Source organism: Staurois parvus, unplaced genomic scaffold (genome assembly GCF_062004578.1).
Source record: "Staurois parvus isolate SC_StPar_1 unplaced genomic scaffold, SC_StPar_1.0 ptg000058l, whole genome shotgun sequence".
NCBI classification, from domain to species: domain Eukaryota; kingdom Metazoa; phylum Chordata; class Amphibia; order Anura; family Ranidae; genus Staurois; species Staurois parvus.
The window spans coordinates 14,350,449-14,477,765 of NW_028317854.1; the positions used below are offsets into that span (position 1 = coordinate 14,350,449).

The window sequence follows — 127,317 nt, forward strand, 5'->3', positions numbered from 1 at the left end:
GCAGCACTGACTGATCTGGTGTGCAGTCATGTTGGAACAGGAAGGGGACATCCCAAAACTGTTCCCACAGAGTTGGGAGCATGAAATTGTCCAAAATGTCTTGGTATGGTGATGCCTTAAGAGTTTGTTTCACTGGAACTAAGTGGACAAGCCCAACCCCTGAAAAACAACATCACACCATAATACCCCCTCCACCAAACTTTACACTTGGCACAATGCAGTCAGGCAAGTACCGTTCTCTTGGCAACCACCAAACCCAGACACGTCTATCGGATTGCCAGACAGAGAAGCATGATTCTTCACGCCAGAGAACACATCTCCCTACTTTAGAATCAAATGGCAGCGTGCTTTACACCACTGAATCCGACGTTTTGCATTGCACTTGGTGATATAAGGCTTGGATGCAGCTGCTCGGACATGGGAACCATTCCATAAAGCTCTCTATGCACTGTTGTTGTGCTAATCTGAAGGCCACATGAAGTTTGGAGGTTTTTAGCTGATGATTCTGCAGACAGTTGGCGACTTCTGCACACTTTGTGCTTCAGCATGCGATGACCCCACTCTGTCATTTTACGTGGCCTACCACTGAGTAGCTGTTGTTTCCAGTGACTTCCACATTGTTATAATACCACTAGCAATTGACTGCGGAATATTTAGCAGCAAAGAAATTTCACAGATGGACTTATTGCACAGGTGACAACCTATCAAGGTACTACGCCTGAATTCACTGAGCTCCTGAGAGCGACCCATTCTTTCACAAATGTTTGTAGAAGCAGTCTGCATGCCTAGGTGCTTGATTTTATACCACAAAAATAGACTAAAGGAAGCCACCTGTAATGACACTGATAGCTAGTGTCATAATCATATCTCCGACTCACTTAGCATGTAAGTGTGGATCCATAAACCCATAAAGAATTGCATACTAAACAATATGGTAGTGTGACCAGAGCACGGTGTACATATCAAACAATTAAATTATTGTTTGATATGTACACCGTGCTCATGTTTAACCTCCCTATGATCCATGTGATCGAATAAAATACTGTTTGTAATCTTTGAACCCATATTACTCCGCGTGGATCATTTAATAACCTCCTTTCCTTGGGTAGGGGTGCTCTGGTCACACTACCATATTGTTTAGTATGCTTGATTTTATACACCTGTGGCCATGGAGGTGATTGGAACACCTGAATCCAATGATTTGAAAGGGTGTCCCAATATTGTTGGCAATATAGTGTATATGCCAAGCTAATTGTAAAAGAATAATATCAAATCCACATTCAAATATGTGTTGCCAGTGTACATTATTGTTGAGACTATCTCTGAACATCATACTGTTCTGTAACACCATGCACATACAGCTTTAAGGCATGCCCCCAGCATATTATTTTAAAGATTTGTGTGTAGGCAGGTAGAGAAAAGGGTGATCCCCTTTAAAAGTTGCTTTTCCTAAATGAAGGATTCTGGGAGACCTTATATAGCTAAGGGGGGCAGTAGAATCTAGGAGGACTCTGGCAGAGAGAAAGAGAAGAGCACAAGGCTGCTGTGCCCCTGCTCTCCCCCCTTTGGGGATACCCTTTTCAGACACTCAGGACAAGGTAAAGCCCAACTATGGAGGAGCTGATAAAAAGAGGAAAGGGTAGAAAGAAATTGGTCCCTTCCTTGGTTCTCCCTTCCAAGGAGAAGGAGGCCAGAAGAGGAAGCAGATGGTGAGAAGAAGCAGGCTAATTAATTCTACCAAAACATCAGAGGCACAAGCATCTCTCAGCCTGGGCCAGTTAAATACTACCTCTGCCATTATGGTGAGAATTGGATTGACTGCTCAGACTTGTTCTGTATGCTGCTAATCAACTTTAACAGTAAAGGAAGTTGTTACTAAACTTGGCCTCCATGAGAATGTATGAGTCAGAGCTCCCAGGCCAAAGCCTGGGAGATGGAAGAGCAAGTATTATCTGTGTAAACCTGGTTGTCTACCCCAAGAATGAATGAGTTGGCAGCATTTCAATACCCCTAGAAGTGAGGGGGTTGAACAAGCACAGAAAGGAGGATGAATGTTCTGGTCCCAAGCCACCATCCTCAAACAGGGGAGTGAAGAATGGGTGAAGAGGTATGTAAGCCCTGGAGTCAGTGTGGAATGTGGAGGTGACCCGGCTGCTCACCACAGCCATGTGCAAGGCAGACAGGTTCCCACTTACATGTGTATTTATAATGTTGAAATAAAAAGACCCTCTTCATTGGTACTCTGCCCCCATGGCAGTACTCAGCTTCCTATGCCTTTTGTGACAGTAGTTATCAATTAGACTAAGAAACGGCCAGAGTCTAACAAGATTTGCCCCACCCAATACAATTAAATAAGACTTGCCTCTGAGTTTGGGTTTGCTGATTTTTGATTTATTGAACCCTTGGAAAAATGAACCTGGGCAGATTCAACCATCACTAATGGAACTATTCCTTATATGTAGTATGTTGAAATCCATTTTTTCAAAATAAGAAGATTGTCATTAAAGAAGAAGCGAGGGAATGGAAAAAAACCCCAAACATTTATACTCACTTCTCTGCTGAAGCATCGGCCTGATGCTTCAGCTGTCTCCCTCCGGTTCCAAGATCGAGATCAGTCTGCTCTGAGCAAAGAGCGGAGACCGTCACCATTCTCTGCTCTGCCCCTCCAGCGTTCACTGGAGTTCCTGTCTATGGAAGGCTGAGGCTGAGCCAGCTGTTGATCAGGCATCTAGGTGGATCCCAACATTATTGTCGTGACCTTCCAGAGCCTGGAGCAACACTGATGTCAGCTGACAACAGGCTTTAGCCCACTATAGGCTGATTCTAGGTTCTAAGTTCTAGGAGAGTTCAAGTAAGTGTAGTCCTGTGACCCAAAAGTGAAGCATGACCAAAAAAAGCTTTGATCATACTTCTCTTTTAACAGTTTAACCCCTTCCCCCTGCCTCCCAGCCCTTTAAGAGCTTTTAAATGCCGGGAGGCAGAGACAGAGGCAGGCATCGCTGTGACAGGCTGTCACTTGATCAGAAAGCTCCCGCTTGCTAGTATATATTGGGAGCTTTCCAGTCCCCACTGATGCCTATGCTGGGAGTGTGCAGGGTGCACGCTCTCAGCACATAGAAGTGTTTGCATAGGACCGCATATATGCGGCCTCTCTGCGTTAAAGCCCACCCGCCAAAAGGCTTCATATATGCGCCACATCAGCGGGAAGAGACTAAAAGATAAGTTCACCTTTTGTAACATATTACACCCGCATTGTGTAATATGTAACATGTTACTGTGCAGCAGCCCATCTCTCCCCCCTCACTCCCCCTTGTGATAGAGGGTGGGGGTTCCTCTCCCTGCACCCACTTCCACATTTTAAAAACAGTGCGGTTTTGCTCTGCCCAAACAACTGTGTCATTCATTCACAGAGATCTGTGTATAAATGAGCTACAAGTCCCCTCTGCCACTGCAGCATATAGCTTGTACTTCAAGAGCACCGATGAGCACCCTTGTAGTTAATTTGACTCTTCCTGCACTTCAGTAACTGCCTATACAGGAGGTACAGGCAGACAGCTGTACTGAGTGTCTGCAGGAGCCTGACATTGCACCCACGATCCACTGAACATGGGTGTAATGCTTTGCAGACCGCACTCTAAAATCTTACCTGCAAAATTGTGCATTTTTATACTTAGCATTTACTTTGGGATTTTTTCAAATGCAGGTAACGGTTTGGTCACTAGAGGGCCTCTCTTTCACATGTCACTTTTGTATACTATCTGACATGTTTGAAATCCTGGGAAAGCTAAAGACAGGGCTAGGTGTGGCAATCAATTCCTGGTCAGTAAAATAATTGTTAATGATTTTAGCAAACTTCATTACAGAGCCCTAACTTCTGCTTTTTCTGTGTAAAGTATCATATGACTTCTACTCATTTCCTAATACCTTCCCACTTTGTAAGCTCAAACTGGGAGAGTATTTTTGCCATAATCACACAATTACTCCCAGTATTACAATAAGTAAAATTGGCTGAGCAAAAAAAGTTAGCTATAAACTCTCTAAATAGCTAAAAGAGAAGAAATCCAGTTATTTGAAAATACAAAAATGAATAAATCCACTAGGTGGCACTGCAGACTATTAAACGGCACATTTTTTTCTGTCTGCAATTCCTGATTTCATTTCTAAATAAATACCTGGGAATTTAAATGTAGCTATTATTATTATTATTATACAGTGTTTATATAGCACCAACAGTTTTCGCAGCACTTTACAAAACAAAGGGAGACAGTTCAGTTGCAATACAATAAAACGCAAGAGGGTTAAGAGGGCTCTGCTCATAAGAGCTTACAATCTAATGGGGTGGGGCAAGTGGTACAAAAGGTTATAACTGTGGGGGATGAGCTGATGGAAGTGATAAATATTCAGTTAGTATACTCTAGGCCAGGAACCTCCAAACTTTCTAAACAAAGGGCCAGTTTACTATCCTTAAGGCTTAAGGGTGGATTGTGGGCAGTTTGAGTAGAAATTTTGCTGGCATCAGTGGGAGCAAACAGTGTCTCATCATTGATATTAGGTGGAGGAATAATATCCCATCATTGGCATCAGTGGGAGGAATAGTGCCCCATTGTTGAAATTTGTGGCAGGAATTATGCTCTGTTGCTGGTATCAGTGGGCAAAATAGTGTCTTATATCAGTGGGAGGAATAGTGACCAGATAAAGGCAAGCGAAGGACCACATCCGACCCCTGGGCAAAAGTTTGGAGACCACTTCTATAAATGAATGAATTAAGGGTATCCCCACTGCACATAACAGGATAAAGATATTGTTTTGCAAAAAAAAAAAAAAAATCTAGTTTTGGCAGGGCTGCTGTTAGAAATCATGGGGCCCCACACAGCCAACATGACAGCCCCCCACAAAAAAAATATATCAGTTTGCTATGCTTCAGTTATAAATTAACACAGTGAGTGATTGGTACCGAGCATTCATTGTGTTCATTCAGAACAGGAAGGGGCTGGTAAATATATTTACCGAACCCTTCCCGCATTTTTCATTCTGAATGATCCCATTGAGCACTTGCAGCTGCTGGTGGGTAGGAGAGGAGGGAACCCGGCAGCACTGTGAGGGTAGGGGTGGTGGGCAATTACTGGAACCGATCCCCTGTATGGCTCTCTCTGCAGCAGCTGAAAGCCAGAGGGAGGGAGTGCAGAAGAAGCCAGCTTTCAGCTACTGCAGAGAGAGCCATACAAGGGATCAGTTCCATTCTGTAATCACTCCCACACTGTGTCGATCACCCTTCTTTCCCACATTTGATTCACCCAGCTGCCTGGGCCCCACTGCTGACCTAGGCCCTGTACAGGAGAACTGGTGGTACCCCCTGAGTATTGGACTTAGGGCTTGTTCACAGCAGAATGTGGTGTCATAAACCCATATTCTGTGCATGTTACCACCGCGTTCAAAAAGCTCTGGTTGTGTGATCTGCTGCAGGTGTCAATATATTCCTAACAACACCACAAATACAGATTGCAGTGCCATGCAATTTTGTGCAGTGCATTTTTGAAAAGTAGTTAATACACTTCTTTTGGTGCGATCCACTGTGATTTCAGCCAATTCAAATAACTGGGCTGAAAATGGCACCATCTTTAGTCGCACAGGAATTAAAAAGGAATGCATAGCTCATTCCTTTGTGGTTCAGATGGGAATCGGCCCTTAAAGTTGTTAGTGAAATACATAAAAGATAGCTAGCTTACATGTAAAAGGATTTGCATTTCTGTTCATCCAGTTCTTAGATTTACACAGCTCTATCACACAGCTGGATTATACTATTTTGTCTACTAGGCCCCTTTCTCACAATTTTATTTTTGATCCATGATTAGGCATATTAAAAACAGACTGCAATGTACCTATGTGGACAGCTAGATGTAACCTTATGTGCATTTGTTTAAATCCTGGTCCGATTTAAACAGGTCTATTTTAGGTCCACTTTTGTGCACCTAACTGGGTAAGGGCAGATTTAGGTGGACGCATGTCCGCTTACATTTGGCCACCCATAGATGGGTCCATTTTTCCTCCATCTAAAGATTGAGGACAAATGTAATAGACATGAATGTCACATATGTGACATTTCTGTTCTGATCTGACTCAGTGGGGGATGATTCTAGGGTCGCCCATATGAAAGAGACCATATGTTATGGACTATAGAAGGAATAAAGAGGTGTCCTCTCCCCACCACCAACCTATTGATTGGACAGTGAAGCAGCACCGGAAGACTGATGAGTCCATCTCTTTGCTCTCTGCTCATCAACACATTCTTTGTCAGCATTTTTACCTGCAACACACCTGACTTTGTTTCTTTTGTGCCGCTCTTCTCCCAGCCTGAGTGATGCTGTACTCAGGACTGCAAGAAGCTGATACCTAGTCAAATGTAGGTACTTATTCATATCACGCCCACCGTTCCACAATGTACTGCAGACAGGCGTCCACTGTAGGTAAAGCGACATACCTGTACGTCTCTGCCTACTCCCTTGTTTAAGGCGCAAGCATGCACGCCCTCCGCTGGCACCCCATGTGATTGTGTACAGAGGGAGCCTGTCAGCAAACCCTAGCCAATGACTCATGGGGACCTGCTGATCGGCTGTGTACAATCACAGGCCACAGCTCTGTGTTGACAATCAACACAGAGCTCTGTACAGATGGAACAATCTCTCTGTTTCTCATCCTTGCAAAGCAGAGATGAGAAACCGAGAGATCATTAGTAAAAGCAGCACACTTTACACATAGTAAACATTGTTAGACACACACTTAACCCCTTGTTCACCCTAAATGTTAACCCCTTCCCAGCCAGTGTCATTAGTACAGTGACAGTATATAATATTATAATGTATCACTGTATCAATGTCACTGGTGATGTCAGTGGCAGTTAGGCAGTTCCTCCCAGTATCAGTTAGTGTCGGATTGCCTGTCACACTATCGCAGTCCCATTGCTGATCATCGTCATTAGCAGTATAAAAAAGAAGTTTCTGTAGGTTTATTCTTAAGTTTAATTTGTATGTAAGATGAAACAGGTACATTTTTAAATTGTAACTCCAGCCAAAAAATTATATTTAAGCATTGGATAGCATAGGGAAGTCTAAACTGGCTGTGCAGTGATGTGGGATTGTTGACAGGTCCTCTGGACAGTAAGTGGCAGCATGCGGTGAGCTGCAAGATGGCCCAGCAGTTTATGGGACCAGCGTGATGTCACGCTGCCTCTGTTCTTAAGTATGTAAGTCGGATGTCTGTAACTCGGAGACTGCCTGTATACCATAGTTTGTAGGTGCTAAAACGTTCACAAAAAACAATCAATATACACTTGTTGGGATTTTTTTAATCAAAGACCTTTATCAGAATACATTTTGGCCAAAATGAAAGAAGAATTTTGATTTGTATTTTTTTTATTTGATATGTTTTTAACCATTAGCCGCCCGGCCAATGGCCATTTGGCGGCTTCAGAAGTGTCTCTCCGATCCGGGTACACCCCATTTGGCGTGCTCCCGCACATGCGCCATTTGCGCTAGTGCAGAGCGGCGCAGCAGTGCGATCTGTCATCGGCCGTGCACCTCGGACACGGCCGATGACAGATCCGAGTACCGGCTCCCGTTGCTGGTACCATGTGACCTGCTGTGACCAATCACAGCAGGTCACATGACAGTTGTATACAATGGATGGCTTTATTCATGATGCCATCCATTGTATACTAGTGCCTAGCTGTGAATGGTCACAGCTAATCACATGCACATGTCATGTGATTAGCTGTGACGAAATCACAGCTAAACACAAAAAAAAGAAAAAAAAAAAAAAAGCTGAATGAATCGATTTCATTCAGGTAAATGCTTGCTTATAGCAAAGTAATTCTTTGCTATAAGCAAATTGTGTAAAAAAAAAAAAAAAAAAAAATACTGATCACTTCCCCAAAGTAGTACAATGTTACTATGGTATCATTGTACTATTTTGTTCATAGTAAAATATGAAAAAAAAATCTTAAAAAAAATAAAAAAAAATGTAATAAAAAATTAAATATAATAAAAAAATAAAAAAAAATAAAAAAATATATATATATATTTTTTTTCATACTGTCACCAGTCAGTGTCCCTGTTCACCGCCATGCCAGTTATATGATGACGCTGTACTGCACTGGTGACAGTATGTAAAAAAAAAAATAGTGAAAATAATTTTTTTCATTTTTTCATTTTCCGAAAAATTATGACAAAAAAATACAACTTCAAAAAACTCGCGATGCCTCTTATGAAGTACGTCGGACTGTCTACTCTGCAAAAAGGGGTCATTTGGGGATATCTGTACTATTCTGACATTCTTGGACCTCAAGAAATTAGATTGGCTGTCAGTACTTCAGGATTGATCAATTTTCAGATCTATACCATAGTTTGTGAACTCTATAACTTTCCTAAAAACTAAAAAATACATCCTAATTTGGGTTATTTTCACCAAAGACATGTAGCAGAATACATCTCGGCCTAAATTTATGAAGAACAATTATTTATTTGTAAACTTTTATAACAGAAACAAAGAAAAATGTGATTTTTTTTCAAAATTTTTGGTCTTTTTTTGTTAATTTAGCAAAAAATAAAAACCCCAGCGGTGATTAAATACCACCAAAAGAAAGCTCTAGTTGTGTGAAGAAAATGATAAAATTTTAGTTTGGGTACAGTGTTGTATGACCGTGCAATTTTCATTCAAAGTGTGAGAGCGCTGAAACCTGAAAACTGGCCTGGGCAGGAAGGTGTAAAATTGCACGGTATTGAAACGGTTAAGCAAAAAGTAAAAAATATAGTTTTTTCCCCAAAATGTTTATTGTTTTTTTCCCCCAAAATGTTTGGTCTTTTTTGTTTATATTGCAAAAAAAAAAAAAAAAAACCCAGTGATGATCAAGTACCACTAAAAGAAACCTCTGTGGGAAAAAAAATTATATAAATTTCATTTGGGTACAGTGTTGCATGACCGTACAATTACCAGTTAGAATATTGCATTGCAATATAGCAAAAAAGGGCCTGGTCATGAATGAGGGAAAATCTTCCAGAGCTGAGGTGGTTATACTAGTTGCAATTAATGAGAAGTACGTTTAACAATGTATTAATCAATATGCAAATTTTTGCCTTTTATATCTGCTGGAGTTCAAATTTACAACTGATCTCCATTCAGTTGTAAAAAAAAAACTCTTAGAATGGGGCCCCCAGCACTACAAGGGTTAAATGCTAATTTGCCTAGGGGATTGCAATAAGTAGCAATATTTACCTAACCCTTGTTCCTCAGCAGTCCACACTCTTAGTTCAGATGCATGGTTCCCTTCAAGTGGAGTCTTCTCTCTAGGTCCTCTTCCTACAGACCATCTGTTGTCCACTGCCCCTCCCCCCATCAGATATATGCAAACCTTTCACATTTTTATTTCTCTGATTGGAACATTTACATAGCTCAGTAAACCTCAAAAGAGAAGCTGCAAAGCTGCAAAATGGGAATGTATGTGCTAACCATACATTTAATGAAGAACTCTGGGCAAATTGTTTATTTTTCCATGCTCGCTATGCTGTCCTACTAATGGTTAGCCGACAGCTAGCTAACAAAACTAACAGAAGCAGTAGTATGTTTCATTCCAAAACTGAATTTACTTCTGTGAATAGTTCTGGAAAACTGCAATACAATCACATAAACTGAAGTTACAATATGCTTGTATACATGTCTTTCACAAATGCATGACTTTAACAAACCCAAACGAATGAACAGTCATATGTGTGGCAAAGGGAGAATGGAGGAAACTTTCATTGGTTTTTCTAGAAGCTGAAATGGAATTACAGTGGTGGATGGGAAATCTTTATTTTGAACAAACATGAAACACTTCCTGTTCTTTATTGATAAGGGGGAAATTGCAGTGAACACCTAATAGATGTTTCCCTAACACAATAATGATATACAGAACATTTTGTCTAGGAGTGAGGAGAGCGGAGATATAGTTCCCTAATCAGCCAATACTCCTAGCACTCTGGGCTCCTGCCCCCCCCCGCACATGTGTGGTCTTGTGAATGGACTGTTTCTGATGTGATCACACCCATAGACTGGCTCTGGGGATAGCAGGCACAGTCCACCGCTGGACATGTGGGAGTGCTGTTTTCCATAGGATCGAAAGACCAGGTAGGTGTACTGTAGCTTTCCCTGCATGGGAAAATACAAATTTTTCATGGAGTTCTGCTTTAAATAAGGAAAGCCTAAAATTTTCATTGAAGCACAGTAACTCTTTCAAGCTGGCCATACACAGTGCAAATTTCATCTAGTTCCTGATGAAGCAGTCAATATTTTCTATGTGGGTTGCCCTGATGACAGCCCCCTACCCGGCACTGAATAATAGATGGACAGAAAATTGTTGGCCAAACAGATGCAGCCGCCATTTTAGTATTCTGACAGCTGCCAATACTGGATGTCAGAATACAATACCAGCAGGGAAAATTCATCCATCTTTGCTGTAGCTCATACAGGCTGAAGGAAAAAACTCTCAAAGTATTGACAACTTTACTCTCAAATGGTAGCTACTAATTTTTCCACAACATGCAACAAAATCATGTAAAATGAAAATATGGTCCTCGCCATACAAGGGGAGGATGCAAGCCCCATGTAAGCTCTGAGTGAGTAAAGTAAGTATATAGTAATCCTGTTGTATGAACAAAACACTGGTTCACTTTAAAGGATAAGTTCACCTTTTAACAAAAAATTATAAATGCACTGTTTTGCAAGTAAAAATATGTGCATTTACTATTTTTGTTTTAGGAGACTGGAAAGGAAAACCAAGCAGGTCTCCTGCAGACTGTCAGTGTAATCTATGTGCTTGTACCTCTTATGGGCAAACAGATACACACTGACAGGAAGAATCCATGAACTTCCACAGCACTCAACAGCACCATGGTAGTTCATTGAAATCTACAAGCCAACAGCTGCAAAAGCTGTTGGAACTTGTAGTTTACCATTCACTGAATGACATGGAACTCTGCACAGCCAGGTTTTTTACTTAATTGTGACAGCTAGTAGGAGGAGAAGACCCCCATTAGCTGTCATATTGGGGGATCAGGGGCATGCGGGGGCTGGTTGTACAGTAACATGGTATATGTTATACCCTGCATTTGGTGTAACATGTAACATACTACGAAAGGTGTACTTATCCTTTAACTAAGCTAGATATGGGAGTCTTTTATAGCTGATATCTGGTATTATTGCTACCATTTATGTTTCTTTTCTTATTCAAAGCAATGTTGATGGGATAATCCAGCTTTCATTCAAAGGCCTCATTCACACAGGTGCAAATAGTGTGTTCGGGACCACTCACCCCACCCACATGATTGTCAAATTAGGGTGAGTGACTTATGTCTGTGCAGCTACTATGTCTTCATAGAGCAGGCATCACTAAATGGTGGTCCTTGGTCCGGATAAGGACCCAGTGACAGTCCGATCTGGACAGCAGCCTCGCCAAATAGTTGCAGAGTGTCCTCTCCTTGCCGCCGGCTTGCCTGCCCACCGCTGCCACTATCATCCTCAAGGAAAAGCACAACATAGGAGAGGCGGCAGGTCTGTCCCTTTAATAGCATCGCAGCTCTCCCCCCTTCCTCACCCTCCCCACACTGTTGTACCTTATTCATAGAAGACAGGAAGCATGGCAGGTCTGGACAAAGGGCGGGTGAATGATTGCTTGGATCGCCCTGCTGCCTGTAACCACTCACTTGCTTCTTAACCAGGGGTGGACTGACAACTCATGGGGCCCCAGGACAATAGGGGATCATGGGGCCCCTGTGTCCTTGACCAAACTCAAAAAAGCCTATGAAAAATGTACCAGGGGCATCTCATGGGGCCCCCTACTGACCCCGGGCCCTCAGGCAGTGCCCGAGTTTCCAAATGGTCAGTCCGCCCCTGTTCTTAACTTGAAACATTCCACCCTTTGTCCATACCTGCCATCTTTCCCATCTAAGATAGGACAGTGTGGGGAGGAATGGGGGAGTGCTGTGATGTTATATACAAGGGACAGGAGTTTGTAATGGAGGGAGGACTGTGATGGGGGATCTGTGATTGGGGGGTCTGCAATTGGGGAGGGTCTGTGATAAGGGGTTTGTGATGGGGGATCTGTGATGATTGGTCTGTGATGGGGGATTTGTGATGAGGAGTCTGTGAAGGGGGGTCTGTGATGAAACACCTGTGATGGGGGGGTCTGTGATGGTGGGGTCTGTGATTGAGAGGTCTGAGATAAGGGGGGGGGGGGTCGGTGATGAGGGATCTGTGTGTGGGGGGGTCTGTGTAGAAGGGTCTGTGATGAGGCATCTGTGGTTAGGGAGTCTGTAATGGGGGTCTGCGTAGAGGGGTCTATGATGGGGGGGGATCTGTGATGAGAGGTGATGAGAGGGCTGTGATTGGGGGGTCTGTGACTGGGGCTGTGATTGGGGGGGTCAGTGATGAGGGACCTGTGATTGGGGGGTCTGTGATGAGGGGTCTGTGATGGGGGGTGCACGGGAGGCTGTGATGTGAAGGATCTGAGTCAAAGCACCTACATGACACTTGGACCTCCGCTGGAAGAAAATTTTACTGACTGGACCCCCGTGAATTTTAATTCTGAACCCCTGCCATAGACTTACATGGCCAGCCTTCATGCAGCACCTGGTGGCTCCAAACAAAGTGAAGTGTGAGAAAGATAATATGAAGAAACAATCATATTGGAGGGTGAGGCTTTCAGATGATGAACCAGACAAACTGGATACAGAGTACTCCATGCATCTGATAAGTCAGAATATTCCATTGTAGCACATTCCAGGTTTTGGGTGGAGTATGAGAAAATTCCCAGGAGCTTGACAATGCTACAGCTAGAAATGTTCAAATCAGGTGAATTTCAGATTCATTGCCTTTTGAGTCTCCTAAATATTTCTATGGAAATCTCTTTCATCTCAGGAGAAACAATTTAGGAATCCATCAAGCCATAAAGATTCATGGACTGTATTATTCTCAGCAGAGAGAGACTCTTCATATTAAGCTGATTATTGTTCCATTGCTTCCAGTAACTGTGGTGTGGCTGTTAATGCCACACCTCTGCAAAGTGATCTGCAGTGGATCGCTTTTCAGAAGCATTTGACCAGGAGCAAGGAGGTAATATGTCACTGCATGTTTTAACCTTGTAAATTCCATACTACCACACTTGCATGTGGAGAGGTTGCAATGTAAACCCAGTCGCTTGAATGGGTCTGGTTGGTCAGCAGTACTGTCCACAAAATGTGAAAGGGGGTATGTGTTGCAGCTGTATTAGGTGTACACCCCTGTCTGTCTGCCATTGCAGATTAAAGGGGGGACACAGCTCAATTTTCTGGCTTTTCAGCCCCCCAGTTGCAAGTCTAATTGAGCATATGCAGAGCGAATATGATGGGTGGACGGCTTAAAGTTTACGTTATTAATTATTTATTCATTACAGATACCTATATAGCACTGTCAATTTACACAGCACTTTACATACATATATTGTACATTCACATCAGTCCCTAACCCTCAAGGGGCATACAATCTATGGTCCCTAACTCACATTCATATGCACAGATACTAGGGCCAATTTAGACAGGATCCAATTAACTTACCAGCATGTCTTTGGAGTGTGGAAGGAAACCGGAGTACCCGGAGGAAACCCACACAGGCAGAACATGCAAACTCCATGCAGATAGTGCTGTAGTTTGGATACAAACCTACTACCCTAGTGCTGCAAGGCAGAAGTGCTAACCACTTAGCCACTGTGTTACTGAGTTTCTTCTCTTTCGGAGACCAGGCTTTATTGCTTGAAATACACTTACCTCCTTCTGAAAAAAGCTAGCTTACCTGGCTATGTCTGGCTTCAATAATTTTGCATCCAGATCTGAAATAAGCATTCAGCAAATGGAAATTAGAAAAGAATCAGAATTCTCAATCTAGACAAATTATTACTATTGCAAACAGGGAACCTTACACGCAGGGCAGCATTTTTGTGAAATCTCTTAAGAGATATTATTTTTCTTAAGAAAACTGAAGTTAAAGCTTGTGAGCAGTCGAGCTGCACAATCGCTCCTGTTTAGGACTATGGAGAAAGTAGGGACAGCTAAAAGCAAATAGTCACAGTGCTCAGGTTTTCTAAACTGTCACATAACCTTGTTTTCCATGAATACTTGTTTGGGGCTGACATGTACTCTCCCAGTGATACTGGATCATTGCTTGTTTTTGGGTAAACCTTATTCATAAACATTAAAAAAAAAAGTAAACTAATGTATTTTATCTTTTTTTGTCTATGCATGTCATTCTTGTTCTACAAATAAACAATTAATATATGAAAAAGTGTTCCTCAGAGCCCTATGGGTTAGCAAAAAACACCACAGCAGTGGTAGCCTGCCTTATGAATAGCTTTGACTGAAACTTCAGACTGAGCCATTTAACATTGGAGTCATTCAGTTCTGTGTACAGTATAAGTTGCTGTTGTTTTTAAAAAAAACATTTTAAGAGGAGACTAAAGACCTACCTGCTGGGTAAAAAATATTAATATATAATATTTAGTGTTTACCTGAGACTGTTATTTTAAGTGGTATTTTTATTCCCTACACTTAAGGCTATACTTGTATTTATAAAGGAAATTATGTAATATTCACCAAACATTCTCTAAAGGTAAATCTTCACAGCGATTGTGCTTTAATGTAGAGTGAATGAATCACCACCAGTGAAAGTTTGGTAAATGTCATATTCACTGCCTTATAAATATGCACTTTAAAGTGTATGTAAAGGCATTTTTTTAAAGTTTTGGATGGAGTAGGAAACCCTTTATCAAGTTTCTATTGTTGTTTCTGTCTCCATCATGAAGATACACCTTTCTATAGTATACATTCAATAAACTATGAAAAGATGGGGATAAGCAATACTAAGGCTTTTCACCACTTATCAAGGTGATAATCCACAGTGAGGTATTTCATAAACAGTGATAAGTCAGTAGGAACTAAAAATCAGGGGATTTCTCATTCCTTTTCTTCACTATTAATTCTTGGTGATAAGTAATATGAATGGACATGTTTAATAAACAATGAAAAGGCACAAAAATGTCTTATCATTGTGATACTATGGAGAACTGGTGATAAAGGCTTTTTGGCTGAAAAACTGAGAAAAGAGCCAGGAAGTTATTAATTTTATTTCATTTCATTCTATGTGCCCTAGCGGTGAAGTGCTTTCAGTGCGGAAAAACTCCATTAACTGCATTAGTGTGAATGAGTCCACACATTAGTGTGAATAAGCCCATACATATCTGCTTCAGATCCAGAGAGCCAATGATCTCCTCTGACAGCTGCTTCTGTACAGAGAGTTCATTATGACACATGGCTTGCCAGTAGGACAGGAACCTGTGAGGTTTGTGTGCTTTTTTTTCTACCTTTTCTGCCCTCTATTTTTCTGAGGAATAACCTATGATCCTACAATGTGGATCCTAGATTTCCTTATGCAAGATGAGTGTAGGCAGGGGTTATTTGGTTGGCCTTTAAGGAAGGGGCTTTTATTTTTTTATTATTTAAATATTTTATTATAAATTTTCATTATACCATTTTACATATACAAAAGCCAATAAATACATACTCACCTAAAATAAAATACTCATATCTATCTGGCATTATTTCAAAATATTAACTTTACCCTTGGTATCCTTTTTCCCCTCTCCCTTTAACACCCACCCAAACCCTATACCACCCCAGCCCTTTCTACCCAGCCCTGATTATATTTTTTCCTGTTTATTCTATTGATCTTATTCAAAGAATACTACTATTTTAATATTACAGATATCCTCCTTGTCTTCTTTTCTTTATTATTTATATTCCTGGTATGCATCTGACTTTTTACATCTCTCCCACTTTTCCCATCTTATACGGAAAATCTCCATCCTATCTTCATCCATATGGTAAAGTTCCTCCAGCCTATAAATCTTCTCTACGCTTTCTATCCAATCCTTTACTCTCGGTGCCTGTTCCCTCCAGAATTTGGGTATCAGGCTCTTCGCTGCATTCAAGTACACTAATCCAGTTTTTTTATATTTTTTTACTGAGAACTGAAAACCATAGAAAAGACAAATCTCTGGCTCCTTTGGCATATTAATCCCCATTATTTCCTCTATTACATGTACTATACCTCCCCAATACTCCTGAATTTTATAACACTCCCACCACAAGTGAAACACTGTGCCTCTTTCTCCACATCCACGCCAAAATAAAGGTGAATTATCCCCACTTATCCTATGTGCTACATCCGGAGTGATATACCATCTTGCCAAACATTTGTAATTCATTTCTACCACCTTCATATTTACATTCCCGTGAATTAAACAATACATTTTCTTCTGTTTTTTCTCATCAATATTACTCCTAAATCCCTTTCCCATTTTTGGTGGTCTTATAACCGTACTTAAACCTGTGAGAATCTTATATATTTTAGAAGTCCTGCGCTTCCCATCTCCTCGTGTTTCTAATACGTGCTCAAATGGGTTCCAATCCTTTTTTTTTCTTAGTGGCTTTGGGAGGTTCCCTATAAAATGTTTCAACTAAAAATACCGCCATTCATCCATTCTTGTGAATATTTCCCTCTTGCTTTCCAATTCCTTAAGTGAACCTATTTCCTCTCCATCCATTATATCTCTTAATTGAACATCTTTCTTCCTTATCCACTTCCCTGTAATGCTTTTTTTACCTGGAGGGAAAAACTCTGTATTCCAAAGAGGCATTAACAGTGAATTAAATTCCCACCCCATTTGCTTGTGTAAAACATCCCAAACTCTTAAGACATTACGTGTAAAAAAACTTGTGTTATCTGCTAATCCACGGTATTGAGGAGGTAACCAAATATTTTCTACTTAAATTCGTGTGACTTAATGTATTTTCTATTTTTACCCAACTTTTCCCCTGTGCATTATATATCCAATCATAAATTCTCACCAGTATTACTGAGTTATAGTATCTTTTAATGCCTGGTACTCCCAAAACGCCATTCTCTTTGTCCTTACTTAAGATATCATAACTAATTCTAGGCTTTTTATTCCTCCAGATAAATCTTGTCAGGATTTTTTAAATTATGCTAAAGAATGCCTCAGGTAGTTTAATTGGTATCATTTGAAATTTATATAAGATTTTTGGAACAATCACCATTTTTATCAAATTTATCCGTCCAATGCATGACTGAGATCCCCATCCTGGTTTCTTTATTTCATCTTTAATCTCATTTAATAGTGGAATATAGTTCGATCTATATACATTTTTTATAGAAATAGTCAGTTTTATACCGAGATATTTTAATTCTCTTTCTCTCCAGACGAAGGGGAATTCCTCCTGTAACATTTTTTTTTCTCTGTTTAGAAGGTTTATATTTAAAATCTCTGTTTTAGTTGGATTCATTTTTAAATTTGACATCTCGCCATATTCTTTTAAGGATTTCATTAAGTTTAGCAGTGTTATCCTTAGGTTTCCTACATAGAACAGCATATCATCTGCATAAGCTGCCACCTTATGCTGTATCTCTCCTACCCAAATTCCTTTTATATCTATGTTATTCCTTATGGTAGCCAAGAGAGATTCCAGAGATAAAACATATAACAATGGAGACAGAGGACATCCCTGTGTCATTCCATTCTGCATCTCAATATATTCTGCCAGTTCCCCATTAACCATAAATGCAGCCGAAGGTTGACTATATAATTTCCTTATCCATTCATTCTGGGTCCTATTCCCAATACTTCCAGAGTGTCTAACATTTATCCCCAATTTACTCTATCGAATGCCTTCTCAGCGTCTATCAAGAGTACCAATGCAGGAGTTTTCTCTTTCCTACTTTTTTGTATGAGAAACTGAGATCTTAATCCGTTATCTCTACCCTCTCTTCCTGTGACAAACCCTACTTGGTCCATATGTATCCACTTCAGCATTAAATCTTTCAATCTATTTGCTAATACTTTTGCATATAATTTAGTATCCGTATTTAATAGGGAAATCCGTCTATAACTTGAACAGTTACCTTCCTTATGTATGAGGATGACATGGGCTTGCAGGGATTCCCTCATTTCCATCTCTCCTCCTAAAGAATTTATATATATCTTCAATTTTGGTAGTAATATTTCTTCATACTTTTTATAATATCTCACTGTATACCCATCGGGTCCTGGACTTTTCCCGGCTGCAGTACTTTTCATTGCTATATGTATCTCTTCCTGTGTTATTGCTATTTCCAAGGAATTTAATTGTTCTTCGCTTACTTTCGGTAATCCTGCCTTTTTTTATATATGTCTGTCTTCTTTCTATTTTTCTTACTTCGTCTTACTTCATCTTCTCTTATAATACCATGGGGCTTAATATTATATAACTTGTAATATTCTTTAAACACTCTTGCTATCTCTTTAGTTGAGTACACTAGTTCACCTTTATCATCCCTTATTTTCTCTATATAGCTCCTAGGCTTTTTTTCCCTCAGGGCCTTCCTTAAATATTTTCCTGGTCTATCTCCCCATATCTTTCACTTATCATTTTATTAAAAACTCTACTCTTATCCTCTTCCAGAAAATTATTTAATTCTTCTCTTTTATTTAATATCTTTTGCATCCCCTCTTTTGTTATTTTATTTTTATGTATCTGCTCTAAATTACAGAGTTCACTAAAAAGTGTATTCATTTTTTCCCTTCTTTCCTTCTTCTTCTTTGCTCCTATCGCTATTAGGATTCCTCTAATATAGGCCTTATGAGCTTCCCAAACCGTGGCTACCGACACTTCCTCAGAATCATTTTCCTTAAAGAATTGCTCTTTTTCCTTCTTAATTTTTTTTTCCATCTCTTGATCCTGAAGAAGTGTCTTATTTAACCTCCATGATATCCCTCCGCTCTGCTCATTACCCCATAATAATTGCATTGTGACAGGAGCATGATCAGAAATCAACATGGTTTCTATGTTTACTTTAACCAAAGACTCAATGGGGTTTATTTACTAAAGCTGGAGAGTCCAAAATCAGACTCCCTTCTGCATAGAAACCAATCAGCTTCTAACCTCAGCTTGTTCAATGCAGAAGGGAGTCTGATTTTGGACTCTCCAGCTTTAGTAAATAAACCCCAATAGGTCGATGGTCCAACAGTATGTAATCCAGTCTCAAGTACATCTCGTGTGCATGAGAGTAAAACGTATAATCTCTATCCTTCACGTGCTTAATTCTCCATATATCTACCAGTTGACATTGATATAACATTTTTTTTAGATTTTTCAGACACCTACTACCCCCTCTGTGCACAGGAGAGGTCACATCCATCTGTGGATCCATACATAGATTAACGTTTCCTGCCACAATCAAGCCACCTTTTTTGAAATCCATTAATTTCCTTAAAATATTTTTTAGGAATACCTCCGGTTTCTTATTCGGGCAATATATATTTGCTAATGTACATTCTATATCCTGTAATTTTCCTTTCAAAAACAGGAATCTCCCTTCCGGATCTACCAATCTGTCTTCCAACTTAAACCTTGTATTTTTCACAAATCCTATTGCCACTCCCTTTGCTCGTTTAACTGGGGAATCTGCATAATACCACTCTGGATAATGTCTGGATTTTAACTTCACATTTGTTTCTTGTACCAAATGAGTTTCTTGTAAAAACACCACTGAGGAAAATCTATGTTGAAGTTCTTTAAGAATCCTAAATCTCTTCCCAGGACTATTTAAACCTCTCACATTATAAGTCACAAAGTGAATCTCTTCTGTTTTTCTCTTTTTTTTCACCCCCTCTCATCCCTCATCATCCTCCTCTTCTCTCTCCCTCTCTCCATCATATCTTCTACTTCGTTCTCTAAAATTTCTCCAAGCTAGTGTACCTCCAACTGTCCCACAAAATCTAAGGCTGCCGCAAAATCTTAGGCTAACTACTACCGCCCCATACCCTTCCCCCACCCTCCCAACTTCCCCACCCAGCCCCCCAACCTCCCTCCCATCCCACCCCCCCATTTTGCCTATGAATCACATGTGGTACCAGTCCCACCTTTGATTCTAATTTAGGGTGTATCTCTGAGCATGCACACCTCATCCTATTTGCTCTCCCCCAGCGTCCCGCCAAAAACTACCTGCCTGAAAAGAAAAAAAAAGAAAAAAGGGGGAAAGAGAAAAAAAGGGAGAAAGATAAAAAGGAAAAAGGAAAGGGGACAGAGAATTTGAAGGAGAGAGAGAAAAGAAAGAAAAAAAAAAGAATATTCTCACCCCATTCTCCTTCCCATCTCCCACCCCCTCTCTATTCCCTCCCTAGGCTACCCACCACTGCTCTTTCTCCATATTTCACATTTCCTCCATCCCCATTCCCTACCAAGGGATATCTATATCCTATAAGTCAAGTCCTTCACAGGAGTCTCTCAATTCTTCAAGGAGCTTTAATCTTGCAGAGCGCCCATTTTTCCAACCGATTAAACATGCTGGGACCCCCCAGCTACATCGGACGCTCTGCTTCTTCATTTGTTCTACTAATGGTTTCAGGATTTTCTTTCTTAACAGTGTCTCTGCAGCAAGATCAGCAAAGATCTGTATATATATTTCTCCCTATTTTATAGCAGCTCCTCCTTTCATCCTCTTCCAGATCTCTTCTTTATCATAATAATGATGGAATTGAACGATGACATCTCTTGATTTTCCTTTTCTACCCCCTTGATATAGTCGACCTATTCTATACACCCATCTATTTTATAGGGTTCTGGTACAGATCTGTCCATTGCTATTATTTCCCTTAGGTCTCCTCCTTGAGAGATCTCTGGGAGACCACGTATTCTTATATTACATCTTCTGTTCCTATTTTCCTACTCCTCTAGTTTATACAGCAAATTTCTTTGTTCTTTTTTCTTTTCCACCATTTGCTTTTTCTAAGATCTGTATCCTTTGGGCATGTTTAATTGTTTTTTTCTCCTCCACTCTAGATAGCAACTGCCCCAAATCTTTATGTAACTTCAGCATTTCTTGTTTTTTAGATTTCTCCAGACCTTTAAACATTTCTGCTACTTCTGATTTAGTTGGTAGGTGTAAACCTTGATCTTCTGAATTCTCCAACACACCGATTTTCTCAATATCTGCTTCTTCTAGATTTTGACTACTATTAGACATTCCCTGGGATAATCTAGAGCTCTCACCATTATTGTTCTCTATCACACTCTTTTCACTTATTCCAATTTGCTGGGGGGGAAGCGCCTGAAGGTCTCACCATCAGGGGGGTTGCACGAGGTGGTCCCTCCAACTCCAAGTATTTTCCAAGGTGGGGTTCTTCTCTTATGTCTCTCTTGGGTTCCAGGGATCCAGGGGTCTCTTTCCATAGCAGCAGTCCCTGAGAGAGCTCAATCTAGGGGTTGAGGGAGAGAGGGGAGTTCGGAGCTGCATTTGTTCCCATATACTGGCCAGCAGCTCCCTCCTCCCAGTACTCCTTTGTGGCCAGTCACATAGCTGCCTCTTATCCTATGAACTCCGGCCATGGCTAACCAACTCCTCCTGCCCCTCTGTTCCAGCCCGCTCCACCACAGGACCCAGCTCACCAGGGTCCACGGGAGCCGGACTGGTCACCGGAGCTCCCCGCACGGTTCCGGTAGCGTCAGTAGGCAGGTCCCCTTTTCTTCTTCCCGGCTATCAGCAGGCCATCGATCGGAATGCTGGCGGAGCCTGGCGATGAGAGATCCTACCTTGATCTCCTGTTCAGCGCCATGCTCAGGCTCCTCCCCCTCCTAAAACCTGTTTAAGGAAGGGACTTAGCTCAGGGAGTCTGGAGGAGTCCAGGCTGGTTGAAAGGAAGAGAAATACCAAGAGAGAGAGAGATGATGTGAAGACTTAATCCTTTCTTTGCTACCCCTGGGATGGGCATCCATGCTGCTGGGCACACATGGTACACTTCTACAAGAGGGAGCCTACCTACCTTAAATGACAAGGAAATCATTTAACTGAACTGTTATTAGAATACCTCAATAAAATAGAGTTGGACTGAGCCTGTGACTTCTTCAAGTGTCTGGAGTGGATCCTTAGTACCTTTGTTGTTGTGAAGTGGGATGGCACCCTGTTAAGCCTAAGCTAGACTGTGTATCTCATGAAAAACACAAGACACATTGAGAAGTAGGATCCCAGTGGAACCAACTCTGTGTAAACCTGGTGGGGCTTGGGGATGGTGAAGGAAATGGGAGTAAGGACTCTATCCTGTAACCACATGCAAGACACCAGGCCTGATGCGAGAAATGTCTGCAGTTGTAAGAGTGTTCTTGCTACCAGTCATCAGGGTGAATGGGTGTTATTGTTTCAAGTAGACCGTTACCCCAAATAAAAAAAAAACAAGCCCATGGACTGGTTGCTGACTCTTAATGGAAGTTGTAAAATGTGTGTTGCCTGGCCTTGCAGGAAATAGAGGGACCCAAAAGAGGGTAGAACTACAAAAGCAAATGCGTGATGCTCAAAACCCCATGAAGCACTAACTGATCTAGAGGAGTGCACTTTGACAGGAAAGGGTGAAGATTGCCCTTAAAGTGGTTGTAAAGGCTCAAGGTTTAAAAAACCTTCTGTGTGCAGCAGCCCCCCAATACTTACCTGAGCCCCATCACGATCCAGTGATGTGCATGAGAGCATCGGCCGTCCGGAGACTCTACCTCCTCACTGGCTGAGACAGCAGCTGGAGCTATTGAGCCAATGAGGAGAGAGAGGGGCGGGGCTGAGCCACAGCTCTGTATGTGAATGGACACACAGGGCAGCAGCTCAGGAATGACCCTGCTTGGTTCCCCATAGCAAGCTACTTGCTGTGGGGGCTCTTGGCAGGAGGGAGGGGCCAGGAACTCCAGCAGGAGACCCGAGAATAGGAGGATAGGGGTTGCTCTGTGCAAAACCACTGCTCTGCTGTACATGGACTGCAAGATACTAATACCAAATTATATCCATACTTGCACTACAGGAGGTATTAATGAATACAGAGCTTCATTTAATTCTTGTGTTTCATATAGACCAGGTTTTCAGCTTTAATCAACCCTATGTAGCGCTAACCTCTTGAGAGCCGCTGGCTTTTGGTCCCCTTTACTTCCTGCACAGCCAGACATGTACATTTTCCACTTGCATCCAGACACAAGAAGCAGTCCATGGCTTGGTTTTATTAGAGAATTTAACAGGACAGGGTAAAGGGGTTTTGGGTTGCCCAACTTGATTGCAGAATATCCACTGAGGACAATTTTCTTCTCAAAAATAATACAAACATTATTATAATTATTATTATTATAATGATTATTATTATAATAAAGGATTTATATAGTACCAACAGTTTGCACAGCACTTTACAAAATGAAGGTAGACATAACAGTTACAATACAATTTGGTACAAGAGGAAACAGAGGGCCCTGCTCGTAAACGCCAATGAGTGTTCCAGCCAGAACCATGGAAGTCTTTAGCAAAGTGGTAGCTTGCAGGAGCTCTGAGTCCCCTTAAATGGATTTCTAGAAAAGATTCAACTTCTATGAGCTCTTAGTCCCCTAAGGGAACAAAATATCAGCCCATCTGGCTACAGGATCCCAGGACAAGGGATTGGGTATGCTATGAACTGTCCTCTGAAAACTTGCCAAGAACTTGCATCCAGCAGAATCCCTTATAGGCCCTGGGGGTCCGCTGAGCTGGTTATTTTCCAGGCTATGCAGGCTGTCCATCCCTGATGGACTGCAGGACAGTGGAGCTTCCTCTTTCAGCTTTCCTTCTTCCTCCAACCTCCAGCATGGAGGCAGAACCCTCCCTTTTCCGGGGCCCCTCCAAGGCTACACAGAAACACTTCAATCCTCCATCTTTCACCCAACTCCAATTGGTGGCCAGGCTCTGTCATATTTATGAGCTGGTCTGCCACAGTGCCAGACTTCCTGCCTGGGATTTGTCAGACTCTCATAAATAAGCAGGTCAGCCCCTCCTCACCGCCATCTATTGGCATCTAGAAGCTTCTCCAAGTTTCTAGAGCATGGGGAGGTACCAGAGGACTGTCGTGTAGAGCCCTTCAGTCTGCCCTGAAGCAACCCTCTGTCTACACCCAGGCTTCCAGCAAGCCTTCAACTACTCCCAACAACTAGGGTGTTACACCTATAACATTTATGTCCTTTACCTAGCAAACCAATAGCAATAATTATTGAACTCAAAACTTATAAAATATGGCCTATCGAATACAAATAAAATGGTTTATTTTAGAAATATTGCTTGGCAGAAAAAGATACAAAGGCTACACTGATTTTTTCGAATTTCTAATTTATGCTCATAAAAACAATATGATTTGTGAAAATATGTTACACAAGTCAGCCCCTGAAGTAGGAAGTCTCCACAAATGTCTAATATAAAAGGAAAGCATCCATCTCAAGTCATTATTGCCAACTCAGACACCCGAATTAAAGAATATTTTAGGATTTTGTTAATTTGTATTTCATGAATTGAAAGATGGGATGCAAAATGGTGGGGTTCTGCAAACCGATTGTGATCTAGTCATCTGCATTAGTATCTGCTATCATCACTTATACTTGGGGTTGAGTTATCAGAAGAACCATTCACTGAACAAAAGCCCACTTTAGGAACAGGGAGTGGGAATAGGAAAACAGTCTTACAGCTTGTGTGAGGTTTGTAAAGACAGCATGTCAGTAGGAATTGCTTTGCTTATAGACTATTTAATACAAGGAAACCTTTTAAATGTACTTTATTGTACATGCACAGTATTATACAAGGCATATCATACAATCACTTCCATAAATGAGTACACATGCTCTTGAATTTATTAACAATTGTCATAATTTGTGGTCATTATGCTTTTATTCAATGTAATTACAAAAATTTAACATTTGACAAGTAACATAATAAATCATCAAAAAGTTATTTCCGCTGAGTACAGCTTGAATGTTATGCAAAGAAAATGACAGGATAGAAATATCCAATCTTTTTATAATAAACATACCTTGGTTCATCTCTCTGAATTAACTCTGAATGAATGGTTTTCAAAGATCATACAAGTACAAATATACTATCACTATTCTTACAAGTTAAATATAAAAGGGAAGATTGACTGCCCAATATGTTTTTATCAAAAATAACAATGTGTTTTAGGAAATATATTGTTTATAAATGATTTTATCATGTAGCTTGGTTTCATGTTTTCCTCTTTGGTTAGGCTGTGCAGTTACTACCACTGTTGGGTAAGAATTTTAAACATTGGTTTTAAAAACTAACTCCATTAAAGTGTATGTAAACCATATTACTGCTATCTTAATAATACATTCCTTTGAGAGTTAGGAATTGTGTACATGTGCCTTCTTTTTTTAGTGACATTGAGATTTTGCTGTAAATGTTTATATCCCTGCTAGTGTGATCTGTCTGCACCCCTGAGCTTCAAACTGAGGCACAGGAGGGTGTGCCAATGCATATATAGTCAGCTTGGCTGCCATGCCCCCAGCCCTGCACTGCTTGCAAAGTGAAAAGATAGGGAACATATTTCCCCGTATCACTATATGTCAGTGACTGCAGCTACACTCCCTAAAGTCATTGCAGCTATGCCCCCTTCACTCAGGAAATGGGTTGGAAAAACTGCTCAGGCAGTAACATGACTACTGAATAAAACTAAAAAATACAGGTAATAGCCATTTTTTTTCAGATAAATGCGCTATTTTTTAAAAAAGTTAAATTTATGTTTGACTGTCACAGATTAATTTCCATTGTATGACTATAAAAATACTTTGTAAGAAGCATCTAGCCAGCAGGATTGGTTGATTGAGTAAAGAAGCCCTAGATCAGGCTTTCTCAACCATGGTTCCATGGTATCCTAGGGTTCCTCCAAAGGTTTCTATGGTTTCCTTTAACAATGAGCACTTTTTGCCTCCAAAATATTTAACTACTGACACCAATGGTCTTTTTAGCTGAATGTAAAGGAGAAATGTTGCCAATGACAAAAAATGTAAAGAGGATTCTTCCTAGTGACCCTCACACTAATATATAGTGAGCTGTAGTTATAGTCATTATTGGCAGGGGTTTCTTGAGACCAGAAAGTTATTTCAAGGGTTTCCTCACATTGAAGAGATTGCGAAAGGCTTCCCTAAAATAATATTTTTAAGCACTTCTTGCACTTATGGTGATAAAATTTCCTTTGCATAAGTCACACACTAGGACACATCTATAAGGTATCTCAGACACTCATGAAAAGGATGCAATTCTTGGTGTGCCATTGTAAACCAGTCTATCAACAGAACCGAAACATGGAAGTAAAACAAGTACAAAGTACATCCATTTAGCGCTTTCAAGGATATATACAACTTTACAAACATTTCAAGAGAGGAAAAAGGGCTTGCAAAATATTGCTTTAAACTGTGCCCTTCGAGTCTTGTACATTTATTAACAATAGTTTATTAGCAGAATTCTCTGTGGAATACAAATGTTCTTACAATGGTAGAAATTTCTACTTTTGAAAAAGGAAGTTTACATTTTTAAATAATTTTCTAGAACCCCATCCCTAAACTAAAGTCTACTGCTGAGACAACTGATGTCTATCTCTTTAAAAAAATGATTACAGAAAATAACATTACATTGATTTTGACAAAACGATGCCAAAATCTTAGTTGCATCCAGTAAAAGTAGCTGTGTTCTGTGCAATAGGACCTATTTAAGGTAAAATGCCTGTTGTTCACTTTTATGTTGTTTGCCCTACATTTAAAAAAACTCAGACATGAAAAATTTCAATGTCAAACTGGTACAAATGTGAAAAACAAAAATAGTCTTGCAAAAAAGTGGTGAAAAATTGTCAACGTTGGGTGAAACCAAATTAAACAATTATACCACATAAAAAAAAATAATTCAGTAGTTTCCCTACATTGAGGAGAATGGACTATAGCTCCTGATCCTTTTAACAAAAAAAATAATGGGAATATTTACAGAGATAAGCAGATTGATAGGGGGGGGGGGGGGGGTAAGTGAACTAGGACATATGGAACATAAAGTGGCCAATAAACAAAATTATGAATGAAAATATTGGCAAAAATACAAAAATGGATTAAAAGAAAAAAACAGAGGGAGAAAAAAAAAGATCTTAAGGAAGAAAACAATGAAGAAAATAAGGGAGGAGATAAATCCCAAACAAGAACTGAACAAAAATAAGAGTGTAACATACAAACACTAAAAATCACCAAAACCGCTAATCTTAGCACCCACATAAAAATGGGTTGAATGGATTATGGGAAAGCTTAAACAAAACGATGGAATGAAAGAATGGAAGATTTACATTTGTCAAAAATTTATAAAAAAAACTCAGTATAGCTTTCCCTAAGAAGATAAAAAATAATTAGGGTTGATTTACTAAAGACAAATAGCCTGTTAACTTTACAATGATCCCTGGAGCTTAGTGAATGAGGTGAGACTCTGCTGACTTCCATCATCCAATCATGTGCAAACAAAAATGCTTCTTTCTTTTTGTTTTATTTTGCTTGCATATGATTGGGTATTCTTTGTAAAGTAAAATTTCATAACATTCACTAAGCGCTGGGGAACATTTCCTTGCAGTTTAAGTTCCCTTACAAAGTAAACAGCCTATTTGAATGTAGCAACCCTATTGTGTATACATTGTAGAACATAATAAATACACATATAAGCACCCTCTCCAATTTTTTCGGGGGCATTTTCTTTTTCTTGGGACAAAATGGACCTTGAATATACATAGTAATTTATATTTCCTCATTTTCCCTTTCCAAAATATTTGATATGTATATTATGCCCCTCTTTTTTTATTTTGAAATAGACAGTGCTGTCAAAATTAGAAACATTAGTAATCTTAAAACATTTCTATTAATTGTTTCCTTAAGGAACAACATTCTCATCCAACCAGGATTTGATGCCATCTTTGTTATTTTCGACCCACTTAATGTTAGTTGTGACAGTTTCCAGCGCTTGCTGCCTTGGGGTTGCTCCAGCCCCGGCTTCTGGGTATCTCTCAAAGAAATTTTTCATCTAGAAAAAAAACACAGATGATAGATCAAACACTTGGTAACTCTTTATTCATAAGGAAATACAATGAAAGGCCAGGATGCTTAGATCAATGAAGAATCTCAGATTGTTGTGTACACTGAAAGATAAAATCGTTTGATATTTTTCTTGCATTAAAGTGGTTGCAAACCTCAGACATGAAATATGAACAAAGCACATCCCTCCATAGTGTGTACTTATCCTAATTAAGAGCACTAAGTGTCATTCTGTCTGCTGCTTTGTTCCTCTGCTGTCTGCATGCATCACTTCTGACAAGTATTCCTGACTCCAAGAAAAATATGGTGATAGGGGAGGGACCACCAACAGATTGACACCCTCAGGTGTATTCCTGTGTTCTGTGTGGAGAGGGGCATGTCACTTCCCTCGCATCAGCTCTAAGAGCTCTTCTCACAGAGCTCCCTTTTTTCTAACAGCTCAGACAAGCTTATAAATTCAGCAATTTCAAGGGATGTAGAGAACAGAAGACTACAGATAGACAGGTACAATTTATGTAGACGGATTTGTTTCATCTCTGTGTATCAACTGAGGCCAGTCACATCACTGAGTATATGTAAGGGCTTACAACCATTTTAACAAATAAAGGTAAAATATACACATATTTATAATATATCACAACGTACAGCCCTAATATGTGGTGGCTGAATTAATTTCACCTTTTAAAGCTTTCTTTCCCTTATTTTTACCTGCTGATCCCATTATCACACCTCCAGTCCCACGGCAAAAATGCCTACTCGATGCAGTTAATTTATGAAGGAGTTGTGTTCTAACCCTAGGCTGCTCTCCTAATATGGACTACAAACATGTCCTCTTCTCCTCATCTCAAGTGCATAGAGAGAAGTTTTTTTGGTGTCCACTAAATATACCTGAGAATGCTTAAAACATTTTTCTCTTACATTCATTGTCGGACATAGACTCTTCTTTTTTATCCATGACCAAAAAGGGTTTTATAGCCCCATCTACAGGATTAGGACACTAGACAGAAAAAACTTCAGCACTTCCTTGGCAGTCCTCTCTCGGCATAAAACCCCCTCTCTAGGCATCCAGTAATTTCTGCCTAGTGCCAGGAGTATGGACATGTTTTTTTATGTTGGAACATGTGGTCCTATAGCTTTCTTATTTTTTCATTTTCTTTTTCCTGGGATTTTTTCCTGCAGAGATCTTCAATCAACAGTCGGGTGACAGGTTGGATAATCTAGATCCAGTGGTCATCCCAGTCTGACCAGTGAACGCACTCAGACTGATAGCTCAACGCTCGGTTGGCTGCGAGTATGCCTCATCCTGGACCAGGGCAGCCAGCGAATTAAACATCTCATGGGGAAAAATATGACCAGGCACCTATAGTCTGTGTCACAGTGATTCCCCTGGCCAACAGCCCCCCACTTCGAGAGGAGGATCTCTCATGGGAGCTTTAGCAGCATGCTTCAGCTGGATTTGTAAGTAGAATTGCCCCTTCCCCTCCATCCCTGGGGAGTGGATAATCTACAGGGCGGTCGGTCCTGCAGGCTCCCCTCCTCCCCTACCTTCCTTTCCCACCTCCACCCTTGTGGCAGCTTACCAGGTCTGGTAGTGTTTGGGGCTTGCCGACCATGGAGGGAGGGTGAGTTGTGGCTGGTGGTCATGCTGCGGCTTCCTCTGAGTTTTTGGGTTCTATCACCCTGTTGTTCTGTGGGGTCACCTTTCTAGCTCAGGCTCCTGGGTTTCCAGGGCATCGATGGGCTTGGGGGGCTAGTGCTGCTTTTGGGGGAGGCTTTTGGAAGGTGTCTCCATCTGCCTCTGAGTCCAATGTAGGCCCACATGGCCCCCACATGGAAATTTAGTCTAGCAGCCATTTTCCTGTATAGGAAAAGGTGTAAATACAAAACAAAATGGTGTAGCACTATCCCAGAGATACTAAGACTTCATACACATATATAAATCATGATAAACAGTGTAACTCAGTACTGATTAAACCAGTGAAAATATTGAAGCATGCATGTGTGATATTATATATTTGAAGAAACCAAAAAGACAAAAGAAAGAAGCAAAGCCACAGACTGACCAAGAAAAATGGTCAGTGTAATGAAGTGTACAATGGAAATGTGAAAAAAGCTCCCTTAATACTATAAAGTAATGTGCTCCCAGATGTCTGAAAGTGACATCTAATAATGCCTAATAAAGACTTGTGAAAATAAATGATAAGAATCAATCTGGAAGAGTGCTGACAGAGGGAAAAGGTCAGTAAAGAAACCACAATAAATAGTGAATAATTACTGGCCGTCCTAAAGCGGAAGGCTAAAAAGTGATAAACAGTGAGCTCCCAGATGCCCACAAAATGGCATCCACATATGTGACCCTAATTTCTTAAATGCACAAATGTGCATGTAATACCACTATCCGTTGGACCAAAAAGGTCCTAATAATTCCCATAAAGTGAAATAATGTGAAACTATACAAAAGTGACCTTCATAAACCAAAAAAACTCCTGGAACAAAACACGTGCCCCTTTAAACAAACATTTTCCTGGAGCCATGGCCGCCATTTTTCCTTTTGGAAAAGTTTTTGAAGACTTCCTAAATTTGCCATGCTTGGCAGCCATTTTCCCTGAGTCCAAGTGCCTGTATGTCCTGGTAGAGCTGGCTGGGGGTGGTCCTGAGCGGCCATTTTCTTGCAGTTCATTATTGTTATTATTATACAGTATTTATATAGTGCCAAAAGGAGGCCTTTCCTGATCTTCTGAAGTTCAGAGGATGTGGGTGCTGTCACTGGCATCTGGTGGTGTGGTCCTGAACGGGTACACAGCGGTAGAAACACATGGCAGACTCCTGGTAGCATCTGTGGTGAGTCTCCCTGGGGATCCGTTTATCTCCCTCTCTGCTGGGCAGAATGGGGAGGTCATTCTCCAGCCTAGTACCTTAGGGGTCCCTAGTTGCAGCAACACCTGTCAGGTGGTACAGTTCCTATGTAGTCTCATGAGCATGCTACCCCAGTGGACCCCATCGTGGAAGCGGTGGATCCTTCTGTTCCTGTATATGCAATGCTGGCCATCCTAGAGTCGTTCATCTTCTGTGTGGAGGCAGTGTTGGGAAGCAAGGCTAGTAGGAAGCAGCCCCCCCATCATCCTCATCCTCTTTTCTGAGCCCAAGTTGAGCTCTGCCGCCAACTGTCCTGTGTTCGCTTTGGACCTAGATGACACTTTCCCTGATTCCTCAGAGAAGGAGGATGGGTCCTCTACCACTGTTGCTGCACAGGAGAAGGTGTTAGTTGCTACTCTCATTGATTCTGTGCAGGAGACACTTTAGATTGAGATTCCACAGGAGTTTCTGGTGTGGTACCTGTTTCTTTTGGTCTGCACAAACTAGCTTGGGCTGCTAAGGTTTTCCCTTGCCCCGCATAGTATGACAAATTTGTCTGTAAGAACTGGGGTTGTCTGAAGCGTCCCTAAGCAATTCTCGGTTTGTGTCCATTTTGAGGCGACCCTCCTGAAGAAGTGGACCTCTCTTCCTGTAGTGGACCCTCCTATATTGCGTCTGAACAAGGCTACGGGGATAACGGAGGAAGAAACCCTCTCCTTTAAGGACCCTTTGGATCGCAGGGTGGATGCGGTGGCCTGCTCCATGTTTACCATGCACTGACTCTACACTTTGACCTGTCCTGGCCATGGCCCTGGTATCCCAGACACTGACCAAATGGGTCAAGGGTCTACAACAAGCCTTAACCTCTAGCCAGATGTCTCAAGCATATGGGGAGTTTGCGGACCAGTTGGTCCAGGGACTAAAGTACATTTGTGACACATCCCTTGACACAGCTCCACTCCTCTCCAAACGTTCTGTTTCAGCAGTAGTGCTGAGGTGAGTCTTGTGGCTCAAGTGTTGGTTGGCTGACCAGACATTCAAAAAGACTTTGGCAGACTTGCCCTTCCAGGGAGACCGGCTGTTTGGAGCTACGCTGGAAGATATTTTCAAGAACCTTACGGGTGGCAAGAGTGCCTTTCTGCCTCAGTTCAAGAAGGGAAAAAGAGAAACATAGGAAAGCAGGATTGACCTTCACATCACAGACTGATTTTTTGTTCCCCTAGATCCACTACAAACGGTTTCAAACCCTGAATGTGGGATGGTGTGCAACTGATATTTTGCTGGATCGGGGATAGATGAGTATAGGACTGGCAAGGGGGCTGGTGGTGAAGGGTAATACAAAAGTGCAATCACACTTCCTACAAAAATTATGTTATAATGACACGTCCAAAATGCAGGCTAGGAGCATTAGAATGTTTTTGCAGAATACCAAGAGAATCTTATATTCAACAACATAGTTCTTTAAAAATCATTTTTTTAAATTGTTCTACTTAGTCACTTATTTTAAGTGGATGACAGCAGCAAAAGGTTTTGTGTGTGTAGGACTTTCCATCTCTTTAGGACTGGAACGTCATCCTAAATAAATTAATTTCTCAAAACACTTGTGAACTTTTGGATACGTGTTTGCCAATGTTATTAACAGTGTATATGCAATAATGTACATACTGTATTTTGTTTGCTATTTAAATTTAGAATTTTAAAAATTCAGCAATATTATAATTAAAGATTATTGAAGATGAGTGTGAATGTATATCTAGCATAGACACATTCTAATGACAAGCATATTTTGACTCTTTTTAGCCCTTTACAATCCAGACAAAGTAATGGAACAATACCTTTTCTTTTTTATCAGGTACAGTATATCTACTTCTAAAAATATGTGTACTGTATCACCTCTGATCCTCACAGTACAAGCCAGCATATAATACTATTTACTATACTATACTAAACGATATAATAATATACTCTCTTCAAATTGCGTTGGCTCACAAAAGTCAGGTAGTTCTGCGCATTGCAGGATCCTGCTGACTTTAGACAATAACTTTCTTTATTCTCTATTGTGGAATCATTCCATTTTGATAAATTATGCAATTTGCTTTATTGAGTCAATTAAAAAATGGAATGGTTTCTGTAAGCAATGCTGTTTTAATGCAATTTCTCAATATCCATTGCATAATTACATGGGTTAAAAAAAATACTCTAGCAAATTCAACCAAAAATATGCTAATTAATATGCTTTATTATAGAGCTAGGCAAAGAGTTTAGCTAAGGATGCACTTTAAAAGGTAACTTGAAATGTAATGAGACAGTTTTATTATACAACTGATGATCTTTAAATGTATGTATATTTTTAGGATTTAGCACAGCGTATACCCCAATAGACATTTTATTGGTTTTTATTTGCATGCCATTCATATAGAACCCTGAAGGTGTACAAATAGGCACACACAGCCCAGATTGATACAGAGGCAGCAAGTCATTTGTAATGGGGGCAGACACAGAAGAGGAGGTACCCTAGAAGGGAAGCTTTGGGGCCACTCAGTGCAATGGGTAACACTTCTGACTGGCAGCACTGAGGTCATGGGTTTGAAATCCAACCATGGCACCACCTGCCCGGAGTTTGTATGTTCTCCCAGTGGCTACGTGGGTTTTCTCTGGGTACTCTGGTACCCCCCCCCCCCCCATACTCCAAAGACATATTGGTAGGTTAATAAGCTCCTATCTAAAATTGGCCCTAGTATGTCTATGTATGAATGTGAGTTAGGGACCTTAGATTATACACTCCTTAAGGGTTAGGGACTGATGAAAATGTACTATATATATATATATATATATATATATATATATATATATATATATATGTAAAGCGCTGTGTAAACTGACGGTGCTATATAAGTACCTGTAATAAATAAATAAACTGCACAGAGCAGGTAAGTATATTAGCTTTATCATTTTGATTTAAAAACGTCTTTTCAACTGCTTTAAGCTTACTGTGACAGATAATAAGGTGCAGTACAAAAAATATGGACAAAGGAGTAAACTTACCTGCCACAGTTGAGCCTCTGTATTAAATGTACCTGAGATTCTTGTAACTATACGACCAAGGTTTCGATCATTGATTGTATATCTATAAGAAAATATAAAATTTGTGTTCATTGTGTGTATTTAAAGTACATAGGTTTGTTAACCTTAGAAAATACAAATCAGTAAACACTGTTTTCAGCACAATTTATACCAGCAGTGGTGATGTAATACACCATGAGCAGTCAAACCCTAATTTTTGAATGATCCAATTTTGATTCTGTTATGTAATTTTTGTGCTTTTACCTTTATATAGTCAGGGAGGACTGGGCTGGGGGGAATTTGCCCCCGGGGCTAGTAGTTATAAGATAGGTTTGACAAGTAACCCTGACAGAAGATACTCTACTATTCAGACATCAATTAGAGTGGGACACGCAGTTAGTGACACGTTGGGCTTTATATAGCTCCCCATTCAGATCTGTGATTATTACAGCATCTGGAAGAGGGTAATCAAGCACCATGAACTGCTACTGCACTCACCTTTTACCATGCCCACTAATAACAGTGGCACCATGAAATAATCTCCTGGTAAACTTTCTTTAGCACCAAAAAATTGGTTTCTATGATTAAAGGGCCACTTGCTTGTATTTTCCCTACATGCTAGATGTTCCCAGTTCTCTCCCGTATTTAACAATACCTTTAGTGGATTTCCCACTCAGTAAAGGAAACAGCTTTTGTTGGGATTGAGATTTCATTACCTAATGTATACATAAATATAAAGGAAATATTAAATATTAATGAAACAAGTAGAAACAAAGTTACCTGTTGACCAAATAGTCCCAGTTGATTCGTACCCAGTCCCATGCCATTTGTTTTCCAAGCTTACTATATACAGATATGTAATATATCACATTCAGTGCATCTTGGCTTTTAATAAGACTGGTGTTATAAACGTACTTCAGGTATCTGCAACAGAGAATGACATTTTGAAATATTTTAATTATGATATGTAGGCTTAAAAACAGATTAACATAGGAAAGTAACAATAAGAAAACATTACAGAAATCCAAAATACAGTCCACTATTAACATTTCTGTATTAAGAATTACTTATTTTGTATGAGGCCAGAGTGATAGTCATCCTTAAAGAGGGCAAAGAACCCATTTTGCCCTATTATTATAGACCAAACTCCCTACTGAACTCCAACATTCAACAAACGTCTTGCTCATGTAATGGCTGACTGCCTGAGTAAATTAATAAGCAAAATTAGCCATCCAGGTCAATTAAAATTTATTCCTAATAGATCCACTAGTACCAGTATTAGAAGACTGCTCCTCAACATTCAGGTTCCCATAGATAATGCAGGCATAAGGGTGATCCTTTTTCTCGACGCTGTCAAGGCTTTTGACAGCTCTTGATGGTATTACTCCTGGAGGGTTGTAGATGAACTTGGAATGGGTGCTAATCTTAAACAATTCGTACAACTGTTGCATGCATCTCCCTGTGCAGGTATCTGAGTTGATTATGTGCCCTCAGAATTATTCTCACTACAATGAGGCATGTGACAACATTGCTCTTTGTTCTAATCCTTGAACAGTTAATGGCTGCAAACAGACAATGTTTGGTTCAAATGGGGAGACAGAGAAGACAAAATAGCATTTTATGCTGACAATTCCCTCCGGTTCTTAGAAGATACTCAACATTTTCTGTCTTCCTTCATATCTTTAATTCGAAAGTTTGGTTCATTTTTGGGCCTCGCTATCACTTGGGAAAAGTCCACCCTATTACCAATGAATCCTCTGATTCAGCCATTACCAGAGGAAGCCCAGCAAATAAAAGTAGTATACCAATTTAAATACTTGGGAATACAGAACACGACAGACCTTGAACAATTTCTAGACCTTAAATCTACAGCCCCATTGGCAAGATTCCAACAGAAATGTATGATTTGGTGCCACCTTCCTCACAGATGATATGGATGCCCCAACTTCTTTCCATTTTATACAACTCTCAAGTTTGGGTTCCAGTCACTTGATTCAAAAAGATCCATATGCCTTTCCAAGACCTGATATGGTGAAAAAGCCAGCCTTGTATTGGTTGTTCCTCATCCCTGGACTCCAACATTGTTCTAGCTGCATCTTGCCATTTAACCCCAACCTTCTTATGGGCTCCAAGCGCAGCTCTGTTTTGGATGTGCTGGAAGCAGACTCTATCTACTGACCCCAATTGTCCCACCCCTTTTCTTATACATAAATTATGGTAATATCTAAGGACCTAAGTGAAGTATGAGCAATATACCACCAATACTCCCCCCTTAGGAATAAGCATAATCTGCCTGATATAGAGAAACTCTCAGGCTTTCAATTGAGGAAAACACAAAACAGAAGGCGCACTGGCCTAGTGCATTATCCTTAAAACACAGTTTTATCATTGTAAATAAGTATTAATAAGTATTATACTCACAAAGAATGAGTAAAACAGAAGTTCATCATATACAACAGCATTATCCAGTCCACAATGGATTACTTCCCATCACTGGATGTCACTGGACATCAATAGGCTAATGCATTTCGAGGCCTTGCCTCTTCCTCAGTGCCAACAGGATTGTATTGTGGAAATCCCAGGGCATTCAATATGTGCACCAAATATACTCAGGAACAACCCTAAAAACCCTTCAGAGTTTAGAAAGACACCATGTAGGCAAAGCCACACCAGGGTGTTGGTCCAAGGGTAGAAGCGCCGGCTCAACTAACCACTGATAGCATTAGAAGAAGATCCAGACAGCCGCACATCTGGAGAATCACCATTAGGCCCCTTTCAAATGAAGTGGACTTTCCAGGTCAGCTGGGGATCTACTCACAGATCCCCTGCTGATCAGCACAGAGTGAGCAGATGACATGTGTGTGTCCAGTCACATTTTACAGAGTAGATACAGACAGAGCCTGCTATGCTCTATGAACAGTAAGGTGTAAATGTCCACTGTCCATTTGCACTTGACTACCCTCTGATTCACCTAAACGGAAGAGGATGGATCCCCTTCTGCTCTTTTATAACGGACCAAATCAGACCTGGAGATAGGCAGGTGTAAATGGACAGAAGTCTGTTTACACCTCACCTGTCCATAGGGGTGAATGGACCCTCTGATCAGGTCTTCCTGAAAGACAGTGTGAAAGAAGCCTTATGCTTAAATATGGCAAAACAGCATCAAGCAGAGGGAGCTGGGCAATGGTTTACCAGCACTTAGTCATACCTCACATGTATATGTGGAAAGAAACACCCACACACACAAAGGTGCAAACAGGTAAGCAAAATTGGAAACCTGGTTCCAGCCTTATGCAATGGTGTAAGCAGAAAACTGTTAGAAAAAAAACTATTGTAAAAGAGAAATCGGTAAACAGTCATCATAAAAAAGGCGTAAACTCCAATCATGAAACAGTAACAAACCTACAGGAATGCAGTGTGTGAAATTATGGATTTTTCTAAAAACAAAATACGTGATGTCAACAGCAAAACCAGGAGAAAATAGGGGAGGGAGGATGCTACTCATAGAAATGACCAATATTCCATTCAAAATTGAGTCCCTTCAGGATCTTAGCCTGTTGGTGAAAGATTCAATAAACGTTCGGTTTACACATGAGTCTGAAAACATTCCTCCCTAGGAGATACCTTTCCTACAGCTTGAATTTTTATAGCAGAGAGATTGCCACCATGACAGTTGTTAAAATGTTTGCAGAATAATTTTACTCAATGTTATATATATAGTCATGGAAGTGATCTCGTAAGCATCAAGTGGTCATGCTGGCATATTGTTACAAGCACATATCACAAGTAATCAGATAGATCACATACCTGTTGTTGCAATTAATAAATCATGAAATCTTGAAAAACCTGTCAGTGACAGTAGACTAAAATGTCTCTTCTTTAACAGGATGGATACAAAAATAATTGCCCTTAAAATGTAGACAATTTCCGGACCCTTTTTTCTTACTTGTAAACTGGCTATCATTATTTAGGAGTATTGGTAAATAATGGATTTAACCTTATTATATTCTGCACTATATGTAGTTGGATTGGACAGAAGTTCTGGTGTTAGGGGAGTTCAAACATATGTCAAATGAACAAACAAAGGAAGGGGGGGAAATGGTGGGTATGCCCTCCATCGTTCCCTGGCCAGATCGTGACTGTCCTCATACAGTTGGATATCACAATAAATGGACATCACAGTGAAGTGTAGCTCAAACATCTTCTCGATTTCTCAAAGAGGTGAGAGAGTGAATAGATCAGAGAGTATTTCCCCTACCATTGGGTGCGGAGCCATACTGCCCTAAACAAGTGGAGGTGAGGGGAGCTCCAAGGTCTCCCCTTAAACTTCCATATAAAATCTTCAGACATTAACCAGAAATCTGAAGAAAATGAAAGAAAAGAAAAGCAGAAAGAAAGGAAAAGAATTAGTCCCCCCTGGTCTAGATACTCAACCACAAGGTGTCCCGGGGTCATGGGGGACTGAAGATATTCCACACATTCTCAAACCTGGCTTGTTTGTTTCTACAAATGCTGGTCAATTTTTCATTAATCATAATCCAAAATATTTTGTGTTTGACCAAGGTAATGTTAGTCACAGGTGATTTCCATGTTTGCTCGATGGTTATTTTAGCGGCTGAGAAGATAAAGTAAAGAAGGATCCAAAGATGTCTGGGGATATCATCTGAAATGTCTGCGAACAATGCTGTTTTGGTGCTTTTGGGGATATTTTGTCCTGTTACTGAGTAGACAAAATTAAATATTTGAATCCAAAAGCAATGAATCTTAGGACAAGACCACCAGACATGGTACGTATTGCCTTCCTGCAAACACCCTTTGAAATAGAGAGATGAGATACCAGGGTAGAGCTTTGCTAGTCTCGCCGGCACAAGGTACCATTGGGATAGAACCTTGTAGTTTGCCTCCACTAGAGTGGTGTTGAGAATTCCTTTATGCACCATAGTCGACCACTGTATCCACTCCTCCTCTGCTATTGTCTCACCCAGGTCTGAATCCCATGCCGTTTGATAAGATGGCTTGTTATATTGACTGTTGAACAGAGTATATAACTCTGATATCCCCCCATGGGAATCAGTGTCTCATAAGCATTTATTCTCGAACAGGGTCCTAGTGGTCATATCAACCTGCCCCCTGAAAAGAGTGATTAATCTGGCACAGTTGAAATTTTTCCATAGGGGGCATCTTAAACATTTCCTAAAAAAAAGAAGACTGTCTAATCCCTTTATGGTTTAGAAAATATGCTATCCTATAGAGACCCTTGTTGATCCATCATATGAATTGTTGAGGGTTTTGCCCAGGAGGGAAATGAAGGTTAGCAAACAGGGGGTTCATCGGGGAGTGAGGGGAATTAATTCAATATAATTTGCATACTGTGTCCATAAATGTAAGGAATGCGATAAGAAGGGATTTAAGACTGCCCGGTGTTCCTTTGGGGAGAGCTACATTAAAAGGTCCATAGGGACAGCCCAGTAGTAACACAGAAGGTGGGGAACCCCCAGACCGACCCTCGCCACCTGGAAATGTATAAGGAAGAGCAAGCTACCCCCCTACAACTGCCAGTACTCCAGATGAATTTGTAAATCAATGACTGCAATATCCGGAAGAGTATGGACAGTACTTTAATCGGCAGAGACCTAAAATAATATAAGATACGAGAGAGAGTCGTCATTTTAACTGCCACTATTTATCCCTTCCAGGAAATAGCATGAAACAGCCAGTTCTTCAAGTCACATTCAATTAAAGCATAAAGTCGGAGATAATTATCCCTGCATAGCATTGGGATATCAGGGGTAAGTTTAATACCAAGAGAGGGGAGTGCTTGTGTACACCATTTAAAGGGGAAGGAAGTCTGCACCGAATGTAGTGTTGACTCTAAAAGGTTTATATTTAGCACTTCCGATTTAGATTGGTTCACCCGTAATCCCGAAATGGCTCCAAAACTGGATAAGGTGGAAAATAAATTAGGGAGGATTGTAATAGGGTCTGTAAGAAATAGCAATAAGTCACCGGAAAATAGAGCATATTTATGGACTTTGCCTCCACTAGGAATACTATGAATGTTGGGATTAGACCTGATGGCTATCGCCAGCGTGTGTGTGGGGTTTCTAATGCAATGATTGTTTTTGCCCCTCAAGGTGAATACTTGATTAGATATTTAAATTAAACTATGTATCCCATACTCTCTAAACATGTGGTTTTTGCATAAGTTGATCTCTTTAAAGAGTGTTATTTTAGCACTTATGTGCTGCACAGATGCATGTTATACCCTCACCCATAAGGAAGAAAAAGAAAAGAAAAATTCAAAACACATTGGGATACCCACAAATGGACCCATTGATGATTATCAACATAGTGACTATATTCTATAAATCCAGTCTGGTATAAAGAGGAATTACCACACAAATTAATGTTTTTTTGTTGTTTAGCCATGTATGTTTTGAAATTTACAGTATAAGCCATGGATTTTATTATTATATTTCATCAATTTTATACATGTATAGAAAAACGTTAAGATTTTTTTAAAAATAGTTTTGTTTGCTCATAACGGAGGTTCAATGTGCGGATAAAATATGCAATTGTCATAGTTCATTTTCTGCTTTCAATCACAGCCAGTAATGAGAGAGAGGGGGTGGGGCCAAGCCTGCTCTGTGTGTCAATGGACACACACAGGCAATTCGGAAGTGAACATTCACGAGTGCCCCCATAGCAAGTGGCTTTCTATGAGGGCACTCAGTAGGGAGGAGGGGCCAGGAACCTTGGCGGGGGACCCAGAATAGAAGGAATGGGGCTGCTCTGTGCCAAACCATTACAGAGAGCAGGTAAGTATGACATGTTTATTATTTTAAAAATAAAAGCCCAAAAGTATGTGAAAATGGATCTCATTTACGAAATAAGAAAAGTGTAAATATTCAAGACTAACTTATCTAGAAGTGGAATGCTGCTTGCTGATGCAAGTCCTTGAAGCAGTTTTTCCTTTTCTTGAGCCAATGGAGTTTCAAGGTATTTCTGAAACATGAAATCCCAGGACTGTTCATCATTAGCCTGCTTCATCCCATAGCGGTATACCAGCTGCCTAATATTTACTGGAATGCTGCAAAAAAGAACGTTCAACAATGTAATCAACATACATTCACCCTTTATTAAAATATGGATGTATATTTGTACATGAAAAGAAAGAATGACATTTATTATATTTTAAAGGATAAGCTCAGCTTTTAACAAGAAATAGTAAATACACATTTTTTTGCAGGTAAAAAAATGTGCATTTATTGATTTTTTTTCTGGAGCCTCTAAAGCATTGCGCCAGCAATCAGCAAATCGCTGGTGCCATGCAGGTCTCCTCCTAACCTGTCAGTACATCTGCTTGCTCGTAGATCTTGCATGGACAAGCAGATGCTTAGTGACAGGAAAGCTCAATGAACTAGCATGGTGCTGTGAAGCGCTGTGGTAGTTAATTGAATACTACAAGCAAAGGCTGTGGCCGTGTTAGTTCATTTAAAACTACTTGCAAAGGCTGTCGGAACTTGTAGTTTTCCCATTCAAATAATAGAAGAGCCCCACACGGCCATGTTTTTTTAAAAGCTGTCACAATGGGGATCGGGGAGGGGGGAGTGGGGAGTGGGGGCCAGTCCAATTGCAACATGTTACATGTTACACCCTCAATATGGGTGTAACATGTTACAAAAGGTGAACTTATCCTTTAAGGATACACATTGGGGTTAATTTACTAATGGAAAATTCTAGAGTTTTTCTATTAGTACAATGTAGTAAATCGGCCACATAATATTTTCTTTTGAAGGACACTAATGAATCAAGAAGTACCTGGATATCTTGCAAGACATTTCACTTTACTGTAAAAGTCAGATATGACGGTATAAAATGTCTGAGAAAATTATTTTTATGTGATGAGCAGTGCACAATGCTTTCAGCATATTTGTTACCCTAATGCAGAGAATGCATTAAGGTACAAAAATTTACTTTAGAACCAATTTAAAGCGGATAAGCTCCTACTTGCTGTTGAATCTTACGCTTTGCTGCCTTACTGTAACTGACCCAGTATAAGTAGTAGTGATTCTTACATGCTGTTGAGTCTCACCCACAGCTGCATGACTCTATCTAGTCCAGATACAGTGACTCTAACAAAGAGAATAAGGCCTGGCAAGATGTTGTGACTGAATAGGAGTCACATTTAAGAAAATAAAAGGCAAACGATTATAAACCAATATTGCATCCATCACAGTCCCCCATGCTGTTGAGAAGTGTTTGCAAAGTTTTGGAGCAGGTTGTGCAAATGCTTTAAAAATACACTTTAAATTTTTACAAAATGAAAATTATTTCTGCCAGCATTTTTAGAAGCCCTAAACAAGAATATGATTGCCAATCCACATGTAAATGAAGCCTGGGGGGGTTTCATCAACTTTCTCTAAAAAGCTTAGAAACAAAGTCTCCATTACCTTGTACCCTTTTTCCAATCATTAAAAAAATTCAATGCGTTGTTCAGCGCATCAGGATCTTCCATCTTGCATGCAAGTGCCAGAACCAGAGATCGAAGGAGCCTGAAAAGTAGCCATACCAGATTAAAATCACATGCCATATAGATATAGAGCTTAGCTACACAAGTGATTTTTAATCATTAGTAGCATGAGATTAGCTTCCTGTTAACAGTCATTATATTTGCAACACCTTGATTTGAATGTGTTGCAAATGAGGTAACTGAAAACAATTGGTTAAGTTTATGCTACTAAGTAATTAGGATCACATAAGGAAGCAAGGCTATACAGGTGTCAATACCATAATGTTTCTTACTTACTTTTGTATATCAGTGCCTTCATCATTCCAGCCAAGTTGGTTTGTGATTGGTTTTACTTGTTTGCGCCAATATTCCTAAAATAAAGCATACATGGTACAACTGTTTTAGGATATAATTCACTACCTTGATTTTGCTTATCTTGATAAATAATGACTGTTATTAGGTTATTTATTATTAAATGGAAGATTATAAATGCAACCATTCATTTGTTAAACAGAATGCTATTGCCACCTTGGGGCCTTAATCCCTTAATTCCTTGTCATTAATGAAGAACTGTAACTATAAGGAAACTTTATGTGTGGCTTCCCCTGCTATCCCAAACCCCCTGTACATATATTATATGTACTGTCAAGGTCCAGATCTAAACCTGCTACCTCTGTAAGGCTGTGGCTCTTCTTTCTATGCAGCCTGAGATGCTGGAGAGCTCCCTGTCTGATCTTATAGGACGAGCTTGTGTTGTCTCTTGTTTCTTGTGAACCTTGAACTCTTTTCTGCTCCCGTGAACCTTCTGATTTATGCCATGTCTTCCCGCTTCCTGTTTGCTGGATTGCAACCATTCATTTGTTAAAAGAGACCCTGTCTGATCTTTTAGGACAAACTTGCGTTGTCTCTGGTTTCTTGTGAACCTTGAACTGTTTGCTGCTCCCATGAACTTCTTGATTAAAGCCATAAAATTCCACTTCCTGTTTGCTGGATTATTGTGCTATCTCCAGATGATATTTTGCTCCTTTGCGTACCTGTAGGTATGCTTCTGAATGATCCCAACCTGCCACCACTTGTTACCAGCCTTTGGCTCGTTTACGGCCTATACTTCTGCTGGATCCCTACGTGCTATACCTGCAACTGGACCCTGGCTTGCTCATCTCCTGGTGGGGTGATCCTGAGGACTGCGACCTGGTAATGACAAGCAGAAAACCCATCTCCACCATCAGGAACTCTGGTGGAAAACTGATTAGTGCTTAGACCCCACACCTCGTGTGAGCTGCATCCTCCACCAGGGTGACCTACTTGTATACCTATCCTGCTGGTCAGTGGAAGCCTATCTACTGCTATGGATACTAGTGTCTGAGTCTGACCCTTGACCATGACACACAACTTATATGCAGGCTTTCAGTGTAAAGTGGCCCACAGCCTTCCCAGTGTGGCACAAATGGTTCTGTTCTCAACTCATCTCCTCTTTTCCATTCTGGCTTGTTTTAAGAGGAAGTATGAGCACCCTGCATTAGGTATAATGGCTGTACTGAACTCAAGTATCATGCTCAGTAGAATTCTGTAAAGCTATATATTTATACATCAATGCATAGTTAAACATGTACCTGAAATTTTGGGTAGATGTCAGCGTCATTTTCCAGCATGTCATTTAGGTAGGAAAGGGCAGAATTAATTCTTTGCCAAGGCAGATAATCTTCCTCTTTGTGAAGATATTTGGTCAGGTCGAGTGAGATGTTGTAGTCTAGTCTTTCAGAACTGTGTAAACAATGCCATGCAAAATGGAAATATATTACACTATAAAATGTACCATTTGTTTATTAATCACCAATGCTCATTCTGGGACACTAATGGACATGCCTTTTCTGGACAGCAGGGTCAAACTGGTTATTATTTACGAGAGAATCCTCTGGCAACCTGGGACATTTTAAAGTGTATCATAGGCCATTTCTTATATATTTGGAATTGAGTGTGAAAGAGATAGAATCACTGTCAGGTTTTTATCCTTATTTGTGTCTCAAGACAGAAGGTAAAAGAAAATTTCCTGAGAGCAAACTTCACTAAAAAAGTGAAGTACCACTCATTCTCTCCCTCCCCCCTGTACCTAATTTTGTTGGTACCCACTCCCACTTTCCCACTCCTCACCTAGGCAAGGATGACGTTGCCCAGGTGGCTGCAGGGCCAGTTTCCATGCACCACTCGATCTTGGGGAGCCGGCTCCAATTCATCAGGAAGTCTCAGCTGGCTCCCAAATCTAAGATGGCGGTGCTGGGGATCCAGCGGAAGTGATAAGGATCATCTGCAGGAAGACAGCGCTGGACTCCATAAGCTGGTAAGTACATGTTTTTTAAAAGTCACCAGCCTTAGTAATTGTAACTGCTGATTTTACTTTGTAAAATACTGGGTGAAGTTCCTCTTGAATGTGAAAAAGGCTGAAAAGCTTGCCAGGATTTTAACTATTCCCCACTCTTTTCAAAAATAAAAAAATGTTGGTGTTAGATACTTTAAACTCTACCTTTTGCTATAGAAAGTCCTAAACACTCCTGCAATAAGCACCATTCATTCTAAAAGCGCATGCTGCGTCTCAACCTAGGTGCTGTATGTCAGTCTGTGTCTGCCAGCCTGCATTCATCTCTTATACTATACTTCTGCCAGTATATGTCAAAATCTGTCCTTAATAGGCTGCACCTAACAGTGTCTTTGGGGTTGATTTACTAAAAGTAATAAAGAAAAATACATAAACAGCGCAAAACACAAAACCTCTTCACCATAAATTGACATTAAACAATATCTAAAGTGTTCATAAATAATTGTGTCATAAATAAATAAATATATAAATAAATGAAAAAGTCCTTCTTCCCAAAGGTGTATATTAAATACAACAGATAAATCTTCTCCCAAAGAAATTGTGCTTCCACCATCCACCAGTGAAAAAAACAACATCAAGCTCACTCACCAGATTTTGGTGAGTATTGCGCCTTTTAGGATTTTAAGGATCCTATGCCCCCTCTAAATTCTCCAGAACTCTTTATCCACCTTGATTGATATAATATTCTCCTCCAACTCACTCCTTCAAGAGCTCCCCAACAGTTAAAGAAAAAGAAATACCATAGCGTAATACTGCCAGTAACATTCAATAAAGTAAAAGTAATACCAGGCCACTCACGTGCTCACACTCACATGAGGGGTACGTTCCAAGCGGACATCTTTGAGGTGGAATACATGGTCATCCTCTGCAAAACCGCAAGTCTGTGAGGTTCCTGCTACTACTGTGGATATGAGGATATGTAGGAGCCATTGAGGCTAATAAACAAATGCTTTTAACTTTCCTTGAGCATGTGAGTGGCCTGGTATTACTTTTACTTTATTGAATGTTACTGGCAGTATTACGCTATGGTATTTCTTTTTCTTGCACTGTTGGGGAGCTCTTGAAGGAGTGAGTTGGAAGAGAGCATCATATCAGTCAAGGTGGATAAAGAGTTCTGGAGAATTTAGAGGGGGCATAGGATCCCTAAAATCCTAAAAGGCGCAATACTCACCAACATCTGTTGAGTGAGGTTGATGTTGATTTTTCACTGGTGGATGGTGGAAGCACAAATTCTTTGGGAGAAGATTTATCTGTTGTATTTAATATACACCTTTGGGAAGAAGGACTTTTTCATTTATTTATATATTTATTTATTTATGACACAATTATTTATGAACACTTTAGATATTGTTTAATGTCAATTTATGGTGAAGAGGTTTTGTGTTTTGCGCTGTTTATGTATTTTTCTTTAGTAATTGGTGTTTTACACTGTTGCACAGCAGCATACCGTTACCTTAATTTTATTTAGATCCATTTTTTTGTGCGCTGGGGTTTGTGATTTATTTACTAAAGGGAATAGGCTAGTCACTTTGCAAGGGAATTTTCTCTTAGCTCTGCTGACATAAAGAATCCAAACGTGCAAGTAAAAATACTGTTTTTAAAATTTTCTTTGCATTGGGTATGCACATGTTCTTTGATGTGCATCTGAAAATATATACTGTATATAATAGACCTCATGGGTTCATGTCCCTCATCCATCCCCCCCTGCCAACATCCCAATTCCCAGACCCCCTGCTAGGAAATAAAAAAACAAGACAGCTACTGAGCAAATCACCCCACAAAAAACTACTTCAAACTATGATATTATTATTATGTGCACTGACCATTTATATTGTCAATATTCTAAATCTAATCATACCTATCTGAAAATACATGATTAAAAGAGGTAAGAAATAACAATTTGTATGAAATCAGTATTAAAGCGGAGCTCCACCCAAAAGGGAAAGTTTCCCTTTAAGGACTGCTCCCCCACTCCCCATTAAGGATTGGTACCTTTGGGGGCAGGGGGGATCGGGTACCCAAATTTGACAGGTACCCGCTCCCACTTCTGGTCCGATGGCCTAGGCGATCGGAAGCAGAAGGTGTCCTCCCTCCCTGTAGTCTTTTGGGACACGTGACAGGTCCCAGAAGACTACAGGACCATTCATGAAGCGCAGCACTACTCACGCATGCGCAGTGTGTACCCGGCTGTGAAGCCGCAAGCTATCACAGCCGGGTGCCCACACTGAAGATGTAGGCTTCCTGGAATCCAGGACGAATGGCGAAACGGGCTGCGGAGAACACACCATGGGACCAAGGAACAGGTAAGTGGCTGTTTTTTAAAAGTCAGCAGCTACAGTTTTTGTAGCTGCTGACTTTTATTTTTGACAGGGTGAGAGGAACTCCGCTTTAACTCCAAAAGCAAAACATTTATTACATCACAGCTTGCCAATTCTTCTGATGTGATAGCTGCATTATTTTTCTTTTTTGGGTTATTTTTCTTTATTTTCACCTGGTGACCTGGCCAGTAATTCTCTTGTTCTTCAACACAACAAGCTGTTCTGCAGATGTAGCAATTAGAGGGTTGAGATAAACCATTTACCACTAACAGAGGTGCTTACAATGGGCAGCTTTTTATTTATATAAAACCTTTATCTCAAAAAAGGAAAAAAACTGTTTGCTGTAACTGCTTATAAAGTGTTAGCTGGAGTTTGACTTCAATTTGTCAGTGTATCTAAATCTGCTAGTACATATAACACCCCCTACAAACACACACACACAACACTAACAATGTCACTGTCCAAAGGTCTCTTTGCGCCTTCATCCAGAGTGGAGGCACTCTAATACAGTAGATGTGTTACTGGGCAGATCACCATGTGAAAACAGAGGGAAAAAAAGACTGAAAAAAGAAAACTAACGCAGCCACCACATCTTATGGTTGGAAAGCTGCAATATATAAAATGTTTTGGCTTTGGGTTTAATAACACTTTAAGTAGTCAACCAGAACAGGCACCTAACTAGCTGAAGTTTACTAGTAAAAAAGGTCACTGGTGTGGTTATTCTAGCAGCCACTTAGCTGGTCTGTCTGACTGTCAGAGTTATTATTTTAATGATAACCCTATACAATGGACTTTTAAAAACAGACTGGTATCTTACTTATGTGAATAATTATCAAAATTCTGAAAAGAAATTCCAGGACTGTGGTGGAATCTGTACTTTGTAACTTCTGACATGCATTTGTGAAGGTAATCTGTCACTGTGACTCTCTCGGGCTTTTATCTAAACATGGACTTTGGCAGTTAAAAAAAATTTGTTTGCATCAGACAGTGTAGTGAGGTTTCATGTAACAGCTTTTTTTGGGATGAATACTGCATGCTAAAATAATATTTTAAATGTGTATAATATGTATTATATGTATTATCTATAATAAGTTTTAGAACTACATGGATAAAAAAGGTTAATGTCTAAATCAGTAGACTATACATTTGACAAGAGACTTATTTTGCTGCTGAATTATATTTGTTTGCAGAATCAATGACAGATGAAGTAAAATGTTTAATCTTTTTCCATGCTAAGGAAAAACAGAGCAGGAGATAAAGAAATAAAGGTCAGATGCAAAATCACCTTGCTAAGGCAAAGGCATCATCCATTAATCCAGCTCGGTCTCCAGGACTCAAGTCCTAAAACAAAAACCAGCAGTTAGCAAATCAAATGGAAAAAGTGACAGCAAAGCAAAAACACACTAAATCTTAATGGTGACGCAAAGATCAGGCATGTCCAGGGGCGGACTGACAACTCATGGGGCCCTCGGGCAATAGGGGATCATGGGGCCCCTGTGTCCTCGCCCACACTCAAACCACTCCCAAAAAAAGCCTATGAAAGGTACCAGTGGCATCTCATGGGGACCCCTACTGACCCCGGGCCCTCGGGCAGTGGCCAAGTGTCCTAATGGTCAGTCCGCCCCTGGGCATGTCATAGGAAAATAAAATTATGTACCAAGATGAGTTCAAGCAACCGTCAACAGTGTACATTTGGTTTACTGAGAACCACAGCTAGAGAAAGTCCAATTGAAGCCTACAGCTTTTTATCTCTTTATAATTCTGTACCCTGCACATGATATGATTTCTAACTTATTTTGCTTGGAAATGCATCTCCCTGCCCTTACACTTCAGTTCTCTATGCTGGAAGAGCTGAATAAGATTCATGCCAAACATTACAAGTATGCTCACGCAGATGTTTACTGCAAAAATAGGGGGGTGTCCCATCACTTCCGTAAGAGCTGATTACTGAGGGTAGATCTAGCTCTAGTACCTATTAAGCCTTGTACACACAAGGAGAAAATCGGATGAAAAATACTGCATTTGTGGTGATGGTACAGAGAGGGGAGTAAGAGAGTCACAAATAGCTCAAAAAAAGCCTAGCTTTAGCATGCTTGCTCTACATGGTTACTGCATTCTGAAAGGCATAAAAACAATTAAACAACATATGAGAATATTCTTTCACAATATAATGTCAATTATAACCATCCATAACGCATTGTTAAAATCCAACCCTAGCTCATGTAACATACCTTATGGCTTCTCTCTAACAGTGCAGCTAGGTCCTGCCAAGTTTTAGTTTCATAATTTACTCGAAAAAATCCAAAGTGTTTATTGTTGATTTTGAAGAACTGTGCATCACTGCTGTTATATGGGTTGAGAGTTATGGAGGTATCTAAAATACAAAGATGTATGTTGGTATGGTATTTATGATAATATACTAAACTACAATAGGGGACAAATGGGTAGTGTATGCAATAATCAATCTTTATTATATTTAACCCTTATCCACCTTCACTGTAAAATATTCCTACAGCGTTAATATTTAAAATCAAACAACATTATCCTATTACAGCAATGATACAGTAACTGCCGATCAAATCAGCTAAAAAAAATAAATCACATAATTCCCACTTGTAAAGGCCACATATGACATGTACATGTGACATACAGGCCACTAATTTTTCCATAACCTCCAATCTGCCCACATAAACTGCCCCTCCTCCATAGTTTAATAGCTATGAACTTTGCAGAGGATTTTTTACCATCTTAAAAAAAGAACATTCAACCATGAATTGAATATAATTACAAGCCACAATATTATCATATGGTTGAAATAAACCATTATTGGAACTTGGCAAATACTGTATATGTGTGAAGGGTAGTCTATATCAACCAATTAGAGTTCAGATAACTGCAGTCAGATGATTCAAATTCGTAATCTGATTTGGTACCATTCAGGCTGTTTTTGTACTATGTGATGGGAGTCACTTTGGGAGGGGGACCCATGGAACCCAGCTCACTTTGGAGAGGTGGGGAGACCCCTATCTCAGCTCCCCATATCCCTTTTATGTGTAAATCACCCTGTGCCTGTTAGGGGTACAGGGTGATCTGTACTAATATTGTGTGGGCTTTGTCTCAGACTGTGTAGACATGTTTAGGAGATAGGTGGGGTGGGGGGTTGTTGATTGTTTAATGTTATGTGGCTGCATCCCATTGTTCTATTGTTTGTCTGGCTTGGGAGCAAACTATTATGGGATGAATGTGTTTATGTGTATTAGCTTAGTGGGGGGGGGGGGGTGTCTCCAGCAGCCCTCCCTGCTGATGGGACTGTCTGCTGGTGTGAAGTTTGAATACCTGTGTGTCTCTTGTTACTAAATGTAGATTCTGTGTCATTATGCAGGGAGGGGAGATTGTCCCCTAAGTGTATATATCTTGTATCTGTGTTCAGATAAAGTAGTCTACCTCCTGGTTTACTTCAAGATTGGTGTCGTCTAGTCTTGTATGGTCGGTTGTGGTGTCTGTTGTTGGTGTTCAGATGGGGAAGCGGTATTCTAACGGAAGTACTCAAGCGCAGTCTGGGTCGGTTCTGTTACATACTACTTTACTGTTTAAATGTAACCATTTTCAAAACCCTCAGCATACAGCAATAGTTTTTCTGTCCAATTACAGAAATCTTACAGCATTGTGTAGTTGATATAAAAATTTATACTGGCTGGTTCACTTTGAAGCGACTTCCAGTGTTCCAGTTCCAGTGTTTCCAGTGAAAGAAATCAAAGCAAAATCACCCTGTGAAGAAATATGTTTTATACTTAAGCATGCCATATACTGATAGTTTTTCTTTGTGATGGATAGAGGAATCCCCACCACTGGGAACCTGTATTCAGCCAACAGTGAGCCAAAGTCTGTTGGCGGTTCACATAACTCAGCCAGGCCAGGCTCTGGAGAGATCCCAACTTTAATGTTGGGATCCACCCATGGCTGGCAGCAGGCTCAGCATTTCAGTGCACAGATGAGAGCCTCAGCCAGCTGTTCTCGCACCTTCCACAGTCCAGCGCTCCAGGGAGCGCTAAAGGGGCAGAGCAGAGAGCTGGTGACTGACCGGCTTTCTGCTCACTGAGGACTGAGAACTGAGTGATCAGCAGTATTTGATCGCTGAGTTCTATGTGTAGAGGCGGTGGGGGACAAATGCAGAATCGGAACAATGTTTCATCCACCTAGGTGAATATAAATGTTTGTTTTGTTTCTCTTTTAATATATGAATAACTGTAGTTCTTCACTACCCTATTATATACAAGCACAGTATTGTAATTGTGGTCTGCGGCCCTAGTTACTAAAGTTGGCCATACATGGTTTATTTGTATATTTTTCATTCAGAAACACAAATGAGGGATAGAGGAATTGCCATCACTCACTGCTGTCAGGGACTACAGCTGATTGAGGAAAACTTTGCAAAGTGTCTCTTCGACAGAATTAAAACAATTAAACAATCAACATGTGTCGATTACAGATGGCCACACACTGATTTAAATTCAGCCGGTCTCTCCTGAACCAGCTGAATTTCAGAGTATGGCCATCGTAACAGGGAAGCGCAAGCCAGACCTATTTTCAATTCCATGTTGTAAAGTTTTAAACAATACATCAATCAGCACAACTTGAACATAAAACAAAAATGCTTTACTATAATCGATTTAAAAATAATGCGAGGCAGGAGGGTGAGCTGATTTGGACATTTTTTCCCAAACTAATCCAGTGTAAAATCTTCACAGTCTGTCAAAAAATACAACATAGAATTATGTAATCTAAGAATGCAGATCCCATTACAAAAAATGTGGTCACTTGGATAAAATCTCAGACTGCAATAAAACTGAAACATTTTCTCAATATATCAGCAGTGCTTTGGTTCCTTATACTATTTGTTTGTAGCTGTCCTTTAATAGTAACTACAGCTCTGTAATAAAATCATATTGTAAGCTGAAAATAACACCTCTTCTACTAATTTACCTGATATCTTGTACATTGAAATATGCTTCTCGCCATCATTGGACGTTGAATAAAATGTCACTGGGATGTTCCACGTGTAACTGAATTAATACAGGAAGAAATATAATCTATGTCATATTTAAATTGAACTTAGTTTTTCAGACCCTAAAACCAACCAATTACACAAACAAATTAAGAACTTATTTTAAGGTGCAAGTCCTCAGGGAATGCCTTTAATTTACACATTTTATTACCTTTATTACAATCATCCTTATATTTTAAATCTATTTTTGGATTATTCATTTGTAGAAAGCGCAGTATGTTGTAGTAACCACTGAGAGCTCCGTTTATGAAATCAGACGTGTGTGATAAGTTAATTCTAGGTTCTTTGGATTTATGTAGGTTAAACTGTACTTAAAAGACATACTTAAAATCAGGGCTGCTGTTAGAAACCATACAGCCAACCTGACAGGGTCCCCCAAAGAAAACAAAGTTTACCATGCTTCAGTTATGAATGAACACAGTGAGTGATCGGTAACTATTACTCATTGTGTTCATTCAGGGGAAAAAAGGGTCTGGTAAATGTGAGGAGGAAAGCCGGCAGCACTGCAGGGGTGGGGGCACACAGGGGGGCCTGGACAGCAGGGAGAAATGTATAGTGCACAGGGAGGGTGATGGGTGCGACGTGGGGGGCAATTACTGGAAACGATCCCCTGTATGGCTCTCTCTGCAGCAACTGAAAGCCAGCGGGTGGGAGAGGAGAAGAAGCCATCTTTCATCTGCTGCAGAGAAAGACATATAGGGGATCGATTCCAGTAATTGCCCCCCACATCACCCTCCCTACTTACCTCCGATTCACCCAATTGCTTGGGCCCCTCTGCTGGCCTGGGCCCCGTACAGGAAGACTGGTGATACCCAATAATCCACGGCCCTGCTTAAAATGTATCTAAAGCCAAGAAAAATAAAATTAAATTGCAGCTTACCAATGCTTGGATCTGGTGGCTATATTGGCTTTATTTTTTCAGGCTTTTTATCCATTTATTTGCATCTGCTGATCCTGCTAGTAACACATTTCCTGTCCTAGGGTGAAAGCTGAAAATGCTCACTCTCATTCTATGGATGAGTATCCTCATCTCCGTAGGATAGGAAGTACATTAGGCCTACAAAATAACCACCCTCTTCACAAGATGGACAGGTTAGGGGGGATTTTGAATGGTAAATTTACCAAACCGAAGGCAATTAATTGTTAGGTTGTACATATTCTTTAGTATATTGCAAAAAGTGCTTCAGTCTGCAGCAGCTTTCTAATAAAAATGATTTCTATGGTTTAGTGTACAGTATTTCTCTTTGCAAGGTGAAGTCCACTATTTAAATGTTACCACCCCAAGCTCATCTATACATTTGTTTTTATAAATCACAGATACAGAGGGAGTTGCAGTGTATTAAATTATGTGATACATGTGAAAGCATATTGATCATGTTATTACAATGTGCTGATATTATTAATAATAATAATAATAATAATAATAATAATAGTAGTAATAACAACAATGCACAAAATCAGTGGTTAGAAAACTTAGTGGATGGATACAACACATCTTCTGTAAAATTGCTCATTAGAGACATATTGAAATAATCCATAAAATACAGATCATTCAGCAAGGTGAAGATCATTATTCAAGTTGCAGTAATTTATCCTTCATTGATTCCTGCACTTGCACATTTTCAAACAACTTTGCACTGTTTTATTGAATGAGCCCAATGGCAGTCATGATTTTGGCGTTGCACTGTAGGAATATAATTTTGATAGACTAATGCTAATCATAAAGCATTTCTACACTTATTTCTACATACTCATGATATATATATATATATATATATATATATATATCTCAGAGGCAGACTGACAACTCATGGGGCCCCCGGGCAATAGGGGATCATGGGGCCCCTGTGTCCTTGCCAAAACTCAAAAAAGCCTATGAAAAAGGTACCAGGGGCATCTCATGGGGCCCCCTACTGACTTCGGGCTCTCGGGCAGCGCCCGAGTTTCCGAATGGTCAGTCCGCCCCTGATATATATATATATATATATATATATATATATATAAAATATTTATAGCTTGTTGTTTACAGGCTACATAGCTCACCCAAAAGTAGATGATTAATCAGCCGTGGCCTATCCAAATGACTTATTCCATATGGAAGGGCTAAAATACACAGTGTAACAAGGTACGTATCCACTGCTGTATTGTTTCTTTAGCTAACCCATGCACTCTAAGAATCCATTGTCATGTGCAGTATGTTGATTTGCAAACCAATGGTTGCATATATTGTGTATATGTAATTGTTATACTTTTTTGTGTTTACACAATTATAGTTAGACTGGACACATTTCATTGTAGACGATTTGAACACATGCTTTTGGATTCTGGAATGAATGATCAAGTTCACATTACTTTGTTAATAAATAATTCAAAGCTTTTTGAACTGGATTACATGAATCATGTCAAGCACATGGTTAAACAGAACCTTCTACAATAACTGAAACATTTAAACTTGTCTCAGTTTAAAAAGGTGTTAGCCAGACAATTTAAAACTGTTAAACCGCAACAGCCTTTAAGAGCCTTGTCAGGCAATAATGCGCTGCAGTAATGCACTCCCTGCAATGTACTTAAATTAAGGAGCAATGTGTTACCACAGTTTATTTTTAATTAAGATTCTGCTTTTATCTTTTTTCCATGAACGCAGCAGGGTGCATTGCAATGTGGTGAAGCACACCTGCATTATGTTGTGTTTCGGGCCTGATGAATGAACATGCATGCTCCAAAAGTGTGCCATTCCCCCTGCTTCCTTTTCCTGTTCTGACATCACTTCCACCTCCCCAGGGGATCCACCACAGTGGGATCAGCGGGACCGGACTGGCTTGTTGCAGCAATGTTATATGACTAGGTGACTATCTCCATTACATTGTAAGTTGCCATTTTGCTGTTTCCAAATAAAGAACACTTTGATCCTACACTTAGAACGGTGCTGCTCTTCTTTTCTGTTTGTTGTGTTTCGGGGGGGCATACAAAGTGAATAGCAGCACAAATACAACAGAGTCAAATATTTTATAATGTCTCAGAGAGAAAAGGTGCTATGCTACATCCCAAAAATATAACTAGAACAGCAAAAAGGAAGGGCGAGGCAACAGAATTTAATTAAAAAAGATAAATGTAACTATACAATTCAATAAAAAGATCTAAGGTCCACTCCAATATAGTCACAATCATCATCATAAAAACACCATAAAAAGCAGTGGATAATTTCAAAAATTGATGCTATTGTATTCCGCTGGTCTGTTCCGACATGTTTCTCAGTCAACTGCTGCTTCATCAGGGATACTGCGAGAGCATCACAATGCCACTGTACACCAAGTATGCACAAACTGTACTCCAAGGGGATGCTACACGAAAGACCTTGGTTGCGTCCTCTGTCTCCTCTCTTGGTGGTCCAGTGTCTGCAATGACACCCCCTGCTTGTTTGGTGGAGGTTGGCAGATATGTCTTTCATGTATCATCCCCTTGGAGTACAGCGGTTTGTACAGACCTGGAGTGCAGTGGTATTGTGATGCTCCCACGGTTTCCCTGCTGTAGCAGCAGTTGACTGTGAAATGCATTGGATCAGACTAGTGGAATACAATAGCATCAATTTTAAAAATTATCCACTGCCTGTTATGATGTTTTTTTATGATGATGATTGTGAGTCTATTGGAATGGTCATGAATGTCCTTAGCTCTTTTAATTGATTGTTTAATAAAAGTTTAAATTGAATTGTGTTGCCTCACTTTTACGACGGAGCCTTTAAAGTCCCACATTTGAGAAATGGTCTTTTTCCTGTTCGCTGTTCTAGAAACACAAATATATATTGCGTTCCAGTAAGCTGCAGTAAAGTCTGTGCAGTAAAGGTATAGAGCTTGCAGCTACCCCCCACAATAAATTCCTATTAGCCCATCACTATGAACAAGCTTCATCACTGCCCAGTAATGTGTAGGAGGCAGGAAGAGGCAGCGAGCTTTGTCACAATCAGAAACCCCAGCGCTTTGCCAGTCAGGATGTCCTATAATTCAACTGTTCTAAAATTCAACTGTATGGATTGCTATCGGCATGTGCAAGTAACACCTGACAGCAAATTTTTTATTGGTATCCCTCTGCCCACTGTCCTAAAGTAAATAATGACCCTTTTATGTTTGAGATATGTGTTTGAACAAGACGTGAATACATTGTATTCTAAGAAGGATTTACTCTGCTATTCACTGATTCTGTTGGGGTGGGGTGCAGTGGGGCATTCTGATTTATTAGTCCCTTCTCACTATGTCCTTAATGGTTGATCTTTTTTGTTGGGTCTCTAGCTCTACCACAAAAAGCCATGGTTTTAATACACGGTACTGATAATGGCCAAAATGTATTAAGCAATGGTACGCAGTTTGGAATAAATGGCTCTATAATATTAGACTGTATACTGTATACAATATACACCAGTGGATCTGGATGTGCTTTTAGCCATAAGGGCATAAAGCACTAATTTGCATGGCTCCGCACACTGTCCTGAATCAGGAAAAACCCTTTTATTTTGGGGATATGTGATGGAATGAGACACGTGAATACCTTATATTCTAGTTTGCTACTCACTTAAGCAGTAGGAGGCCTTCTTGATTACTTCAGTTCCTTCTTAACACACCTTTAATGATTATATTTTCTTGATTTGCTGAAAAAAATCTTTCCATAGATACCCTGATTTTCATTTACCCATGAGTGGTGTTATGCTGCTGTCACCATCTATTTCGCATGCGCGAACGGCCAGCGGCCCTTTTGGAAACTTGAAAATTTGGATTTTTTTGCCAATCAATGCCTGATGATGTTTGCTTACATGTGAGTGCAACCATATTTTAAATAAATGTTTTGATTATGGTTTTACACTATGTGGAGCGTTCTTTCTTTGCATGTTTCCCACTAAGAGTCCAAGCCTTTTCCTGAATGGTTTAGCTATCCTAATTAAGGTCCATTGTTTGGAAGATGCTTATCTGCTGTTTTGGTGATCTGGAAGATTATTCGAGTGAAAGGCTTTCTGGATTGTTTAACAAAGCGCCATTGACCATTCTTAACAGGGGGTCATGCCTTTCTGGTAAGCCTTCTGTAGTAGTGGTTGGTGACAGGACAACTGTTCTTGGATTTCTTTCGTTTCATCACAGCCTCTGGGATTTTTCTTTTCTTTTCTTTTTGGATGGACTATTTTTTTGACACATTATTCACTGTTTTCTTATGATTAGTTGTAACTGTTTAAGTGCTGCACTTTTATGTATTCACCATCTATTTATGCTGAAATAGCAATTCTGATATAATACTCACTTGAAACTAGAAGGTGGCTCTAATGGATTTGCTTCATAATCCAAAAGAAACCTATGCTGTGTAACAGTATTTCCTGATGCAACATTAAGCACTGGATAACCCATCTGTCTAGTCCAGGTATCCATTACTTCTTTTACTGGCTCACCGCTTGCCTAAAAGAAAATAAAAGTACTTTGTTATAACCCATCCCTATTAAAAAGTAACTAATTCGCAAATCAAAAATGTAATGTATTGCATGCTACCAGTCCTTACATTTTGTGGCTGACTTAGTAGTATTTTTTAAAGCTACACTATGGGGTTGTGCTGATGTTGCTTGTTTTTCTTCCAGGTATTTATATAGTGTTGTCAATTTACACTGCACTTTGCATACTATCCATTTACATCAGTCATACGTACTGTATGTACATTACAATCTAGTGGACCATTAATGCTCAAAGAAGAAGTAGGGCCAAAGCTCTTTTGGCCCTACTTCCTCTGTGGGTCGCAGGAATGCACTTAGTTCTGCACTCCTATAACCCACATTCAGCCAACAGGGGGCTAAAGTCCCCTGTCAGCTGACGTTACTCAGATGGTCCAGTGGATTTTAATAACGGGATCCACCCAGATGCCTGAGCAGCAATTGGCTTAGCCTCTCAGTGCAGAGCCAGTCACTTCCGTCTCCTCCACAGTCTGGCCTTCCAGGGACCTCTGGAGGAACAGAACACAGAGCCAGTGACTGCCAGTCACTGCTCTGTGCTCAGAGTGGACCCAAGAACTGAGCAATCAGCAATCTTTGATCGCTCAGTTCTCGGGGAGCAGGGGACAAATGCAACATTGGACCGATGCTGCATCCATCTAGATCAGTGGTTCTCAACCTTTCTAACGCCGCGACCCCTTAATACAGTTCCTCTTGTTGTGGTGACCCCCAACCATAAAATTATTTTCGTTGCTACTTCATAACTGTAATTTTGCAGTAGGAGGAATAGTGCCACGTCATTGGTGTCAGTGGGAGGAATAGTGCCCCCTTCATTGGTGTCAGTGGGAGGAATAGTGCCCCGTCATTGGTGTCAGTGGGAGGAATAGTGCCCCGTCATTGGTGTCAGTGGGAGGAATAGTGCCCCATCATTGGTATCAGTGGGAGGAATAGTGCCCCGTCATTGGTGTCAGTGGGAGGAATAGTGCCTCGTCATTGGTGTCAGTGGGAGGAATAGTGCCCCATCATTGGTATCAGTGGGAGGAATAGTGCCCCATCATTGGTGTCAGTGTGAGGAATAGTGTCCCATCATTGGTGTCAGTGGGAGGAATAGTGTCCCATCATTGGTATCAGTGGGAGGAATAGTGTCCCATCATTGGTATCAGTGGGAGGAATAGTGCCCCATCATTGGTGTCAGTGGGAGGAATAGTGCCCCATCATTGGTATCAGTGGGGGGGAATAGTGTCCCATCATTGGTATCAGTGGGAGGAATAGTGCCCCATCATTGGTGTCAGTGGGAGGAATAGTGCCCCATCATTGGTGTCAGTGGGAGGAATAGTGCCCCATCATTGGTATCAGTGGGGGGGAATAGTGTCCCATCATTGGTATCAGTGGGGAGGAATAGTGTCCCATCATTGGTATCAGTGGGAGGAATAGTGCCCCATCATTGGTGTCAGTGGGAGGAATAGTGCCCCATCATTGGTATAAGTGGGAGGAGGAATAGTGCCCCATCCTTGGTGTCAGTGGGGGGAGGAATACTGCCCCATCCTTGGTGTCAGTGGGGGGAGGAATAGTGCCCCATCCTTGGTGTCAGTGGGGGGAGGAATAGTGCCCCATCCTTGGTGTCAGTGGGGGGAGGAATACTGCCCCATCCTTGGTGTCAGTGGGGGGAGGAATTGTGCCCCATCCTTGGTGTCAGTGGGGGGAGGAATTGTGCCCCATCCTTGGTGTCAGTGGGGGGAGGAATCGTGCCCCATCGTTGGTGTCATTTGGGGGAGGAATCGTGCCTCATCGTTGGTGTCAGTGGGGGGGAATAGTGTCCCATCGTTGGTGTCAGTGGGAGGAATAGTGTCCCATCGTTGGTGTCAGTGGGAGGAATAGTGTCCCATCGTTGGTGTCAGTGGGAGGAATAGTGAACCATCGTTGGTGTCAGTGGGAGGAATAGTGTCCCATCATTGGTGTCAGTGGGAGGAATAGTGCCCCATCGTTGGTATTAGTGACACCAATGATGGGGCACTATTCCCACTGACACCAATGATACTTACCTTGCAGACCCCTGCTCCAGCCTGGGCTCGCTCGCTCCCTCCCTCTCCCATGGTACCAACACTTACCTGTCAGATGTCTTCCTTCTCCGGCCGCTCTCCTCCTCTTCACTCGCTGGATCTTCGCGGTGCCGCTCGGCTCCTCCTCTCCAAGCTCCACCTCTTTGCCGGTGATTGGCCGCCTGTGTGCCTCTCCTGAGCTACAGTGCCGGCGGCCAATCACAGGCGAGGATTGATCTCGAGGTGTGTCCAGATGACAGGGGCGGCATGTCATCCCGCCCACACCTGGAGACGGCGGCGGCGGCGGCGAGGAGCGGTGTCTCGGTTCCTAAGACCATCGGAAATATGTGTTTTCCGATGGTCTTAGGCGACCCCTGTGGAAGCGTCGTTCGACCCCCAAAGGGGTCGCGACCCCCAGGTTGAGAACCGCTGATCTAGATGATTATAAATGTTCATTATCTTGAACTCTCACACTTCTGTTAAGTATATATTTGTAATATCAACCCCTTATCCCCCAATTTACTTTCAAGCATGTCACAGGACAAATTATCTCACGGGGAGATTACCCTGCAATATAGGTTACACTTGTCAATTATGCAACGATGTTCATAAGTAACATGTTCATGTAGTTTTTACCTGTGCAAGAGAATTCCAGAAGTCATCTGTTTTTGCATTATCGAAATGGTAGTTTTTAAGGTAATTCTAATGAGAAAAAAAACAATAGAATATTCTAGCATTAGTAGGGACATATCACATAGCATTTTTATTAATAAATGATCACAGCATTTATATTAAGCACACATATAGTAACCCTCTCTTTATCACATTCTGACAGCCTTCTTCCTATAATAGATGATTAAACAGCCCTTATTTAATTACATATGCTGCAAAATCCAGACTGCTCTATGCATTTGGTCACAAGGTGTTTGCTGAAGTAGATCAACGTTCACACAGAGTTACTTTTTGCTGATCTCTTTTAAGAAGCTGCCCCCAGGTCCTTTATTTGGACTCTTAAACAAATGTCTGGACATAGGTTCAAATGTTCTGCAGTTATAAAAACTCAGCACAATGGGTTCTCCAACTCAGGCAAATCATACTCTATATGATGTATTGTAAGGTGGCATAGTATTCAGGCTGAAGGGGTGTATTTTTACTTTTACTTTACTCGTTCACTTAAAGCGGATTTCCAGCCGTTTTTGTGTTTATTAAAAGTCAGCAGCTACAAAAACTGTAGCTGTTGACTTTTAATAAATGCAAACTTACCTGTCCCAGAGTCCAGTGATGTTCTCGCCATCCCTTCTCCCCTTCTCTCCTCCATGACGCCGGCATCTCAGCTGTGGGCACCAGGCTGTGACAGCTTGTGGCTTCACAACCTGGTGCTCAATGCACATGTGCGAGTCGCGCTGCGCCTCCTAATTGGTCCGGCAGTCTCCTGGGACCTGTGAAAGTTCTCAGGAGACTGTGGGAGGGAGGAGGGGTTAAACTTCCATCTCACTTCACTGTCAAAACAAAATATGGCAGTGGAGGGGGGGAGGATGCAAATAAGCAGAGCTTCTGCTTTTGAATGGAACTCCGCTTTAAGGTGCATATCCATTTTCCATGCAGTACATTTGAAAACAATGAGGCTTTAAAGGATTTCTTCACTTTTTTTTAAGTTGTCTTTTAAATATACCTCTTCTTACTTAGTGTACCCTGCACACAAAATTATTAACCTTCTTCCTTGTTTCTGAGTTCTTCACTGTGCAGTCTTATTGGCATAGGACATGGGCCTGCAGCACATTCACGCATTAGGCAAAGGATTTGGCTGGGATGTTTTTCTTTCAAAGAATGTGTAGCACCAGGCAGGGTTGCACAGTGAAGAACTCTTGAGAAATGCCAGTTATTAGTATAGTGTCTGCCCAGGTCCATATCCTGGTTATGGTTAGAACTATACTAGTGTCCCCAGTAGCATAGGGTCCCCAAAAACGCACTGTTAGCAGGATCAGCCCCGATCACTGGCATCACTTACATTTAGCCTCTCCCCCCAAAAAAGTGCAGTGTAGGTATATTTTTTTTTATCACTACCACCTCTGAAATATTGCCCGCAAAACCGCATTGTCAGCAAGATCATGCCTGAGCTCTGCTAGCACTAGCAGTTAATTTTATTTCTATCGAGCAAGCAGTCCCTGATCACTATCCAGGAGCCCTTTTTCCAATAGTTGCCACAAGGTACCTATATAGTTAGTGCTTGAAATGTCCAAAAAATGTACAGGATTCTAAGCATACCAGATGAGAGTGAAGGGGAAGCCTTACTGTCAGAATCAGGCTCAGAATATGAACCTGTAAAAAGCAGCGGCACCCTTACAGCTAGCTCGAACAATGGCGAAGAGGCTCCTTCTAAATTCAGGTGTACCTGACCCCATGCTGCCGAAGTGCTAGAAACACATAATTTTGCTCAGATGCAACAGGGTGCAAGTAATGGTGCTACACTTCTTTTTGGTGATCTGTCTAGCACCAGCAGTGTGGTACATCCTTGTCTGTTAGAGACCAGCACTGCAGTTTCATGAAGTGGCGAGCAGTGTATTTCACGGTGAAGAGGCGAGCAGTGCAGTACTGGTAAGGTGGCTAGCACTAGTAGTGTAATGCAACCACAGCCACCAAGAATTCAAGCACAGGCCCATAGAGGCCATAGTAGCCTTCCAGAGATCCATATCCTGATTAGCTGCCCCCACATTCAGCAGCACCTGTTATCCCCCATTTACAGCCCAGCCCAAGGTTCAGGTGGAAACGGCCAACTTAACAACGCCCCTCTTTTTTTTAGCTATTTTTCACTGAAGATCTCTATAATTTGATTGTGTACAAAAATAATGTTTATGCTCTACAGTACACCACCACCAACCTAAATTCATACCTTCCCAGACCATTGTAGTGGAAACCTATCACATATTCTAAAATGTTTTTGGCCTAACCTTTAACATGGGCATTACGAAAAAGAATGAATTGCTGTCATATTGGTCCACAGACTCAATTCATCATATGCTCATGTTCTCTGCTGCAATGTCCAGGAGAAGATGTGAGATAATAATGCGCTCTATGCATTTCAGTGACAATAAACTCTGTCACCCTTGGGGTGACCCTGACTATAATCAGCTCCACAAAATTCCACCCCTCATAAATTACCTGTCCTAAAAAATTGCATATGTGTCTATGTCCCAACAAAACATCTACATAGACAAGTCCCTTATACATGTTACAGGTAGGCTTACAATCAAGAAGTATCTACCAGCAAGCGTGTCAGATAAGAGGTTCAAAATGTATAAGATCTGTGAGAGGGCCACAGGCTGTACATACTGCTTTAGAATTTATGAGAGAAAAAACAGTCAAGTTGAGCCCCCCGGATGCCCAGACTACATTGGGAGCTGTCACCCTTCTTCTGTATTAGGTGAACCATATTTGGACAACTTTTTGCCCACAAGCTGATTGAAAAAAAAGAACATATGTATGGCCATTGTTAGGAGTGTGGCAAAAACCTCTAATGCTTTCCATACACGTAATGGTTTTAGAGGCCTTAAAATGCCAGGACAGTTCAAACACCCTCCAAATGACCCTTTTTGGAAAGTAGACTCCCCAAGGTATGTTGAATGTGAGACTTTTTGGGTGTCTAGCAGCGTATGGGGGCCCAAAATCCAATGAGTACCTTCAGGCTTTCAAAGGGCTTAACTTGCACATTTGATTTCCTGACTACCTATCACAGTTTTGAAGGCCTTGAAATGCCAGGATAGTACAAACACCATCCCAAATGACCATTTTGTGGAAAGTAGACCCTCCAAGATATTTGCAAAGAGTATTTTGCAGATCTCATTTGTTGCCACAATTTTTTGGAATATGAAAGAAAATGAAAATGTATTTTTAATTTGTTTTTACAATTTTCACAACTTTGTGACAAAAAAATTAGATCTGCTGAATACTCAACATACCTCTCATAAAATACCTTGAATGTGTAAGAAATATCTCATTAAAGTGGACAAAAAAAATCTTTTTCCAAAAACTTGTGGCAAAAAATAAGATCTTCCAAAGACTCAAAATGCCTCTCAGCAAATACCATGGGGTGTCTACTTTCCAAAAAGGGGTCATTTGGGGGCTGTTTGTACTGTTCTGGCATTCTCGAAATGTGATAGTCAGTCAAAAAGTCAGAGCTGCTTAAAAACTGCACAAATTCTATTATTTATACCATTTAGTACCATAGTTTGTGGACGCTATAACTTTCACAGAAACCAAATATACACTTATTGGGATTTTTTACCAAAGACGTATAGCAGAATTTATTTTGGCCTAAAATTATGAAGAAATTGGATTTTATTGGATATGTTTTGTAACAGAAAGTAGAAAGTATATTTTTTTTAAATAAATCAATCTTTTTTCATTTATATAATAAAAAATAAAAAACCCAGTGGTGATCAAATTCCACCAAAATAAATCGCTATTTGAGGGAAAAAATTATATAAATTTCATTTGGGTATAGTTCTGTATGACCAAGCAATTGCCAGCTAAGGTAGCACAGTACAGCAAAAATGGTCTGGTCATGAAGTGGGTAAAACTTCCCGGAGGTCAAGTGGTTAAAGGACAATTTCACTAAGAATAAAAGTTTTCCTTTCAAGTACAAATAAAAGTAGGATCATGTTAGATCCCTAGTTGAGTACATGTATTGTTTTTTTGACCAGTAGAATTGGTTTCCAGGACAGATGCTCAGCTCCAGCCTTGTTGGCAGAAGCAGCCCTCCAACAATGCTGCTAAAACCTAAAAATTGTGCAGCATTACATCAGTACTGCACTTGGTGGCAATAACTTTTCCATCACACATTATGAGCCATATTAACGGCTACTCTCTTGTTTTACTATGTCACTATTCACACCAAAGCATTCCGTTGAGATGGAAAAAAAATGTCACATTTCACTTTGCATGTGTTATACAGCACGACTGGGGAAATGTATGTGCTCAAAACCAAATAGCATATAATAAAATATTTGTACTTACCACAAAATCTATTTCTTGGAATGCAGTGAGAGACACAGAAATTGAGTTACAGTCAGGTTATACTTGCCTCCTACAGAAGGCTTGGTCACTGGCAGGCAGAAAAGTTGTAAGCCAGCCCATATAATCCCTCTTCTACCCACAATGCCTCAGTTTTGTGTAAAAGCAGTACCAAGGGCAACAGCAAAAACACAGGGCTCCTCAATGAACTACAAGAAATAGATTTTATGGTAAGCACAAAAATCATATCTTCTTTTTCATCCATTGAGGGACACAGGAATTCACATACAGTTGGGATGTCAAAAAGCAGTCCAACTGAGGGACAGACTATAGCCACTGACAAGACCATCAAAATGGATGGGGAATTTTCTGCAACTCAGAACTACATTTGCAGTAAGTGAAAAAGAGTGGAAGTGCTTCTTCTTCTGAAGAAGCTGTCATGTGATCACAGCGAAACACGTTGACATCATCACAGCACAACATAATGTGGCCATGCCCCCACGTACTGAGACAACCAGTTTACTCACTAGCAGGGCTAGTCTAGTGTGGAGGGGGTGAGACTAACTCCAAGTGTCACCAGGAAAGACTCGTGGCCAGGGGCGGACTGACAACTTATGGGGCCCCCGGGCAATAGGGGATCATGGGGCCCCTGTGTTCTTGCCCAAAGTCAAAAAAGCCTATGAAAAAGGTACCAGAGGCATCTCGTGGGGCCCCCTACTGACCCCGGGCCCTCGGGCAGTGCCGAGTTTCCAAATGGTCAGTCCGCCCCTGCATGTGGCACAGCTCAACAGAAGCCAGGTTTGTCCCTAGCCGAACATGCAGCAAGGTTGAATGCAGGTGGTCAATGAAAGCAGAATCATTGCCATAGAGGAAGGGAGTATGACAGATGGGTGGAAGTGGTGAGATGTTCTGGTCAAAAGCAACTTGCTCACTTTATGCCAATTAGCCTATCTTTTGTCCACTAACCCCTTCATAGACTGACCTGTACATGGACTGAGGTTCCCTGCTAGCCTGCTTGACATGTGTTGTCCTGCAGCATTGCCATCTTTGCTGTTGCCTTTCTATACTAACTAGCTGCTGCTCACTACAAACTGCTGCATCAAACATAGTTGCCACACTCATTGTTAACTTACAGTGTTGTATCTCTGGCAACGGCATTTCTACATTAACCTACTGCTGCTTTACTGTGGACTGCTGTCTTGGATTTCTCTGCATAATGCAGCTCTTTCACTGACAGCTCTTAGTATTGTATTGCCATCTCTCCATCCACATTCCTATGTTCACAAGTTTCTGCACTGCTCCCCCTAATGAATACACATAGTTACATAGTTAATCTGGCTGAAAAAAGACAAAACTCCATCCAATTCAACCATTAAAACAAAAAAGTTATAATCCTATACCCACAGTTGGTCCAGAGGAAGGCAATACACACTATGTGTAGCTGGAGCCATGACCACATGATTCCTCTGATATGATTCAATGTTTCATCTATGATTTATCCCAACCAGTGGTGTGACTTCCTTTTGTGGTTATTGCACAAATTGTTTCTGCAGGACTGTAACAGGAAATGTATATGCTAATTATTCTTTTTTCCTTATATGCTGTTATCTTGGGTTATAGTATGGAGTTTGCATAGATTTTTACCACTACTACAGTTGTTATACTGTTGCATTATGCATGTTATAAATTAATACCAAGATCCTAGGGGAAATAGCTTTGCATTTTCTCTTTGGAGGCTGTTATTTGCGGAGGTCTTTGTGACCCAGTTATGACCCCATCTTGAATTTGCAAACCTATTGTGGTTACATGTGACGTCACTTCTTAGGAATTTTCACAAGACAAGGTTTTTCTTATTTTATTAGGGTGAAGGGGTATTGTTCTTCCTATTCTTATTTTGTATTTATGGTATTTAATAAAGTTTATATTGATTGAAGCCACATATGTCTCTTAAGTAGCCTCTATTTTGCCAGGACCTTAGTTTTTTCTATCTCCCAGAACATTTTTATTAGAGGTAGATATACCTTCTTTATTTATTCTGTTGACCCTAATTACTGGGACTGAAAGTGACTTGAAAATCCACAATTTTGAGCTGTTTTAAGCAAAGGAAATTAAACACTTGCCCTTCAGAGGATTTACCCCCGGGCTATTTTTTGCGTTACAGTGCTGCGTTATTTTAACTGACAATTGCACAATCATGCAATGCTGCACCCAAATTAAATTTACGTCCTTTTTTCCTACAAATTGAGCTTTCTTTCAGTGGTATTTGATCGCCTATTCATTTTTTATTTTTTTGCGCTAGAAAAAAAAAAAAAGAACGACAATTTTTTAGAAACAAACAATATTTTTGACTTTTTGCTATTAAACATGTCCAGTAAAAAATGTAAAAAATCGAATTTTGTCATAAATTTAGGCCAAAATGTATTCTGCTACATTTCTTTACTGAAAAAAATTCCAATACAAGTAAATTAATTGGTTTATGTGAAAGTTATAGCATTTATAAATGGGCGCGTGCGCCCCCAACCCAGAAATGCAGAATCAGGTATATATACGTGATTTTGTGCAACCGTGCCACCCTGTAGCAGTATTTCTGCTATAGGTTGGTCGGGAAGCCATTAAGGTATTCTTCCAATGAAGACACTTGTTCCAGCGACAACTGTCCAAGATGGGATATCTCTTCCCTTGATGAGATTTCCTCTCATTTCCAGTTGTATCAATTGTATCTACAGGACAGAAAGTGAAGGTAAATTTGTCCAAAAGGACCCCTGACAGGGGTCTCATTTATTCCCTACTCTATCTTTAGCTTCATTTTAGGGCTCATTCACACCAGAAGCTGTACTAAATGCAAAGCTGCTGGTGAGCACTTGGAGGAAACAATGCTTGAAGCGCTGACCCTGGCGCATCACACTGTATTTTTTCTTTTTTTTTTGTTTTAGTTAAAACCTATTGCAATGTCACCAGTTATATACAGTCATGGCCGAAATTGTTGGCACCCTTGATATTTTTCCTGAAAATCAAGTATTTCACACAAAAAAGGTATTGCATTAACACATGTTTTGCTATACACATGTTTATTCCCTTTGTATGTATTGGAACAAATATAAAACAGAGGCAGAAAAGCAAATATGACATAATGTCACACAAAACCCCAAAAATGGGCTGGACAAAAGTATTGGCACCCTTAACTTAATATTTGGTTGCACACCCTTTGGAAAACATAACTGAAATCAGTCGCTTCCTATAACCATCAATAAGCTTCTGACACCTCTCACCCGGAATTTTGGACCACTCTTCCTTTGCAAACAGCTCCAGGTCTCTCTTATTGGAAGGACACCTTTTCCCAACAGCAATTTTAAGATCTCTCCACAGGTGTTCAATGGGATTTAGATCTGGGCTCATTGCTGGCCACTTCAGAACTCTCCAGCGCTTCTTTGCCATCCATTTCTGAGTGCTTTTTGACGTATGTTTGGGGTCATTGTCCTGCTGGAAGACCCAGGATCTTGGACGCAAACCCAGCTTTCTGACACTGGCCCTACAGTGCGACCCAAAATCCTTTGGTAATCCTCAGATTTCATGATGCCTTGCACACAGTCAAGGCACCCAGTGCCAGAGGCAGCAAAACAACCCCAAAACATCATTGAACCTCCACCATATTTTACCGTAGGTACTGTGTTTTGTTCTTTGTAGGCCTCATTCCGTTTTCGGTAAACAGTAGAATGATGTGCTTTACCGAAAAGCTCTATCTTGGTCTCATCTGTCCACAAGACGTTTTCCCAGAAGGCTTTTGGCTTACTCAAGTACATTTTGGCAAACTGTAGTCTTGCTTTTTTATGTCTCTGTGTCAGCAGTGGGGTCCTCCTGGGTCTCCTGCCATAGCGTTTCATTTCATTTAAATGTCGACGGATAGTTCGCGCTGACACTGATGCTCCCTGAGCCTGCAGGACAGCTTGAATGTCTTTGGAACATGTTTGGGGCTGCTTATCCACCATCCGGACTATTCTGCGTTGCAATCTTTCATCAATTTTCCTCATCCGTCCACGACCAGGGAGATTAGCTACAGTGCCATGGGTTGCAAACTTCTTGATAATGTTGCGCACTGTGGACAAAGGCAAATCTAGTTCTCTGGAGATGGACTTGTAACCTTGAGATTGTTGATATTTTGCCACAATTTTGGTTCTCAGGTCCTCAGACAGTTCTCGTCTCCTCTTTCTGTTGTCCATGCTTAGTGTGGCACAGACAGACACACAATGCAAAGGTTAAGTGAACGTCTCTCCTTTTTATCTGCTTTCAGGTGTGATTTCTATATTGCCCACACCTGTTACTTGCCCCAGGTGAGTTTACAGGAGCATCACATGCTTGTAACATTCTTATTTATCCGCAGTTGTGAAAGGGTGCCAATACTTTTGTCCAGCCCATTTTTGGAGGTTTGTGTGACATTATGTCGAATTTGCTTTCTTTCCTCCCTTTTTTTGTTTTGTCCCAATACACACAAAGGGAATAAACATGTGTATAGCAAAACATGTGTTAATGCAATACGTTTCGTGAGAAATACATGATTTCCTGGAGAAATATCAAGGGTGCCAACAATTTCGGCCATGACTGTATGTTCTGTTCACACAGCAGTATTGGGATGCAGTGGTTTCCTCCGCAGCACACTGCGCTGAAAAAAGTGCTGCAAACAGTCATTTTTTTCAGCGTACTCTGCCCTGACACAGTTGGGTTAGTGAAGTTAATGCTACATAAGAAAAACTAGCATCTGATCTCATGTTGTTAGGAATGTATAAATATAGATCAGATATTTTTGCATTAAATTTTAAAGCCTAATTTTGATGCATAATTTTTTACATATGGAATGTTACAGCCTTAAACTTCTTTACATCAAAACAATTAATGTGTTCCATATCTATAAGTTTTTCATTCTGTAAAGACTCAGTGTTGCAGCCTTGGTTCTCCAGGAAACAATGAGATGTAACTTCATACAAGTTGCCAACATGTATTTGTCAGATTGTTACAACATAAATCTAAACTGTACCTGACATCCTAATTGGAACTTTTGTGGAGTAATCCAGTCTTCAAGCATTCTCAAAATGGATGCACCCTAGACAAAAATTTAAGTTAGGCTAATTATTATTATTATTATACAGTATTTATATAGTGCCAACAGTTTGCTCAGTGCTTTACAATATAAAGGGAGAGAATACAGCAACAATACAGTTCAATACAAGAGGGTTAGGAGGGCCCTGCTCCTTGGAGCTTACAATCTAAGAGGGAGGGGCTGGTGGTACAAAAGGTAATAACTGTGGGGGGGTGAACTGATAGGAGGAATAGAAGATTCCGTTATTAGATGAAGGCAGGATAGGCTTCCCTGAAGAGATAGGTTTTCAGAGATGGGCAGAGTAGGCGATAGTCAGATAGATTGGGGTAGAGAGTTCCAGAGGATGGAGGAGGCTCTGGAGAAGTCCTGGAGATGAACATGGGAGGAGGAGACAAGGGAGCTAGAGAGCAGGAGGTCGTGGGAGGAGCGGAGAGGATGGTTTGGGTGATATTTGGAGACAAGATTGGTGATGTAATTTGAGGAAGAGTTATAAATGGCTTTATATGGTATTGTTCATAGTTTGAATTTTATTAATTGTGCAATGGGAAGCCAGTGGAGGGATTGGCAGAGAGGGGTGTCAGATATGAAATGATTAGTAAGGTGGATCAGTCTGGCAGAAACATTCATGATAGACTGAAGAGGGGTTAGCCCGTGATTAGGTAGACCAATGAGGAGGGAGTTACAATAGGAAAGAGATATAACAAGGGAGTGAATAAGTTGCTTAGTAGATTCAGAGGCTAAGAGTGAGCATATCTTGGAGATGTTGCGGAGGTGAAGTCTACAAGATTTGGACAGTGATTGGATTTGGGGATGAAAGAACAGATGGGAGTCTAGGATTACACCTAGTTTCCTGGCATGAGGGGAGGGAATGATGGTTGTATTATTGATCTTGATGGAGAAGTCAGGGGAGGGGGCATGGGCTGGAGGGAATAGTATGACCTCAGTTTTGGAAAGATTGAGTTTGAGGAAGTGGAGTGACATCCATGCTGATATGTCACTTAGTAGGTTAGTAATGTGAGAGGAGACTGAAGGGGTGAGGAGTGAAAGATAGATTTGTGTGTCATCAGCATAGAGATGGTACTTAAAGCCATGGGAGTTTATCAAGTGACCAAGGGAGGAGGTGTAAATGGAAAAGATTGCAGGACCATACCTGTTCCTCGCTCCAGCGCTGTACAGTCTTCCCGCGCCGGCTTCTGTGACAGCCGGGTGCCTACTGCGCATGCACGAGAAGCGCTGCGCTTTGTGAATGGCCCGGAGCCTTCTGGGACCTGTCATGTGTCCCAGAAGACACCAGACCATTCACAAAGCGCAGCGCTTCTCGCGCATGCACAGTCGGCACCCGGCTGTCATAGAAGCCGCCGCAGGAAGACTGCAGCGCTGGAGCGAGCAATAGGTAAGCTCCTGCAGGAGAGAAGAGCTGAGCGGCTGGCCCGGTATTCTGACATGGTGGCGGCAGAAATACCGGACCGGCCGCTTTACATTCGCTCCATAAGATGCACTGACATTTTCCCCCCTTTTTTGGGGGGAAAAAAGCGTGTTCTATGGAGCGAAAAATACGGTAATAGGCCTCTATTGTGAAATAGACCTCTTCATGCTGCTATAGATGCTTAGGTTTTTTAACAAACCTTTGCAGGGTTGCAGTAAAGTGTTGATGGGGGAATCCCTCCCATCGAGATATTCTGTTCTCCTAATGGGGGGGGGGGGGGCGCAGGGAGCTGTCCCTGCTGGGAGAACACAATAGTTATTACGAGAAGTGCTGCGCTTTGTGAATGACCCGGAGTCTTCCGGGACCTGTCATGTGTCCCAGAAGACACCGGACCATTCACAAAGCGCAGCACTTCTCGCGCATGCACAGTGGGCACCTGGCTGTCACAGAAGCCGGCGCGGGAAGACTGTACAGCGCTGGAGCGGGGAACAGCTATGGTCCTGCAGAAGAGAAGAGCTGAGCGGCCGGCCCGATATCTGACATGGAATACTGGACCGGCCGCTTTATATTCTCTCCATAAGACACACTGACATTTTCCCCCCTTTCTTGGGGGGAAAAAAGTGCGTCTTATGGAGTGAAAAATACGGTAATTACACTATCTACTATCCTATAAATAGCACAGCAGCCTTTCTAGCATATTCCAGATTTAATTGGTTGCCACTTTGGGTCTTGTTCTATTTATTGAAATGTTGTTCTATTGCTTGAAAATCTCACACAGTCCATAAAATAATGTGACTGATACCTTGTTGTATGAAATGGCATCAAAGACAGATGTGATCTCTGCTGGGGTCGAGACAGTGACAATAATTGGATGGGAGGACAGGAGTGCATCATCTCTCATTACAGGGAGCAGGTCATCAATTAAAATCTGGTCAAGCTGAAAAATAGAAAATATATTCATATGTAGACATTGTGAAGGCTGGAAATAATAAACATAAATAAAAAAACATAGAAACATATTTAGTTTCAGATCTAGGGGAAAACAGATCAAATATTCCTAAACCATATAGTTCAAGGGGCGTCCAAGTCAAACCAGGTCTTTTGAGTTTATATAATAAAAGAACAAATTCTGAGGAGTGGAAACTGCATTTATTTTTTTTATATACTCCCCTGCTACATTTATACACTTATCCCAGCGTTTAACTAATGCCTGGAAAGGTTCGGCATAGAAAGATTTGTCAGTACGCCTGACCCATCCTAGGACAGCCTGCTTCACTTTGTTGTCATTGTGTTTACTGTTCCCACAGAAAGATTCATCTCTGGTGCAATTTCACGACGGGTTATGCATCGATTATCCAGGATCAGGCGTTTCATGTGCTGAATGTTCACAGAAATGACTGCTGTGGGCTGGGAACCACCATGGTCGATACTGCCACTGACGGACATACCGCCATCTTTGAAACATTTACACCATTCAAATGTCTTACTGTGGCTGAGCGTCTCATCATCAAACTGTGCTTGAAGTCTTCTGTAGATATCTGTGGGTTTTATACGTTCGTTCACAAGAAACTTCCAATGTTCCAAAAGAGGAACCTCACCCGGTTTAAAAAAAAATACTGTAACTGCTGACTTTTAGAAATCATGTACTTACCTGTTTCTGGAGTCTAGCACTGTGTCCCTACAGCCTGTTCTTCTCACTGCTGTGGGTCACCAGCACCACCATCTTGGATTTGGGAGCTGACTGTGATTTCCTGTTGAATCATAGCCAGCTCCCCACTGTGTATGGGCGAGATCACATGTGAGAGGGATTCCCCAGCCTCCTAGGATGTGCAATATGTCCCAGGAGGCTGCAGGTGGGGAGGGGGTGGTAAAGGCAACATCTTTCTTGCCTAGGTGAGAACTATAAAAAAAAAAAAACACCTTATAATTGTTATGGATTGGGGTGGGAGGAGGATAAGTGGCACTTTGACTTTTGAGTGAAAGTTTGCTTTAAGGGCTGGTTTACACCACAATTTCTGTGTTCCAGATGCCTTTTTTACATATGCTTTTACCTCAATTCTGATGCAGTTTCAATGTGTTCCAGATCGTCCCCCCCCCTTTTTTATTTTAAGACTTGAAAATCCAGTGTGCAATGTGCATTCCAGTGCGTTTTTGGTGGCTTGCATGCTTTTCGATGCATTTTTGATGTGTTTATATGTGCTCCAACTCATTTTTTATGCTTTCCACAGCGGCATATTAACCATGAGGCAAACAAGGCATTAGCCTTGGGTGGCAATTTTTTTGGGGGGGCGGCGTCGCCCTCCAGAAGAAGTGACACAAGTGGCAGGGATGGGGACCTGGTGAGGCACTGCCAGAGCTCCTCCATGGAAAGATGAGGCTGCAGGGATAGCTTGCTTCTTCTTCTTTCACTCCGGTTAAGGTCAGTGCTGGAATTGGGTGGTTGTGGTGGGTGGTGGTTCCTGGGGGGGGGGGGGTGTGGTAGGCAGTGGATGTTCCTGGGGGGGGGGGGGGTTGGTGCCTGATGATTATAGTGTTGTCTAGGTCAAGCACAAGAAATAAATACACCACCAGTGTTCCATATACAAAAACTACAGCAGGTTCTACTTTTGTTGACTGCACTGGAACTGAGTGTATTGGTTTGAACTAGGGCCATTGGAATGCATGAAAAAAAAAACCCACTGCTTATGTGTTTTTATGCAGATTAAAAATGCAATGGGCTACATCTGGTGTGAACCAGCCCTAAGGACAGAATGAAGAAAACCATTTCAAATGCATATATTTCTTTATAGTATGTTGCAATACTTTTCTAAAGTCAAGCTTACCATGTTCCATAAGGGCTCAGCTGAATTCACTCCTGAATATTCAAAGAAGCTGGCAAAGCCTTCATTAAGCCACAGGTCATCCCACCAGTCCATTGTAACTATGTTTCCAAACCACTGAAAATACAAACATATTAGGAACCTTTATAAACATTCCCTCTGGTCTCTTCTCCCCCCTACAAATAAACATTGTTAGAGGGATGCTCACTCAGCACCAGAGATGAAGAGAAAACATGCACAATATAAAACAGCTGTAAGCTAAAGAGTTTGTTTTATAAGCAATACCTAATACAAAAATAAGAGGTATACAACTGTATGGGGCAGTTTATTTACTCCTAGGAAAGCATGGCTGCACAAACATCGAATCCTGGATATGCAGGTTTGTCGGCAGACTCCAAGAAAAGAAGAGTCTTGAATAAAATAAACCTGTGCAAATGTTTCTCAAAATAGTGTTTTCAAGTGTTTTCATTGGAAGTCTTCAATAAAATACGCTGAAATCATATTAATTTTCACAATCACACAAACACGAGATGATCTGCAAATGTCTAAATATAAAAGAGTGTTTTTGTGAAGCAAGGTACATAAAACTGTAAACAAACACCTTACACTAAAAATGTACTTCATCTATTTAGTGTGAAAATTATTTCTAAACCTCTAACGTGGATGGGTATATGAGGTAGTATTAAAAAGTTTCAAGACTAGTTTTGTAACACGTTAACAGATGGCAGCAGGAGGCTGCATGCACAGTCACAGGGCTCACTGACCTTCATAAGTCAGTGTGCTGAAAGACATCGTCTTGTGTACATCGGGAGCTGTGCAACTGGTGCTATTCTGACCACATGCATTACCACGCCTGCTATTTCATCATAGACAGCAAGTTAGAACAAAGAGCAAACGTGAAATTGTGTGTGAAACTGGGCAAATCTGCCACAGAAACGTTTGACATGGTTCGGTAAGTTTACGGTGATGCTGCAATAAGTCGTTTGAGGTGTTTTGAGTGGCACGTGTGCTTCAACATCACTGGAAGACATGAGAGATCAGGAAGATTTTCAACGAGCTCAAAACACAAAAATGTCAAAACCATTCGACAACTTGTTTATGATGATCATTGGAGAACAATCCACAACATTGCTGCCATTGTCGGTGTGTCATACAAAACCATCCTGGCAATCCTCACGTGTGATTTGAACATATGCCATGTTGCTGCCATGTTTGTCCCACGAGCAGAAAAAACACTGCGTCAAAGTCTGTCAGTGTGCCGTGTATGACTCGTCCTTCGTGTCAAGGATCATTACCGATGACAAAACTTGGGTGTATGGGTTTCTCGCAGAATTTAATGTTTGCTCTTTGTTCTAACTTGCTGTCCATGTTGAAATAGCAGACGGGGGTATCACACATGGTCAGAATAGCACCAGTTGCACAGCTCCCGATGCACACAGGATGATGTCTTTTGGCACACTGACTTATGACTGTGTGTGCAGCCTTGTGCTGCCATTTGTTGGCTTGTTACAAAATTAGTCTTGAAAGTTTTTGATACCACCTTATATCTAATATATTTAGTGCAATAGGGGTCATATGTACGTCTGTGCAAGTAACCCTGGGTTCACATCTTGGGGGGTTTGCGGCCCACACTTGCACTGGCAGTGCAGCCCATTCATTTCAATTTCAGTATCAACTTTCAAAATCAGTGCAATTCTAACGGAGTCAGAGTTGCACCGATTTCAAGGGTTCCATTACCGACAATAGGGTGTGACTTGTCATGTGCTTTGGAATTGTCAAATCGCATGACAGTATGAACCAGGGCTAAGACTTACAATATCCACGGAGGGTGGGTAGGGAGGACAGTTGAAGGTACTGGGTTTTGTTTACTGAAGCTGGGGAGTGCAAAATCAGGAACACTTCTGCAGAGATACCAATCAGCTTCTAACTTCAGCTTGTTCAATCAAGCAATAAAACCTGGAAGCTGGTTGGTTTCTGTGCAGAAGTGAGCTTGATTTTGCACTCCCCAGCTTTAGTAAATAAACCCCTGTGTGTGGTTGGGTTCCCAAAGGCCTCTAGGAAACCAGTTTCAAATGAAACCCTCCAGCTTTTAAAAAATAATGTCTAGTCATACCTGATGTACAAGCTCATGAGCTATCACAGCGGCCACTCGCTGTTTATTGACTGTTGCTGATTCATTGATGTCATAAAGCAGGTTAGTCTCTCTGTAAGTTATCAGTCCCCAGTTTTCCATAGCTCCAGTGCCAAAATCTGGAATTGCTATTTGGTCTAGATCAAGATAAAAACACATTACCATTAAGTTTTGAAATGCAGCTTAGGCTGCTTATAGATATGCCAACTTTTTGTCCAAACCTACAAAGATACATGAAATGTAGATGATCATAATAAAGGTAACCAGGGGCCGACTGACCATTTGGGAACTCGGCACTGCCCGAGGGCCCGGGGTCAGAAGGGGGCCCCATGAGATGCCCCTGGTACCTTTCATAGGCTTTTTTGGGTGTGGTTTGAGTATGGGCAAGGACACAGGGGCCCCATGATCCCCTATTGCCCAGGGGCCCCATGAGTTGTCAGTCCGCCCCTGAAGGTAACATTTCTCAAAATGCATATTATATAGTAACTATTCCAAAATTAGATGGTTTTCTGGAAACTCCTTGTTTTATTAGTGTATGCTAAATGACGTAGCAGACTTTGTAGGAGTCATAGCGATCCCACTGTCCACTGATAACATCACTCAGTAGTGAACAACTGCAGAGAATAATCTTCTCTCATTGCAAATTAATTTTTTTGCAATATGAACACTCTGAGCTCCGTACAGCGGTGCTCCTTCTCCACTGCTGAAGCTGTCACACAGACAGGGCAGCAGCATGGAGTTTATGTATTGGGGAGCAGAGCCTGATGTGGATTTACAGACACTAGTTCCTATTAGGTCCCCTCCCCTTGTGATTGACAACAGGCAGTGGGCAGATTCTTTGCCAATAGACAGCCTGCTATTGGCTAAAGAATCCACCCACTGACTGCTGTCAATCACAAGGCGATAGTGGACCAGATAGGGAACTAGTGTCTTAGCATCCCTATCAGGCTCTGCCTACTGCAAGCGCCATGGTTGTTAGGAGGCTGTTGGCTTCATTCTATTTGAATTTCGGAATACAGTTATATTCTATTTTTTCTATTCTATTATTTTATTTATTATTACAGGTACTTTTATAGCACCGTCAATAAACACAGTGCTTTACATATATATTGTACATTCTCATCAGTCCCTAACCCTCAAAGAGCGTACAATCTAAGGTCCCCAACATACATTCATACATACACATACTAGGGCCAATTTAGACAGGATCCAATTAACCTACCAGCATGTCTATGGAGTGTGGGAGGAAACCAGAGTACCCAGAGGAAACTCACACAGGCACAGGGAGAACATGCAAACTCCAGGCAGGTGGTGCCATGGCTGTGATTCAAACCAACGACCCTAGTACTGCCAGGCAGAAGTGCTAGCCATTTAGCCACTGTTCTTTTATTTTCTACTCTATTCTTTTCTATTCTGTTATTTTCTGTTATATTTTTCCATTCTAATATATTCTATTCATATTGAAATGTATTCTGTTCGAAATTTGAATTTCAGAAGATGATTATATTATTTCTATTTTATTTGATTAGATTCTATTGTTTTTTTGCTATTGTATTCTTTTCTATTCTATTCTAGGCTAAAGCTTATCACTTGAGCACATTCTATCTATCTATCTATCTATCTATCTATCTATCTATCTATCTATCTATCTATCTATCTATGTATCTATCTATCTATCTATCTATCTATCTATCTATCTATCTATCTATCTATCTATCTATCTATCTATGTATCTATCTATCTATCTATCTATCTATCTACACACATATGAACACATACACAGTCTTATGCAATTGATGTTGAATATATGATGTTGTTTATTTGCACTTATATAATGTTGTTCTGACATTATATATTTGAATGGAATAGTGTAGCATATATTTAGATATGCTATAATACACTGTACTTAGATACAAATCAGAAGCACTAAACAGTAAGGTTAAGTTCCCTGAATATGTTTCAAGGTCTCAATTTCATACATACCCAGTTTGGGTAGAGAATAGTCCATGTTAAAATACTCTTCAAAGAAGTCAAATATAATTTTTGTAGTCTCTGCTGCATACACCGCTGTTTGTTTTTGATTTGGCTGCACATAGATTCTCAGCTAAAATGAAAACAAAAATATTAGTGTGAAAAAAAAGGTTTCCTGGAAATGTGACAAATTCACTCGACACTGTTTTTGATGAGCTCATAAATCGGGCATGCTGGTAAATTTATAATAACCATACTCTGCCAGTGCACAAGGTGGCATTGGAAATTCTGCACAGTCTATAGTTTGGGCATTTACACCAAACCGCAGCCTCAGTGTGGGTGTGGTCAGCTTATGACACCTCTATTTCTGCCAATCACAATTAGGCTATGAAAAGTGTTGTGTAAAAAAGGTAGTTCTAACCCCATGCTACAAGCACATGTTAAAGGGGAACTAAACCCTCCTATCCTTTACATCTAAGGAAGTTGCCATCTTTGCCTCTGTTTGATCTGCGGTTACCAAGGTGCTGCACATGTGATCAGTTATTACACCAGTCATTTGGCATGACAGTCCAGTTGAGAGCACAAGCAAATGTGATGTTATCATTCATGGATGCCTTGAATGTAACCATTTTGGAAAACCGCTTTATTGCATCAGAGGAGTGGCTAAACCAGCCTTTGATTAAGTGCATGCATTAGTGCTTTTAGCAAGGGGCTGATAAAATCTCACCATTGATTGTACTATTGCCTGGTGACTGAATTTGACCATACACATGGCAAATTTTTCAGCCAATTCCAAGCACTTTTGAGCCACTTTTAATATGATCTAAATTTGCAATCTACCACCTACTAGTTCAACTGACCTCCAGAATTCAGTTGGTTATGAACTCAAAACTGAGCAAACAATTGCCAGCTGCAATACAGTTTATTTAGAGCTTGAACTGGAGCTGGAATGAAAAGATAATTTCATTCAAACCGAGTGGATTTATTCATCATGGAGCAATTTCCATCTTATCTCCTTGAATTCCATTAAATTCACCATTTTATGTCTTTGATTGGTTTGCTTTCAACAAAAAAAGTGGAATCAAATGTTCAGTATTTCTAACAAATTCCCACATGTATGACTAACTTAATGCCAGCCGTAGATGGATCAAAATTCAGTCGGTTCAGCAGGGATCAGCCGAATTTCGATCCATGTATGAGGAGGCTGGTTGTGCAGGACTCAGTCTACTAATTAACTTCTAGGAGGAGCTTTAGGAGGAGCTAACAGAGTGTGACGTCACCGCCGCCGAAGCCATGAGGAGGTTCGGCGGCCATCTTTACTAGGGATTAGTGCTGCATACTCTGCAATCTCTTGTTGATAATTTGCATACTACCCTGTTTTAACTTTTTATGGCAATAAACATGTTTTAAGTGGACATACTACACTATGGGCTTTTGTTTTTTGGCTCCTATCTGGAGCTATTAAGCCTGCAGATCACCCCCCATTACATCCAGTATCCAGAGGAGGGAGCCCTGTACCCAGGCTAAGCACCTATCCATCCTTAAGGGGACCTCTGGACCCAGTAGATTACCTTACTACCCTTTGCCTGATGACCATTTAGTAGAAAGAAGCTCACCATGCGCCCATCCTTGAGATCCTTGGTGGTTATATATACATGTGCATTACCAATGCGCTTGCGGTGAGTGCACACTTTTACCATTTGTTCCTGTTGCAAGCCCTGTTATTCAACAATCTGCTGCTTTGAAGATTATCCATCTGTGCTGCTATTCTGTGTTTGAATTTTATTACTTTATGACATTTGGATGAACTATTGATTTTACACATTTATAACGTACATTATTTATTAATATTCGTTTATATATTTGTTAACATTAGCGCTGCACTTTATATACTTTTCTACTAATTAACTTCTGCACTCCAAGCAAGGGTGTTTGTCAGGATCCATTCCATATATACATATTAAAGCGGAGCTCCACCCAAAAGGGGAAGTTCCGCTTTAAGAACTGCTCCCCCACTCCCCATTAAGGGGTTGGCACCTTTGGGGGGCGGCGGGGGAGCGAGTACCCGAATTCGACAGGTACCCGCTCCCACTTCCGGTCCAATCGCCTAGGCAACCGGAAGCAGAAGGTGTCCTCCCTTGTAGGCTTTTGGGACACGTGACAAGTCCAAGAAGACTACAGGACCATTCATGTAGCGCGGCACTACCCGCGCGTGCGTAGTGGGTACCCGGGTGTAAAGCCGCAAGCTGTCACAGCCGGGTGCCCACACTGAAGATGCCGAACTCCTGGAATACAGGACGGCCGGTGAAACGGGCTGCGGGGGACACACCGCGGGACCGAGGGACAGCAAAGTGGCTGTTTTTTAAAAGTCAGCAGCTACAGTGTTTGTAGCTGCTGACTTTTATTTTTGACAGGGTGAGTGGAACTCTGCTTTAAGCCTTAAATTTAGCATTTTTATTTTATTTAGGGTCTACCTATAATGATTCTTGTCCCCACGCATGATCTGGGCATCTGATTGACACAAATTCCTAAATATTCATAACTTGCAAAATGAAGACGTAATCTGGCAAATATGACATATATACAGCTGCCGCATAGATTAACCTTTTGGGTTTTACTCCCTTTATGACCAGAGCCTTTTCTGCTATTCAACACTGCACTACTTTACTTGGCAATTGTGGGGTTATGCAACACTGTACCCAAATGAAATATAGATATTTTTTTCATACAAATAGAGCTTTCTTTTAATGGCATTTGATCACCACTGGGTTTTTTATTGTTTATTATATATATGAAAAATACCTAATATTTTTTTTAAAAAACTATTTTTTTCTACCTTCTGTTATAAAACATATCCAATAAAAAATAAAGAAAATCAAATGTCTTCATTAATTTAGGCCAAAATGTATTCAGCTACATGTCTTTGGTAAACAAAATCCCAATAACTATGCTATATATACTGAAATGTATGCATCTATGATGCTGTTCTAGTAATGGTGGTTATCAGGACTTATAGTGGGACTATGATAGTGTGGCAGGCTAGCTCAGGCTGGCTGGGGGGTACACTAACTTACTAACTGACTCTGACATCAATAGTGAGAGTACCACAGTGATAAATGCTGTCACTGTACTAATGACCCTGGGTGGGAAGAGGTTAACATCTAAGAGCAATCAAAGGGTTAACTGTGTACCTCACAATGTGTAATGTGTGTAATATGTGATGCTTTTCCTAATAGATGTGGGTGTTATTTCTCTCTGCATTGCAGGGAGAAGAAACAGTCACATCACTGCTCCTTGTACAGAGCCCTGTGTTGTTTTTAAACACATGGCTCTGTGCTGTCATTGGCAGCAGCTGATCAGCAGGTCCCAGCCATGAATCACGCACCCTATACTCAAAAGAGCTGGATGTATGTGTATGATGTATGTATGGATGTATGTATGTGATCAAGTCCAGCAGCAGACAGTCTGCAAGCAGTTAAAGCAGTGTTAAACCCAGATGCAAACATTTCTAATACAGCAGCTCACCAGTTCTTAGATGTGATGGCTGCATTAGATTAATTTTATCTTTCTTGTTTCTATTTTCATCTAGTGATTCAGCCAGCAATTCAGCTCTCCATCAGAATGTATCAGCTTACATGGATAAGACCATCAATTTACCACTGGCAGGTGTGATTTAAAAGGTCAACTTTTATGTATTCATGTAAAACCTTTATCCCAAAAGGAAAACAATGTTTGCTGTAACTGAATATAAAGTGTTAGATGAAGTTTCGAATCAATGTGTTATTTGTATTCAAATCTGTGAATTAATTTAGCACAGCCCCCCTTCACCAAACTGACAATGCTACTGTCTGCTGTGTCCTGGCTTGATTCTCCAAAGTTGTGTCTCACTAATACAGGAGATTTTTTACTGGACTAGATCACCAGGTGAAAACAGAGGGGAAAAAGCCAATGGTAAGATAACAGGATCAGCTGCCACATCTAATGATTGTTTCTCGGCCTTTTGGCTAAGATCAAGTGTAGTATCTGTTCTTATCAGTGTCCAGTGGGGGTGCTCCCGGCCATTCTAGCTTTGCGGGGATGGCTGTGGATAGTACCCTCACTGGTATGATGGGGTCCGGAAGGCTAGTACCAGAGGGACAGAAACCGGGGAGCGCCACGAGTTATGCTGGGGCCCCGGGAGTAATTCCTCCGAAAAGACTGGAAAGACCCAGTACCTCCTGATTTGGACGGATCTACCTTGGTCTGGCCAGGGGCTGGGAAGGCAGAGAGTCCGCAAACTAGGTGCCTCCTGAGTAGTCGCCTCAGGGGTGCTCTGAGTAGCACTTGGGTGTGGGACCCCACGTTGCGAATGAGCACATGGTCACCGAGTTTAAACACTTTTTGCACTGCGCCTCTAGGACCGGGCCTTTTGGTCAAGTTCTGGGCAATTTTTTTTGCTACAGGCCTCAGGGTCTGGTCAGTGCACAATTTGGACACGACACTTTTTATTATTTTTATAGATTTATTTAATTCATTATTTATTTATTTTCCTCACCCCACGTTTGTCACTTTATACTTTTGTGTGTGTTTTTTTTTCACAGGATGGAGGGTGTGGGTCCTCGGGCCTGCCCTGAAGTCTAGGGGGAGGATGTGTGGCCCTACGGTTCCTTCCTCCCCTGTCCCTAGGGGGTTTTCTCTTCGGGAGAACCCCCTGGCCTAGTACTGGATGTCCGGCTTCGGCTGGGCATAAGGAACGGTGGTCCACCAGGCCTTTTGGCCAGGAGGACCAAATGGGAACCTTGTCCCTGTCAGGAGCTTCGTGCCCCGGGGGATCAGGGTAGCGGTCCAACCCCTTCGGGGGTAGGACAAAAGTACACCCTTAAGTGCACTTTTTGTGTGGTGTTTTGCACTTGCACTTTTTTGTGAACACTTACGGGTTTTTTCGTTATAGTTGCACGTTTGCGGACTTAAAAAAAAAAAAATCTAATGATTGGCAAGCTACAACATAGAACAACATTTTGGGTTTGGATTTAATATCGCTTTAATATTATAACTTTTATATTCAATACTGTTAATGCATAATGAATATATGTTATTCAATCAAATTAGAACAGAAGAGTACTGAGAGATAATACTTACAGGGATTCCTCTTTTTGAAGTCCGTTCCTCATATGTGAACTGGTGGACAGCAAAGGCAACTAAATATGTACTCATAGGGACTGACTTCTCGAACACAGTTTTTTTCCACCCATTTTCTATGTCAGTAGAAGTCTAAGTGAAAAAAAAAAACAATTTCTTATAAAAGTTTTAATATTAGAGCATTGTACTAACACATTTATAGACTGTATCTCCTACGAACACTGTAGAAGTAAAAAGAATCTTTCATCTGTACCCTCTGAGATTTAGATGTGCTAAATTACGCTTAAAGACAATTTTTGATTTACTTTTGATTAATGTACTTGTAGAAATAGAAAGTAAATTAGGTGTTAATAGAGATGAAAGGGGATTTGTTTCAAAGGAACTAAATAGGGATAACATATTATGAATGTCAGCAAACTGTTAAAGGAAACGTTCAAAGAGAGAAATATGTGAGTGTGCATTGATGGTCTCAACTTTAAATGCAACTTGTGAGGCAGTTATGATGATCCAGCAAGTTTTCAAACATCAGAGAAACTAGCATGGAAAAACTATACATCCCAAGAGTTCTGACTACTCTTGCTGCATGTTTTTTTCCAGGTCAGTAACTCAGCTGATGTTCACTAGTTAAGACTGGCAGGCAAATAGCATTTTCAGAAGATGATCAACTATGACAGCCTAAACATTTATGCAGTGTAGGTGCCCTTCAAAGTGTATGTAAACCCAATATCTATTTTTCATTATGTTTGACATCTTTCCTTACTGTATATGTGTTTTTTTACACAGTTGTTTTTTTTTTAAGACTGTTACTTAAAAAACCTACTAATACCTAATCTACATGTTGCATGCTGACAATGCTAATCTACTGCAATGCATGCTCCTTTAAATTGCCGTTGGGTTGCCTATCAAGTCTATCACATAGGCAGCCCAATGGGGCAAGCTGATGAATCTGCTGCTAATCACAAAGCAGAGGCATAGCATTATCGGTCTGCAACAGACAGGGGTTGGTCTCCTAAAGGCAAAATAATCTGTTCGCTTTGCAAGGGAAGTTGTACTTTGCAAGGAAATTGGCCTCAGAGCTTAGTGAGTGACGTGAAGCTCAGCTGACTTCCTTCATCCAATCATGTGCAAGCAAATTCTGGGCTTTTTTTTTACATTTTTTTATTGCATGATTGGGTATTCTTTGCAAAGTGAAATTATACCTCATTCACTACACTTGGGGCAAATTCCCTTGCAAAGTACAACTTCCCTTACAAAGTGAACAGCCTATTTTCCTTTAGTAAATCAACTCCCAGGTGTTGATACAGGCAAGATCTCCAGGTAAGAAATTTAGCAACAGTTTCCAAAAACAACTTGTTTAACCAAAGTAATATGCCAGCTAGAAACATAAGATTTTGGGTATACATACACTGTAAGAATTAGCATTATGGGTAGAAATGTTTATTTATTTATTAATGCCTGCTTTTTCACTTGTATACAGTTCTCTACATCTGAACTATGCTTTAAGTGGGGTACACACTATGAGAAAATCAGATGAACGACCATCCGATTTTCCACTAAGGCATGTATCATGATGTAACCACCAATGGTATTAACTTGTACGAAAATTCTCGAACGACAAAGGCAAATGTTCTTTTTGTGTACAATTTCTATGTTCGATGCCATCTTCTTCCGGGTCATTCTTTGCTTCTGATCATGAGTGTATTTTTTTATCATTTCCGTACAATTACTGTATACATTGAGTGAAAATCAGACTTCTTGTTCACCTACAATACAAATTTTCTAGCTTGCACCTTCGGGTTTTTTCATGAGGACAATCAGAATTGGCTGTTGAAAGCACTATATTAGTGAACAGATAATCGACCCATCGTTCCTCGTATAGAATTCTTCTTCATATTTTCTTATAGTGCGCACCCAAGCTTTAATCTTGATAGCTCTGCTGCTTTCAAAATATGCAGTATAACAGAATCACTGCAAGAAATTACAGCTTATGTGAAGTGTGTGATTAACAAACAGACTGTCACTTTATATACACTTCTGTGAATTTTAAAAGAGCCTTTAAACCTCAAAAAGGTGGTATTTGCCTTAAAAATATTTTTTATTCAGCGGTCACAATGTCTCTTCTGTTGGCTGGGGGGCATGACTAGAATGGAAGCTAGTCCTATGATGTAGATGTAGCAGTGTTGTGCAATCCACCCAGTGTTCCCTGAGCAGGATTGGGGGAAGTGTCCAATTTGGACCTCCTTGAAGGTCTTCAGAAAATGCAAGGTGCCCACAATATTAATACCAGTAAAGGTTATGCCCACTCCAGACTACAGATGTTTAAACTGAAATATTACTAATAGCATTTTCCTCCTTTTTCAACCTCTGTCTAAAAATATTTATGTTGCCCATTTGAGGCCAAAACCACTTTTACATGTAGTCTCTTTATTTTTCAACTCTTTCTGAGAAGAGACTCCAGGTTACCATGTAACAAAGGAAGAAGGGAAATGGTCTATCTTGGTTATTTTATACAATTCCATGGTGAAAGAACAAACACTCTGCAATGATGTGATTTATTTTAAACAGAATGGCCATCATATCCAGTTAACACCAAAAAAACGATTTTTAGATATTATTCTTTTTGTCCCAAATACATACCTCTTTTGGCATGTTTGAGATTGCATCATATTCAGCAAGGTGAATAATGGTTATATTATAAGTTGCCTTTTTGTTGGGTTCATCAAAGCAAGGGAATGATTTCCGTGCATCTGTTGGCTCATGATCTGTAGCTGCAATACTCCTGAAGAAAAGAGAGGCTTCTTTTAGTCTACTAGATTTCAGAGGTAATTAGGCTGCTTTGTGGTTTTTTTTACAGTCAGTATCTCAACAGTCATATAAGTATATAACAGGCATATACTGTAAGTATATTTTTGTATATTATTGTTACAACATTTTTATGCATTTTTTTTTCTTTGCTGTGTCACGTCTCAGAAGATTTAACCTCTGTATATGCCATGGTGACTATTGCCACCATGAAAGAAAGTGACGGGAAAGCCAAAATAAGTATATACTTCCAATTGGAACACTTATGCCAATGACAGCTGTCTAAGAGGGGAATTCCCTTTGCTTTGTTATGATTTCTGCTTACTTTCTGTTGGATCACTGGGACACAAATTGAAGTAAAATCTCATCAACAGGATGCAAACAGCATAATTAAACTAACTTGTTTTAACCCTTACGTTTCTTAAACCGGTCATAGATGGATTGAATCTTGGCCGGTCCAGCAAGGACCAGCCTAGATTTGATCCATCTATGAGCAGTCTGATTGTACCCAGATCAACCCATGAATCAACTTGGGTACAACCAGTATGTTGGATTTATAACATCCGATTATTGCCAGTGGCTATAGCTGCTAGTAATAACTATTGTGTTCTCCCAGCAGGGACAGCTCCCTGCGCCCCCCCCCCCCATTTAGGAGAACACAATATCTCGATGGGAGGGATTCCCCCATCAACACTTTACTGAAACCCTGCAAAGGTTTGTTAAAAAACCTAAGCATCTATAGCAGCATGAAGAGGTCTATTTCACAATAGAGGCCTATTACCGTATTTTTCGCTCCATAAGACGCACTTTTTTCCCCCCAAAAAAGGGGGGAAAATGTCAGTGCATCTTATGGAGCGAATGTAAAGCGGCCGGTCCGGTATTTCTGCCACCACCATATCCGGCCACTCAGCTCTTCTCTCCTGCAGGACCTTACCTGTTCCTCGCCCCAGCACTGCAGTCTTCCCGCGGCGGCTTCTGTGACAGCCGGGTGCCCACTGCGCATGCACGAGAAGCGCTGCGCTTTGTGAATGGTCCGGCGTCTTCTGGGACACATGACAGGTCCCAGAAGGCTTCGGGCCATTCACAAAGCACAGCGCTTCTCGCGCATGCGCAGTGGGCACCCAGCTGTCACAGAAGCCGCCACGGGAAGAAGGAAGGACAACTCCGCGGAAGTGGGAGCGGGTACCTGTCAAAGTTCCCCCTCCCTCCCCAAAGGTCCACAGTCTCTGGTAATCTCCTTTACTGTCTGCAGTCTCTGGTCATCCCCTGCACTGTCTGCAGTCTCTAGTCATCTGTACTATGTCCACAGTCTCTGGTCATTCCCTGTACTATGTCTGCAGTCTCTGGTCATCTCCTGTACTGTGTCTGCAGTCTCTGGTCATCCCCTGTACTGTGTCCGCAGTCTCTGGTCATCTCCTGTACTATGTCCGCAGTCTCTGGTCATTCCCTGTACTGTGTCCGCTGTCTCTGGTCATTCCCTGTACTATGTCTGCAGTCTCTGGCCATTCCCTGTACTGTGTCCGCAGTCTCTGGTCATCCCCTGTACTGTGCCCGCAGTCTCTGGTCATCTCCTGTACTATGTCCGCAGTCTCTGGTCATCTCCTGTACTGTGTCCGCAGTCTCTGTTCATCTCCTGTACTATGTCTGCAGTCTCTGGTCATCTCCTGTACTGTGTCCACAGTCTCTGGTCATCTCCTGCACTATGTCCGCAGTCTCTGGTCATCTCCTGTACTATGTCCACAGTCTCTGGTCATTCCCTGTACTGTGTCCGCAGTCTCTGGTCATCTCCTGTACTATGTCCGCAGTCTCTGGTCATCTCCTGTACTATGTCCGCAGTCTCTGGTCATCTCCTGTACTATGTCCGCAGTCTCTGGTCATCTCCTGTACTATGTCCGCAGTCTCTGGTCATCTCCTGTACTGTGTCCACAGTCTCTGGTCCTTCTCCTGTACTGTGTCCGCAGTCTCTGGTCATCTCCTGTACTATGTCCACAGTCTCTGGTCATCCCCTGTACTGTGTCCGCAGTCTCTGGTCATCTCCTGTACTGTGTCTGCAGTCCATTGGTTCAGAATATTTTTTTTCTTGTTTTTCTCCTCTAAAACCTAGGCGCGTCTTATGGTCAGGTGCGTCTTATGGAGCGAAAAATACGGTATTTAATAATATTTTTGCCCACATAAATCTTTTCTGATATTTATATCCAGAGTCTTCGTGGTGTGTTGCTCATAACATTTGATGATATGTCATTAACACACACAGACATTTAAAAAATTAAACACGCACACACATTCATTCTCTGCTGTGATGTTATAACAAGGGAAAACAGAAATATTTTATTGCAACTGGTATGTTTGTGTGGAAGGTCAAAATGCAGGACTTGATGTCAGCCATTGAACAAAGGTTGGTGTCTGCTTTTTTGTTTTTCATTGAATACTCTACCTTATTTTTCAGAATATCCATATTAAGAACTGTGTCTATAACTTTTATAGCAATCAATCAGATTAAATTTATGATTTTTTTTCAGCAATGTGAAAAGAAGCATGTGATTGGCTGCTATGGGATAGGCTGACCCTAGAAGATAAAATGGTTCTATCAAGAATTATCTAGAAGACATTTACCCAAATTGAAAAATACTAGGATGTACTACTCTATCTTGTGACTCCATACATGTGATTCTTAACTAGGTAAACAAAGAATCAGGCCTTGTCGCATAGAGATCTTTATAGAAAATCAGAAAATGTCTTTGATAACAAACACTTTTGGCTGTTGGGAGTGTTCATTACTGCCCCAATATAGCCTTACACAGCTCAATTTTCACTTGAGTGTAGCCTCCCTGCCCTAAGCAAAATTTAGTCACTCAGTGCTATGCAGCCCAAACTGATTTGTAACTTGTACTCAATTGGTCTAACTCTAAGCTCAGCATTGCTTTTGGTTCTGCTTTCTGTTCCCTCTGGCCAACCACTAGGAGGTTTATTGCCAGTGATGCATACTGCAGGAGATCATAAATATGTGGGGTTGACTTTTTGAGAGTGTCTTTCCCCCTGGGCTTTGGCCTGTCTGTAATCTGTCCTGTTAGGCCTATAGCATTTACGGGGCTTACCTGTGCTGATAGCTGGACTGGGACCAAACGTTATCCTTGGAACCTGTCCTGCCCGGTCGAGGGGGAAGCTGAACCAGGACTAAAAACCAGGAAGGAACGAAGAAGAATTTGGGAAAAGGATGATTTTCTGGCAGAGATCTGGTGACTCTTGTTAGGATGTACAGAGGTCTGAGAGGATGCCCAGGGATATGGCAATTACAGCGGGACAGAGTGGGTATTGGCAATGGCCCCTCAGGGAATCATAGCTGGACAGCACAGGTGTCTGTGGCGTTAGCCCTGGGTGGGCAAAGGGGATCGGTGAGCTTTGTACATTGGCATTTGGGACTAATTTTCAGCTGGTGTGTTTCGTTGAATGATACAGATGGGATTCTGATGGATGACCTTATCGTTCTTAATACTATTTTATTATTACTACACTGGCAGAATCTGCCCCATCAGCTCCCCCCTTTTCTGCATATAGTAAGATACTACCAACACTGACTACTAATAAACCGACGTATGTTCCTTATGTGGATCCAAATTGGAGACTTGACTACACTTCCTCCACCTAGTCTATATGATTGAATGTCTTTTAAGTGGCTTTGCATCTTCAAAATCGGTGATATCATTATACCTTCCTTGGCTGGAAGGAAGTCCTCTTTAGGACTGTCCACGACGTGGTCTATTCTTCTGGGATCCCCCTGTTGACTTGCCTGGGCATTGGATGCCTTATCCCCCTCCATAACCCCTCGCTACGATGCCTGTGGTTTTAGTAACTCCTGAAGAAGCGATATTCTCGTGAAACATTTTGAGTCACTATGGTTATTGACATCTGATTCATGCATCCCTGACACCCTTACCAGGATACAGTATATTTGTATGGATCAAGATTTTATGTATCTACGAGATTTGTAACTGCATAGAATGTACCACCCCAATGGGGGACCTACATTCTTAACGGATGTTTTTTTTAATGTACTGTTGTGTAATTGTGTACATCCAATAAAGAAATGATTTTAATGAATATTGTTGCAGTGCCTCTAAAGTCCAAATTTCTGGCCTTCTTCTCTTGGTCGATCTATACTAGTTTTATTAGGACGTGGCACTTGGGAGCTTATTTTATATCCCCACAGCCACTACTCTGCGTTGGGTTCTGTTTACTTTTCATGGGGAAATACATAGAGACGCCTACTAGCCATTTGAAGTGTGCTATTTCCAGTGTTGCTGGTGTTGACTTGAAGGATATTGTACAAGCTGGATGTGGATCTGGAATCTAATGTTGCTTATGGATATCTGCACTCAATCCCTCTCTCCATGTTCATTAGGAGCAATAAAATCTTAAAAAGATACTAAATGTGACTGGCACCCAGTGTTTCTTAATCCCCCATTTCCAGCCATGTCAGCTTTCCCTGTCTCTAGGGGACCCTCAGGGGGCTGCTACATAAGAATTGTACTGGATAATCTTGTAGGAGCTGAACCATGTACATTATTGCCACCCTTACAGCAGCTGAAAAAATAAGGCATTCATTATTACAGCCTGCTATAGTTTGCCATGATGTATCATAAACAGCCAACAGACATTGCAATGGCAATGGTTTTGAACATAACATCTGCTAAATCATTAATATACTGAACCTTGAGCATAGTGGCTGCCCACTCTCAGGTTTAATTATTCTGGAATCTGAAGTATGTTGTTTGTGGTTTATTAGTGCTGACACTGTGCAGCCCTGCTTTCCTAAAGTGATATTATTGTAATCAAAGTATAATAAATCACAGAGTTGTCTTCTTCAACAGACAAGAGGTATCTGGTTTCCGAGTGTAGCAGACTTTTCATGCATTCGCTGAAAAACATTGGGGTTTATGGTGACACTGATCAGCACTGGGTCTGTATGCATACAGAACAACCAAAAGGAAGGAGAGATAGAAGCTATGGTAACTAATGTAAAAGATATGCAGAATCATTCAGTAAAAAGTGCTTCATTTTAAGTGCTCATATTAAAGTGATATTAACTCCTTCCTGCCGGCCACACACATATATGCAGCCTCTCAGCGGGTGGGCCTTGATGACGAGAGGACATATTTATGCAAACCCCCAAAAAAAAAAAACTGTGCTGGGAGTGCACACCATGCACTCTTCCAGCACAGATATTGGTGGCTAACGGAAAGCTCCTAATCTCTACTTGCGATCGGGAGTTTTCCCAATATGTGCCTGCTGTGACAGCCAATCACAGTGGTTACATGATCACAAAACCTACCCAGGAGGTGCCAGTGCCAAAGGGGTTAAAGGCTCTTTTATTTTAATCGCTTCCTATCTACACATTGCCTATAAGCAGCTGATGGGATGCAGTGCCGATACGGGCTAAAATGACTCAAAGAGTGCTCACCCGTGAGCCCGACAACCCGAGTGTTACCCAGAGACAGCATATCACATTACCTCTGTGTCCGGGTGATCACATAGTATTTTACCATGTGATTGCTGTGTCCAGTAGAGAATAAAAGCAAACATCGCTTCTCTCTGCTCTCACTGTGAGAGCAGAGAGAAGCGATGCTGCAGCCTGTGAGTGTACAAGCAACCCTTCAGGCTGCTTGTACACTTACATACTGCAGTGCCAGCCACCCTAGTATCCATGATCACTTCCACAGTGTAGTACCTAATAAAAAATGCATTCAGCACCTGTCACCTGTCCCAGTGCTCACAAAAACACCCTCATACACCATACCAATATCCTGATCACCACCATACCAGTATCTTGATCAATGTCATATCCCATACCAGAGCCCTGATCACCACCATACCAGCATCTTGATCAATGCCATATCCCATACCAGCGCCCTGATCACCACCATATACCATACCAGCGCCCTGATCTCCACCATACACTATACCAACATCCTGATCACTGCCATATGTTATACCAGCGTCTGGAATTTTAGAGTCTCAACTGATCCATTTTCAGATATACAGTATATACACAACATAGTTTGTAAACTCTATAACTTTCACACAGACTAAATAATATACACTGTTTTGGGTTATTTTTACCCAAAGAATGTAGCAGAATACATTTGGTCTAAATTTATGAAGAAAGATCATTTATTTGCAAAATTTTATGACAAAAACTAAGCATAACATTTTTTTTCCAAATCTTTGGTATTTTTTCATTTATATAGCAAAAAAAAAGAAAAAAAAAACAGTGATGATCATATACCACCAAAATAAAGCCCTATCTCAAAAAAATTATAAACAATTCATTTGGATATAGTATTGTATGACTGAGTAATTGTCATTCAAACTGTGACAGTGATGAGAGCTGAAAATTGACGTGGACTGGAAGTGGATGAAAGTGTCCGGACTTGAAGTGGTTGAATATAACAAACATGTCATACTTACGTGCAGCCTTGATCCTCTTCTTCTTGGGTTCACCGCTGGCGCTCCTGGCCCCTCCCCACTGCTCAGTGCCCCCATAGTAAGCTGCTTGCTATGGGGGCACTGGTACATGCTTGCTCCTGAGCCGGACTTTGTGTGACTAAGAGACACACAGAGCGCAGCTTAGCCCTACCTCCTGCTCTTTCCAGACTGGCTGTGATTGACAACAGTTGGAGCCAAATCAGGAGAGAGAGACCCAGGAGAGCTGAAGCTTCCATGCACAGCGCTGGATTGAGAGAGGGCTCAGGTAAGTATTGGGGGGCTTTGGGGGTTGCAGCACGCAGGTTTAGCCTTTAGCCTTTACAACCACCTTTAGCCTTTACAATCAATTTAATACAAAAACTCAAAAGATACTGATCAGAATTAATCTTGTACTGGTCTGATTTTACTGAACTTAACCCTTTTGCTGCTAGGGCTATTTTTGAGTTTTTGTTCACGTGTGCATTTTAGGCCTGAAGATTCCCTAAAACTCCCAAAACTCTGAAAGCAGAGATCTTGGAGAATAAAATAGTGGTAGTGTAATTTCATTTAAGGGAGCAGAAATGCAACATAATACCCAATTGTTGGTTAAAGATGAGGCTGCGCCAACTAACTAGATACCCAAAATGTTGAGCCTTAAAATTGCATCCATGAAACAACAGCAAACTTTGGTACCTTAAACTTTCTATAGGCCTTTTTGGGGGGGGGGGGGTTGGGGAGGGTGTTAAGTGCTTAGGTGTAACAAATTGTTTTGCACAATTTTTTCACTAAAATGAATTATTTTAATCACATAGAGAACAGGTTTTTCTTAAGGGAGACAGGCCTCTGATGTCTTACCTGCCCCCCACTGAAGCTAATGAAGCGCAGATCGCTCTCTATAGCCACAGTGGCTGGGGATAGTGACAGTAATACATGTCACTTCCAGGTTTTTACCAAGAAGGAAAGATCAGCAAATGGATGTTCGCCGGTCTCCTTCCCCTCTACCCAGGGCCCCACCATGCACGTCCAGTGTCTACAGGTGGAATAGCGAAGCCAGGGAAACGTATTGGGGGTTCCGCAGGGGACCTACAGATTGCTTCCACCTGACAACTGAAAGTAGGCTTGCCTGATTTATACACATTACCAGGCTGCTGCAGTGTATAAAGGAGCACCCTGCTGCAACCGACGTATGCCATATGTTGATAGCAGCGAAAGGATTAAAGAACAAGTTTATTTTTAGTGCACAGTAAGAAGAGAAGCTGGCAGGGACATTTTCAAAAGAAAAACTATGCAATGTGGGGCAGAACTGCACAATGGATATCACTGAATGGGGGATGAATATAAATATCTAACAATTCAGAGGGAAGAGAGAATTATTAAAGGACAAGCGATATATCGATGACATCCTCCTCCTCTGGAATGGAGAGGAAAGTGCGCTTAATAATTTCTTTACGACATTGAATAATAACACCTTAAATATTCACCTGACCTATACCTACAGTCGACACCAGATCGACTTTTTGGACCTTACACTTATGAAAGACAAGGGGAGGATAGTGACTAAGTCCTTTTTTAAGGGATCCGACCGTAACAGCTATATCCCTGTAAGTAGTTGTCATCATCCGAATTGGCTGAGAAACATACCTAAAGGCCAATTCACTCGGATAAGACGAAACTGCACGGATCTGGGGACGTATTGGTCTCAAGCGAACATCCTTAGGAACAGATTCCTTGAGAAAGGATATAAGGAACCTGAGCTTGATGAGTCTTTGGCTAAGGTTGCGGGTCTGGATAGGAAAGAGATGCTCTCATACAAACCAAAGAGAATAAATGAGAAAGTATGTCCCTTTGTAACGACATTTTCAGTACAATATAAACAGGTAGGAAAACTGATAAAGAAGAACTGGGATATTTTGAAGATGGATCCTGTCCTTTCACAAATATTACCCAACAAGCCTGAGATTATGTTTAGGAGGGCCCCGGCTATGAGAAATCGTATTGCACCAAATATTGTGAATCCCCCTGCCAAAACTTCTTTCTTTGGGGATCTAAAGGGATTTTATCCGTGTAATAAATGTATTATGTGCAGGTGTGATAATACTCGTAAAAGGAAAATTGAAACGTTTACTTCAACATCAACCGGGAAGTCCTATGGCATTAAGCAATGTATAACGTGTAATAGTAAATTTGTGGTCTACCTCCTCAGTTGTCCCTGTAACAAGCAGTATGTAGGACGGACAACTAGACGCCTACGGGACCGTCTGCGGGAGCACGTAGCGAATATTAAAAAAGGCTATAGGGACCACTCATTATCCAACCACTTTAGGCTGTTCCATAATAGCGATCCTACTTCCCTAAAGTTTATGGGAATAGAGATGGTGTCACCGCATTGGAGGGGACTTCATAAGACCAGGACAGTCTCCCAGGCGGAGACCCGCTGGGTCTATGAATTACGCACTCTCTACCCTCATGGACACAATGTTGAGGTGGATATCAATTGCTTCATTGCCAATAGTTAGGACATTGATACATCTCCCATTATTGTAGAATATAGTGTGGTGTAGATTTTATTCATTTCCATTTATTTAGAATTTTTAGATATTTTATGGTTTTATCAGTGTATTGTTGTACACAGCATCTGGAAGGGACTCCTTTAGTCTTGGATGTCCCTGAGAGTCTTGAGGGCATTTAATGGTGAAATGGGGTATAATATAATTTTTGCGACCTACAGGTCGGTGTAGTTAACACCCCCTTTTTTCACATTAGCCCCTAGGATGGTGGAAAAGGAATATTTATTTGTCTCTGACCTTTATTGATGTATCCCACCCTCTTTGTGATCACTATCTCATGGCACCAGGATATTATGACCTATGATGTTAACAGAACATATCCCAAATTTATTATAGATGTATCCTTGTGGGATGCCTGTGTGCATATTTTAACCTATTTTTTACCTATTTTTTATGTTCCGTTATTTGCCCCTATGCCATGGATATAATTATTAAAATTACTATAAAGAGGGGTTTTGGCTTCTATGGCTTCTGTAGCACCATAGTTGTGCGTTCCCACACAGTTTAATAGTCCATCTGTGTTTGGGGGAGGGTATCTACCTATGTACCTGTGAGAGGGCTATCCACCCTTCTATCACCAGCCAGGGGAAATTAACTTTTGAGTATATGCCCGTTTTTTACTCCTTTAACAGCAGCTGTTGATTTTCACAGCTCACTGTTTATGATCCATGGCAATATGGCGGCGATCGGGCGGCGCATGCGCAGTTTAATACTGCACAGCCGTGATCCACGGTAAAATGGCGGCTATTCGCGCATGCGCAGTTCCGCTTTTTGATTATCGGACGATGGAGCGGGATTTTCGCGCATGCGCGAACCGCGTTTAAAAGGAAGTCTTACTGTCACACTGCTAGTGGCGTCCATCCTCTGATGAAGTGCCGTAGCACGAAAGGCCTCAGGAGGAGCCAGTAGCAAGTGTGACTTCCTGACCACTGAGACCAGGAGGAGGTCCAGTGGTCTCTGATCTTTACTACAGCCGGTGTAGCATGAAAACCTGCCTCCTATGAAGATCTACACCCCTCGACGTATCTGAGCATGTGCGGGTTTCAGGCATTAGCAGAGGATCGGCGATCTCATCCTCTCACAGTGTTAACCCGTTGTATGCCGGATGCAAGGTATATGAACCGCTGAATCCCATCCCTCGGATCACTGGGGCTGACGATCCTCCTCCCGCAAGATGTATTCTCGCTGTCACTCTGGTAACCCCTTGTATGCTGGATTCAACCGACACCAACTGCAGGATGTCTACAAGCTGCAGGGGGTTGTGACATGGCGAGAACAGTCACCTGTGGGGGGATCAGTGACATCAGTAACGTTATGGTGGTGCAGTTACATTTGGGGGGCCAGTCACATGGGGGGGGGATTTCCGTCAAGGGTGGCAGATTATCACTGGGGACTGAGCTTGCTGCTACAGGTGGGGGGTTGCTTGCGTCAATGGGGGGCAGATCTGCACGGGGACTGAGCTTGCTGCTACAGGTGGGGGGTTGCTTGCGTCAATGGGGGGCAGATCTGCACGGGGACTGAGCTTGCTGCAATGGGGGTGGGAGGGGGTTGCGTCAAGGGGGGGCAGATCTGCACGGGGACTGAGCTTGCTGCTATGGGGGTGGGAGGGGGTTGCGTCAAGGGGGGGCAGATCTGCACGGGGACTGAGCTTGCTGCTATGGGGGTGGGAGGGGGTTGCGTCAAGGGGGGGCAGATCTGCACGGGGACTGAGCTTGCTGGTATGGGTGGGGGGTTGCTTGCGTCAATGGGGGGCACATTTTCACGGGGGACTGAGCTTTCTGCTATGGGGATGGGAGGGGGTTGCGTCAAGGGGGGGCAGATCTGCACGGTGACTGAGCTTGCTGGTACGGGTGGGGGGTTGCTTGCGTCAATGGGGGGCACATTTTCACGGGGGACTGAGCTTGCTGCTATGGGGGTGGGAGGGGGTTGCGTCAAGGGGGGGCAGATCTGCACGGGGACTGAGCTTGCTGCTATGGGGGTGGGAGGGGGTTGCGTCAAGGGGGGGAAGATCTGCACAGTGACTGAGCTTGCTGCTATGGGGGTGGGAGGGGGTTGCGTCAAGGGGGGGCAGATCTGCACGGGGACTGAGCTTGCTGCTATGGGGGTGGGAGGGGGTTGCGTCAAGGGGGGGCAGATCTGCACGGGGACTGAGCTTGCTGATATGGGGGTGGGAGGGGGTTGCGTCAAGGGGGGGCAGATCTGCACGGGGACTGAGCTTGCTGCTATGGGTGGGGGGTTGCTTGCGTCAATGGGGGGCACATTTTCACGGGGGACTGAGCTTTCTGCTATGGGGATGGGAGGGGGTTGCGTCAAGGGGGGCAGATCTGCACGGGGACTGAGCTTGCTGGTAAGGGTGGGGGGTTGCTTGCGTCAATGGGGGGCACATTTTCACGGGGGACTGAGCTTTCTGCTATGGGGGTGGGAGGGGGTTGCGTCAAGGGGGGGCAGATCTGCACGGGGACTGAGCTTGCTGCTATGGGGGTGGGAGGGGGTTGCGTCAAGGGGGGGCAGATCTTCACGGTGGACTGAGCTTGCTGCTAAGGGGGGGGGTTGTGTCCAGGGGGGGCAGATCTGCATGGGGGACTGAGCTTGATGGGGTGTATGGACAAGGGGGGCAGATCTTCACGGGGGACTGATCTTGCTGGGGTGTATGGACAAGGGGGGCAGATTTTCACGGGGCACTGATCTTGCTGGTGGGTAATGACAAGGGGGGCAGATCTTCACGGTGGACTGATCTTGCTGGGTTGTAATGACAAGGGGGCAGATCTTCACGGTGGACTGATCTTGCTGGTGGGTAATGAAAAGGGGGGCAGATCTACATGGGGGACTGATCTTGCTGGGGGGTAACGACAAGGGGGGCAGATCTTCACGGTGGACTGATCTTGCTGGGTTGTAATGACAAGGGGGCAGATCTTCACAGGGGACTGATCTTGCTGGTGGGTAATGACAAGGGGGGTAGGTCTTCACGGCGCACTGATCTTGCTGGGGGGTAACGACAAGGGGGGCAGATCTTCACTGGGGACTGATCTTGCTGGTGGGTAATGACAAGGGGGGCCGATCTTCACGGGGGACTGATCTTTCTGGGTTGTAATGACAAGGGGGCAGATCTTCACGGGGGACTGATCTTGCTGGGTTGTAATGACAAGGGGGGCAGATCTTCACGGGGGACTGATCTTGCTGGTGGGTAATGACAAGGGGGGTAGATCTTCACGGCGCACTGATCTTGCTGGGGGGTAACGACAAGGGGGGCAGATCTTCACGGGTGACTGATCTTGCTGGTGGGTAATGACAAGGGGGGCCGATCTTCACGGGGGACTGATCTTTCTGGGTTGTAATGACAAGGGGGGCAGATCTTCACGGGGGACTGATCTTGCTGGGTTGTAATGACAAGGGGGGCAGATCTTCACGGGGGACTGATCTTGCTGGGTTGTAATGACAAGGGGGGCAGATCTTCACGGTGCACTGATCTTGCTGGTGGGTAATGACAAGGGGGGCAGATCTACATGGGGGACTGATCTTGCTGGTGGGTAATGACAAGGGGGGTAGATCTTCACGGCGCACTGATCTTGCTGGTGGGTAATGACAAGGGGGGCAGATCTTCACGGCGCACTGATCTTGCTGGGTTGTAATGACAAGGGGGGCAGATCTTCACGGGGGACTGATCTTGCTGGGTTGTAATGACAAGGGGGGCAGATCTTCACGGCGCACTGATCTTGCTGGTGGGTAATGACAAGGGGGGTAGATCTTCACGGCGCACTGATCTTGCTGGGTTGTAATGACAAGGGGGGCAGATCTTCACGGGGGACTGATCTTGCTGGGTTGTAATGACAAGGGGGGCAGATCTTCACGGCGCACTGATCTTGCTGGTGGGTAATGACAAGGGGGGCAGATCTACATGGGGGACTGATCTTGCTGGTGGGTAATGACAAGGGGGGCCGATCTTCACGGGGGACTGATCTTTCTGGGTTGTAATGACAAGGGGGGCAGATCTTCACAGGGGACTGATCTTGCTGGTGGGTAATGACAAGGGGGGCAGATCTTCACGGGGGACTGATTTTGCTGGGGGGTAACGACAAGGGGGGTAGATCTTCACGGGGGGACTGATCTTGCTGGTGGGTAATGACAAGGGGGGCCGATCTTCACGGGGGACTGATCTTGCTGGTGGGTAATGACAAGGGGGGCCGATCTTCACGGGGGACTGATCTTTCTGGGTTGTAATGACAAGGGGGGCAGATCTTCACTGGGGACTGATCTTGCTGGGTTGTAATGACAAGGGGGGCAGATCTTCACAGGGGACTGATCTTGCTGGTGGGTAATGACAAGGGGGGCAGATCTTCACGGGGGACTGATTTTGCTGGGGGGTAATGACAAGGGGGGCAGATCTTCACGGGGGACTGATCTTGCTGGTGGGTAATGACAAGGGGGGCCGATCTTCACAGGGGACTGATCTTGCTGGTGGGTAATGACAAGGGGGGCCGATCTACACGGGGGACTGATCTTGCTGGTGGGTAATGACAAGGGGGGCCGATCTACACGGGGGACTGATCTTGCTGGGTTGTAATGACAAGGGGGGCAGATCTTCACAGGGGACTGATCTTGCTGGTGGGTAATGACTAGGGGGGCCGATCTACACGGGGGACTGATCTTGCTGGGTTGTAATGACAAGGGGGGCAGATCTTCACGGGGGACTGATCTTGCTGGTGGGTAATGACAAGGGGGGCAGATCTTCACGGGGGGACTGATTTTGCTGGTGGGTAATGACAAGGGGGGCAGATCTTCACGGCGCACTGATCTTGCTGGGGTGTATGGACAAGGGGGGCAGATCTTCACGGCGCACTGATCTTGCTGGTGGGTAATGACAAGGGGGGCAGATCTACATGGGGGACTGATCTTGCTGGTGGGTAATGACAAGGGGGGTAGATCTTCACGGCGCACTGATCTTGCTGGGGGGTAACGACAAGGGGGGCAGATCTTCACGGGGGACTGATCTTGCTGGTGGGTAATGACAAGGGGGGCCGATCTTCACGGGGGACTGATCTTGCTGGGTTGTAATGACAAGGGGGGCAGATCTTCACGGGGGACTGATCTTGCTGGGTTGTAATGACAAGGGGGGCAGATCTTCACAGGGGACTGATCTTGCTGGTGGGTAATGACAAGGGGGGCAGATCTTCACGGGGGACTGATTTTGCTGGGGGGTAATGACAAGGGGGGCAGATCTTCACGGGGGACTGATCTTGCTGGTGGGTAATGACAAGGGGGGCCGATCTACACGGGGGACTGATCTTGCTGGTTGGTAATGACAAGGGGGGCAGATCTTCACAGGGGACTGATCTTGCTGGTGGGTAATGACAAGGGGGGCCGATCTACACGGGGGACTGATCTTGCTGGGTTGTAATGACAAGGGGGGCAGATCTTCACAGGGGACTGATCTTGCTGGTGGGTAATGACTAGGGGGGCCGATCTACACGGGGGACTGATCTTGCTGGTTTGTAATGACAAGGGGGGCAGATCTTCACGGGGGACTGATCTTGCTGGTGGGTAATGACAAGGGGGGCAGATCTTCACGGGGGGACTGATTTTGCTGGTGGGTAATGACAAGGGGGGCAGATCTTCACGGCGCACTGATCTTGCTGGGGTGTATGGACAAGGGGGGCAGATCTTCACGGCGCACTGATCTTGCTGGTGGGTAATGACAAGGGGGGCAGATCTACATGGGGGACTGATCTTGCTGGTGGGTAATGACAAGGGGGGTAGATCTTCACGGCGCACTGATCTTGCTGGGGGGTAACTACAAGGGGGGCAGATCTTCACGGGGGACTGATCTTGCTGGTGGGTAATGACAAGGGGGGCCGATCTTCACGGGGGACTGATCTTGCTGGGTTGTAATGACAAGGGGGGCAGATCTTCACGGGGGACTGATCTTGCTGGGTTGTAATGACAAGGGGGGCAGATCTTCACAGGGGACTGATCTTGCTGGTGGGTAATGACAAGGGGGGCAGATCTACACGGGGGACTGATCTTGCTGGTTTGTAATGACAAGGGGGGCAGATCTTCACGGGGGACTGATCTTGCTGCACCGGTGTGGGGAAGTGACATGGGGAGTACAGTGACATTGGGGGTGGGCATGACGTGGGGGGGGGGCAGTGATATTGGAGGGTGGCCATGACATGTGGGGGGATGCAGTGACATGGGTAGGACAGTGACATGAGGGGGGGCCCTTACTTAATACACGATATTTAACTTTTTGCACACTACGCATTCATATGGGTACACAGATGTCAGTGCAGTTGCAGTTCTGTCACTTGATGGTGTTACTTTGGTAGGGGTGCTGTTTATGGCAGAAGGGTTGGAAGTCTGTCAATAATTGTTTGTGGTTGTTTTGTTGTCGATGTCTGTGTGTGGTAGGTGGTGTGACAGCAATTTAGGGGTCACAATTTTCACCCCGATATTTCAGTAGCTACAATTTCACATTCTGCAGTATCATGAATTAAAGTGATACATTATTTCATGGCCTCTATTATCAGAGGATACCTCGAATGGATACTTAATTCCATTAACCCCTTGCCTACTGGTAACTTCTACCCCGTTCCTGCCTACTGGTAACTTCTACCCCCTTCCTGCCTACTGGACACTTCTACCCCCTTCCTGCCTACAGGGCACGTATACCCCCTTCCTGCCTACCGGGCACTTCTACCCCCTTCCTGCCTACAGGGCACTTCTACCCCCTTCCTGCCCACAGGGCACTTCTACCCCCTTCCTGCCTACAGGGCACTTCTACCCCCTTCCTGCCTACAGGGCACTTCTACCCCCTTCCTGCCTACCGGGCACTTCTACCCCCTTCCTGCCTACCGGGCACGTATACCCCCTTCCTGCCTACAGGGCACTTCTACCCCCTTCATTGGTATGTACCAATGTATGTATGTATCAATGTACCAATGATGGGGCACTATTCCTCCCACTGACACCAATGATGGGGCACTATTCCTCCCACTGACACCAATGATGGGGCACTATTCCTCCCACTGACACCAATGATGGGTCACTATTCCTCCCACTGACACCAATGATGGGGCACTATTCCTCCCACTGACACCAATGATGGGGCACTATTCCTCCCACTGACACCAATGATGGGGCACTATTCCTCCCACTGACACCAATAATGGGGCACTATTCCTCCCACTGACACCAATGATGGGACACCAAAACAAAATTAGTCAGGAAGGGGGTAGAAGTTAACAGTAGGCAAGGGGTTAATGGAATTAGGTATCCATTCGAGGTATGCTCTGATAATCATAGAGGCCATGAAATAATGTAATTCATGATACATCAGAATGTGAAATTGTAGCTACTGAAATATCGGGGTGAAAATTGTGACCCCTAAATTGCTGTCACACCACCTACCACACACAGACATCGACAACAAAACAACCACAAACAATTATTGACAGACTTCCAACCCTTCTGCCATAAACAGCACCCCTACCAAAGTAACACCATCAAGTGACAGAACTGCAACTGCACTGACATCTGTGTACCCATATGAATGCGTAGTGTGCAAAAAGTTAAATATCGTGTATTAAGTAAGGGCCCCCCCCTCATGTCACTGTCCTACCCATGTCACTGCATCCCCCCACATGTCACTATCCCCACATGTCATGTCCACCCTCCAATATCACTGCCCCCCCCCCCCACATGTCACTGTCATCCCCATGTCATGCCCACCCCCAATGTCACTGTACTCCCCATGTCACTTCCCCACACCGGTGCAGTAGGATCAGTCCCCCGTGAAGATCTGCCCCCCTTGTCGTTACCCCCCAGCAAGATCAGTGCGCCGTGAAGATCTGCCCCCTTGTCATTACCCACCAGCAAGATCAGTCCCCCGTGAAGATCTGCCCCCCTTGTCATTACCCACCAGCAAGATCAGTCCCCCGTGTAGATCGGCCCCCCTTGTCATTACCCACCAGCAAGATCAGTGCCCTGTGAAGATCTGCCCCCCTTGTCATTACAACCCAGCAAGATCAGTCCACCGTGAAGATCTGCCCCCCTTGTCATTACCCACCAGCAAGATCAGTCCCCTGTGAAGATCTGCCCCCCTTGTCCATACACCCCATCAAGCTCAGTCCCCCATGCAGATCTGCCCCCCCTGGACACAACCCCCCCCCTTAGCAGCAAGCTCAGTCCACCGTGAAGATCTGCCCCCCCTTGACACAACCCCACCCCCCCATAGCAGCAAGCGCAGTCCACCGTGAAGATCTGCCCCCCCCCCTTGACGCAACCCCACCCCCCGTAGCAGCAAGCTTAAGTGCCCCGTGAAGATATGCCCCACTGGACGCAAGCAACCCCCCCCCTCCCGTAGCAGCAAGCTCAGTCCCCAGTGAAGATCTGCCCCCCCTTGACACAACCCCCCCCTACCATGGCAGCAAGCTCAGTCCCCCGTGAAGATCTGCCTCCCCTTGACGCAGCCCCAGCTCCCCGTAGCAGCAAGCTTAAGTGGCCCGTGAAGATCTGCCCCCCTTGACGCAAGCAACCCCCCCCATAGCAGCAAGCTCAGTCCCCGTGCAGATCTGCCCCCCCTTGACGCAACCCCCTCCCACCCCCATAGCAGAAAGCTCAGTCCCCCGTGAAAATGTGCCCCCCATTGACGCAAGCAACCCCCCACCCGTACCAGCAAGCTCAGTCCCCGTGCAGATCTGCCCCCCTTTGACGCAACCCCCTCCCACCCCCATAGCAGCAAGCTCAGTCCCCGTGCAGATCTGCCCCCCCTTGACGCAACCCCCTCCCACCCCCATAGCAGCAAGCTCAGTCCCCGTGCAGATCTGCCCCCCCTTGACGCAACCCCCTCCCACCCCCATAGCAGCAAGCTCAGTCCCCGTGCAGATCTGCCCCCCTTGACGCAACCCCCTCCCACCCCCATAGCAGAAAGCTCAGTCCCCCGTGAAAATGTGCCCCCCATTGACGCAAGCAACCCCCCACCCGTACCAGCAAGCTCAGTCCCCGTGCAGATCTGCCCCCCCTTGACGCAACCCCCTCCCACCCCCATAGCAGAAAGCTCAGTCCCCCGTGAAAATGTGCCCCCCATTGACGCAAGCAACCCCCCACCCGTACCAGCAAGCTCAGTCCCCGTGCAGATCTGCCCCCCTTTGACGCAACCCCCTCCCACCCCCATAGCAGCAAGCTCAGTCCCCGTGCAGATCTGCCCCCCCTTGACGCAACCCCCTCCCACCCCCATAGCAGCAAGCTCAGTCCCCGTGCAGATCTGCCCCCCCTTGACGCAACCCCCTCCCACCCCCATAGCAGCAAGCTCAGTCCCCGTGCAGATCTGCCCCCCTTGACGCAACCCCCTCCCACCCCCATAGCAGAAAGCTCAGTCCCCCGTGAAAATGTGCCCCCCATTGACGCAAGCAACCCCCCACCCGTACCAGCAAGCTCAGTCCCCGTGCAGATCTGCCCCCCCTTGACGCAACCCCCTCCCACCCCCATAGCAGCAAGCTCAGTCACTGTGCAGATCTTCCCCCCCTTGACGCAACCCCCTCCCACCCCCATAGCAGCAAGCTCAGTCCCCGTGCAGATCTGCCCCCCCCTTGACGCAACTCCCTCCCACCCCCATAGCAGCAAGCTCAGTCCCCCGTGAAAATGTGCCCCCCATTGACGCAAGCAACCCCCCACCCGTACCAGCAAGCTCAGTCCCCGTGCAGATCTGCCCCCCCTTGACGCAACCCCCTCCCATCCCCATAGCAGAAAGCTCAGTCCCCCGTGAAAATGTGCCCCCCATTGACGCAAGCAACCCCCCACCCATAGCAGCAAGCTCAGTCCCCGTGCAGATCTGCCCCCCCTTGACGCAACCCCCTCCCACCCCCATAGCAGCAAGCTCAGTCCCCGTGCAGATCTGCCCCCCCTTGACGCAACCCCCTCCCACCCCCATAGCAGCAAGCTCAGTCCCCGTGCAGATCTGCCCCCCCCTTGACGCAACCCCCTCCCACCCCCATAGCAGCAAGCTCAGTCACTGTGCAGATCTTCCCCCCCTTGACGCAACCCCCTCCCACCCCCATAGCAGCAAGCTCAGTCCCCGTGCAGATCTGCCCCCCCTTGACGCAACCCCCTCCCACCCCCATAGCAGCAAGCTCAGTCCCCCGTGAAAATGTGCCCCCCATTGACGCAAGCAACCCCCCACCCGTACCAGCAAGCTCAGTCCCCGTGCAGATCTGCCCCCCCTTGACGCAACCCCCTCCCATCCCCATAGCAGAAAGCTCAGTCCCCCGTGAAAATGTGCCCCCCATTGACGCAAGCAACCCCCCACCCATACCAGCAAGCTCAGTCCCCGTGCAGATCTGCCCCCCCTTGACGCAACCCCCTCCCACCCCCATAGCAGCAAGCTCAGTCCCCGTGCAGATCTGCCCCCCCTTGACGCAACCCCCTCCCACCCCCATAGCAGCAAGCTCAGTCCCCGTGCAGATCTGCCCCCCCTTGACGCAACCCCCTCCCACCCCCATTGCAGCAAGCTCAGTCACCGTGCAGATCTGCCCCCCATTGACGCAAGCAACCCCCCACCTGTAGCAGCAAGCTCAGTCCCCAGTGATAATCTGCCACCCTTGACGGAAATCCCCCCCCCATGTGACTGGCCCCCCAAATGTAACTGCACCACCATAACGTTACTGATGTCACTGATCCCCCCACAGGTGACTGTTCTCGCCATGTCACAACCCCCTGCAGCTTGTAGACATCCTGCAGTTGGTGTCGGTTGAATCCAGCATACAAGGGGTTACCAGAGTGACAGCGAGAATACATCTTGCGGGAGGAGGATCGTCAGCCCCAGTGATCCGAGGGATGGGATTCAGCGGTTCATATACCTTGCATCCGGCATACAACGGGTTAACACTGTGAGAGGATGAGATCGCCGATCCTCTGCTAATGCCTGAAACCCGCACATGCTCAGATACGTCGAGGGGTGTAGATCTTCATAGGAGGCAGGTTTTCATGCTACACCGGGTTAGTACATGGTTTACAATATTTTCACTCTTACCAGTCAGCATATCGGCTAATGGTATCTGTATGCACATGTGACCCTGGCTTTATGATTGTTGCTCCAATAAAGTTTTGAACCCACCACACTATTGGCGTTCCCTCTTTTCTTTGACTCTCCGGTTGGAGGGTTTCAGATCTACATCTACCATTTCTGGGGTACCTGGAACCGGAAGGGGGATCCCTGTCTACCTATCATTCGGGGCGAGAGGGTCTCGTGATCTGGAGGTATTGCTGCACCCAAGGCTGATGTCAGTGTCTGAGAGGGAGGATCCATTGTGTTATCTGGAGCTGTATGCCAGGCCGGTCCTCTGGATAAAATCACACACAGGCGCATTATAAATGTGCGGTCGGTGAGTGCGCATTTTTCCCATTTGATTCCAGTCACCTAATGAGGAGGAGACCTGCACATATTTTGATTTTATTGAAAGGACTTTACGAAATATTTTAATTTTAATTTTATTTAATTACAGCGCTGCACTATATATATATAATGTTTCTGTTATGAGGTCCAGTGATCCCTTGAAGTGTTCCAGCAGCTGGTTCTTCTGAGCGCTCGCTATATTCATTATTTATTTAGCCCTACCTCCTGCTCTTTCCAGACTGGCTGTGATTGACAACAGTTGGAGCCAAATCAGGAGAGAGAGACCCAGGAGAGCTGAAGCTTCCATGCACAGCGCTGGATTGAGAGAGGGCTCAGGTAAGTATTGGGGGGCTTTGGGGGTTGCAGCACGCAGGTTTAGCCTTTAGCCTTTACAACCACCTTTAGCCTTTACAACCAATTTAATACAAAAACTCAAAAGATACTGATCAGAATTAATCTTGTACTGGTCTGATTTTACTGAACTTAACCCTTTTGCTGCTAGGGCTATTTTTGAGTTTTTGTTCACGTGTGCATTTTAGGCCTGAAGATTCCCTAAAACTCCCAAAACTCTGAAAGCAGAGATCTTGGAGAATAAAATAGTGGTAGTGTAATTTCATTTAAGGGAGCAGAAATGCAACATAATACCCAATTGTTGGTTAAAGATGAGGCTGCGCCAACTAACTAGATACCCAAAATGTTGAGCCTTAAAATTGCATCCATGAAACAACAGCAAACTTTGGTACCTTAAACTTTCTATAGGCCTTTTTGGGGGGGGGGGGTTGGGGAGGGTGTTAAGTGCTTAGGTGTAACAAATTGTTTTGCACAATTTTTTCACTAAAATGAATTATTTTAATCACATAGAGAACAGGTTTTTCTTAAGGGAGACAGGCCTCTGATGTCTTACCTGCCCCCCACTGAAGCTAATGAAGCGCAGATCGCTCTCTATAGCCACAGTGGCTGGGGATAGTGACAGTAATACATGTCACTTCCAGGTTTTTACCAAGAAGGAAAGATCAGCAAATGGATGTTCGCCGGTCTCCTTCCCCTCTACCCAGGGCCCCACCATGCACGTCCAGTGTCTACAGGTGGAATAGCGAAGCCAGGGAAACGTATTGGGGGTTCCGCAGGGGACCTACAGATTGCTTCCACCTGACAACTGAAAGTAGGCTTGCCTGATTTATACACATTACCAGGCTGCTGCAGTGTATAAAGGAGCACCCTGCTGCAACCGACGTATGCCATATGTTGATAGCAGCGAAAGGATTAAAGAACAAGTTTATTTTTAGTGCACAGTAAGAAGAGAAGCTGGCAGGGACATTTTCAAAAGAAAAACTATGCAATGTGGGGCAGAACTGCACAATGGATATCACTGAATGGGGGATGAATATAAATATCTAACAATTCAGAGGGAAGAGAGAATTATTAAAGGACAAGTTTACTAAAAGTAATCTTGTCCTTTCAACTACTGTATATCTAAATCCAAGAACAAAAATGTAATTAATTGCAGCTTACCAGCCTTTAGATGTTACCCCGATGATCCTTCCAGTAAGATATTTCCTGACATAGTTCACTCACTGTACCTGTTGAGGAGCAGAGTTGTCACCCTAGTCTGCTCACTCCTGATTTAGACTACAGTTCACCTCTGAGAACTGTAAGTAAGGCACAGAGACATGAATGGATGAGGGAGTTTACTTTGAATGATATAAATTAATTAATTAGTGTTTTCAGTTTGTGGCACTCAGATACAGTTTATTTCCACTCTAATGTCAGCCGTAAAGGATATGTTCACCTTCTGGAACATGTTACATGTTTGTTGCACTCGTTTTTATGGTGGAACATTTAACATGTTCCCAATGCTGCAGCCGTCACCCGATCATCCTCCCTCCCTGTGTCAGCAGTACGGGGAAAAGATCCCTTTTGAATAGAGCGTGGCCGTGCGGGGTGACATTACAAAGAATTTGTTTTTTTGCATAGAAAAATGCAGCTATCAAGTCACTAATCTTGGTGTGCCCCCTCCCCCTTACCTGCATACATGGCAGGTATAGTTTGAACACATAGTTAAAATCAACTAAATAACTACTTGCATCCACTGAAATGTGCACCATGGCCGAATGTGCAGGACCGATATAAATGGGAATGAAGCATTAGCATAGGCAGATACATGTCAAACATTAGGCAGCAACTCTACATGCATGAGCAATTAAATGTCAATGGATCATTCCCACTGTTCTACAGGTCTGGTTTTCATTCTAAGAATCACAGGCTTTTATCTATGATGTTGTTTGAAAGTGATTTTTTTTCTAACAACCATTGTTGTTTTTCACTGTAGGAATGAAAATATTCGTATGACGCCATGAAGCTAGTAAAAAGTGCCAGCTAGGGATGCCAGATGTAGTGCAAATTGCTTTGGACACCTGGAACAAATAGAAAGTGTAATTGCAGCCAGCCAGTCATGATACATTGGACTACAAGAAACAATGTGGAATTTGTAACACACAGCACAATCTAATGAGCATTTATTTTATTTTATTTATTTCAGGTACTTCTATAGCGCCGTCAATTTACACAGCGCTCTACACACACACACACACATATATTGTACATTCAAATCATTAATTTGGCATTAATCCTATACATGTACTTTAAAGACAGCATGCTAGCTTTGTTTCACACTACTGCACAACAGTGATGTGCGTTTTATCGTGTTACCACAATCATCATTAATACATGGCACTTTTTACAGCACGCTCCATTGAAATTCACTTTTAGATACTGGCCTTTTAAAAGGAAGCATTTGCATAGATCTCACCCCAATGTAACATTGATTATAAGGTCCTTGAGGGCAGGGACTGATGTGAGTATACAATATAGACCGTATTTTTCGCTCCATAAGACGCACCTGACCATAAGACACGCCTAGGTTTTAGAGGAGAAAAACAAGAAAAAAAATATTCTGAACCAATGGACTGCAGACATAGTACAGGAAGTGACCAGACACTGCAGACATAGTACAGGAGATGACCAGAGACTGCGGACACAGTACAAGAGATGACCAGAGACTGGGGACATAGTACAGGAGATGACCAGAGACTGCGGACACAGTACAGGAGATGACCAGAGACTGCGGACATAGTACAGGAGATGGACCAGAGACTGTGGACACAGTACAGGAGATGACCAGGGACTGCAGACAGTACAGGGGATGACCAGAGACTGCGGACAGTACAGGAGATGACCAGAGACTGCGGACAGTACAGGGCATGACCAGACACTGCGGACCTTTAGGGAGGGAGGGGGAGCGGGTACCAGAATTTGACAGGTACCTGCTCCCACTTCCGCAGAGTTCTCCTTCCTATACTGTGGGCACCCACCTTTGACAGCCGGGTGCCCACTGCGCATGCGCGAGAAGCGCTGTGCTTTGCGAATGGCCTAGCGTCTTTTGGGACCTGTCATGTGTCCCAGAAGACACCGGACCATTCACAAAGTGCAGTGCTTCTCACGCATGCGTAGTAGGCACCTGGCTGTCACAGATGCCAAGGCAGGAAGAAGCTGACGCGGGAAGACTACAGCGCTGGACCGAGGAAGAGGTGAGTTCCTGCCGCAGAGACCAGCTGAGCGGCCGGCCCGGTATTCTGACATGGTGGCGGTGGAAATACCGGACTGGCCGCTTTATATTCGCTCCATAAGACGCACTGACATTTTTACCCCTTTTTTGGGGGGAAAAAAGTGCAACTTATGGAGCGAAAAATACGGTATGTTTAAAATTGTTGCAATTACAAATGTTTAGGCATTCTCGTGTTTGTATTGGTATGACACAAAAAAAAGTGGAGAAAAAAAAGCAAAATCTGACACATTCCAACCAAAACCCCAAAAATGGCCTGGACAAAGTTATCGGCACCCTTAATTTAATATTTGGTAGCACACCCCTTGGAAAAAATAACTGAAATCAATCGCTTTCTGTAATCATCAATGAGTTTCTTACACCTCTTTATTGGAATTTTGGACCACTCTTCTTTCGCCAACTGCTCCAGGTCTCTCAGATTGGAAGGGTTCCTTTACCCAACTGCTGTTCTGAGATGTCTCCACAGGTGCTCTATGGGATTGAGATCTGGACTAATTCTGGCCAGTTCAGTACTCTCCAGCACTTTGTCTGAAACCATTTCTAGGTGCTTTTTGATGCGTGCTTTGGGTCATTGTCCTGCTGTAAGACCCATGACCTATAACTGAGACACAGCTTTCTGACACTGGGCCCTACATTGGGCCCTACACCCCAGAATTCTTTCGTAGTCTTTAGATTTCATAATGCACACGATCAAGACATCCTATGCCTGAAGCAGTAGAGCAATCCCAAAACATCAGTGAACCTGCACCATGTTTGACTGTAGGGATTGTATTCTTTTCTTTAGAGGCCTCATTTCTTTTTCTGAAAACAATAGAATGATGGGCTTTACCAAACACCTGTAATTTTGTTTCGTCTGTCCACAGCACATTCTCCCAAAAGGATTTTAGTTTCACCAGGTATGTTTTGGCAAACTCCAATCTTGCTTTTTTATGTTTCTGTGTCAGCAGTGGGGTTCTCCTGGGTCTCCTTCCATAGCATCCCTTTTCATTCAGATGGCAATGCATAGTGGGAGCTGACACAGTTGTACCTTGTGCCTGAAGATCAGCTTGAATTTGTCTGGAAGTTGATCGAGGTTCTTTATGCACCATTCAAACAATCCTTTGTTGCAATCTTTGAACAATTTTTCTCTTTCATCCACGTCCAGGGAGATTAGCTACAATGCCATGGGCTGTAAACTTCTTTACAATAAACACAGGAACATTAATATCTCTGGAGATAGACTTGTAACCTTGAGATTGTCCTTGCTTTTCCACAATTTTTGTTCTCAAACCTTTAGACAATTCTTCTGCTCTTTTTCTTTTTCATGCTCCATGTGGCACACCGAGACACACAACAGAAAGGTTGAGTAAATTTTTCACCATTTTAACGGATTGCTGGTGTAATTTCTATATTTTTCAGCACCTATTAAGTGACACTGGTGAGTTTAATTACAAATTACAGGAGCATCACAAACTTGGAATGCAATTATTTCTTACAATTTTGAAGAGTTGCCAATAATTTTGTCCAGTCCATTTTTGGGGTTTTGCGTAGAATGTGTCAGATTTGGCTTTTTGTTTCTCCACTTTTTTGTGTCATACCAATACAAACAACAGAAATAAATATGAGAATGCCTAAACATTTGTATTTTCTGGGCAAAGTGGTGCAGTATCTGACAGAAATGCAGGGGTGCCAGTATTTTTGGCCATGACTTTATATAAGTACCTGTAATGTTATAACAGAGTTTGGAGCACCAAAAGAAAGGAGGAACGGATAAATTTAGCCACCCTTTAAGAGGTTTCAGAAGGAGGGGTGGGGTTTTTGATCTTGTGACCGCCATGATTGATGGTCATAGTTAGAGATGAGCGAATTATTCAAAAATTCGGTTCGGCTGATTCGCCGAATTCGCGGAATAAACTAGCTTCGAGCCGAATATATTCGCTGCGAATTTAACTTATAAAAAGGGTGTTTCTAGGCTTCAGAGAGCCTTTATATTAGTGCAGAACACTGTACCTTTAATTTAAATGCCCTTGGAGTCTGCTGGGGAAGAGAAATAATACTGTCAGTCAGTATGACATGCAGATGAGTGCCGTCGATCTTAGAATCACCGCACACTTCACTCATTTGGGCAGTCACGGGGCCAAAACCAGAGTGTGGAGCCACAGTGTGGCGGTGGAGGCAGCAGCAATGGGAGGCCATACAGCACCCTATGACAAAATGGAACCCACCAGCAGTGTGAGGAGACCTGAAAGTGGCACATGGCAGAGTGTGGCGATGGAGACAGCAGCAATGGGAGGCCGTACAGGGACCCATGACACACTCTGGACCTGGCAGCAGCATGAGGAGGCGGTACAGGGGCCCATGACAGATTATGGGCCTGGCAGCAGCATGAGGAGTCGGTACGGGGGCCCATGGCAGATTACGGGCCTGGCAGCAGCATGAGGAGGCGGTACAGGGGCCCATGGCAGAGTGGCGGAGCGTAAGCAGCTAAAATTGAAGGCCATACAGAGGCCTATGTTAAAAAGTCCCCCCAGCAGCAGCGTGGGGAGACGACTATCAAGAGTGCAATGGCAGAGTGGCGGAGCAGAAGCAGCTTCAATTGAAGGCCATACACAGGCCTAGGTTTAAAAGTCCCTCACAGTTAATTCCAATAACGAACTCTACTCCTCCGTGCAATCTACTTACGAGACCCTGGGCAGGTCTGGGTCCAATTTGTGGTAGAGACTGGTTTTGTTCAGCCATGCTTGAGCGAGTAATAACAGGTCTGTGCTGCCCTTTGGTGTCTGGCTTAATGCGCACAACACTGAACGTCCCAGCGTTTGTCAACGATTTGCCGTTAAGTGATGCAAACCCGCTGAACCACGTTCATGAGGAGCCGGTACAGGGGGCCATGAATCAGTATGGACCTGGCAGCAGCGTGAGCAGACGACAGAGGCACATGGCGCAGGGTGGCAGTGTAGGCAGCATTATTCTGAAGCCATACACAGGCCTAGGTTAAAAAGCAGAAGCCATCAGCAGCGTGAGCAGACGACAGAGACACATGGCGCAGGGTGGCGGTGGATGCAGCAGTATTCGGAAGCCAAACACAGGCCTCGGTTAAAAAGCGGAAGCCGTCAGCAGCGTGAGCAGACGACAGAGGCACATGGCACAGGGTGGCGGTGGAGGCAGCAGCAATGGAAGGCCATACAGCACCCTATCACAAAATGGAACCCACCAACAGTGTAAGGAGACCTGAAAGTGGCACATGGCAGAGTCTGGCGATGAAGTCAGCAGCAATGGGAGGCCGTACAGGGACCCATGACACACTCTGGACCTGGCAGCAGCAAGAGGAGGCGGTACAGGGGCCCATGGCAGAGTGGCAGCAGCAGTGTGGGGAGACGACTATCAAGAGTCCAATGGCTGAGTGGCGATCCGGGAAGTCAGCGTTGTGATTGCAGATGCAATGCAGAGATTCTATGAGGTAATGCCGTGGGTGCGAAGAAGATCATATACCGTCGTACTTCCATCCATAAGACGGAACAACCTGCGAACCGGGAACTTTATTGCCCTGACCCGCTGAGCAGCTTCTGGGATACCCAAGAGGCCCATGGCAGAGTGGCGGAGCGTAAGCAGCTTCAATTAAAGGCCATACAGAGGCCTATGTTAAAAAGTCCCCCCAGCAGCAGCGTGGGGAGACGACTATCAAGAGTCCAATGGCAGAGTGGCGGAGCGGAAGCAGCTTCAATTGAAGGCCATACACAGGCCTAGGTTAAAAAGTCCCCCCAGCAGCAGTGTGGGGAGACGACTATCAAGAGTCCAATGGCTGAGTGGCGATCCGGGAAGTCAGCGTTGTGATTGCAGATGCAATGCAGAAATTTTATGAGGTAATGCCGTGGGTGCGAAGAAGATCATATACCGTCGTACTTCCATCCATAAGACGGAACAACCTGCGAACCGGGAGCTTTATTGCCCTGACCCGCTGAGCAGCTTCTGGGATACCCAAGAGTTTGGCTTCTGTGGGGAATATGGTTGAAAACTGAAACTTAAAGGCATGTTGACGGAAGGGCACCAGTGTCAGTGCTCCGGAGGGAATATAGCTTCAAAGCTGACACTTAAAGGTATATCGACGGTCAGAGACCACAGGAAGTGGAGCTTGCGTCTTAAATCGACTGAATGTGGCAGACGTGAAACGTCTACGGGCCGTATATGAAACGGGTTGTTCCTCTTTCTGGAATAAGTGTTGGAAATGGCCACTCTTTTTGGTGTGGCGTTTTGTCTATTTAATTCCGATAACGGACTCTACTCCTCCGTGCAATCTAGTTACGAGACCCTGGGCAGGTCTGGGTCCAATTTGTGGTAGAGACTGGTTTTGTTCAGCCATGCTTGAGCGAGTAATAACAGGTCTGTGCTGCCCTTTGGTGTCTGGCTTAATGCGCACGACACTGAACACTGTGTCCCTGAGTAACGATTCTGTGTCCCTGAGTAACGATTCTGTGTCCCTGAGTAACGATTCTGTGGCCCTAAAGTCTCTGTGGCCCTAACTCTGTCCCTTAATACACACAGGTCTGTCTCTCTTGAATGACCGGAGGCTAATGGAGAATTCTAAGATGGCCGCGATTTATAGCTCCACCATTACACAGTGCTGGCTGGCTGCTGATTGGCTAATGCGATCACATGTCATGAATGCATTATGGGTCAGCGCGCCTTGTCTGCGCGCCTTCCCAGAGATCCCCGCCCCATCTTCTCTGTCCATTTTCTCCGTCGCCACACATGTCGCCGCCATTTTTGGGAAAATTCGATTCGTGCATCCGAAGTTTGCTAATCTTCGGATTCGTCGCGAATAGAATTTTTCCAAATCTTCTGAACGAATTCCACTTCGTCATGTTCGATTCGCTCATCTCTAGTCATAGTGGTCACATGATTGCAGAGCTCCCATTCGCAAGAAGAGATCAGGAGCTGTTAGCATCTGGTAACTGTGCCAGGAGTACATGCTCATGGCACAGCTCTATTTATCTTTAGGTACACCTATATGTGGCCTCTCAGCATTAAGGCCCACTCGCCGAGAGGCAGCAAATATGTATATGGCCGGTGGGAAGAAGTTAAAGTTGGTAGATCGTGGCACTAGAGACCACAAAATACATATAAAAGTAATTGGTAACAGATTGTAGGTTCAATTTACAAATTAATTACCTTCTTAAAGTGGAACATTCCCCATAACAACTTGATAAGAATTAATGTTCTTTAGTAAGTAACATACATTCCACATTAATAATTATACTACCAAAATAAAATGTGCTATAAATTGCCTCCAGAATTGTTCCTGTTTCTTCTTGCTGGAGGCTGCCATTTTGCTGAAGCCCAGAATCCCTGAGCAGCAGTAAATCTATAGGCTGTCAGCAGATCAGCCTTTACATTTTAGGCACATTGCCAAAAAATAGAGAGAAAATGAGCATGTGCAGAGCAGGGTGAGACAGTATATTACTGTATTTTAAACAGCATAAGCACTTCTTTTTAACGCTTTACATACAAACAAAGGGGGCCAGCCTGAAGTGGTCTAGTAGGACTTAATTTTCTAGAATCTTTTAAGAAGAATTCTAGAAGCGCAAGATTGCTAGAAATTGGAGATGCAAGTTGAATTATACACTTTTCTTACCTCCACAACCCAAAGGCAGAGATCTTCAGCTGCAAAATTTGAGCTCCCTCATGTTCTCCAGTTGGACAGTATAGTTGTCAGCCCTATCAAGTCTATAGAGATTTCCCTAATGGCTAGCTGGCTGCAGAGTGCAGCACAAAGTGTGAAGGCATGCCAGAACCCAAACTCTATAGTTAAAAATCTCTGCATCATGAGTGTCAATGCAAATAACATTATTACATTCACTTTCATCCTAGAATCATGCATTACTAGCGTTTTCCACTACTGTCAACCCTGAAAAAAGGGAAACCCCATGGGACAAGAAATTACCTCCATATTTGTAGGCTCTTTTTCCAAAATGACACCTAAGCAAAGTCTAAATACCATGCTACCTTTGAAAAGATAAAAAGTGTAAGTTATTTGGCTCCAGCCTTAGAATGACATGCACTGGGCACCAGCTATGCTATTTTTTTTTATACTAGGTCCTCAAAATTTATGTTGCAGTGTGATACAACAATCTCTCTGAACACTGACATGTTCAATAAATATCTGTAGTATCCAGGCATACAGAATTGTCAAGAGCTCTAGACTACGCACATTTCTGTAAAAGTTTCCGCTTCTGATTTTCCCCGCTGGTTACCACACAATGATAATGTAAATAGGATTCCTGCACCCCTGAATCTCAGTTTGCTCTACAAAACTCTAATCTTGCTACAAATGTGATAGATTTAAATCTGATCCACTATCATCCTGACAGTGAAATGAAATGTATAGGTGAATTTTACTACAGCATTCTTCAAACTTTAGAGAAATACTGCCTTAAAAAAAAACAAAGGACAATCTTTGTGCGCCTCTCATTGTGTATAGGATATGCTCCCATAGTACAAGGTGATGGGACCACCAGGGTAGGTTGTTCAAATATTGGGTCTGCCTGATACTGCCTCAAAGTGGAACTCGTAAGCCATAACAGTTTTACAGCTGGTGTTAAAATATCTCCTATAATTCATTGTTTCTGTGCATGTGTTTTGTTTCGAGAAATTTATTTACTCACACTTTCTGTCCTGGAATCCAGTGTCAGCAGTAAAAGCAAATAAAGGAATGTCTAAAATGTTACTGGTAGGTAAATCTAATAAAGACATGTTCTGCTAATAAATTTCATGGTAGCGTTAGCTCCTCACATTGAGGTGATTTCTGCTAACTCTCTGTTGTGCTTCAGGACAGAAAGCAAAGGTAAATGTCCCCAGTGGGGGCACAGGAAGTAAAAATAAAATGACAGGGGTCCTAAACCCTTCCTCACTCTGTCCAAATTCGAAAAACAGGATTTGTTAGAGTACCAATAGTTAAACTTAGCCTGACACGCGACACTCTGAATTTTGATGACATTTGAATGGTCTTTACCCCTAGATGAGTTTTATGGATTTGCATAAACATCTTTCTACTGGATTTTGATCTTGAGGTAAACTAAGTGACTCTAGGGTGTTTGTTAAGCCATAATTTCCAGTAGGCATGCAAGGCAGATCTTAAAATGGTTTAGCCATTTACTCAACTATATTAATGTTATCTGCAAAGAAGCAAGACTATATTAAGTTCTTCTGCTACCAAACACCACTCCAATGCTAAAACATTCACTAGTGAAGTTTCCTCTGAGACCAGAATTTCTGAAAAAGGTGATCTCCTGGATCTGCTGCAGTGCTCAGTGGTTCCTTCTGCTGACTTCCACCCATTCTCTCAGAAGTATCCGTCTCAGAATAAACCTCAGCAGAGTATAACTCAGTATCATAGTGGTGTTCAGTGACCAGGCAGCAGAGGAGGCAGGGGCAATTTACACCTTGGCCTCCTGTGCATGTTAACGTACATTGCATTTAGGCAGCACATTCAAGTGAACACACCAAAATGTACATTACCATGCATTGCAGCATGTGTCGATGGATGTGTGTTCTCTCTCTGTGCTTTGGGCTGAAACTCAAGATAAATGCCATCGCAACATGCTGACACATGTAATATGGCCATAAGGGTAACCCATGGCACTAAGGGAATGCATGTGCATGGTAATGTACCAACACACCTAGTTGTGAATGGACTATGCAAGAAAATCACACACTAACTATTTTTTGTCTGTTTTGGATATGTTAGGAATGGTTACAGCCTGCCAGCCACTGCTTTGAGAATCCTTGTCAGGGACAGAATGTGAGGGACAATTTACTAAATAAGAGCACAGCAGCAATAAAAAAACTAGCAGAGCTGTTCCCCACTCTATCCAAAGCTGAATAAAAGTTTCGGCTGGACTTCCACTTAAACTTGCAGTGCCACTCTAGACTTAGGTTTCCTGGATTTGTTAATATACAGGGTATGGAAAATACATTACTTGGTCACGCCATTTTCCTGGTATGTGGTCCTGTAGAACCCCACCAGAGAGCCACTGAGTTTGCCGGCAAACTGCAGGGTCAGAAGGTAGGTGTCTTCAAGTTTCTCATCATCGGCATTGGGCTGCAACTGTTGCGTGAACTCCATCACAAGATACTCCTGTAGTTGATACTCAAAACATTGGATGAGTTGAAACTCTTGGCCATTGTGATGCCTCAGCTTGGGCTGCCCTGTGATCTTGCTTTCCCTGATGTGCATCCATAGATTCTTTTCTGAGCGTGTCAGCTTTAGCCAAATGGTCACTGTGCCAGTGTAGGTGTCTTTGTCCATCTCTGGCTGGATTTCCAGGTCATAGTGCAGAGGCCGGATGTGTGATGGAAGTCGGAAGTTCTTCCAATCCCCGCTGTTGTCATCCTTAACTGGACAAACCTCAGAGTCCGGAGGGGTAGTGGTAGAAGCGGTGGTGGAAAGAAATGTAGAAGATTTTGTTGTCTCATCACCTCCACTGGTACTTTTACAAGGCTCTGGATATGTGAGACCTACCCCAAGCCCTACAGCTAATCCCACCACTACAACTGCGGCTACGATCATGGCCACATGTTTCCCTCGCATACAGTACTTCTTGGATCCCTTATCCGGATCCTCGAACATGTTTATGCTTTCTATTGCCAGGGTGGCTAGCAGCTGTAGCGGTTCACCTAGTCCTTTTCCTTCCTCCTCCTGCTGAGGCCACAATGATGTGAAACTCTTAACCTTCTGCTTTTAACAGCACACATCTCAGCTCTCCCCCGCTCCTCCTCCTCTTTTTTCCTTGCAGACTAGTTGAAAATAACTTCATGCTAATCAGCAATAGATGATGGCAGGATATTTATCTTGCCAGGGCACTATCAGTGACTTGTTGGCCATATGCAATAATCAGAGCATCTCTAAATTGAAAACACAAGACAGCTCTATCAGCGAACTCTGTCCAAACAGCTGCAATGAAACTTTATGAATGTTTCAGAGATCTTTCCTGAGTTATGTGGAAAAGGTAATAAACCTAATGAATGATTTTATTGAGCTGTTCTAGTGGAATTTGAGATATCTGGTATGACAAGGTGATTTGAAAAATCTGCTATTGATAGCTGTTGTATGCAAATATCTTTATTACAGAACAAATTAACTGTTATAACCAAATTTATTATTACATTTTTAAAGTGAAACAAAAGGCAATATCAAAACGTTTTCCAAGTGAAAAAACTGTTGCTATAACTGCTTAAAAAGTGTTCCCCATATACTTAATGCATTAAAACTTATATGAAATTTTAGTAATCGAGTAATATAGCAGTTTATTTGCTTGATTTCTGATTAGTCAACTCATATTTTCTTTATATACAGCTATGATGAGTCTTTTAGTTGCAACAAGGTTAGTACATGTTGACATGTTTTGACAGTTTACAATTTTACATCTGTCCTAAAGCGGTAGTAAGGTCCGCTCAGTGATTTTTACCTACAGGTAAGCTTATAATAAAGCTCACCTGTAGGTAAAATGAATATCTCCTAAACACGCACCGTTTAGGAGATATTCGCTCTTTTGGGCAGCCAGTTACATCACCACCGCATGCGCTCTGAAGGAATGGCATACCCATGGCTCATAGGATGAACAGCTGTGCCGTGGTCCATGACTCCTGCACTCATGTGCATGAGTGACGTCATTGTGGCTCAGCCATTTAAGCTGCCAGAGTTCGCAAACGCGGAAGGAAGACTGGGTGAATATGGAAGCCCTGTCAGCGGTGACAGTGTGCTGCTGGAAGGCTTCGTTGTAAGGTAAGTATTTCATATTGTGCTAGAATGCGATGCATACTAGCACATTATGCTATTGCCTTGCAGGGGATTTTTTTTCCTCTTTAATGCTGCAGTTTACTAACACTTTAATGTTGGCTATTCCAGCTGACAGATACTATTAGCTTCATATTGCAGCTTCACATTTCAAAAATACTGGCAAATTTCAGTAAAATAGTCATTGGTTATAAACAACACAGATATCACTGTAGACAAGTTTAAGATAAAATTAATGACTTAGGGATTGTACTGTAGTGTGACAGTAACAGCTAAATAACATGGCAATTGTGCTGTAATGATGATCCAAGTTAAACAAGGAGCAATTCTGCAACTTGATAATGACTGAAGCATTGTACTTACAAAAGGTTTGAAAATACATATATCAACGCAGTGCTGCATTAATGTTTTATTTTATACAGAACGAACATTTACAATATACATGTAATTTTTGAGCATTTTTTATTATTACTTATTTTTGTCATTTTACTTTCACCCCTTTGAGAACACTAAGGAACACATTTTCTCGGCTGTTTCTGTGGTGCTGTTTTCTACCCTCATGTCTCTTAACAAGGTTAAAGGGTAACTCCACTTCAGAAAAATATTCAGAAAACAGTACAACAACTGAGGTAGTCATGCATTATCAAAGACAGCACCAAACTTGAAAATTGGAGAATTGAACTATTGCAAACAAGATATATGCTCTAATGTACACAAAACCAAAGTTTGCCTGCTGATGCTTTTTCCAGGTGCACCCTGCTTCTTCAGGACAAAGGAACTTGAATAGTTAAACAACGCTCTTACAAATAATTGTGGTATAATGTCAGAAATAGGATACAAGAAATAAAAAACTACAAAATGATATGTGCATGCAGACATGTGCTGACAATGAATTTGTTCTGGCAAAATGCAAGGTGTCAAGGATCTTTACAAATGTAAAATCCCACATGAGCGGCTGCCTTATCTTGACCTGACAGGGCAAAAAATAGTAACCTGATAATGAAAAAAAAAAATATATCATATACAAATGCAACACTATGCAATTATATTCCAATTTAATGTTATTAGAAATTACCTTTCCTTTTCAGTCTGCACCCCTGTCATTTTTTGGTAAAATGCAATACAATATGGCAGCCTGGAGATGTTCTGTACACAGTTGGTATACAGATCTCCACCAGAAATGTAATTAGTAAGGCTATGAGTGCAGAGAGAGAGAAACACTGGCTGCTCTCTGACAGATATTGCTCCCTTTGATTTCAATGGGGTTCATGTTTGACATCCTGAAAGTCAGTGGACTCTTGCCAAACTAAAACCAGGGCTGTTCAGCTGATCACTACCAAGGGCATATGGGAGTAAAAACAAGTTAAAAGCAGAGACTGACATATACATATATACATATATATATATATATATATATATATATATATATATATAGACCTGTGCTTGAGGAAATTGCAATATATGATAAAATATAAAGTGTAAACATATAGCAGCTAAACACTAAAAACCCTGATACCAGACAGTAAACAATAATACATACATAAAGTGCAGCGCTTAATAAAGTGAAAAATGATTATTGAAAAAAACAGTGAAAAATGTATCATACAAAAAATTGTCCATCAAAAAATATTCAGATAAAGAAAAAGTCCCCAGAGGCCATGATGAAACAAAGGAAATCCAAGGACATCTGTTGTGTCACCAACCACTCATATGAAAGGCTTACTAGAAAAGCATGACCCCCTGTTGAAAGTGGTCAATCATGCTTTGCTGTAAACAACTCAGAAAGCAGAACAACTGGATCCTCCTCCGGATCAACAAGAGAGAAAAATAAAGATCCTCCAAGCAATGGACCCTAATTAGTTCTCTGTTGTTGGTCTCAGTTCTCCATTGTTGGTGGCGCTCAGCTTTCTCTATGATCCCTTGTGGCAGCGTTTGGTTGGCTACACTGCATACAGTTGACCCTGGTGGCTATCTTGGGCCAGCAGTCCTTTGTAAGTACCTGACTCCAGGATCTGTGAGTCAAAAGTGTAGAGATTGAGTACCTGCCTGTCAGGGAAAGTGAGTAGTGGCATGGAAAGGTTTTGGATGAGTAGGGAATCTTCCCCTTTGGGCTCAGGCTGGCCAGGCTGCACTCCACCCTCAGAGACACACACTGTTAGTGCATCAGAACCTACTACAAGTTGTGCAGAACTGTGTATTTTTCTAGCTTGGTGCCTTCCAGCTGGGTTGTTTGTACATTTGGACCATTTCTTCAATACAAGTCTTTTTAATTGCAATTCTGCCACATCTCACAGCACCTACCCACACTTGGCCACAGTTGGCAGGATATGTCCCTTATTGAAGGGGAAGCAGACTCCATCATGGCACCATTAGGTCAGCTCTGGCTCTAGTACCTAAGTTAAATGGCTTATAATATTCCCCTGGCTGAGTGGGAGGAGAGGCTAGAAAGTACAGCGCCAGTTCTAGGTTCCGGCTGATCGCAGAACTGGCTTTTAACACCTTAGAGGATGATGTCTGCCAAGCAGTGATGGCACTGCCAGAGGAGGAACAGGCTACATTAGAACAGTTCATGTCACATCTGGAGGGATTGTTCTGAGAAAATGTACTGGTCCCAGAGCTAAGGCAGAGATTCTGCAACAGGAGGATGAGAGTCTCACTCATTTTGCAGTCACACCCCAGAACCTGTGGAAACGCCAAGAAAAAGGAGATGATCATGGATGTGCCAACATCACTGCATCAAATCACATGCTGAGGGATCAGTTCATAGTGGGCATAAAAGATGGCCCTGTCAGGAGAGCCCTGCAAGAGAGAATCAGGACGCAACCTGCCATTTCTTTCCATGACATTGTGGTGGGCACGGTTGCACAGGAGCAAGAAGAGGCATAAGTGGCAGTGACAGTGACCAAAAAGTATGAACCTGTATATTTGAAAGAGGAGGCCCTAGCCCCTTCACCCCTGTCAGCCCTAGAAAACAACACTGAGGGAATTAGCTCAAGATGTGGGTTTCCTGAAGCAGGAGATATCTTCCTCTAAACAGGGCTTGCAAGGATGAGAATCTGTTGTGGAGGGACCCCGAGGAGGACCTGAAACTGCTGGTGATATGGCCGTTATGGACATATATCCAAGAATAGTTACTCCCAGGGCAGAGGGACAATCCTTGGGACAGGCAACTCAAGGTCCTAGAAAATCAGAAAACATGGTTGCACCAAGGCCAGTGGTAGCAGCTCAGGAGGTCCAATGCATGATTGGTTCAGGAGGTTACTGTCATGGAGTATGACACCTAGCAGTTTGGAGCACGGGAACAACTGGTGGTGGAGCAGGTGGAGGTAGTGGTGACCCGCAGCTCAGTAAACCCTGCAGTTCCTGTTCTGGGCATGAACATACTGAAAGACTTGGAATTACCATACTTGCTAGCCAAGTTTGAACGAACCGGCCAGCCTGCACAAGGCTGTGGCCTGAGGGCGGTGTGGGTCAAAATGGTGCAGGGCTTGGAGGCCCAATGGAGGGCAGCCAGGAAACAGCCTGAACAAGTAGGTGTGGGCAGCACTCCTCCCAAGCAAGAAATACTCCTGGTGCCCCTGCAAGAGATGGTCTGGTCACTTCCTGTCACAAAAAGCCACAAGAAGCTACAGGGAGTCACTGTTATGGTTGACCCCTGTAAGGACTCGGTGGACTCAAGAGAGTGGCAGGTGAGCCGTACCTTGTCCAAAATCCACAAGAGAAAAGTTTTGGTGCAGATCATCAGTCTGGGGACAACCCCAATATCACTTCCCAATATCATTCCACCCAGTCTGACAAAAACAGAAGATTAAGCAGCAAATACTACTACAGGACAGCAAGAACATTAAATGCTTAAAGTGATTGTAAACCCTCACTTTTTAAAACAACCCACTCAGATTAAATTCATTCAGATTAAGTTAGAAATGAAAGGTAAAACATTTGTGTATTGATATAAAAAAACATTATAAATGCCCTCCCCTTTTTTTTTATAAGTGATCACTTTCCCTCTTTTCTGGGCATCATCAATTAAGCTACGTTAAAAATGGATTCCGTTCACATCCATTGTTTCATCCATCTTCCATTCCGTTAATATCTGTTTATATCCATCAATGCATCCTTTAACATCCGTTTACATCCATCAACGCATCCATTTACATCTGTTTTTGCATCTGTTTACATCCATTTTCTTCAGTCTTGGTGACAATGGCATTGCTCCTCTCATGCTGCATTGTGGTTTCAGTGAATGCCCTTGCTGTGTGATAACCTGTTTGTAAATCAGTTTAGTAATGGTTTCACGTAGTTTTGGGGAGAGCCTGAAATTGTTTGTCATGTTTGGCTATATGCAGAGACAGGAGAGCCGAAAAAAGAAGACTGTGGCTAGGAGACGTCACACACATATTGAAACCAACCTATGCTGCTAAAGAGGACTTTTGAAGATTTTGTGGCTTTGCACTACAATCATCTCCAACAGTGTCCTACAAAGTTTTTCAACTTCATCAGAAGTTGTAGCCACATTCAACTACTTACTGGACAAGCTGCACCCACGGCTGCAGAGAATACATACCAACATGAGAAGGTGTGTGCCTGCAGATGAACGTCTGTTAGTGATCTTGAGGTAAGAAGTAATCATTTATCAAGTGTGTAATTTTTTTTTGTTTTGTTATTATGGTCTAGTATTGGAATGTAAACAGTACTGTCCTAAAAAAAAAAAAAGTAAAAAAACTTAAACCATTGCTTCCTTCTGGGCATTTCAACTATTTCGGAGATAGTGCATGATACCTGCTTAGCTATCTGGGAAGAGCTGTGGCTATTCCCAAATGGAAACATTTGGCAAAGAATAGCTGATTGGTTTTTGTAATCAGGCAAACTTTCCAAACTGCATAGGAGTCCTTGATGGGAAACATTTCCAAATACAAATGCCTCCTGGTTCAGGATCAATTTTTTATAATTTCAAGAATTATTTCTCATTGGTTCTAATGGCTATATGGCTATGGCCTGGCTGTGAGAGCAATTATAAATTTATAACTGTGGACAATGGGGCATAAGGCAGCAGTTCTGATTCCAGAGTGTTCTGGGAGTCTGTAATAGTAGAAGACTGCAAGAAGAGTGATTCAACATACTGTCTGATCAAAATAAATTGAAACCCCTCCGCTGCCTAAATAATAAGACGAAGTGTAATGAATGTTACAATGATGGCTGCTGCTAACATCAAATTGTGTTCCCACAATAAAGATAAATAAAAAATAAACAGCTGATGTTGCGCTTCTATAAGTTAACTATAAAAAAAAAGACAATGAGGACAAAACTGAATAAAACATCAATAACTAAGTCCATATATGTGAAATCAATCAATTTTCATTCAGTGATAAAGTTCTTCAACAATTCATGTGTTTTTCTTTTTGTACTGATATCCCAAACACCATCAAGTGAAACAGTGTGCATTATATAAGTGGTGCCACCTCAGTGCTTACAGAACTTTCACCTCAGATCACATGAAAATGCGCTTAGTAACAAGTAGACAGAAGGATTCTTCACTTTTTCAATCCACAACCAAGTGATAGTAATAAGACACCTTTGAACTTTCAATAGAATGCCAAACCAGAGCTAGGGTTTGGTACCTTTAAAGGTAATGGAGGTCGCACATTTCTATCATGTAGCAAATGAATAAAACACCATAAGCTTGTAAAATCATCAGATGCTGGCTGAGCTTCCTATCAGCTGTACTCACTATTCACATCTGCCCAGAGCCATGCCCCTTATGCATTACATCACACCCACGTGACTTCATCAGAGGAATCCCTCTGATGAAGTCACGTGGTAGTTCAAAGGTGTCTGATTACTATCACATGGTTGTGGATTGAAAAAGTGAAGAATCCTTCTGTCTACTTGTTATTACTAAGCGCATTTTCATGTGCTCTGAGGTGAGAGTTCTGTGAGCACTGAGGTGGCACCATTTATATAAAGCACACTGTTTCACTTGATGGTGTTTGGGATATTAGTACAGGAAGAAAAACACATGAATTGTTGAAGAACTTTATCACTGAATGAAAATTGACTGATTCACATGTATGGACTTATTTATGGACATTTTATTCAATTTTGTCCTCATTGTCTTTTTATTTATAGTTATCTCATAGCAGCACAACATCACTTGTATATTTTTGATATACTGTCTGATCAATCTCTGCCTGGAACAGAAGAACCAGAACTGCTTTTTGTGCTGGTTGCAGATGAACCCTTTGCACTTCCCAGATATCTGCTTAGGCCTTATGTGAAAAGTAATCTCGACGATAAGAAGAGGATCTTTAACTACAGGCTGAGTGACGTAAGGCACCTCAGTGAATGTGCTTTTGGCATATTGTCAAGTAAATGGCGTGTTTTCCAAACAACCTTGCAACTCAACCTAGAGAGTAAGTAATTCAGGCCTGCTGCATTCTGCATATTATTGTCTGGGAAAAGGAGGGAATAAATCTTGAGGAAGAGGTTCAACCTGCCCTCCGTACAGTATAGCAGGTTGAGAGCAAGGAGCTCATACATATCCATGCGGGACAAATTTGCTGATTACTTTCTATCTCCAGCAGGAGAGGTTCCATGGCAATACCAATATGTGTGATGCTGTAAAAATTTGCTATGTGTATGATTTCCCCTAAAAATGTCCTCTGATGCCATATGTGAAATAATTAAGTTTTGTTAATTGTTTGCTATTTCTGGCTGTTTCATGTTTTATGTTTGATAGCATAAAATGCACAAAGTTAACATGATATGTTCAAAACAGATTTTTTTTATTCTGTAACGTCCATACAAAATGCACAAACTTTATGCAAAATAAAGGTTTTTATTGCTTAAATTTTTTTTCTTTTTATTTATCAAAGCATGTTTTCACAACGCATAAACTATGCAAACTTACCAAAATATTTTTCTGCTGGTCAATTACAAATCCTAATAGAAATGAGTGAGAGATGGGCAAAATTAGGTAGAAAATTGGGGAGAAGACCCAGAGCTGGATTGGCTAAGTGCTTGTGAACCATCTGAGGAATGTGAACTGGGGTTTGAACTTGGAGGATATGTTCCCCATGACGACTGAGCAGAGGAGGAACTAACATAAAGAGGCCTCTAGATACGGTGCATATAGTTGCATGAATTGAAAGGGGGTTGTGGACAGGGTGGTTGATATGGCTGATGTGGCATCATGGGGAGTGATATTGACAGTTTGGCCTCTGAGGGTGATCATACTAGCTAATATTAGGCAATGGACATCCTGACATGGCAGCTCTAACACATCCCCCCACATAATTAAATATACCCAGAAGGATCTCCAACTGCTTCTCTACTGGGGCTTTTTTTCTAGCACATGATAAGTTATCCTCAAGAGGGACACATTTGCGTTATTGGGATCACAGAATAGATCCTTTCTCTCCCATCTTCTAGAGGTGGTCATCTCGTCCATGAA

General features: G+C 42.6%; 1 protein-coding gene and 1 pseudogene across 1 annotated transcript; one reads left to right on the forward strand and one right to left on the reverse strand.

The window, feature by feature from the left end:
• Positions 1-24,692: 24,692 nt before the first annotated feature.
• Positions 24,693-118,868, reverse strand: ENPEP (glutamyl aminopeptidase). The gene is made up of 20 exons (XM_089668508.1): positions 118,051-118,868; positions 85,897-86,038; positions 83,260-83,391; positions 78,154-78,274; positions 76,153-76,307; positions 74,043-74,156; positions 72,023-72,157; positions 69,732-69,797; positions 60,329-60,394; positions 57,479-57,630; positions 52,114-52,193; positions 49,362-49,504; positions 48,416-48,471; positions 44,052-44,202; positions 42,736-42,809; positions 42,380-42,481; positions 40,846-41,016; positions 34,707-34,850; positions 33,909-33,990; positions 24,693-27,996 (listed from the first exon to the last, which is right to left on the reverse strand). The coding sequence occupies exons 1-20, from the start codon at positions 118,698-118,700 to the stop codon at positions 27,847-27,849; spliced, it is 2,886 nt and encodes a 961-aa protein (XP_089524634.1). The 5' UTR covers positions 118,701-118,868; the 3' UTR covers positions 24,693-27,846.
• Positions 82,126-82,284, forward strand: LOC149469904 (U2 spliceosomal RNA; annotated as a pseudogene).
• Positions 118,869-127,317: the final 8,449 nt, after the last annotated feature.

Excerpts from the sequence above, each read along its gene's own strand:
- ENPEP (XM_089668508.1), bottom strand. The coding sequence starts at position 118,700 with ATGTTCGAGGATCCGGATAAGGGATCCAAGAAGTACTGTATGCGAGGG. Across the intron at positions 42,810-44,051 it reads ACATCTACCCAAAATTTCAG|GAATATTGGCGCAAACAAGT; the intron begins GTACATGTTTAA and ends GCTTTATTTTAG. Across the intron at positions 27,997-33,908 it reads CAGAGGCTCAACTGTGGCAG|ATGAAAAATTTCTTTGAGAG; the intron begins GTAAGTTTACTC and ends TTTTTTTTCTAG.